Here is a 144,179-nt window from a genome sequence, read left to right on the forward strand (position 1 = left end):
TTCATCATTGCAGCTTGACAAAACTTTCAACAGTGAGGATGTGCTTGGAGTGATATTTATAATTAGGAAGAGGGACACAGAATTCAAACCAGTTTCAACACATGGACTACTTTTAGTGATACATAAATAAAATACGTAAAATTAGTAAACCAAAATGATTGTCAGTCCTGATTAAATGCAGCTTCGGGGTTTGGCATATCTGATTATTAGTAGTATGGTTAGATGGGTTTGCAGTCGATTTTACTTTAGGTAAATAAACTCAATTGTTGAAAGACAGACTTCACGTGGTCCTTATCTTGGAAACTGACACACGGAGTTACTTTCTCCTACATGCCCTGGAGCTTGGATTGCACACAGGCGGTAAGGTGGGCTGAGACGCCACCTGCAAGAAGCAGAGCATTGACCTGTTTCCGCAGAACGTTCCAATTTCGAATTGCAAGCATTGTGACCTCATCTGAGTGACACACCGATCAGCCAATGGCGCGCTGAGCCGAGCTATGCCAATGACCGGAGGCGGCAGAGTTTGCTCTCCTTCGACTGCAGTGGTTGCAATATGGCTGAGAATAAGGAAGAAGTAAAGTACTACCGACTAGAAGAGTTGAAGCAGCACAACAGCGGGAGCAGTGCCTGGATCCATATTCGCAACAAGATATACGACGTGACCAAGTTCCTGGAGGAGGTACTTTATGTTAAATGCCATGATTTCATTGAAATGAATCTGCTCCTCATCTAGTTAGTGACAAACCGCCTGTTGCTAGAAGCAGTGGGAGTAATGTTCAACAATGTAAAACATCTCAGTCGACAGCGTTGGCCTTAACAAGAGAAGCGTTGTGTAGCACACGAATCATTTTATAAATGTACAACATGTAATAGTTTTTTATTAATGGTGTAAAATCAATTTTAATCCTGCAAGGCTTTGTGTAGCTGGTGTAAAGTATTTGCCACCACAATGGTGTTCTCTCTGAGATTTAGAAACTGCTGTTGAGTATAACACTAACTGCCAAGCAGGAATTGCACCATTGCACACTTGCAGGTAGCGCGGGAGCGTTTGTGAACTCTTTGGACCTCATTGGTCACCAAGCTAATCCTGCTCCAAAATTGCCGAGTTGTGCAGCCAAGTCCTCTGTAACTGCGAGTAAGTTCTAAAGGCTTCATATCTTGTATGCTCCCTCCATAACAGACGTGTTAATGTATGTTTTTGTAACAGTGAGGTTGAGATTTTATCTCTAATTATGGGAAAGGGTTCTGAGGTCTGATAGTCTCGGGTAGAAAAGCAAGTGAACCTGTTCATTTTGGGTGTGGGTTTTTCTGGCACCTTGTGTTAGGTTTGTTACTTGAATTTGTGTTTCTGTCCTCATTTTGGGATGTAATTTTCAGCAGTGCTTCTCTACCTTAAGATCTTTATGGAAAACAGTCTGAAGATAATTTTTCCCAAACCTTTATTGAAAACAAAACCCTCCACCTTTCTTACCCGTGTCAGGGAACTCCCCATGGCCCCTATTTCCTGCTCAACAAGGGATATATCTCTCACTCTTCCCTCCATCTTGATTTTCATGCCTGCAGTTTCTCTTCCCATCTATTGTCAACCTTAGCTCGGTGGTAGAACTCTTGTCTCTGAGTCAGAAGGTCCTGGGTTCAAGCTCCACTCTGGGTACTCGAGCATATAATCTAGGTTGACACTTCAGTGCAGTACTGAGGGAGTGCTACACTGCCAGAGGTGCCATCTTTCAGATGAGACATTAAATTGAGGCTCTGTTTGCCCCCTCGGGTGGCTATTAAAGGTCCCATGGCACCAGTCAAAGAGATGGGGAATTCTCCTGGTATCCTGGCAAAAATGTATCCCTCAAACAAATCACTAAAACAGATTATCTGGTCATTCTCATTGCTCTTTGTGGGATCTTGTGTGCAACTTGGCTGACACGTTTCCATTATAGCAGTGGAGCTCAAAGAAGCTGAGGTTTGGTCATCCCAAGGTTGTGAAAGGTGCTTATATAAATTTAAGTTCATTTGTCCTTTTCTATACTGTGGGGAGAAAGAGAGTGGAAAATGAGTTAGGAGAGCAAGAGAGATGTCCACAATCCCTCCAACATCCCTTTACACCAGCCATATCTCCCTCTTGAGGGTAAGTGTAGAACATTTGGTGAGTGATTGTCAGTTGGCCCTTCCTGTGGAGATTGGGAAAAGATGTCTATATGCTTTCACCCATTCTTTTTCTGTTCTCTGTGTAGTCTCTTTTAAGCACTACTCACCCATGCACAAACGCAAGAGGAGACCCACAACCCGAGTGCTGCTTTTTCCTTTTACTGTACTCGTGTGCCGATAAGCACCATTGGAGAAACAGGAGGAAGAGCTCTGCATCTTCTACAGCTCTGCTTTTGGGACCTTTTTAAAATAGTCAGGTTCTGGTTCCAGTCAGAGTTCACTTTGTTTACATCATAGTGCGCTGGTGAGAGAGGGCAGTAACTGGCTCTGTATTCTTATAACTGGTATGTCTTAACATGCGTTTTCTCTGTTACATCACACTTTGGGTGTGATATTTTATATTCATGAATGAGTGACAAATCGGAACTGAGCATGTGGGAAATGTACCAGTCAGTAAGTAGCAAAGCGGGAATAAAAATCACCAATCATGAAGTTCAAAAATGGACAGTTAGCAAGATCTATATTATTTTTTAAAAAGTCAGCAAACCAATATTTTTTTGAAAAGTTAGTTCTGGTGACCATCTTGAACTTTTTTCCAGCTGAGAGCCTTTTAACATCATAAAGACAGTAACAAATTACATTTATTTACAAGAATTATTACAGCAGCATTTTCTACATTTAACAATATCTTCAGTGCGAGAAGCCTGAGCCTTGAGTTCATGCAGGATTCCAGACCCATACTGTTTAAAGAATAAATTACCACTTACATTCTCAAAGTGCTTCACAGTGGAAAAAATTACTTTTGAAGTGTAGTTGCTGTTTTGCAGGCAAATGCAGCAGCGACTTTGCACACAGCAAAGATTCCATAAACATCAAGTGAGATAAATGACTGGTTAATCTGTTTGGCGATGTTGGTGGAGGTGTGATCGTGGCTAGGACAAATGGAGATTCTTTACATAGTGGTATGGGATTTGTTTTTAAACATCAACCTTGCTAGGCAAGCGAGGGCCCGGTTTAACATCTCATCCAAAAGATAGCACCTCCAGCAAAGCAGAATTCCCTCAGTACTGCAGTGAAGTACCACCCTAGACTATGCTCAAATTCTGGAGTGAGGATTGAACACACAACCTCCGATTGAGAGGCAAGAGTAGTACTGCTGAGCCAAGCTAACAGTTGAAAGGTGTGAAGCTAGCAGGCCACACATCTAGCGTGCCCCTTTATGTAACATTTAGACAACTTTCTGATGGACAGCAAGACAAGCCATTCATAGTGTGCCAGCATTTTTTGTAAATCTTGCCTGTTCCAATGGAACATTGTTTTTGTTAAGTCTGTGTGTTATAGTGAGAATTACTACACAGACCACAAGAGTAAATTCAACAGGTCTTTACTGGTTGGAGGTCGGACTATACTGAATACAATATTATTACACTGTGCTTATATACCGGTGTGGTCACCACCGGTATTACGTATACAGCAGCCAAAGAAAGTAGTACCTTAAGGTGGACTAGGCTTAAGTTCTCTTAAGGTGGAACAGGTTACATACACCACAATCCTCCCCTTTTAGCTTAACAGTCATATCCCCAAATAAACATAACATATATACATATATAACTTCAGGTATAACAGTTCAAAGGTTCAGTCTCTCAGGAGGCTTTCTGATTCGGCTTGGATAACGCCTTTCAGTGGTCTCTGATTCTTGTTGTTGAGGTGCCTCCTCTAGTTGGTTGCCAATGTATTGGGTGTCATCATCATTGTGGTAAACCACTGTTTGTATTCCTGTTTGTCCTGTTTGTATTCCACTGTGTACATGCCTGGACATGCCTCGGCTGACTCCTCCCACAGGTCCTAGTATAAAGGTGACTGCTCCCCAGCCCTTAGTATCATGGACCGGTCGACCACGCGAGGCAGACCTCCATTCTGTTGTTAATAAAAGCCTTTAGTTACTCTTCTAACTCTGTCTTTTATGAGTAATTGATAGCGCATCAATTTTATTAACAACATTTTTATAATGGAGAAGATCCTCACACCAGCATGCCTGGACTTAGATCATCGGGAGGCGGACTCATCCACCAAGTTTACTCACTGGCTTAAGTGTTTCGAAAAATTCCTGACCGCCTCCGAAGCAATCAAATCGGACGAGGACAAACTGGATGTCCTGACCTCCAAAGTGAACCACCGAGTGTACTCGGTCATCCAAGACGCGACCTCGTACGCGGACGCTATCAAGCTCCTCAAGGACCAGTACACGCGCCCAGTGAACGAAGTGTACGCCAGGCACCTCCTGGGGAGTCGTAAACAACAACCTGGGGAATCGACCGTGGAATACCTTCAGGCACTGTCTGTGCTTGGCCGGGCCTGTGGTTGTAAGGATGTAAAGGCCGCCGTGTACACAGAGGAACTTATCCGGGACGCTTTTGTAGCGGGCCACAGATCCAATTACACCCGACAGCGACTGTTGGAGCAGAGTAACCTCGACCTCAACAAGGCCTCTGAACTCGCACTATCGTTGGATGCAGCCTACCAGGGCATGGATGCCTACTCCTCTGCACCGTGGACGCCGCGGGGAATGACAGCCTGGGACACGGTAGGACCGCCTCATAGCGCCGTGCCACCCCAGCCACACCCCAACAACGGCCCAACTACCGCAGCAGTGTCCCAAGGCCAGACAGCAGTGCCCCAAGGCCAGAAATGCTACTTCTGTGGCCAGGCAAAACACCCCAGAGCGCGCTGCCCGGCGAAAAACGCGATCTGCTCGGGCTGCGGGAAGAAGGGACACTACGCTAGCGTCTGCAGGGCCAAAGCCACCCCGAACCCCAGCAGCGCCGCGTGTGGGCCATGCGGGCCGCCATCTTGGACCTCCCCGGCCATGTGCGAATCACCGGTACAGCAGCCATTTTGGACGCCTCCAGCCACATGGGGATCATGGACGCCGCCATCTTGGACGACAGCCGGGACGCAGCAGGCCCCCGACACCGCCTCATCTGATACCCGCAGCGACACACCGACCCCTACGCTGGCATCCGTTACACTGGACCAAGCGAGACCGCACCAACTGGCCAGTTCCACAATGGACATTAAGGTAAATGGTCACGATACAATCTGCCTTTTTGACTCTGGGAGCACGGAGAGCTTCATCCACCCCAACACGGTGCGGCGTTGCTCTCTCCCAGTCCTGCCTGCGCAACAGCGGATTTCTATGGCCTCCGAGTCCCAGTCGGCGGACATCGGCGGCTACTGCGTGGTGACACTCGTAGTAGATGGGACCGTGTACGATCATTTTAAACTTCTGGTCCTGCCTGACCTCTGCGCTGCCGTCCTGCTGGGGTTAGATTTTCAGTGCCACCTTAAAAGTGTTACGATGGCGTACGGTGGACCCCTACCCCCACTCACAGTCCGCAGCCAGCAGCTTCCAAATTGCCCGCCGCGCACCAGGTGCAACCTCTCCACACTCAGAGTCACCCCCCCACCACTGTTTGCTAACCTCACCCCCGACTGTAAGCCCATCGCCACAAAGAGCAGGCGATACAGTGCCGGGGACAGGGTTTTCATTAAAACCGAAGTGGAGCGGCTCCTGAAAGAAGGGATTATTGAGGGCAGCACCAGCCCCTGGCGAGCCCAGGTTGTGGTCGTTAAGACCGGCGAGAAGCAGCGCCTGGTCATCGACTACAGCCAGACAATAAATCGCTACACCCTGCTGGACGCCTACCCACTCCCCCGTATAGCTGATATGGTCAACCAGATCGCGCAGTACCGCGTCTTCTCGACCATTGACCTGAAATCAGCGTACCACCAGCTCCCCATCCGCCCTGAGGACCGCCAGTACACTGCCTTTGAGGCAAACGGCCGCCTCTATCACTTCCTTAGGGTTCCCTTTGGCGTCACCAACGGGGTCTCCGTCTTCCAAAGGGAGATGGACCGGATGGTAGATCAAAATGCGTTGCAGGCCACTTTCCCATATCTGGACAATGTGACCATCTGCGGCCGTGACTTGCAGGACCATGACGCAAACCTCTCAAAATTCCTCCGCACCGCCCAACTCCTAAACCTGACATATAACAAGGAGAAGTGCATATTCCGCACAAACCGCCTCGCCATCCTTGGCTGTGTTGTGGAACACGGAGTCATCGGCCCCGACCCCGACCGGATGCGTCCCCTTATGGAACTCCCACTGCCTCAAGGCCCTGAAGAGGTGCCTAGGGTTTTTCTCCTATTACGCCCAGTGGGTCCCCTACTATGCGGACAAGGCCCGTCCGCTGATCAAGTCCACCTCTTTTCCCTTGATGGCAGAGGCCCGCTTAGCCTTCCACCGTATCAAGGAGGACATTGCCAAAGCCACCATGCACGCAGTGGACGAATCCATCCCCTTCCAGGTGGAAAGCGACGCATCTGACTTTGCCCTGGCCGCTACCCTCAATCAGGCGGGGAGACCCGTGGCCTTCTTTTCACGAACCCTCCAAGGCCCGGAGACCAGACACTCCGCTGTTGAGAAGGAGGCCCAGGCGATTGTGGAGGCTGTGCGTCATTGGAGGCACTACCTGGCCGGAAAACGATTTACCCTGCTCACTGACCAGCGTTCAGTTGCTTTTATGTTTAACAACAAGCAGAGGGGCAAAATCAAAAATGACAAGATCTTGAGGTGGAGAATCGAACTTTCCACCTACAACTACGAGATCTTGTACCGGCCCGGGAAGCTAAATGAACCCCCGGATGCGCTATCGCGTGGCACCTGCGCCAGCGCGCAGATCGATAGACTGCGGGCCCTCCACAATGACCTCTGCCACCCGGGGGTCACCAGGTTCTTCCACTTCATCAAGGCCCGCAACCTGCCTTACTCTATTGAGGAGGTGAGGTCAGGACCATGACCAGGAACTGCCAAGTCTGCGCTGAGTGCAAACCGCACTTTTATAGACCAGACAGGGCCCACCTGATAAAAGCCACTCGCCCCTTCGAGCGCCTGAGCGTCGATTTTAAAGGGCCTCTCCCCTCCTCCGACCGCAATGTGTACTTCCTCAATATTATTGATGAGTACTCCCGTTTCCCGTTCGCCTCCCCTTGCCCGGACATGACCAGTGCCACGGTCATTAAATGTCTGAACAACCTCTTCACCCTGTTCGGCTTCCCCAGCTATATCCATAGTGACCGGGGCTCATCGTTTATGAGCGACGAACTCCGTCAGTACCTGCTAACTAGGGGTATTGCCACAAGCAGGACCACCAGTTACAACCCCCGGGGGAACGGACAGGTGGAAAGAGAAAATGCGACAGTTTGGAAGGCCGTCCTGCTAGCCTTAAAGTCTAGGGGCCTTCCAACCTCCCGCTGGCAGGATGTGCTCCCCGATGCGCTCCACTCTATTCGGTCACTGCTCTGCACTGCCACTAACGCCACCCCTCATGAGAAAATGTTTGTCTTCCCAAGGAAGTCCACATCGGGGACATCGCTACCGCCATGGCTGACGTCCCCAGGGCCGGTCCTACTGAGAAGACACGTGAGGACCCATAAAACGGACCCCCTGGTCGAGAGGGTCGACCTCCTCCACGCCAACCCCCAGTATGCTTACATCGCATACCCGGACGGGCGGGAGGACACAGTCTCCATAAGAGACCTTGCACCCTCGGGGGCCGCAGTAACCCACTACCACCCCCCCCCCCCCCCCCACGATCCGATATCCAGCCCCAGCAGACGGCAGGCCTGGGCCCCGCGACCCGCTCGACATCTACGAGGACGACACGCCTGTGCCACAGCCTACGCTGGACTCGACGCCGGAAACTTCACTACCCCTGCCGTCGCCATGCAGATCACAGCGGCAGACAAGACCTCCGGAGAGACTCCAATACACTAACTTTTAATACACTTCACCCCGCCGGACTCAATTTTAAACAAGGGGTGAATGTGGTAAACCACTGTTTGTATTCCTGTTTGTCCTGTTTGTATTCCACTGTGTACATGCCTGGACATGCCTCGGCTGACTCCTCCCACAGGTCCTAGTATAAAGGTGACTGCTCCCCAGCCCTTAGTATCATGGACCGGTCGACCACGCGAGGCAGACCTCCATTCTGTTGTTAATAAAAGCCTTTAGTTACTCTTCTAACTCTCAGTCTTTTATGAGTAATTGATAGCGCATCAATCATCAAATACATTCTCGGCCGAGGTAGATGCTTCAGGTTCATGAACGTCTTCCACAGCTGTCTCTGTCACAACCGTGGGTTCGACCCTTGCTCTCGACTCTACCAGTTGATCCGCATGACGCCTTATCACATTATGACCAATATCTACGGTGTACATCAGAGGTCCTTGTCTGGCCCGGATTGTTCCGGACTGCCATTTGTCGTTTCCATAGCCCCTTGCCATCACTGGTTGTCCTACGTCGAAAGTTCGAGTGGTCTTGCTGTTAATATGCCGAAACTGTTTTCCACTTCCCTCCGCACATTTGGTTTTAACAAGTCCAACTTGGACCGCAACCTCCTGTTATAAAACATCATAGCAGGACTTTGGTTAGTCACGGCATGATCGGCGTTTCTATATGACATCAGGAACTTATCGACCTTGTGTTGCAGCGGAATCTGATCATCATTCATGGCCTTAATAGCCTTTTTGAATGTCTGGACAAATCTTTCAGCCAACCAGTTTGTCGCCGGATGATATGGGGCAGAGGTATAATGTTTAACTCCATTCTTCTTTAAGAATTGTTGCAATTCTTCCGATACAAACTGTGGTCCGTTGTCCAAACAGATCTGTTCTGGCAATCCGTTCCTTGCGAATATTGTTCTTAACACCGCATCTTGATGACTTCTGGCCATTTGGAATGTGCGTCCACCGCGATTAGGAACATGGAGTCCATGAATGGACCAGCAAAGTCAATGTGTACACGTTGCCATGGGGCTGAAGGCCATTCCCATGGGTGTAGCGGTGCTATCGGAGGTGCATTTTGCACTTTTTGACACCCAGCGCAGCTTTTCGTTAACTCCTCAATCTGTTGGTCAATACCCGGCCACCATACGTAAGCCCTAGCAAGACTTTTCATTTTAACTCCCCCCTTCCCCCCCCCCCCCCCCCCCCAGATGACCTTCATGTAGTTCTTTTAAAACTCTTTCCCTTAACTTGGGAGGAATAATCACTCTTGTCCCGTACATCAAAGTACCATGGCAGACGGACAGCTGGTCTCGCCTTGCCGAGAATGCCGGTAACAGAGGATCACCATGTGTTGGCCATCCTTTCACTGTCGCCTCGTAGACTCTGGACAGTGTCGGGTCGTTCCTGGTTTCTCTTTCAATACTTGCGTTGGTGACAGGTAAACACTCGATAATGGTCGAATGAAATAACTCAACAGGGTCAACTTCTGTCGTGTCTTCATCTTCAGGTAGTGGCAGGCGCGACAGGCCATCAGCATTGCCATGCTGTTTCGTACCTTTGAATTCTATCTGATATTGATGTGCCCCTAAGAAAAGAGACCATCTCTGGAGACGCTGTGCTGTCATCACCGAAACACCCTTCTTAGGGTTAAAAATGGACACCAACGGTTGATGGTCCGTCAGAAGTGTGAATTTTTGGCCCTGTAGGTAATGATTAAACTTCTTCACTCCCCATACAAGGCTAAGGGCCTCCCTATCGATCTGCGCATAGCTGCGCTCAGCGGAGGTCAATGATCTGGATGCAAACGCGACTGGCCTTTCCGTGCCATTTGGCTATTTATGCGAGAGTACTGCCCCAATACCATATGGAGAAGCATCACAAGCCAACCGAATAGGCAGTGTCGGGTTGAAGTGAGCCAACACTTCCTCTGAGGTGATCAATTCTTTGCTTTTGTGAAATGCCTTCTTACAGTTTTCGTCCCAGTCCCATGGTACCCCTTTCTATAAAAGAGCGTTCAACGGATGCAGCACCGTGGATAGATTTGGCAGAAATTTATGGTAGTAGTTAATTAATCCTAGAAACGACCTCAACTGAGAGACATTCTCCGGAGCGGGAGCCTTTACAACTGCCGCTATCTTGTCCGGAGACTTATGAAGCCCCTCCCGGTCAATGACATGACCACAGTACGAGATCCGCTTCTGAAAGAACTCGCATTTCTGCCGATTTACCCTAAGTCCATACTCTTTCAGTCTGTTGAGCACCAGTTCCAAGTTAGCGAGATGCTGTTCATCACAATCACCTGTGATCAGAATGTCGTCCAGGTAACATTGTGTGCCTGGAATTCCCTGTAATACCTGCTCCATGGCCCTCTGCCAAATTGCTGGAGCTGATGCCACACCAAAAACCAGCCTATTGTACCGGTACAACCCTTGATGCGTGTTGATCGTGAGGTATTGGCGTGACTCTTCAGCCTCCATCTGCAAGTACGCCTGCGCCAGGTCTATCTTGGTGAAGTGTTTCCCGCCAGACAGTGAAGCGAAAATATCCTCAATCCGTGGAAGCGGATACTGCACCGTGTGAAGCACCGGATTAACGGTGATCTTGAAATCTCCACAGATGCGAACCTTCCCTGGATCTCCTGGCTTATTGTTCGCAGGACGTTTCATAACGGGAACAATGGGCGTAGCCCACTCACTCCAATCTACTTTAGACAGTATCCCTGAACGTTCTAGTGCTTCCAGCTCCGCTTCAACCGCAGGTCGTATTGCATAGGGTACCGGTCTGGCTTTAAAAAATTTTGGTTGTGCATGTTCATCAATCTTGATGTTTGCCGTAATTCCTCTGTGTTCCCAGTCCCGGCTGGAACACCTCTTTAGCCTCATCCAATATTCTGGACAATCGTTTAGGTTTGACAGCTGTTTCCCCGGAATCTACCGTTAGTGCTTTCAAGGAGTGCCAGTCCATATTCATTTTCCTAATCCACTCCCGTCCTAGTAGTGGTGGACCTCCTTCAGGTAGCACATAAGTCCATTACTTGGCTTCCTTCGCCCTTGTGGACCACTTCTACCTCTCTTTTTCCGATGGGGTACACTCTTTGCCCCGTGTACGTTTTCAATATAATCTCCGTATCCTGTAAGGAAATATGTTGGAATAACCTTCTGTAATCTTTCTTATTCATGACCGTCCATGCCGATCCAGTGTCCAATTCCATTTTTACTTGGACTCCTGCTATCCGAAGTGACCCAAATTGTCTGGAGGTCTGTATCCTTACCAACGTTGTGTATTCTTAAGCTATCCAGTTCATTACTGCTAGCGTCTGAATCTGACTTCTGTTCAGTCAAACTGTTCTTTGTCACCTTGTGTACCTTTGCATATTTTCCTTGCGGTGACTTTTTATTGCTGGTCTTCTTTCCTGACCGACATACTTTAGCTATGTGGCCAAACCTGCCACACGTTCTGCATTCTTGGTTTTTAAACCAACACTGGTTCTGATCGTGCGTTGTCTTTCCACAACGATAACATTTGACAGAACTCAAACCCAATTTGTTTGTACCGAGTTCCGGTGGCCGTAGCTGCATTACTGCCGTGCCTCTCGCTGCGGCCTCATGTGCTGCTGCCATAGTGACCGCCTTCTCGAGAGACAGCTCATTCTCCTCGAGCAGTCGCCTTTGTGTATCCTGTTTAAATAAACCACACACAAATCTATCTCTAAGTGCCTCTGTCAGTCCCGTTCCAAACTGACAATATTTTGCTAGCTTACGTAATTCCATCAAATATTCAGCATTGCTTTCATTTTGCCGCTGTCTTCGATCGTAAAATTTAAATCGTTCCGCTAGCATCAGCGGCGTGGGGCTAAGATGATTTTTTAGGACAGTAACAATCTGTTCGAACGTCTTATCCGCCGGTTCATCTGGTGATAACAGGTGTTTCAATTGCCCGTATGTCTTCGCACCCATTAAGTTTAGTAATGTTAGTGCTTTATCTGTCTCAGGAATTTTATTTGCCTTACAATAGTTTTGTATGCGTTCTACATACATAGCCCAGTCTTCTATATCACTGTCGAAGGCATTAATGTTCCCATGTTTAGGCATCGTAGCAATTTATCGTATTTTTAATGTTATCTAAGATGGCGGCTTCCCGCTCTTGCCGTCGTCCTCCGCCCACAAAATGGCGGTTTTCCCGCGCTTGGCGATCTTCACCCGTCCCCCGACGCTGTCTCCGCTTCACCGCGGCTCTCGCGCCTTCAGTTTCCCCAGACGCTGCGCCTTTAGCCCGAATGCGGCCCTTACCTCCGGTCGCGATCGACCTCACCGCCCTTATTCCTCCGTCTTCCCAGCCCCGTCTGTACAGCCAACGCGGTTGACTTTCTGTCGCGTCGCTGCCCGGCTTACCCACCACGAGGTAGTAGAAGAAGCTGACAGTCGCTGATGGAGGCTTCGAGGTCAGGATGTCTTCTGCACCCCGGTTGCTCGATGCCTGCCGCTCGACGTGTCTTCCCGTAGGTGATGAGGGTGGAAACCTCTCTTCGACGTCCTGTCTGTGGACGAAGTCGCCATGGAAATTACTGCAGCAGGGTAAGAATCGGACTCGTCGCCACTGTTAAGTCTGTGTTATAGTGAGAATTACTACACAGACCACAAGAGTAAATTCAACAGTTTTAGGATTGTGAGAGTAAATTGAATTTTTTTGTATAGAGCACCAAGTAAAAGTATGCACTTATTCTGAGGTAGTTCTCTTGGAAAGCAACAATTTAGGTCACTATGCTCAAGTGGTTGATTACAGAATGTTGCTTGCATGACCAATAAAACTTTAAACAATGTTAACTTCAAAGTGAGATTGTTGTAATGGTTTGTAAATGACTGCAGCAACTGCCTTTCTTTTTATTTGTTGATACTGAGCACTCTAATTGTTCATATAAACAGATAGCAACTTGTGGAAGGGCTATACCATTATTCAAGTTTGGAGGGAGTTCTGAATTTAAAATGCATTGCCAAAGCATTCTGCTTAAATGCATGCAAATAAGAATATTAAACTAAAATTTGAATTTCTTGGCCTTTGCAATAGAAAACAAGCTCTCTAAACAAATGAACAGTAAAAAGCTGCCCCCACCCCCATATTACATGTTAAGTAACTCTGATGTCTATCACTATCGCTACTGTGAAAATTGAGTAAGGAAAGCATTGTACTTAACTGTTTCTGAGGATATCTTTTACAAACTTTTCTCCTGGAAATGTGTATGCTACCCCACTTACACACCTCAGCGAGTGGGGCCCCTTTACAACTGCATAACCTCTAAAATGGCATTTGTGCTTGACTTTTGACAGTTTGATAGGTTGGACTACGTAAGGTGACATTTGTCAGCTAGCTGTGGGAAGGTCATAAACTGATCTCTAAAAGAATTGGGCTATTTTGTTAGTATCCCTCTTGTATCTGGTTCTCACTCTTGACAGTTCTAGGAGTTCTCTCTTTGATCACTAGGGAGAGGCCAGCCTGCCCAGGAATATCTTCAATGAGACCCCTGCCCAAGCTGATAGTGGTATTGGTATCGTATGGTATTTCACAATCTCTGCTGGCCTTTTTAGTGGGCATATGAAGGGTCAGTTGGCAAGGAGACTCTAGCCACAGGTTCTAAGGGGATGCCAGAGGAGTTAGGAAGACTATGTGCTGTCTCTTGCCTTGTCCACTGGAATTTTCAGATGCACCAGTCTACTTTCTAGAATTGGCAGGATTGTTGGTGGGAAACATCTGGCATAGGTAGAAGAGACCTATATGAAAAATATTCCTCCTTTTATTGAGTTTCTCCTTCCCAAAAATTGTGTAGGCAGGCTGTTCAGGTTCACCTATTTTTTTTAGTGGTTTGGGGAATGTTTTTTTTAATCCTCCCCTCAAACTTCTGCTTGTTTTCCAGCAATAAAAGATTCCTTTGCAGCATGGTGACTTGCACAAGTTTCACTGTTAGCAGTGAGAAATGTCAGCCCCCCTTCTCTCCTCCCCCTTCCCCAATCTTTTGGGTAATATATCAATCCAAGCAGATGATGCCTTTGCTTCAAACCATTCTGTGATTTGGGTCTCCTTACTTCTGAATTCCCTTAAAAGGTGGCTGACAGCTATGTGTGATGGGAGCTGTGAGGGAGCATACCACCCTCCCTCCGGCTTAGGGGGCAGTGAGCCATCTAAAAATATTCCCTGCTCTTCCTGACAGAGATGCAGCTAATAAACCTCTTCAGCTCTTCCCATTGAGCATGGCCTTCTTTCCTCTTTGCATGCGTGTGTGTCAAATAGATTGTTCAATTTATTAGTTAAAAAATTTTTTTTTCTTTTTTTTGTCGTCCTTTAATATATTAGGGCAAAGGGGGGGTGGTGGCAGATATCCCAATGGAAGTTTACACCAAACACATACTCCTGTTACATTTGTGGGTGGGGGCAAATTTAGAATTAAAAAAATTAGATCGAAAGGCAACATGAAGAAAAACCCTTTTTTATGCAGCGAGTGGTTAATATCAGGAATGCACAGCCTGAAAAGGGTGGTGGAGGCAGATTCAATCGTGGCTTTCAAAGGGGAATTGGATATAAGTACCTGAAGAAAAAAAATTGTAGGGCTACAGGGAAAGAATGGGGGAGTGGGACGAGCTGAAGTGCTGTTGCAGAGAGCTGGCACGGGCTCGTCGGGCCAAATGGCGGCCTCCTGTGCTGTAACCATTCTATGATTTTAATGAAAAAAAAACTTTCTGATGTGGCAAGTCTTAACTTTCTTTCAAGACCATAGAAACGACTAGTGTTTGGTACTATTCTACTATGTTTACTTTTAATGCAAATCTTTGGAAAAAAGTCTGTTTGGTTTTATGCAACACAAATCAGATAAAAACTGACTGTTGACTTGCATTCACAAATACGACTTCTCTGCATGTGCTGATTGCTGTAGATTAGGTAAACCACATGATTAGTGGAACAGCCAATTTTAAGAAGTTTCTCAAACTATCATGTGATGGATCAACTGCCCTCCTTGTGCATTTACAAGAGAAATGCAGGGAACAGTGGCAACCACTGTACATGGCCTTCTTTGACCTCACAAAGGCCTTTGACACTGTCAACCGTGAGGGATTATGGAGTGTCCTCCTCAAATTCGGCTGCCCTCAGAAGTTTGTCACCATCCTTCGCCTGCTTCATGACGACATGCAAGTTGTGATCCTAACCAACGGTTCCACCACAGACCCAATTCGCGTACAGACCGGGGTCAAGCAAGGCTGTGTCATCGCACCAACGTTCTTCTCGATCTTTCTTGCTGCAAGGCTCCATCTCCCCCCTCAGTAAGCTTCCCGCTGGAGTGGAGCTAATTTACAGAACAAACGAAAAACTGTTCAATCTTCGTCGTCTCCAGTCCAGATCCAAGGTCGTCCCATCCTCTGGCGTCGAATTACAGTGTGCAGACGATGCTTGCATCTGCGCTCACTTGGAGGTCGAACTCCAAACCATCGTCAACACCTTCACTGAAGCATACGAGAGCATAGGCCTCAGACTAAACATCTGTAAGACAAAGGTCCTCTACCAACCTGCCCCCGCCACACAGTACTGCCCCCCGATTATCAAAATCCACGACAAGGCCTTGGACAACGTGGACCACTTTCCATACCTCGGGAGCCTACTGTCAACAAGGGCAGATGTCGATGACGAAGTCCAACACCGCCTTCAGTGTGCCAGTGCAGCCTTCGGTCGCCTGAAGAAGAGAGTGTTTGTTTGAAGACCAAGACCTCAAACCCGGCATTAAGCTCATGGTCTACAGGGCAGCAGTGATACCTGCCCTGCTGTATGCCTCAGACATGGACCATGTACAGCAGGCACCTCAAAGCACTGGAAAGGTACGACCAACGCTGCCTCCACAAGATCCTGCAAATCCATTGGCAGGATAGGCGCACCAACATCAGTGTTGCTGCTCGGGCCAACATCCCCAGCATCGAAGCTTTGACCACGCTCGATCAGCTCCGATGGATGGGTCATATCGTCCACATGCCCGATAAGAGACTCCCAAAACAGGCGCTCTTCTCGGAGCTCCGACATGGCAAGTGGGCAGAGGAAACGCTTCAAGGACACCCTCAAAGCCTCCTTGGAAAAGTGCAACATCCCCACTGACACCTGGGAATCCCTGGCCCAAGACTGCACAAAGTGGAGGAGAAGCATCCGGGAAGGCGCTGAACAACTCCAGTCTCTTTGCTGGAAGCCAAGCGCAAGGAGCACACGTCAACCCAAGCACCCCACCCACCTGCCCTTTCAACCACACTCTGCTCCACCTGTGACAGACTGTAGGTCCCGCATTGGACTCGTCAGTCACTTGAGAACTCATTTTTAATGTGGAAGCAAGTCACCCTTGGTTCTGAGGGACTGCCTAAGAAGAAGGTATCTAAAATGGTGTACAGGTCCTATAAGATGCATGTAGGCTTCGTAGAGTAAATGAGGTGTAATAGCTTTTATCAGTTGAATATACAGTACACTAGAAATCTGTGTATTGGAGTAATAGAATAAGTCTGCAAAAGTAAACGTACTTCAGAGATTGGCTAGTTTCTATGGACCTATTTTGTCGGCTCAGTTTTGAAGGATGTTGGAAATGGAATATTCTTTAGACAATTTGTATTTTGCATAGACTTCAGTTACTGAAGAAATCCAGTTCCACATCCTTTTCTCTTTTTTTTTTTATTCATAGATATGGAGAGGGGTGAATGATTTGATTTAATTTTTATAAATTGCTCCCATCCTGAATGTTTTGGGATAAAGGGAGATATCCCAATGGAAGTTTTCCTAGTAGGTTATTTCAAACATATTGTACTGCATATTTAAAAAATAAATAGAATTTTGGCAATAAAGGTTTAAGGGAAACTAAACTGTAACTGCCTAAACAGTTCAGAAAGATTGTCTACATCCTCTGCACTTCAGTGATTCCATATTTGGCCTCTTGCCGCACCACAAGGTCCCACAACAGCAATGAGATACATGCCCAGGTAATCCGTTTTAGTGATTTTGGTTGCGGGATAAATATTGGTCAGGATACCGGGAGAACTCCCCTGCTCATCTTTGAATAGTCCCATGAGATCTTTTATGTCCACTTGAAAGGGAAGATAACTCGGTTTAACGTCTAATCTGAAAGGCAGCACCTCCGACAGTGCAGCACTCCCTCAGTACTGCACTGGAGTGTCAGCCTAGATTGTTGTGGTCAAGCCCCTGGGGTGGGACTTGAACCCACAGCCGTCTGACTCAGAGGTGAGAGTGCTTCCCACTGAGACACAGCTGATGAGGTTAAATTTGAGGTTTCATCATTCATTTCTTTATATCGATGCAATGAAGTATGAATATTTTTTCATTTATCATGATTTAAAACCTTTGTAAATGTTTTCAAAAGTGTGTAGACAGATGTGGATAAAATCTAAAAGGAGATCTTGTGTGTGGTGAAGAATCGGTTAATTGTCCAATGAGAAGAACATTTTTTTTTGTCCAGCTTCAATAACCTAAACCTTTGACAGTGCAACAGAGGCTAATGTGATCCTTGCTACTGGCCTTGTGTTGATGTATGTGTGTCTTGTGGCTTTAAAATATATATTTTAATCTTTACCTTCTAGTGGCAGGGTAGAACAGAAGAACATTTGGATGTTGCCAGTGCTTCTCCTTGGCTGACCTGCCAGACAGCTTATACTTGAGCAGGAAGGAAAGACGAGGTCCCACACATGAGCAAAACCTCATGGAAGTCCCCAGTTTAAATCCTACTTCAGTCTTGGCATTGAAATAAAAAAAACGAAGGTACTTGAAATATATGGCGTGTTGATGCATATCTGAGACAGAAAGATGATCTAGTGCCAGCTGTGGCTCAGTGGGTAGCACACATGCCTCTGTTGTACAGGGTAGTGAAATATGTGTTTTGAAAAATGAGTAATGAGAGTTTCATATTTTAACACCCTATGCCCGTATGAGTTGAATAATAGATCCCCCCCCCCCCATTTTACAGCCTTCAAGATCAGAAAATGCCATCGGTTTCTATTCTTGGCTTCCATTTGGAGATGAAGTAAATTTGTAAAGTCTGTAGGGACACATTTAACTTGATCCATTAGACCGAGTCGGTTCAATGGTTTTTACTCATTTCACACTTATTCTCTAATCGTGGTGTTCTAGTAGGTAGAAGTTCAGACCCCTTTGTCTAGGTTAAAAATTAATGATCTTTCCTTATTCCAAATGCAGTGTACAGGAGAGCAGAAGCTGTCATGCTGGTTTAGTCAGTATGCACATAACAGTTGTTATCACCTTATGAAATCATGCTACAAGTCATTATGCTGGGCTCCAGCAACTTTAACATAAACTTATTCTAAAGCATTCGCACATTTTAAAAGCTAGTTATTTTATATAGCCTTTATTTTCAATTTTTTGCTTTCACAATAATCCACAATTGGTCACATCTTGCTCCCGAAGCACAGTAGGGTCAAATGTTTGTATAGCGTTCCACCTTGTAGGGGGTTTCTCTTGCTCTTTCTGGTCTCCTACCAGGCTTCGTGCAATAATTACCCTTGAGTGGTTCGACCCACTCTTCCCTACGGTTCTAGACCTTGGACTTAGGTGCAGGGAACTGTAGTGCAGAGAAAAACTCAATAGACCAGGTTGAATAGTGTGAAATGGAGGCTTTTATTATAAAACAGTTTGCAGCATTGTAAAATACATGTCATAGGCACAGATTAAAATAACTACAATCATGCACATATCTATAAACTTAACTCTATGGAAATGGGGAACACACGGCACATCGTAAAAGGGGAAACACATTATGATTACCCTTAACCCCCTCCCCTAGACCTAAACTAAGTTTCGACTTGAGGAACTCGGGATCATGCTCACCACTTTCAGATTCGCAAAAAGGGGTTCGCAGCCTTTTGGCACAGCTTTCCGTCATCACGTGGATTTGGAAACTTCTGGCGCAGTTTGTTTTTCTTAAGCGATGGAGCAGCGGATACAATCTTGATGAGCGCTCGTCATGGATGAATCCGTTACCAACGTGACTTTAAGAACTGGATGCCCATGGAAGACTCTGTCACCGATGTGATGTTGTAGAACTGCACATGGGAAGTTCCTGGTCGAATGGTATGTTGAGGCCCTGGAGTGCTAGGCCCGGAGTGTCCTTTTCTCCGGCCTGGACCGTCGTTTTTCCCGAAGGTGTCTTCTCCTTCGGCCTGGGTCGTCTATGATCTCCTGACAAAAGTACCCGGGCCACCCTCGTCGTCTTCCCGTCGTGGCCGGGCCTTGCCTGGCCGAGCTGGCTTCCGAGCCGAAGTCTTCTCGTCGTTTTCCGTTCCGCACCGAAGTTACGAATCGTACTGAAGAAATGAATTGTGAATCGTAGCGGTCGAGGTGAAGCGAAGCGTAATCGTTATTCGTACTGATGGACTTTTCAAATCCATAGTTATACCCTTTTGGGACAGTCTTATCTCCCGCCAAATCATAGTCCTGTCTTTGTAATATTTTTGGCGGGCAGAAATCTCTGCAGGGGCGCTTTGTCTTGTAACGGGTGCTGGTGATAGCTTAACTAGCCTCCTGGGCCAATAATGTCTTTTACTTTGTCACCGTAACTCGGTTCGTATATTGATCGGTCTGGAGATTGCCCTTGATGGCTGTCAAACGGTTTTCCTTTGTACAGTAAATGGGTTTAAGTGTTCATTCAATTGTCCGCCCATTTCTTGATGGGCCTCATCCTGTAACCCAAGACTGTCCTGTACTTAGAATCTGATTAGTATGTATGCTCAGTTCCATGAGTTTCGGTTTCCTGATACTGGCTTTCGCGGGCTTACTGTCCTCAATCCACAAGCCTGTCTGGCTTGCAGTAACAGAAATCAAATGGTCCCCGAAACTGATCACGGGGTCCGGCGGCCATTTTGTATGCCCTTTTATCAAAGGTTTTTCTGTACAAGCTTCTTTTGGTCAATAAACTGTCTTATTAACCCTATTTTCTTGCGTGATTAATTACTGAAAATTTCGAATCTTACAACCTTTGTGTAAATCCTTTGCGTAAATTGACCAGAAAGTTACATGTTTTCTCTTCACTGATGTTTTAGTAGTCTTGCATGTATGAAGTTGGAATGAGACTTAAAAAAAATAAAATAATCCATGTAGTTATACTCACATTCAGCAGATTTGAATTTCACAAGATGGCTTCAGATGAAGGATATCTTTGAGACTATTAGACCTAATTCTTCCAGAATACCAATCCTACTATCGTCCCACTGCAACATCTAGCTGTTTCGTAAATGAGTGGAATGTCCTGATCTTGACGACCATGTTCAGATTTATACTTCTAATGTGCATTATTATTGTGAAAGCAAAAAATTGAAAAAAAAAAAAAATAATTAGCTGTTAAAAGAATTCATAAGTGGATTGTGTAGTGTCCGAGTATCAATAATACACGGACTGCAGGAGAACAATAATAACAGGTATTTACTGAACAGAGGGTAACTTAAGACTGAAGTACAGAAGCCTGCTATGGCTTTATATACAGGTGTGGTCACTGCTGGTACTGCAGTATAAAATCAGTTCTTCTCTTAAAGGTACATACACAACAGATTGAGCTTATTTTAAAGGTGATGCAGCATGATGACCTATAGCATGATTTCTAAGGAAATAACACACATGCTTTTGTGCGTACAGTTTAAAATATTCCTGCTTTTATTTATTTTTTATTTTGTAATATTAACCACATGCAATTGAGGGAAACAAAAGCAGCCATAAGTGTAGCCAAGAGATGGCATTTAATTTGGATAACTATAGTGTAATGCATAGAAACATAGAAGATAGGAGCAGGAGTAGGCCATTCGGCCCCTCTAGCCTGCACCGCCATTGGTGTTCCGCAGGGGTCAGTGCTGGGTCCCCAACTCTTTTCAATCTATATTAACGATTTGGAGGAGGGAACCGAGTGTAACATATCAAAGCTTGCAGATGGTACTAAGATGGGAGGGAAAGTAGTGAGTGAGGAGGACATAAAAAACCTGCAAGGGGACATAGACAGGCTAAGTAAGTGGGCAGAGATTTGGCAGATGGAATACAATACTGGAAAGTGTGAGGTTATGCACTTTGGCAGGAAAAATCATAGAGCAAGTTATTATCTTAATGGCAAGAAACTGGAAAGTACTGAGGTACAAGGGGATCTGGGGGTCCTGGTGCACGAAACTCAAAAGGTTAGTATGCAGGTGCAGCAAGTGATTAGGAGGGCCAGTGGAATGTTGGCTTTCGTTGCTAGGGGGATAGAATATAAAAATAGGGAGGTATTGCTTCAGCTGTACAGGGTATTGGCGAGACCGCACCTGGAATACTGCGTACAGTTTTGGTGTCCATACTTAAGAAAGGACATACTTGCTCTCGAGTCAGTACAAAGAAGGTTCACTCGGTTAATCCCGGGGATGAGGGGATGGACATGTGAGGAGAGGTTGAGTAGATTGGGACTCATTGGAGTTCAGAAGAATGAGAGGCGATCTTATTGAAACATATAAGATTGTGAAGGGGTTGGATCGGGTGGATGCGGGGAGGATGTTCCCGATGATGGGTGAAACTAGAACTAGGGGGCATAGTCTTAGAATAAGGGGCTGCTCTTTCAAAACTGAGATGAGGAGGAACTACTTCACTCAGAGGGTGGTAGGTCCATGGAATATGCTGCCCCAAAAAGCTGTAGAAGCTACATCATTACATAAATTTAAAACAGAAATAGACAGTTTCCTAGAAGTAAAGGGAATTAAGGGTTACGGGGAGCGGGCAGGAATTTGGACATGAGTCTTGGTTCCGATCGGTCATGGCCCTGTGGGTAGCGGAGCAGGCCCAGGGGCCGTGTAGCCTGATCCTGCTCCTATTTCGTGTGTCTAATTCTGTTCGATTCAGGAGATGGTTCTGTGATAGTAGATTGGCGGTTAGGATCAGATCAGCCATGATCTTATTGAATGGCGGAGCAGGCTCGAGGGGCCGATTGGCCTACTCCTCCTATTTCTTATGTTCATGGCAGATCATCCAAGTTCAGTACTCGGTCCCTGCTTTCTCCCCATACCTCTTGATCCCTTTAGCCTTAAGAAATATATCCAACTCCTTCTTGAATATATTTAATGAATTGGCCTCTACTGCCTTCTGGTAGAGAATTCCACAGGTTCACCACTCTCTGGGTGAAGAAATTCTTCCTCATTTCTGTCCTAAAAGGCCTACCCCTTATCCTTCGACTGTGACCCCTGGTTTTGGATTCCCCGACTGTCGGGAACATTCTCCCTGCATCTAGTCTGTCCAGTCCTGCCAGAATTTTATAAGTTTCAATGAGACCCCCTCTCATTCATCTAAACTCCAGCGAGTAGAAGCCCAATCGTCCCAATCTCTCCTCATACGTCATTCCTGCCATCCCAGGTATCAGCCTGGTGAATCTTCGCTGAACTCCTTCCATGGCAAGAATATCCTTCCTCAGATAAGGCGACCAAAACTGCACACAATACTCAAGGTGTGGTCTCACCAAGGCCCTGTAGAACTGCAGCAAGACATCCTTGTTCTTGTATTCAAACCCTCTCGCTACAAAGGCCAACATACCATTTGCCGCCTTAACCGCCTGCTGCACCTGCATGCTTACCTTCAGCGACTGGTGCACAAGGACACCCAGGTTTCGTTGCACTTCCCCTTCTCCCAATCTATTGCCATTCAGATAATAATCTGCCTTCCTGTTTTTGACACCAAAGTGGATAACCTCACATTTATCCACATTATATTGCATCTGCCCAATCGCCCAACCTGCCCAAATCATCCTGTAGTTTCTCGCCATCCTCCTCACAGCACACACGCCCACCCAGCTTTGTGTCGTCTGCAAATTTGGAGATATTACATCTAGTTCCCTTGTCTGGATCATTAATATATATTGTGAATCCCTGCGGTACCCCACTAGTCACTGCCTGCCACTCGGAAAAAGACCAGTTGATTCCAACTCTTTGCTCTGTCTGCCAACCAGTTCTCTATCCAAGTCAATACCTTGCCCCCAATCCCATGTGCCTTATCTTTACACGTTAATCTCTTATGCAGGACCTTATCGAAAGCCTTCTGAAAGTGCAAATACACCACATCCACTGGTTCTCCCTTATCTATTTTACTAGTTACATCCTCAAAAAATTCCAGTAGATTAGTCAAGCACAATTTACCTTTTGTAAATCTATGTTGACTTTGTCCGATCCTGTCACTGTTTTCCAAGTGCTCTGCTATTACATCTTTTATACAGGAAACTTTCAATTTACCGGCACCTAAATAACCGGAAATCTCGGTTAACCGGCAAAATTCAGGAGTAGGTGCAAACTTCATCTTACTTGCCCTCCTCCATGTGTTGCTGTGCAAGGGTGTGGCTACAGCTGTTGCTAAGCTACAGAGACGCTTGTAACTTTTGCCCATTGTTCTGAACCTGTTGCTAAGCAACAGGGTTTGTTTATTTATACGGAGCTCTGAGCTCTCGTTTCTTTTACTATAGCGCTCGGTGATCCGGAATTTTTGATGAACCGGCACCACGTCGGTCCTGTCAGTGCCGGGTTTAAAAAAAAAAAAAAAAAGTTTCCTGTAATGGACTCCAGCATTTTCCCCACTACCGATGTCAGGCATACCGGTCTGTAATTCCCCGTTTTCTCTCTACCACCTTTTTTGAATAGTGGGGTAACATTAGCTACCCTCCAATCCATGGGTAATGTTCCAGATTCCATTGAATGTTGGAAGATGATCAGCAATGCATCTACTATTTCTAGGGCCACTTCCTTAAGTACCCTAGGATGTAGATTATCAGGCCCTGGGGATTTATCGGCCTTCAATCACATCAATTTTCCTAACACCATTTCCCTACAAATACTGATTTCTTTCAGTTTCACCCTTTCATCAGACCCTATGTTCCCCGACATTTCCGGGAGGTTATTTGTGCCCTCCTTTGTGAAGACAGAACCAAAATATGTATTTTAATAGGTCTGCCATTTCTTTGTTCCCCATTATAAATTCCCTTGATTCTCACTGCAAGGGACCTATGCTTGACTTCACCAATCTTTTTCTCTTCACATATCTATAAAATTTTAATTTTCCCTGCAAGCTTACTCTCATACTCTATTTTCCCCCTCTTAATTAATCCCTTTGACCTCCTTTGAATCCTAAACTCCTCCCAATCCTCTGGATTACTGCTTTTTTTGGCCAATTTATATGTCCTCTCCTTGGATCTTATGCTATCCCTAATTTCCCTTGTTAGCCATGGTTGAGTCACCTTTTTTGTTTTATTTTTATGTCAAACTGGGATGAACAAATTCTGTAGTTCATCCATGCGGTTTTTGAATGTTTGCCATTGCCTATCCACCGTCAACCCTTTGAGTGACATTCCCCAATCAATCCTACCCAATTCGCACCTTAGACCATCGTAGTTTCCTTTATTTAAATTGAGGACCCTAGTCTCCGAGTCAACTACTTCATTCTCCATCTTAATGAAGAATTGGATCATATTATGATCGCTCCGACCCAAGGGGCCTCGTACAACAAGATTGCTAATTAATCCTTTCTCGTTACATAATACCCAGTCTAAGATGGCCTGATCTCTGGTTGGTTCCTCGACATATTGGTCCAGGAAACCATCCCGTAAACACTCCAGGAATTCCTCCTCCACAGTATTGTTACTAATTTGGTTAGCCCAATCTATATGTAGATTAAAGTCACCCATGATGACTGCTGTGCCCTTATTGCACACTTCTCTAATTTCCCTTTTTAATGCCGTCCCCAACCTCCGCATTACTGTTTGGAGGTCTATATACCACTCCCACTAACGTTTTCTGCCCCTTGGTATTTCTCAGTTCTACCCATACAGATTCCACATCATCAGAGCTAATATCCTTCATTACAATTGTGTTAATCCCTTCTTTAACCAGTAATGCTACGCCACCTCCCTTTCCTTTTTGCTTAGCTTTCCTGAATATTGAATACCCCTGGATGTTGCGTTCCCAGCCTTTGCCACCCTGGAGCCATGTTTCTGTAATCCCAATCAAATCATATTCGTTTACCTCTATGCGCAGCTAATTCATCCACCTTTTTACGAATGCTCCTCGCATTAAGACACAAACCCTTCAGGCTTGTTTTTTTAACGCTCTTAGACCTATTCGAATTATTATTTACTGTGGCCATGTTTGATTTAAACCGTTGATTTCTCTGACTGCCACTTTTGTTTTTCTCCTTCCTATCTTTTGTTTTTATCCTTGTTTCCCTTTCCTCTGTCCCCCTGCTCAGGTTCCCAACCCCCTACCATTTTAGTTTAAACCCTCCCCCAGAGCACTAGCAAACACTCCCCCTAGGACATCGGTCCCGGCCCTGCCCAGGTGCAAACCGTCTGGTTTGAACTTATCCCACCTCCCCCAGAACCGGTTCCAATGTCCCAGGAATTTGAATCCCTCCCCCTGGCACCATTCCTCTAGCCACGTATTCATCTGAAATATTCTTCTATTTCTACTCTGACTAGCACGTGGCACTGCTAGCAATCCTGAGATTACTACCTTTGGGGTCCTATTTTTTAATTTACCTCCTAACTCCCTATATTCAGCTTTTGGGACCTCATCCCGTTTTTTACCTATGTCGTTGGGACCTATATGCACCACGACAATTGGCTGTTCACCCTGCCCTTCCAAGATGTTCTGCAGCAGCTCAGAGACATCCTTGACCCTTGCACCAGGGAGGCAACACACCATCCTGGAGTCTCGTTCGCGGCCGCAGAAAAGCCTGTCTATTCCCCTTAGAATAGAATCCCCTATTACTATAGCTCTCCCCCTCTTTTTCCTCCTGTCTTGTGCAGCAGAGCCACCCCTGGTGCCAGGAAGTTGGCTGCTGCTGCCTTCCCCTGGTAAGCCATCCCCCCCCCCCCCCCCATCAGTATCCAAAGCGGTATATCTGTTTGAGAGGGGGATGGCCACAGGGGACCCCTGCACTACCTGCCTGCGCCTCCTACTCCACCTGTTGGTCACCCGTTCCCTTCCTGCCTGTGCCACCTTTACCTGCGGTGTGACCAACTGATTAAATTTGCTAGTCACGATGCCCTCAGCATCGCGAATGGTCCAGTATGTATCCAATCGCTGCTGCAGCACTGCAATGCGGTCTGCCAGTAGCTGCAACTGAACACTTCCTGCACACATGGTTGTCAAAGACACAGGAAGTGTCTGAGTTCCCACATAGCACAGGAGGAGCATACCACAGGACCGGGCTCTCCTGTCATGACTTACCCTTTAATTGATTGCAATTAAATTAAATCCCACCAATTACACTACAGCTAAATGGTATTTTTATGGGCCCTGGTTTATAAACCATCCCCGCTACACCACAGAGACTTTAGAAACTATAACCCACAGAGTTTAAGTTTAAAAAAGAGAGAAATACTCGCCATCCAATCACTTACCTGCTTTCTGGTGACATCACACTTAGATTACTTTTTACTTCTCTCCTTCCCTCGGAGTTCGGTAAGCCTACCTGGTCTCTTGGAGCCTTCTATACAGCCGCCGCTCTGCTCCGCGATTCCCGCCGTCTCTCGCTCCGCACTGAGGCCTACCTGGGGAACCAGAGCGGACCTGTGTGGGGAACAGCGAGCGCAGCGGAGCTTAAAACCGGCAGCAGCGAGGCGAGGCCCGACCAATTCAATAGCGGGGGAGAGAGGTAAAAAGTAATCCAAGTGTGACGTCACCAGGAAGCAGGTAAGTGATTGGCTGGTGAGTATTTCTCTTTTTTTTAAACTTTAACTCTGTGGTTTATAGTTTCTAAGGTCTCTCTGGTGTAGTGGGGACTGTTGGTAAACCAGTTAACTGTAGTGTAATTAGTGGGATTGATTTAAATTCAATTAATTAATTAAAGGGTAAGTCATGGCAGGACCGCCGGGCCACGTGATATGCTCCTCCTGCGATATGTGGGAACTCAGGGACACTTCCTGTGTCCCTGACAACTACATGTGCAGGAAGTGCATCCAGCTGCAGCTACTGACGGACCGCATTGCGGCACTGGAGCTGCGATTGGATGCATACTGGAGCATTCACGATGCTCAGGGCATCGTGAACAGCACGTTTATGGAGTTGGACACACCGCAGGTAGAGGTTGGACAGGAAGAAAGGGAACGGGTGACCAACAGGCAGAGTACTAGGCGCAGGCAGGTACTGCAGGGGTCCCCTGTGGCCATCCCCCTCTCCAACAGATACACCACTTTGGGTACTGTTGTGGGGGATGGCTTATCAGAGGAAGGCAGCAGCAGCCAACTTCCTGGCACCAGGGGTGGCTCTGCTGCACAGAATGGGAGGAAAAAGAGGGGGAGAGCTATAGTAATAGGGGATTCTATTGTAAGGGGAATAGATAGGCGTTTCTGTGGCCGCAAACGAGACTCCAGGATGGTGTGTTGCCTCCCTGGTGCAAGGGTCAAGGATGTCTCCGAGCAGCTGCAGAACATCTTGGAAGGGGAGGGTGAACAGCCAGTTGTCGTGGTGCATATAGGCACCAACGATATAGGTAAAAAGCGGGATGAGGTCCTAAAAGCGGAATATAGGGAGTTAGGAGATAAATTAAAAAACAGGACCTCAAAGGTAGCAATCTCAGGATTGCTACCAGTGCCACGTGCTAGTCAGAGTAGATATAGAAGGAAACTTCAGATAAATACGTGGCTAGAGGAATGGTGCCAGGGGGAGGGATTCAAGTTCCTGGGACATCGGATTCGGTTCTGGGAGAGGTGGGACCAGTTAAAACTGGACGGTCTGCACCTGAGCAGGGCTGGAACCGATGTCCTGGGGGAGTGTTTGCTAGTGCTGTGGGGGAGGGTTTAAACTAAAATGGCAGGCGGTTGGGAACCTGAGCAGGGAGACAGAGGAGAGGGAAACAAGGATAAAAGCAAAAGATAGGAAGGAGAAAAACAAAAGTGTCAGTCAGAGAAATCAATGGTTTAAACCAAACGTGGCCACAGTAAGTAATAATTCTAATAGGCCTAAGAGCGTTAAAAAAACAAGCCTGAAGGCTTTGTGTCTTAATGCGAGGAGCATTTGTAATAAGGTGGATGAATTGGCTGCGCAAATAGAAGTAAACGAATATGATTTGGTTGGGATTACGGAAACATGGCTCAAGGATGGCCAAGACTGGGAATTCAACATCCAGGGGTATTCGATATTCAGGAAAGATGGCAAAAAGGAAAGGGAGGTGGGGTAGCATTACTGGTTAAAGAAGGGATTAACACAATTGTAATGAAGGATATTAGCTCTGATGATGTGGAATCTGTATGGGTAGAACTGAGAAATACCAAGGGGCAGAAAACGTTAGTGGGAGTGGTATATAGACCTCCAAACAGTAATGCGGAGGTTGGGGACGGCATTAAAAAGGGAAATTAGAGAAGTGTGCAATAAGGGCACAGCAGTCATCATGGGTGACTTTAATCTACATATAGATTGGGCTAACCAAATTAGTAACAATACTGTGGAGGAGGAATTCCTGGAGTGTTTACGGGATGGTTTCCTGGACCAATATGTCGAGGAACCAACCAGAGATCAGGCCATCTTAGACTGGGTATTATGTAACGAGAAAGGATTAATTAGCAATCTTGTTGTACGAGGCCCCTTGGGTCGGAGCGATCATAATATGATCCAATTCTTCATTAAGATGGAGAATGAAGTAGTTGACTCAAACTAGGGTCCTCAATTTAAATAAAGGAAACTACGATGGTCTGAGGAGCGAGTTGGGTAGGATTGATTGGGGAATGGCACTCAAAAGGGTTGACGGTGGATAGGCAATGGCAAACATTCAAAGACCGAATGGATGAGCTACAGAATTTGTTCATCCCAGTTTGGCATAAAAATAAAACAAAAAGGTGACTCAACTGTGGCTAACAAGGGAAATTAGGGATAGCATAAGATCCAAGGAGAGGACCTATAAATTGGCCAGAAAAAGCAATAATCCTGAGGATTGGGAGCAGTTTAGGATTCAACAAAGGAGGACAAATAGATTAATTAAGAAAGGGAAAATAGAATATGAGTAAGTTTTCAGGGAACATAAAAACTGACTGTAAAAGCTTTTATAGATATGTGAAGAGAAAAAGATTGGTGAAGTCAAGCGTAGGTCCCTTGCAGTCAGAATCGGGGGAATTTATAATGGGGAACAAAGAAATGGCAGACCAACTAAATACATATTTTGGTTCTGTCTTCACAAAGGAGGACACAAATAACCTCCCAGAAAGGCCAGGGAACATAGGGTCTGATGAAAGGGTGGAACTGAAAGAAATCAGTATTTGTAGGAAAGTTGATGGGACTGAAGGCCGATAAATCCCCAGGGCCTGATAATCTACATCCCAGGGTACTTAAGGAAGTGGCCCTAGAAATCGTAGATGCATTGCTGGTCATCTTCCAGAACTCGATAGACTCTGGAACAGTACCCATGGATTGGAGGGTAGCTAATGTTACCCCACTATTCAAAAAAGGTGGTAGAGAAAAAGCGGGGAATTATAGACCGGTAAGCCTGACATCGGTAGTGGGGAAAATGCTAGAGTCCATGATAAAAGATGTAATAGCAGAGCACTTGGAAAGCAGTGACTGGATCGGACAAAGTCAACATGGATTTACAAAAGGTAAATCATGCTTGACTAAACTACTGGAATTTTTTGAAGATGTAACTGGTAAAATAGATAAGGGAGAACCAGTGGATGTGGTGTATTTGGACTTTCAGAAGGCTTTCGATAAGGTCCCACATAAGAGATTAACGCGTAAAATTAAGGCACATGGGATTGGGGGCAAGGTATTGACTTGGATAGAGAACTGGTTGGCGGACAGAAAGCAGAGTTGGAATAAATGGGTCGTTGTCCGAGTGGCAGGCAGTGACTAGTGGGGTACCGCAAGGATCGGTCCTAGGACCCCAGCTGTTCACAATATATATTAATGATCTGGACGAGGGAATTGGATGTAATATCTCCAAATTTGCAGATGACAAAAAGCTGGATGGGAGGGTATGCTGTGAGGAGGATGTCGTGAAACTCCAGTACGATTTGGACAGGTTGGGTGATTGGGCAGAAACATGGCAAATGCACTATAATGTGGATAAATGTGAGGTTATCCACTTTGGTGTCAAAAACAGGAAGGCAGATTATTATTTGAATGGCAATAGATTGGGAGAAGGGGAAGCGCAAAGAGACCTGGGTGTTCTTGTGCACCAGTCGCTGAAGGTAAGCATGCAGGTACAGCAGGCGGTTAAGAAGGCAAATGGTATGTTGACCTTCGTAGCAAGAGGGTTCAAGTACAGGAACAAGGATGTCTTGCTACAGTTGTACAGGGCCTTGGTGAGACCGCACCTTGAGTATTGTGTGCAGTTTTGGTCGTCTTACCTTAGGAAGGACGTTCTTGCCATGGAAGGAGTGCAGCGAAGATTCACCAGGCTGATACCTGGGATGGCAGGAATGACGTATGAGGAGAGATTGTGTCGATTGGGCTTATACTCACTAGAGTTTAGAAGATTGAGAGGGGATCTCATCGAAACCTATAAAATTCTGTCAAGCCTGGACGGACTAGATGCAGGAAGGATGTTTCTGATGGCCGGGGAGTCCCGAACCAGGGGTCATAGTCTAAGGATAAGGGGTAAGCCATTTAGGACTGAAATGAGGAATTCCTTCACCCAGAGAGTGGTGAACCTGTGGAATTCTCTGCCACAGAGGGCGGTGGAGGCCAGTTCATTAAATATATTCAAGAAAGAGTTGGATATATTTCTTAAGGCTAAAGGGATCAAGGGATATGGGGAGAAGGCAGGGACAGGGTACTGAATTTGGATGATCAGCCATGATCTCATTGAATGGCGGAGCAGGCTCGAAGGGCCGAATGGCCTGCTACTGCTCCTATCTTCTATGTTTCTATGGTCTCTTGGAGCCTTTTATACAGCCGCTGCTCTGCTCCGCGATTTCCGCTGACTCTCGCTCTGCACTGAGCGTGTTGGTAGGGCCAACACAGAATACACTATCATTCGCAGGGAGCAATGGTGAAAGAGGTTGAGGTAGAAAATGATCTAGTTGTTGTTGTGCACAGATCACTGAAGGTTCAGGACCAATGCAGAGAAGCTGTAGCTAAAGCTAACAGGTTATTGGGTTCTACTAATACAACCCTTCAGTACAAATCCAAGGACACCATTTTGTTACTATACAGGTTGCTGCTCAGACTGTATCAGGAGTACTGTGTCCAGTTTTGATCCCCCCACATGGTCCAGAGAGCTATGAGAATTATTTTGAGCTTAAGGAACCTTAGCAACTTAGGCTTAATGACCTGGGTCTTTTATTTAGAGCAGCGTAGACTTAGAGATGACCTGATAGAGGTCTAAAAAATAAAGTGCTGGAGAGCGTGCTTATTGATAGATTATTCCAGTTTAATAGATTGGGGTGGACCAGGGGACATGAGTCTAAACAATGCAAGAGTTGGAATAGACTGGACGTTAGGCGGTTCTTCTTCCAGAGAGCAGTGAGCCTCTAGAATACGTTGGTGGCTAGTTAACCGCAGCATGCCTGCAAGAGGGAACTTGACTGGGGCAGAGATCACATCGTATAGAAGGTAAGTGGCTTTAAAGATAACACATGGGCCATGTGATTTCCTGGACTAATGTCCATCACCTGAGGTGTTGGAATTTTCCAGAGTATTTTTTCCCTTATTTGGCCTTTGGGTTTTTCTGTTTTCTTTGCTTCTCCCAGGAGATGACATGGTGGCAGAGGGTGGGGTGGAAAGAGTGGACTGTCTAGTCCTGATGTGTCGAGCCATGACCAGACCTCGAGTCCCGAGGCCGCCTCCTGTAGTCTTAAAAGCCACCTTCCCAGTCATTGTGAGGAACGAACTTAAGGCTCTTTTAGTGCTTTAGATCATTTTAAGATCATTGTTGAATGCTGAAGGATTGGTTTTGAATCCAGTTCTGTTGTTTGCATTTGCCTTGTGATGCAGAGTACCAGGAAAGTTGACCAGAGTACCACTGATTTTGAAATGCTGAGTAATCGTCCTTGAGTAAACATTGATTTGTACATCAGTGGGAAGAACTTTGGACTCTCTTTATCAGCATGTTTTAGATTTCAGCTGGGATGTTCTGCGTGCTCGGTCTCACGTTTCAAATGCATGTTATTTCTGATAGTTAAGCTTTGAGTGAAGGGTAGCTCTTATCTAGGTTTCTAGATTAAATTATTTGCTGCTTTAGCTAGAAAGTTTTATTTGTTTATTGCTCTTCCTTTCACTTATCCACCTGAGCTCTGAAAGATGTTTAAATTTTGTTGCAAAAGTGATGAAACTTTCCACATAATTGCTCTGGATTGCTGGTTTTCAAAGTGTCTGTGTTTGGATTATATAGTTTTAATTGCATTGAATTCCATTTTTGTGTGGGTTGTAGTATTTTCCTGAGAATTTTTTAAATTGTATTTGAAAAAACTTGTGTTTGTGCAGTTCTGACGAAGGGTCATCTGTAAAGTCTGTGGGTTGTTTAGTTAATTAATACACAGACTCCAAGAGTAACTTAAAACAGGACTTTACTATTCGAAGGTCAGGGCGAATCTGCCCAATAACTCCTGGCACAACACTTATATACTGGTGTGGTCACCGTCGGTATTACCGTATACAGAAGCCAAACAAAGTAGCGCCACACCTAAAATAGTTCTCTTAAAGGTGAACGGTTACATACAATAGTTCTCTTAAAGGTAGACGGGTACATACACTACAATCCTCCCTTTTTAGCTTACAACATACTTATTCCCCATTAAACATAACATATAATCAACTTCATGTAAAACAATTCACAGATATAGTCTCTGCGGGAAACAGTTCACAGATTCAGTCTCTGCGGGAACAGTTCACAGATTCAGTCTCTGGTCTTGACTTGGTCCGAACAACATCTCTGTGGTGTAGCCGGTTCACATTTCTAGCGTGACTCATCCAATAGTCTTTCCCTTGGCTTAACAGCTTGAACTTCCGTCCTGCTGAACCAGCAGTGCTGACTTTTACAAACAGCTGGACTGCCTTGGTAATTTTTCCTACTTTCCAACTGATTTGGCCCCCTTCGTGGGGCCCACGTGCATGATCTGATAGAAGTGATAATGATTTAGATGGTTATCGTCTTCTGCTTCGTCTTTTTCTTTTCTGCTTCTTGGAGACTCTCGGGGCTCCCTTATCCGCTGCCAGCTGTAGCGCCACCATCTCCCTATGTTCCTTAGACTTTAAGTGCTTCATCCTGATTTCTGCACTTTGGGAGTTTTCATCACAAGCTGGGCAGACCAAGTCATCGTAGTATTCCGTGTCACTCAACAGGTCATGGTAATATTCGGTGTCGTCCTGAGCTAGTCTAGCGAGAGGGCCTGCTACTTCTTCCGTACCCAACTGGACGTTAGCCGACTGTTCCCTCCCTAGACATCTTTCCTGAAGAGACTTCTTCATGCGTTCATATTCATCCCGCTCTTCCTGGGTTTCCTGCAAATCCTTCACTAATGACCTCGTTTGTGATTTCAATACTTCCCCTTCCCTCGGGGATTGCTTGATCAGGCTATTCAATCCTTCTACTGGAGCAGCTGTTTCAACATTCTGCTGTTCACATTGACGTGATTCAGCGTACTTTTGGCATCCCTGTAAAATCTGTGTTGCAACCTCAGCTATTTCCATAACTTTTGAGAGCTCCGAACTCCTTCCCTTTGAAGATTGAAGCTCGTGTTCAGATTGTTCCCATTGTAGAGTCTTGTCCTTCAGCATATGAAGGAGTTGGCTGACCGTTAACTCTTCCACGGGAACACTGTGGGTCAGAGTCTTCTCCATTTCATCCACCTTTTCCTCCAATGCTTTCACCTTTTCCTCTTGTACTTTGGCTTCCAGCGCTCGGAGAAGTTGCGCCTTGATGCTCTCTAGCTCATGTTCAGAGGCCATTCTTACAGTCTCTGTGTTTCTTACAGTTCCCTTTTCTTCCACTGAACGGATTCCCAGTTGAATCTGTTCTTCAAGTTGTTGAATCTCGGTCATTGCCGCCCCATATTTGTCTTGGGTTTCCTTTAATATTTTTGAGTTCTTGTACATCTTGTCTTTCATGTTCTGCCATGTCTTTCACCTCTAATTTCTCATCTATGGATGGAACTTCTACCGATGAGTCTGTCTTGGCCTTGAGCTCATCAAGAATTTCCTGCAGCCTTTGGACTTCTTGCTCATGTTCAACCTTCAGTTGCTCATATGCTTCCACTGAAACTAGCTTTTCGGAGGTTGCCGAGTTAACCCCTTCCAGAATTGTAGCCTGGGCCTGTTCATACTGTTCTTTCAACTTCTCACACTCTGCTTGTAAGGAGTCGTAGAGAAGAACTGGAATAAAATCCTGGCTTCCTGAAGATTCCTCTTCATTTGCTTCTTCCTGCAAATATTCTAACTCCTGAACAGCATAAGGGAGATGTGATCGGTAATTGGTCACGATGGCTCTATGGTCGCTCTCTGCTTGAGCTAGCTGCTTCTGTTGTCTTTCCAAATTCTCCCATTCGGTGTCATAGAACTTTTTCATTGTTTTCATCTCTTGTACGAGACGGTAACTCAATTGTTCTAATTGTTGTCGTAATTTGAAATAAGTTTGAGTCCGAGCTCGGTGTTCTTCCGTCATGGATATGTCTGTAAACTTGAACAGGCTCAGAATTTTCTGTCAAACTAGGTTGTCGTTGTTCGGTGGAGTTCTGCTCTGAAACTTTGTTCTTCTCTGGAGCATAAGCCTTTATGCATGCCTTCGTTTTTCCAACCTTCGTCGGCAAGTCCATTTCAGCCTTGTCTTTCATATTTGGGTTGGTCTTATCGTCATCTGTTTCAGAATCTGAGCTGATTGTCTGCACCGAGTCCTCACTCGTTATGGCTTTTAGATAGTGCCATTCCATGTCTATTTTCTTGATCCACTCCCGTCCTAGAAGTGGTGGTCCTCCCTCATGTAGTACGTATAAGTTCATTCTTGGGTGTTCTTTACCCCTATCTCTCACTTTGACTCTTATCTTTCCCATGGGGTATACTTTATGCCCCGTGTATGTCTGCAATACGAACTTGGTATCTCTTAAGGGTATATGTGAGAATAGCCGGTGGTAATCCCTTCGATTTATGACTGATAGAGCTGATCCAGTGTCCAACTCCATTTTCACTTGGATTCCAGCTATTTTTAGCATGACCCAGATAGTTTGTAGGTCAGCTTCCTTACTCACATTGTGAATTCTCAGACTACCCAGCTCCTGGCCGTTTGGGTCGGAGTCTGAATTCTGTTCGTCTGAACTCTTCTCAGCCACCTTGTGTACCTTGCTGTACTTTTCCTGTGATGGCTTCCTTTGGTTGTTGGTCCTTTGGTTGTTGGTCTTCTTCCCTGACCGGCATACCTTAGCTATGTGACCCAGTTTGCCACATTTCCTACATTCCTGGTTCTTAAACCAGCATTGGTTCTGGTCGTGTGTTGTCTTCCCACGATAGCATTTTGTTGTTGTCGAGGTAATTTGATCCACACTTAGTGCTGCTGTCTTTAGCTGCATTTCCGCAGTTCCCTTCGCTGCGGCTTCGTGCGATGCTGCAATAAGGACAGCCCTGTCAAGTGTAAGGTCGTTCTCTTCGAGTAGTCGCTTTTGCGTTCCTTCCTTTGCCAACCCACACACGAACTTGTCTCGGAATACCTCTGTCAGATTCCCTCCAAACTGGCAGTATTTCGCTAGTCTACGCAGTTCGACCAAGTATTCTGCGTTGCTTTCGTCTTTCCGTTGCGTTCTCGCATAGAATTTGAATCGTTCCGCCAACATCAACGGTGTGGGGTTCAAGTGATCCTTCAGAACAGCCACAATATCATCGAAAGTCTGATCCACCGGTTTAGCTGGTGATAGTAGATGCTTCAAGAGCCCGTATGTCTTCGCGCCCATCGAGTTTAGCAAGGTTATAGCTTTGTCATCTTCTATTTTATTGGCCTCACAATAGATCTCGATGCGTTCCACGTACGTGGCCCAGTCTTCTACCTCGGCATTAAAATCGTTGATGTTACCACGCTTAGGCATCTTCCTCTCTTTCTGATAACACCCCGAATTATTTCTTTAACTTTTTTTTTCTAAGATGGCGGTTTTCCCGCAAAAATGGCGGTTTCCCGCGCTTATCTTCTCTCCCCGCCCACTTCAATGGCGGTTTCCCGCTTCTGTCTTCATCCCCGCCTAATGGCGGCTTCCCGCGTTTCTTCCCTAGCGGGAGGGGTACACTTTCCCCCACAGGCGACGGCCGCTGGCTTTCAGATTCACAGCCTGCGCGTCGGCTTCAGTGCTTTCCCTTTTCTCGGCAAGGCAACCGGCACTGGGTACACCCCGTTGACGGTGAACAGGTTCAGCCGCTGGGCTGGCTCTCGCTCAGTTCCCCTTGCTCGGTCTCTCTCCCGCTCGCTCGGCTCTACCAGCGCTGGGTACACCCCGTTGACGGAGAACAGTTTCAGTCGCTGGACTGGCTCTCGCGCAGTCTCCCTTGGTCGGCTCTGCCTCTCCCACTCGCTCGGCTCCCAAACACCTCTCCCAGCCGTCTCGCAGTCCAGTGCTTCCCTCCCCGGCTGCGGCTGAGTTTTTATATCTTCCCGCGCCTACGCTCCCGGTCGCAGCGCTTCGTGGCTTCGGTCGCTGCCCGGCCTTTTTCGCCGGTCGCGGTCTAGCTGTCTCACGACGCCATTGCGTCCCCAGCCTGTCTGTACCGCGGCTTCCTTGCTCCACGCTGCCCCAGTCTCAGCGCCTCTGGGCCCGACTTCTGTCCGGCTCCTTTCCCCCTCGACCGTGGTCGAGTGCACCGCCCTTATCCTCCGGTTATTCTTTTTACTTTTCCCTTACAGTCACCGTGGCCGCCTTGCTTCTCGTGCTGATCGGCTCACTCCTCACCGTGGCAGAAGGGACAGTCAGTGCCTGTTGCTGATGGAAGTCTTTGTCTCTGAATTCTTCCTCCTTTCCAGCTCTGCAGACTCGAGTTTTCTCCCAGCAGAATGACGAGGGCGGTTGCCTCTTCTCGACGCTCGTTAACTGCTTCGGAATTATTGTTGCCGCAGGGTACGATCGGACTCGTTGCCACTGTAAAGTCTGTGGGTTGTTTAGTTAATTAATACACAGACTCCAAGAGTAACTTAAAACAGGACTTTACTATTCGAAGGTCAGGGCGAATCTGCCCAATAACTCCTGGCACAACACTTATATACTGGTGTGGTCACCGTCGGTATTACCGTATACAGAAGCCAAACAAAGTAGTGCCACACCTAAAATAGTTCTCTTAAAGGTGAACGGTTACATACAATAGTTCTCTTAAAGGTAGACGGGTACATACACTACATCATCGACCTGAAATGTTAACTCTGTTTCTCTCGCCACAGATGCTGCCTGACCTGAGTATTTCCAGTATTTTCTGTGTTTATTTCAGATTTCCAGCATCCGCAGTATTTTGCTTTTGTTCAGTGTTTTCTAAATGACCTTTTTGTAACTCTCCCCTTTTTTATACAGACCATAGTACTTTTTAACTTGGTGCATGCACCTTTTAACCAAGAGGTAGGGGCCACCAGTGTTCCCGTTAAGGCGCAGCTCCCTGGACCTGCTCCAATGGGGAAAACCGCGCATGCGCAGTATTTTAAATGGGCTGAGCAGCCCCTTAAAGGTGCCGCGCAGCCAAAAAAAGAAAATAACAGGAACCTTGGGGGCCACCTGTATAATTATCTCATTCTTTTTGAATCCCAAAACTGAAGACTTGATCACTTTTTTTCATGTTCTTTCAAACCCCAAGAATGCAAAAATTCTGACAATTATGGATTGCCCCTGTAAGTAAATGTTAGTGCATGTTGAAACAGTTTGTTGAGACTGGACAATTTTGTCTTTGGCCACAAAGTGCCACCCTCCTGTCACCCTGTCCTCTTCAAGTTCCACTGGCTCCCTGTTCCTGGGACGTTGACTTCAGAATTCTCGAGCGAGCTTCCAGATCCTCCAATGGCCACACCCTATCTTACTGATTTTCCTCTAACCTTATGTGCCCACGTGTACTTGGCTATTCTTTGTCTCTTCCCCCCCCCCCCCCCCCCCCCCATCATCATTGGTGTCAGCCTGTTTATAGTCACCATGTTCTTGCCTTCTGGAGATCCCTCCTCATCATTACCTTCTCCTTCCTGCTTTGAAACATTTACCCAAAATCCTTTGTTTCTGCTCTCACCCCCCTCTACTTTCCTTATCATCTCCTCCCAGATGTCCATTGTTTTTGCTTCTTTCATATAAAGTGCTTTGAGATGTCTTCCTGTGTGAGATGCATTATAGAAATGCAAGTTGTTGAGCTGCCAGGCTTTGCTTTGCTAATTTTGTATATGGGCAGATATTTAAAGGCTTATTTAAAGTGCTTTAATTAATAAGCATTCCGTCCACTTTTTTTCCTGTTGCAGGCTAGAGACCAGGCGTAACCTTTAATTTCTTATCTTTGTGGAACGGGTTTTATGTGTTGTGCTTTCAAACAGTGAATTTGTCACAGGCTGCAGCCACTTGGACAAAGGGTTTATTGTTTAATGGGCTAGGCGTTGAAGATTAAAGCTGGATGAGCACGTTTGTCAAATATCATGGCTCATCGTCTACTTCAGACTGAAACCGTGAGAGTCAGTTGATTCATCTCAGGCTCATTAAGTTAGGATGGCCCCTGTTCATTTTGAGAATAGCAAGATATTGTTTATTTTGACCGATACCTCAGAAGGATGAGAGGTAGACACTAATTGGCAAATCACTGAATGGGGAAGAAGGCTGATGGATATCCATCTGACTTACTGGGAACAAGGGTAAACAATTGGACACGTAGGAAGCCTATCAAGTTTTTAAATGAGACTCTGAGATGTGGGTGTGGACTTAGAACTGGCAGCTAAGATGCAGGAGGTCAGCTTTTCAAGTGAGGAAGTTGCCTAGAAAGTAAGGTAGTTCCTAAAACAAATCCGCTGACAAAACGGACAGGGAACATGGTTTATTTTAGTTTTTCATTTTTTAAGGGTAGAAGTGAAAGTTGAGTGAAGTAAGGGAGGTTGGTTTAGAATTGTTGGTGTGTTTGCTAGCTGTCTAAAATAAAGCAGCTTAACGATTTGTATCTGGTCTTGTCTCACTATCGTATTTTTCAGTCTGTCTATTGGAAAGATTGAGAAGTGCATGTGAGCGCACCTGTGAAAGATAAAACATCCAGCCTATTGTGCAATTAGATATTGGACAGTGTAGGTACGCACCTGAATACAAGATATTTGGACCGCTTATGACCAGCACTGTTATGCCCTAGAGAACAGCTCTGGTGGTCTAAAGTTGGTTGTGTTGTGTTTTGTACATAAAAATATATATATTATGCATATATATTTGCACTGCTTTTCAATTACTTTATTTGGAAAGAGAATGAGAATATAAAGCTTTCTTTTCCAAATTCTCTTTCATAACATTCTGCTAAAGAACAAGGTGGAGTTCGGATGTGCGTGTGATAGTCTCATACATGACAACTGTCAGCCTGGTTCTTGTGTCAGCATTTAGGGATGGTCCCCAGCAATTGGAAAAGATCGGGGCATGGTGGGGGGCTCAGTGTGTCAACTAGGAGGGAGGGAAAGATCTAGGCATGGTGATGGGGTGGGTCTGAAGATCACCAGGGGTCGACAGAGAGGGGGTTGGATGATCGCAGTAGAAGATTTGCTTGAGGGGCCGGGGGGGAAGCACTCCAGCTCCTCCTGGCCCACAAACAGTGCTATAAAAAGCACTTGCCTGCTGGATCTGGCAGCTCCTGCCTACCTTTATCTGCCGGGTTTCCTGAGCCTTGGGAAACCCGGCTGGTCAGCGTTAAATTTAAATGGTTGCCGCAATCTGAGGAACAGAGCCTCATTTAAATATTATAATCACGGACCTGCCTCTCCCGAGTGGGTTATTCGGATGCCCCCTATTTTGCTGCGCTTAAACCAAAAGTAGGTGCATTTGTAGTGGGTCGAGTTAACAGTTAGCGTTTTTTTTAATTTGCCCCCCTCCAAGGGGGGGTTAAACTCCCCCCCCCCCCCCCCCCATTATCTGTGAAAGTGTGAGGTGTTGGATGGGGTACAGTATCTCTGAAGAGAGTCTGGAAGGGGTAGAGTACCTGTGACTGGGGTCAGGGAATCTGAGCAGGGGATTGACTATTGATGTAACTTTTAGGAAAATGATGGTGTGATTGATCTGCTTGAAATCAGAACATCCGATTTCACTTTTTTTTCTTTAAGATTAAACATTTTAAATTGTAGTGGGTACGTGTTTAAAATTAACCAGACCATACCATTTTTCATGTAAACCATCAAACCTTTCTGGGGAGCATGCCCCTGACCAATGTTCTCTTTAAACTGCGCGGCCCCGTAGCGATCTGCAGGTCCCGCGTGGGCTGCTCAATGCCGCTCTGGAAAGCGCGGCGCAGTGATTTGAATAGGCTGCGCAGCCCCTTAAAAGGGGCCGCCCTCCTCCAAAAAAAAATAAAAAAAATAATAATAATTTTGCTGGAACATTGCCCCTGACCCCTCTCTCTTCCCACATCCCTCTTTAGAAATGTGCCACCAATTTTAATGTCTCCAACTGTTAGATTTGCCCTTCAGGCTTTCATGCACGAATAAAGAAATTTGAAGAAGGACCCTGCCTGAAATATTGGCCGGGAATTTCCTCTGAGCTGGTCCCGCTCCAGCCGCCGTAACTTTGCCGGAAGTGCGGCAGAAACCCCGTTTACATAAACAGGCTCTCCACCGCACTTTAGGAAGCAGCTCCAAGGACATTCCCGGCCATTGACCTGCCATTTCCTTCTGACGTGGCCCGCTTTGTGTTTCCAGCAATTACTTTGTATTTAAAAGTGAAGGAATGTTGCATATCCCTACAGCTTAAGTTACAAAGCCTGTGTAACTGATTGTTTCACATGTAATAGGGTTTATACTGAGGGTGGGCAGGGGACTGCTGGAATCGGCGCGAGTTAATACCTCCAGGAGCGGATGGGAAGGGGAAAAATTGAGGTGGTCAAATAAATAAAAAGCCAAGAAAAATAAATGGAACAAATATCTCCTGAGAATATATATTTTTAAATGTTTCTCACTTTATTTCTCATACTGTCATGCTCTTTTTTCCCCCTTTTTAAAAAAAGCTTTATTTCTCCTCCCGGTGTGTTGGCGCTCTGTTTTACAATATTGCTCTCTTACTGGTTTGTAGAAAGTGTGAGTGAAGTTTAGTTTGACTTATTTTCTGATTGCTTTCTTCCCTGTCCATTAACGGTCTAAATTTCGCTGACAGATTTAGGCTTAAAAATTCATTGACTCGGCCCCTGTTTTACAGGCATAAAACAGGCACTTAAGTGGACAATGTAATGGGGAGTTTGTGCGCACATTCCGTGCCGGAAGTGCGCCACCCGCCATATTGGTATAGGCATACAGGGCCCTCGCCTGAAACAGGCATTGGGATTTTCCATATATAAATAGGAGGCTTAGTGCCTGTTAACAGGACCCCTTCCTGAACTTGGGCTGCCCTGAATACAGCTGGGGACAGACTTTCTGGGTTCAGGATAACCATGTCTACATGTGGCCTAACCAGCGGTTCTTAAAGGGACTGCTGGCAGCTGCCACCAAAAAGGCAAACTTAAAAAGCATACAAGTACCTGAATGTGGAGCCGGGAGGAGCAGGAGTGCTCCTACTTGCTTGACTGGCATTCTGAAGACCGTTACTGGACCCCATTCGCACCTCCCCTCTCCCATTCCCCCCACCTCCCCCCCCCCCCCCCCCCCCCCAATAGGACCTACCTGCTGGCAACAGCCCGAAATCTACACCCGTCTGCCTGCTGCAAGTCCCCAGGCAGCTCACTGGTCGAATTTTATGAGGCCCGAGGCCCGATTTCAATCAGGCCTTGGGCCTACCCACTCCGGTACAGGCATCATGCCCAGTGCCCAGTTCACGCTGGAACGCTGGTGCTATCCAATATCACCCTCTTGGGTTTCTAGTTATGAACAAAAAGAAAAATATATTGTTACAGTGCTTGTATCTTATTTTATGTTTAAATTTGAGAGTTCTTTTCTTATAGCCTTACCCCCCCCCTTGTTTAAAATCAGGTTTACTGGCATGCATTTTAATACAGTATTCCCACTTGCAAAAATATTTTGTTCACCGGTTGCAATTGCTATGGACTCTCTCTTTTGTCTTTTGCAATCCATTGTTGGTGCTAATTTATTTCCTGCTATTTTTTTGGCCAAATCAGTTTTGTGATTGGGAATAATTCCTATAAACAATAATGCACTGCCATAGATTGTGATGAGAGATAACCGAGGGCATACTGAGCCTGTACCTCATGATGTCAGTCAGACTGAAAGAAAGACTTGTATTTATATAGCGCCTTTCACGACCACCAGACGTCCCAAAGTGCTTTACAGCCAATGAAGTACTTTTGGAGTGTAGTCACTGTTGTAATATGGGAAACGCGGCAGCCAATGTGTGCACAGCAAGCTCCCACAAACAGCAATGCGATAATGACCAGATAATCTGGGGTTTTTTTGTTACGTGGATTGAGGGATAAATATGGGCCAGGACACCAGGGAGGACTCCCCTGCTCTTCTTCAAAATAGTACCTTGGGATCATTTACGTCCACCTGAGAGCAGACGGGGCCTCGGTTTAACGTCTCATCCAAAAGACGGCACCTCGAACAGTGCAGCACTGAGGCAAAAATAACATTGCAAAAATGTTACAGAAGACTGCCAAGGGCCTCTGTAACTATCAAAATGTTGGATCTCCTCAAATAATACAAATCGGTAGATATTTCCGCTAGGTTTAAACAGACCCAATCTTGTAGAACTTATCAATCTTTGACTAAAGCTGAAAGTGATTCTGTATATTGATTTGTTTTAAATTCACTTCGGATTTATGTTTGCCCACCTGTGCACGTCGTCCAGTGGTAAAGATTTTACAAAATCCTCCTTTTTGGAAAAGTGGCATCACATTAAATATTGCATATTGCAATCAACCAACTTCGAGCAATTCCACAGGAACATCTTGATGAGCATCAAGTTGGAAATCCTTTTGCGGAAGGATTAGCTTGGGAGGGTTGAGCAGTGGTATTCTACTAGTGTGCCGGAACGTTATTGTGAAACCAGGGAAGGAACAAGTTGAGGATTTCTCCCAAGTGAAATGACAGAGCAGTTCACTGACACTACTTCTTCTGTGACTGTGTGATGTGTCCAGTGATCACCACAGACGCCAAAGGAATTTGAGGAATAAATGGGGCACTGCAAATACAAGGAAGAGTTTGTTTTTAAGTTGGGGGATGTTCCTCCTACATAGTCTGCATTTTTAGATGCAAGTGCATGAGGAAATAATACTGCTCTTTCTTCAATTTAAATTGCTAGCCCTGAAACTTTTTTGTCTTGCAGCATCCAGGTGGAGAAGAAGTGCTGAAGGAGCAAGCAGGAGGTGATGGTACAGAAGCCTTTGAAGATGTTGGACATTCTACTGATGCCCGAGAAATGACCAAAAAATACGTCATAGGAGAACTTCATCCTGTAAGTCCTATAATCGTTATTAGATTTGTAGCACTTTATTTAAAAAAAAAAAAAAAAAGAATTAGAGATCACAAGGTCATTGACCCATCTTAATTAAACAAAACAATTTATATTTATGTAGTACTTTTAAAGTAGAAGAATGTCCAAGGGACTTCAGAGGCATGAAGAAAAAGAACATCGATGTCAAGCCAGAGAGAGAGAAATTAGGAGGGATGACTGAAAGCTTGGTCAGAGGTGGATTTTAAAGAGGGCCTTAATGGAGGAGAGGGAAGTAGAGGTAGAGAGGCTTCAGTAGGGAGTCCCAGAACGAACAACCTAGGCACCTGAAGGAACGGCCACTATTGATGGGGCAAAGGTAGGTGGGATGTGCAGGAGGTCAAAGTCTCGGGAACGGAGAGTTTGGGAAGTGGGGTTGTTGGAACTAGAGGAGATTACAGAAATTGGTAGAGGTGAGACTATGGATAATTTAAAGGTAGAGATGAGAATTTTAAATTTGAGGAATTGTGGGACGAGGGGCCCACTTAGCTCAGCAAGGACAGGTGTGATGGGTGAGCGAGACTTGATGTGGCAAGGTACGGGCAGCAGAAGCTTGGTGAGCTGGTTTATGGAGGGGGGCAGATGGAAGTCCAGCCAGGACAGCATTGGAATCTGGAAATGGCTCAAAGATGCAAAAGAGGGTTTCAACTATGCTTCATTTCTCTAGAACATTAACTTTCTTATCATGGCATCTCATTTTGAACAATTCCACTATTTTTGCCTCTCTTACACTGCTTGGTAGATTATTCCATTTATCACTGAGTAGAGGAAATTTTTCCAGATATCTATTCTAAATTTACTTTCCACTAATTTCTATTCATGTTCTCTGGTTTTATTTCCTTGGTATACTTCAAAATAATAATCTGGGTTTACCCTATTTATACCATTTGATATTTTATGTACAGTCCCCACCACTTAAAACGTCCACATTTAAAATGGACTGTCGCTTATAATGGCCAAAACCCGATACCCATTAGCTATTTGCATGAACATCAATTTCGAAGTTGCCGATTGACCTTGTAGCATCTTAATTCCTCCGTTTATTTCTGGCAAACAGCTGTGCTTACTCCTCTGTGATAATATGAGTGAAGTTTAAATGGTTGGCCTGCTCCTCCAGTTGCCAGGGTCAGGTTGGTGCTGCAGAGCGCGAGCTCCTTGATCAGGTCTCTGGTGCAGCAGTAAGGAGGTTTGTTCACCGCATCAGGCTGCACTTCAAAGTTGCCTTGTAACCGGTATTTCATGATGGCCAAAGTGCCAGCAAAAATGGTGAGGTGCATGGCCAGCCCCACGTTGTGAATGTCTACGGCGATATAGATCTGCACCTGTACCTCTGCTGTTTCATTCTGTTCATCGCTGTGTAGATTTGCCTTTAGTAGAAATAAGGAGTGCTGTTGCTGTTCCTTGGGGCTTGTTACAATGGCAAAATGGATGTTGCCAAAGAAATCCTCAACTATCCGGGACAGAGAGCTTGACAAAGGAAAACATCTTCAGTGAAACCTCTTCCCACATAGGATACCTGTAACAAGAGTACCACGTTATACCGCCCATTGCATTTAACAGGCAAATCGCATTCACACGATATATGGCAGCTTGGAAAGCAGCATAAAATATTGATGTACAAGTTCATCATCTACTCTATGGCCTCTGGTGATGGGGAGCGAATAAAAAGACTTGCATTTATATAGCGCATTTCATGACTCAAGACATTCCAAAGCGCTTTACAGCCAATGAAGCACTTTGAAGTGTACCGTTGTTGTAATGTAGGAAATTGTTTTGTTCTGACTGCTAACCCGAAGGGATTTCCAGACTTAAGGCAGCATCGTGGGAGCTCCTGGAGATCTTCATTAATAGGCAGTTCTGAGTTTACTATAGGGCCTGATTATTACTACTTCTCTTCTGAGAGGTAGTGGCAAGATATGTGCGAGGACAGGGAGCCAGACTATACTTCGATGAGGTCTCCCCTTAACCCCTTTATTTTATACTGTTTAAACTTTTCTAATCTTTCCTTGTAGCCTATCCTATTTACACTTGGGATCAGTCTTGTTCCTTTTTTCTGAATCCTTTCTAATGGAAGCATATCTTTTAAATATGGTGGGATGGTCAAATCTGAACATAATATTCTTAATGCAGTCTGCCTAGTGCATTATAAAGCCTTCGTATAACTTCTGCCGATTTCTATGTGGTAATTCTGTGGTTGGGCATTCCCAGCGTGGAGCGGCGCTCACGGGGATCCCTGATAGTGAAAAAAAAATCACCAGCCTGCAGCCTTTGATTTTCTGTTCGTTAATTTAATTAAATGGAAACTTGAGGTATATGGGCCTGCAATTTTGCAAGCACTGTTCCCTGCAAGCTGCGCTCCTCACTGGCAGCATTCAGTTGGAGAATAGCTCCCTTATACTGTATTATTACAACATAATGTCTTCTCGCAACTCCATGTTTGAATATCTCCAGTCAGCTTTCCGCCCCGCCAGAGCACTAAAAGAGACCTTGTCAAAATCACAAATGACATCTATGTGATTGTGACCGTGGTGCATTATCCCTCCTCATCCTTCCCAACCTGTCTGCAGCCTTTGACATGGTTGACCACTACATCTTCCTCCAACACTGCTCCTCCGTTGTCCAGCTGGGTGGGACTGCCCTCATCTGGTTCCATTTCTATCCAGGCTAAAAATAGAAAATGCTGGAAACACTTAGCAGGTCAGGCAGCATCTGTGGCGAGAGAAACAAAGTTAACATTTCTGATGACCTTTCATCAGAACTGGAAGAAGTTAGAGATTTAACAGTTTATAAGTAAGTACAGAGCTAGGGAAAAAGGGTGGAGAGGAAAGAACAAAAGGGAAAGCCTGTAATAGGGTGGAGGGCAAGAATGATTGAATAACAAAAGGGATGATGGTGCAAGGTGAAGAGGGGTGGTAATTTGAACAATGAAACAAAAGATGGGTCCAGAGAAGGTGTAAGTGGTTAAAGCAGAACCAAAAGATGGGTCCAGAGAAGGTGTAAGTGGTTACAGCAGAACCATTGTCAGCACCTGCTGTCCAAGAAAATGGGAGCCATGGTTATGATCTGAAGTTGTTGAACTCAATGTTGAGTCTGGAAGGTTGTAAAGTGCCGAATCGAAAGATGAGGTGCTGTTCCTCGAGCTTGCATTAAGTTTCATTGGAACAGTGTAGGAGGCCGAGGGCGGAGAGGTCAGAGCGGGATGGAGAATTAAAATGGCAAGCCACTGGAAGCTCAGGGTCACACTTGCCTCCCAGAAATATATTCTGCTACCGTTTAGCTTGTGATTTTGGTGATTGCAAATTAACAGCTGGGATACACAGCGGCATCACTGACTTGATGGAGGCTGGGATTATTGGCTGATACTTCAAGCAATAATTTGCTTTGTTAACGTTGACAATTGAGTATGATATTCTTCAAGGACAATTTCATGGTTTTGAGAACCATTGCACTGTGGAAGCAGTGATCAGTGTGGAGAAAGCCAACTAGGTTCCTGCAATTCTGTTAAAATTTGTGCCATTGAGAAGATAAAGTTAGTCTGCATGCATTTTATTCACTGATGCAACAGAATGGATATAACTTAATTTTTTTTTACTGTTGCTTAAATTTAACATTGTTCATCAAAGTAAAAGTGGAAAAGTGTTTTTTGTTTCTGACTTTTCAGCAGTGTGCTGCAATGTAGAGGTCTAAAACTTTACAGCACAGAAAGAAGCCATTTGGCCTATCCTGTCTGTCCTATCCTAGGCTCTCCGAAAGAGCTGTCCCTTTAATTACATTCCCTTTTTTCCCATACCCTTATACCCATTTATTTCTTAACTAAGCTAAGGTGTCAGCCGTGCCTCAGTGGGTAGCACTATTTCTCGCCTGAGTCAGAAGGTTGTGGGTGCAAGTCCCACTCCCGGGACTTGAGCACAAAAATCTAAGCTGACACTCCAGTACAGTACTGAGGGAGTGCTGTACTGTCGGAGGTGCCCTCTTTTGGATGAGACATTAAAACCAAGGCTCCGTCTGCTCTCCCAGGTGGACATAAAAAATCCCATGGCACTATTTTGGTGTCCTGGCCAATATTTATCCCTCAATCAACATCACTGCAACAGATTATCTGGTTATTATCACATTGCTGTTTGTGGGAGCTTGCTGTGTACAAATTGGCTGCCGCGTTTCCTACATCACAACAGTAACTACACTTCAAAACTTAATTGGCTGTAAAGTGCTTTGGGACGTCCTGAGGTCGTGAAAGGCGCTATATAAATGCAAGTCTTTGTTTCTGTTTAAAATATTTAACCACTTCGCTCTTTAAAATGTTATTGTGGATTCTGCTTCCACTCCTATTTCTGGTAGGTTATTACTTGTCCTAACAATCTTCAGCATTAAAAATATTATTCACCTATCCTCCCCCCTCTTAGTGTTGATCTTAAATTTATGTTGTCTAGTTACCATTTTACTGAGTGGAAATGGTTTTCCTGACTTGCTTTAGATTTTCCATTTAGTGCACACTAATTTGTCCTCCCAAAATGTGTCTCACCTCCTGTTTCTCTGCATTAAATTTCCTTTTACATCCCAATCTACTAATTTGTCTGACCTCCTGAAGTTGCTTACTGTCTTCTCCACAATTAACCCAACTCCCTATTTTAGTGTCCTCTGCAAATTTTGATATTATGACCCTTTGTACCCAAATCCAGGTTGTTTATAAGTTCTAATCTAAACTGGGGGTTGCTGAAAGTGTGTTCTTAGATTTTCATAGAATCATAAAGTTACAGCACGGATGGAGGCCATTTTGGCCCATCGTGTCCGCACTGGCCAACAAAGAGCTATCCAGCCTAATCCCACTTCCCAGCTCTTGGTCCGTAGCCCTGCAGGTTAGAGCATCCCAAGTGCACATCCAAGTACTTTTTAAACGTGGTTAGGGTTCCTGCATCTACCACCCTTTCAGGCAGTGAGTTCCAGACCCCACAACCCTCTGGGTGACGAAATTTCCCCTCCAATCTCCTCTAACCCTTCCACCAATTACTTTAAATCTGTGCCCCCTGGTTTTTGATCCCTCTGCTAAGGGAAATGGGTCCTTTCTATCCACTTTATCTATGCCCCTCATAATTTTATACACCTCTAAGGTCTCTCCTCAACCTCCTCTGATCCAAGGAAAACAGACCCAGCCTATCAAGTCTTTCCTCATAGCTAAGATTCTCTACTCCCAGCAACATCCTTTTAATCGCCTCTGTATCCTCTCTAGTGCAATCACATTTTTCCTGTAATGTGGTGACCAAAACTGCACGCAGTACTCTAGCTGAGGCCTAACTAGTGTTTTATACAGTTGAAGCATAATCTCCCTGCTCTTGTATTCTATGCCACGGCTAATAAAGGCAAGCATTCCGTATGCCTTCTTAACCACCTTATCTACCTGGCCTGCTACCTTCAGGGATCTGTGGACATGCACTCCAAGTTCCCTTTGTTCCTCTACGCTACTCAATGTCCTACCATTTAATGTGTATTCCCTTTCCTTGTTAGCCCTCCCCAAATGCATTACCCCACACTTCTCCGGATTGAATTCCATTTGCCACTGTTCTGCCCACCTGACCAATTTATTGATATCTTCCTGCAGTCTACAGCTTGCTTCCTTCAGTATCAACCACACAGCTGATTTTAGTATCATCTACAAACTTCTTAATCATACCTCCTATATTCAAGTCTAAATCGTTGATATCTACCACAAAAAGCAAGGGACCTAGTACTGAGCCCTGCGGAACCCCACTGGAAACAGCCTTCCAGTCACAAAAACACCCAGCAACCATTACCCTCTGTTTCCTGTTTTCGAGCCAGATTTGAATCCAACTTGACACTTTGCCCTGGATCCCATGGGCTTTTAACTTAGTGACCAGCCTGCCATGTGGAGCCTTATCAAAATCCTTGCTAAAGTCCATATACACTACATCAAATGCACTACCCTCATCTACCCTCCTTGTTACCAGCTCAAAAAATTCAATCAAGTTTGTCAGACACAACCTTCCCTTAACAAATCCATGCTGACTATCATTGATTAATCCATGTATTTCTAAATGAAGATTTATCCTGTCCTTCAGAATTCTTTCCAATAATTTTCCCAACACCGAGGTTAGGCTGACTGGCCTGTAATTACTCGGTCTATCCTTTTCTCCCTTTTTAAACAAGGGTACCACATTAGCAGTCCTCTGGCACCACACCTGAAGCCAGAGAGGATTGAAAAATGATGGTCAGAACCTCTGCTATTTCCTCTTGCTTTGCTTAACAGTCTGGGATACATTTCATCCAGGCCTGGGGATTTATCCACTTTTAAAGCTGCTAAACCCCTTAATAATTCCCCTCTCACTATGTTTATTTCATCTGTTATCAGGGGGGAGGAGTGTGAAATATTAATGTCTGCTTCGCCCCTCTCCTTTGTGAAAACAGACACAAAGTATTCATTAAGAACCCTACTGATGTCTCCTGCCTCCCCACACACATTACCCACATGATCTCTAATAGGCCCAACCCTTTCTTTAGTTATCCTCTTACTCTTAATATATTTATAAAACATCTTTGGGTTTTCCTTGATTTTACTTGCCAAGAATTTTTCATGCTCTCTTTGCTTTCCTTATTCTTTTTAATTGCACCCCTGCAATTTCTGTACTCTAAAGATTCTGGAGTATTTAGCCCTCGGTATCTGTCATACTCCCTTTTTTTTCTTTATCCTACCCTGTATGTCCCTAGACATCCAGGGGGCTCTAGATTTGTTAGTCCCACCTTTTTTCTTTAAGGGCACATAATTTGGTCTGAACCCTCCGGATCTCCTCCTTGAATGCCTCCCACTGATTTACCTTCAAGTAGCTGTTTCCAGTCCACTATGGCTAAATGTCCTCCTGAGCTTAGCAACATTTGCTTTTCCCCAGTTTAGAATTTTTATTCCTGGCCTATCCTTGTCCTTTTCCATAACTACCTTTAAATCTAACAGAATTATGGTCACTAGCACCAAAATGCTTCCCCACTGATGGCCTTCTACCTGCCCAGCTTCATTCCCTAAAACTAAGTCCAGAACTGCCCCTTCCCCTGTTGGGCTTGCTACATACTGGCTAAAAAAAGTTCTCCTGGATGCATTTCAGGAACTCTGCACCCTCTATACCCTATCCCAGTTAATATTGGGGTAGTTGAAATTCCCTACTATTACTGCCCTATATAGTTTTTGCACTTCTCAGAAATTTGTCTACATATTTGTTCTTCTATCTCCCTCTCACTGTTTGGGGGTCTGTAGTACACTCCCAGCAGTGTGATCGCCCCTTTTTTGTTTTTCAATCCAACCCATATGGCCTCGTTTGATGATCCCTCCAACATATCATCCCTCCTCACAGCTGTAATAGTTTCTTTAATCAATACTGCGACCCCGCCCCCTTTTTACCTCCCTCTCTATCCCGTCTGAAAATCCTGTAACCAGGAATGTTGAGCTGCCATACCTGCCCCCCTTTCAGCCACATAGCTGTAATCATAGTCCCAAGTATCTACCTCTGCCCTCAGCTCATCTGCCTTGTTCGCTATACTCCTTGCATTGAAGTATATATGATATAGTACAGGCAAACCTCCTGTTGACTATTATCTAGCCCTTGATTCCTCTGTCCTTCCAATTTACTTTCTGTTTTTGTTTTCCAATTCCAGTTTTTCTTCCCTCCCTATTGACTCTATACTTAGGTTTCCATCCCCCTGCCAAGCTAGTTTAAATCCTCCCTAACAGCACTAGCAAACCCTCCCGTGAGGATATTGGTCCTGTCCCCGTTGAGGTGCCACCTCCCCTAGAAACAGTTCCAATTCCTCAGGAATCTAAAACCCACCCTCCCTCCCACACCCTCTCTCCAGCCACGAATTCACCTGCTCTATCTTCCTATTTCTGTACTCATTAGCACGTGGCACTGGTAGTAATTGGAGATTACTAGCTTTTGAGGTCCTGTTTTTTAACCTCTTTTCTCTAGCTCCCTAAACTCTGCCTGTGGGATCTCATCCCTCTTCCTACCTATGTCATTGGTACTGATTTGGACCACGACCTCTGGCTGTTCACCCTCCCCCCTCAGAATGCCCTGCAGCCGTTCAGTGATATCCTTGACCCTGGAACCAGGGAGGCAACATACTATCCTGGAGTCATGACTGCAGCTGCAGAAATGCCTGTCTGCTCCCCTAACTATTGAATCCCCTATCACTATTGCTCTCTCTCATCTTTCCCCCCCCCCCCCCCCCCCCCACCTGTGCAGCTGAGTCTTCCATGGTGCTGTGGACTTGGCTCTGGCTGCACTCTCCAGAGGAACCATTGCCCTTACCAGTACTCAGAACAGAATACTGGTTGGTTAGCAAGATGGGCTTGGGGACTCCTGCACTACCTGCCTGGTGGTCCTCTTCTGTCTGACTGTCACCCATTCCCTCTCTGCCTGCACGCGCTTAAGCTGCGGGGTGACCACCTCCTGAAACGTGCTATCCACGTAGCTCTCGGCCTCGCGGATGCTTGAGCTGCTGTAGCTGGCGACACTTCCCGCACATGTGGTCGTCCAGGACTTCCCACATGGCACAGGATGTGCATTCCACGGGTGTGAGCTGCCCTACCATACCTCTAATTAACAGACTATTTACTAACTTAGCTGGAATAAACTTAAAAACTTTGAAAGCCAAGTAAAAACACTTTACTCACCCATCAGCTCCCTCTTTTTGAACATTTAGTTTTTAATCCCGGCTCTTGATTTAAACCAATGCCCAAGATAAAGAGAGAAATACTGACCAACCAATCGCTTCCCTGCTTTCCTGTGACGTCACTCCTTGTTTTTTGGACTCTTGGATTTTTTCCTCTCTGCTCCGGTTCCCGGCTCGGTCCACTCCTCCGGCTGCTCGCAGTGAGTTCAGGCCCCTCTCCGAACCCGCTCTTTATTTCCTGGCCTCTGCTCCGGTTCCCGGCGTGGTCCGCCGCTCCTCTGGCTGCTCGCAGTGAGTTCAGGCCCCTCTCTGACCCCGCTCTTTATTGGCCTCTGCTCTGGTTCCCGGCTCAGTCCACTCCTCTTCAGGAGGCTCATCTATATTATCGGGTATATGAATATACCAGTTTCTAACAAATAGTATAAAATGGAGAGGTAGGTATAGGACCCAGATAATCAGGGTAGGTAGAAGACCCAGATAATCAGGTTTAAAACTTGGTTCAATAAGTAATTTTTGAGTTGAATTCTTTGAGGCAAGGCTACCAGATTTTCAAATTCAAGTTTTAATATTCACTTGTTTCACCTTTCTTATACCAGGATGACCGAGCTGCTTTTCAAGAGTCAAAGGTAAGGTGATCTTGCTTCTGTTGGAATAGGGGTGTTTCTGCTGTTTGTTATACATAATCAGCAGTAGTCGTGAGTGTTAAAATCTAATTTGATATCTTGCAAGCAGTTGGCAGATTTCAAGGGATCTAGTTCAAAATTAGGTTACATTCCATGTTTAAGAAATATATTCAGGATTGTTGTCTACCTGCTCACGGGAGCCCAACACAGAGCAAGTAACAGCTACAGAGCAAGTATATGTGGCAGGTACACTACTTGTGAAAGAAAAAATAATTTTGAATCTTCCTACTTGCAAGTTTCTGTTTGTTTTAAAGCAAATGTAACTGAAAAGTAGAAGGAAAGACTACCTGGAGGAATACTTTTCTAAAAGAAAGTGCTTCTAAAGAAACAACAGGTCATAGCGCATCTCTGGCAGGGCAGAACAGAACTTCCATCTACTTTGGAATTGCTCCCCAACCTCAGCCCTGGCACCATCTACATATGGAAGGTGGGCTTCCTGGCCTCCACCTGGGAGTTGCACTGGTCTGGGGCTGGAGACTTGCAGCAGCAAGTTTTGAAGCCTGCTGCAGTGGGAGGAAGCAGCAACCTGATGAACTGCCTGTATTTAAGAATGTGAGGCTGAAGGGATAATTACAAGTCCTAACCCTTTTCGGGCTCCCCCAGATCGACGTATTCCTCAGACATTCACCTTCAACTAAAGTTAGAGATAGCCGAATTCTATAAGACGCTTAAATGGGTCTAAAGGTTCAGGCTATCTCTCCCCAAAGGAAAGGAACAACTGAAGATGTTACCGCTCTCCGGATAGCACTTTTAATAAGTTTAACTGGACTGTAACCGTCTGGATATTATGAGGGCCCGGAATACCCCCCCCCCCCCCCCCCGAATTCTGCAACTCCTTACAAAAGAGTGTACAGAAATTGGGTTTGCGAGATTGATACAGAAATACTCGAGACAATTCTAAAAATATATAGATTTATTTAAGAGCCGACATTCATTTAACAGCTGTTGAGTCAGTCGCAACATTAACAATTCAAAATACAAATAGCTTACATTTCTTATCAGAGATCCTTATTCTCAAATCTTAACTTCGTTACATTTCCACACTTCTACTTATTCTTAATCCCGAATACCCACCAAAATCAAATACCTTGATTGCCCGAGACTCAAAATTGTAGGCTGAGTGGTTCTGAAGCCGAGAACCCAAGACTTCTGACTTTCCATTTGAAAAGGTCTATTTTTATATCCTTTTTACAATAGTAAATCCTTTGAAGTTTTCTGCTGATGTAAGCTAATTATCTCTAAGTCATTCTTTCTGTTGATTTCTTTCTATTCTTACTGTCAATTTAGCTGCTGCATGCATAATTATGTCTCTACTTTTAGCTGTTCCAAAAACTTCATAAAACACTGACACTAGTCTTTATTTGATGCCATTCTTATCGCAGGCCTTTCATTCAATTCTTAGTATTGGCTTAACTGGTTATAACTGCAGATGTTGTGACTCCGTGGTGTTCCAAGTTCAACACAAAAACAATGTAATTGCTTGGTGCATCTATTGAAGCCATATCTTCAAAGTGTTCTATAGGTATCATATTTACAATATGTAAATTAAAACCACTTTAACCAGGGTGTTTAATGCATTTCTAGCTATCTCAATTGGTTGCATATTTAATCTTATGTTTCCTGTCTTATTTGATACTTTTACAAAGGCACATGGTTTTTTAATATTCTGTATTTCTGCTTCACATGTTAGTTCTTAACACTTTACTTGGGTCATTCCATTGTGTTTCTCCCAAACTCCAGACCTCCTGGAAGCGCCAAACTGCTATTTCAATAGGGCCATTGTTTTAGCATTGACGATCAATTCCCATTTCAAAGCTTGTGTGTTTTTTACAGCTTGTGTTATCAAACCATCCCATCTCAGAAGCCTGTTTTCGGTTTGCAGCCTGTGTCTCCAAGGCTTTCCAGACTTTTAAACCCAGCATATCATGTATTAAAAATATCAGAAATCTGTTCATATTATGGTGTATTTCTTGGAATATGGCTTATTCCGTCACAAGGCAACCAATCTTGGTAAAGGAGCATGTGCAAAGATGTGCTTTGAGCACCTTTGCACAGGCCTTTCCTCTGATTCTTGAATGCTGGACACCAAAGGTGACCTTTTTTTGTCCAGCATATGAAGAATACAAATGGCAGAAAGCAAAGCAGAGACTGTGTTTCTGTCATTTGCATGTAGTTTGCATACTCCCAGATACATTCCTGTATAGCTTGCTGCCTGCATCCACCCCAGATCTGCTGAAATATTGGCAGGAGTCGTGTGAGGCAAAAGACCCAGGCCATGCTTATTGCACTTTACAGCACTGGGCTCTCACTCTATTCTCCTTTAATACCAGTCCCCTACTGCACTCTGTAGCACGTTAAACGAAATTTATTGTATTGGTGTGGGTGTAATCACTGATGCAACACCTCCCCAATACAACAACTTGCATTTATATAGCGCCTTTTAATGTAGTAAAACATCCCAAGGCGCTTCACAGGAGTATTAGAAGACAAAGCATTTGACACCAAGCCACATAAGGAGAAATTAGGGCAGATGGCCAAAAGCTTGGTCAAAGATTAGTCTCCTGCTGCTCGAAGATAAAGCTGCTTCTGCAGGTGAAAGCTTTTGGGGGGGAGAAAAGAGAAAATCAGATGGGTTGGAAAGTAGGGAGTTGTCTTGTACATGACTCACAGCTGCACTTTATATTTTTAAAAAAAATTCATCTTGGTATGTGAGCATGACTGGCAAGACCAGCATTTATTGCTCATCCTTAGTTAGCCTGAGAAGATGGTGGTGGGCTCCCTACTTTAACCACTGAGTAGCGGTTTGACACAACGGAGTGGCTTCCTAGGCCACTTCAGCGGGCAGTTAAGAGTCAACCATGTTGGTGTGGGACTGGAGTTACATATAGGCCAGACCGCGTAAGGACGACAGATTTCCTTTCCTCAACAACAACTTGTATTTATATCGCACCTTTAATGTAGTAAAATGTCCCAAGGCGCTTCACAGGAGTATTATAAGACACAAAATTTGACACCGAGCCACATAAGGAAAAATTAGGGCAGATGACCAAAGGCTTGGTCAAAGAGGCCCCTATATAGTGACTAGAAATTAGCAGTAATTGCGATGAAAGGCCCTGAAATGTATTCGGAGCCCATCATATGTGGAAAAGTTGGTGCAACTGGTAACTTCCTGGTTGACACTGTTCATATTCATGGATTAACTCCTTGGTCTTTCTATTACAGGAACCAGGCATTATCATACTGGAGTCTGAATCGAGGTACAAAATTGTCTCTGTTGGCAATTAACCTTTTTTTTCAATGCAGTTAATGTTTTTCTGCCATAAAGTATATTGTAGCATTGCCCTTCAAATATTAAACTAAGTTTGAAGTACAGTGTTTGTCGGTATTCATGTGACCGAGCATTTTGGCCTCTCAAATATTTGTGCCATTACATGTTTATAAACCAAAATCTAACAAGTTTTCTTTGTTAAATTGGAGATGACCTGATGGAATTGCATAATTCACCATTATTTTACTCCATTCTAGCAATTTTAAGCTTGATTTTGCAGTGTTTTCCATCGAAGTTTGTTCTTTTTTTCTGGTAAATTGTATCCGTTTGATTTACTTCATTCATAGAATTCTATGTCCTTGCAGCATTCCCAACACCACCACTTTCTCCCCCCCCCCCCCCCCCCCCCCTTCCTCCACCACCATTTTTTAATGGTTGAGATCAGTTACCTCCATACAGACCCGGGAATGAACCTGAGGGAAGGGTGGGGGGAGAAAGATTTCCTCTGTCATTTGTACAAATATCGTAAATGCTTTCTTTATACACAAGCTCTCAATCAGGAGCATTTACTCATGAACCATGAGGTGCGTTTGCAATGGCTGCTTTTGCTTAATTATAGACCAGTTAGCCTAACATCTGTTGTGGGCACATTTCTAGAGTCTATAATTAAGGATAGGGTGACTGAACACCTCAAATTTTCAGTTGATCAGCGGGAGTTAGCATGGATTTGTGAAAGCTAGGTCATGCCTGACAAACCTGAATGCATTTTTTGAAGAGGTGACTAAAGTAGTAGACAGGGGAATGTCTATCGATGTTATTTATATCCCAGAAGGCATTTGATAAAGTCCCACATAAGAGACTTATCTAAGGTAGAAGCCCATGGCATTGAGGGCAAATTATTGACCTGGTTAGTAAGTTGGCTGAGCGGTAGGAGAGAGTAGGGATAATGGGTAGGTACTCAAATTGGCAGGATGTGACTAGTGGTGTCCCACAGGGATCTGTGTTGTGGCCGCAACTATTCACAATATTTATTAACAACTTAGATGATGGCATAAAAAGCAATATATCAAAATTTGCTGATTACACAAAGATAGGTGGCATTGTAGATGAAAGCATAACATTACAGAGTGATATTAATAGATTAAGTGAATGGGCAAAACTGTGGCAAATGGATTTCAATGTAAGCAAATGTGAGGTCATTCTCTTTAGAACTAAAAAGGATAGAACAGGGTACTTTTATAAATAGTAAAAAGCTAAAAACAGTAGATGTCCAAAGAGACTTGGGGGTCCAAGTACATAAATCATTAAAATGTCATGAACAGATACAGAAAATAATCAAAAAGGCTAATGGAACGCTGGCCTTTATATCTAGAGGACTAGAATACAAGGGGGTAGAAGTTATGCTGCAGCTATACAAAACCCTGGTTAGGCCACACCTGGAGCACTGTGAGCAGTTCTGGGCACCACACCTTAGGAAGGATATATTGGCCTTGGAGAGAGTGCAGCGTAGGTTTACCAGAATGATACCCGGACTTCAGGGGTTAAGTTACGAGGAGAGATTACACAATTTAGCGTTGTGTTCCCTAGAATTTGTAAGGTTAAGGGGTGATCTGATCGAAGTTTTCAGGATATTAAGGGGAACAGATAGGGTAGATCGAGAGAAACTATTTCCACTGGTTGGGGATTCTAGGACTGGGGGCATAGTCTAAAAATTAGAGCCAGATCTTTCAGGAGTGAAATTAGGAAACACTTCTACACACACAAGATGGTAGAAGTTTGGAACTCTCTACTGCAAATGGCAATTGATGCTAGATCAATTATTAATTTTAAATCGGAGATTGATAGCTTTTTGTTAACCAAGGGTATTAAGGGATATGGGCCAAAGGCAGGTACGCAGAGTTGTCACAGATCAGCCATGATCTTATGAATGGCGGAATAGGCTCGAGGGGTTGAAAGGCCTACTCCTGTTCCTATATAAAGTGGGGATATCCTAACCAAGTGTTTAAGTTAAGAAAAGTGACTTTTCCATTATGCTGTTTCTAATTCTGTGGCTGTTCTTTTCTTGCAGTTGGTGGTACAGTTGGATAATCCCAGCAATAGCAGGCATGGCTGTGGCCCTCCTATATCGATTTTATGCAACAGATCACTGAACACTACACGTCGAAGAGATAATGGCACTATTTCATATTGCTCGATTGCAGCCTATTACAAATTAGTAAAAACAAAACCTGAAAACTGTTACTTTCATTGAAGTGACTGTGGTAGAAATTATTAGGCTTTGCAACCATTTTTCTGATGTAAAACAGATGCAAAGCATACCAAGTTAGTAGTAGAACAGCCTGCACCCAATCTTTGAATAGACTAATTTCTACCCCATCGGCAAAGCAAATCCTTTGCATCTGTTTTAGACCTTGTACCTCCGCACTTGTGAATATTTGTCCACTTTTGATACTCCTGTGATTTTAATATTCGGATGGTTGAAAATCAACATTGTAGCTTATTCTGATGCTTCCCAGGAAAGACTAGTTTAAAACTGTGCCTGTGAGCCATTAAGATACAGTTTGAAATTTGAGTAACCTTGGACCTTCTTTCCACACTGAATAGCTAATATTGTTAAACCTATAGAGTATTCAAACAAGAATTTTTTTGAGGCCACGTTCTAAGCAAGACTGTGTCCTTGTAATAGTACTCGGTGTTGACTGGCAGATAATATTCTTGGTTCATATGTATGAGCGATGTATCTTTGAGGGAATGCAAAAATGAAAAATGCCTGGATTTTCTGTGTCTACATTCACATTGTAGGGGTGGTTGCCTATACGATAATGACGAATGACCTGTTCACTTAAAGAATTACATAGAATATATAGCACATAAACTGGTCCAACTGTGCTATGCTGGTGTTTATACGCCATGAGCCGCCTCCCCTTCTAATTACCTCTTGCCACATTGCCCCCATAATCCCTCCATTCTCTTCTCCCTTGTGTAAGCATCAAGCCTCCTTTAAATGTGTCCAAGCTCTGCTTCAACCACTCCCTGTGGCAGCGAGTTCCACTCTGTAAAGAGAATGAAGCCCTAGTACGTTAGAAATGCGGGGCTAGAAATTTCCCACGAATTGCATTTATCCCTTGGGCAAGGTTGTGCACCCACAATGACTTTGCCTGTGGGATCAGTGTAACTCCAAGGATTTTCTAGCCTCGGGAACTATTGCAGTTCAATCATACCTTTCTCTGTAGTAACTTTTATGCTTATTCTTTCCTTTAGTCGTACTTGTTTTGTATTCAAAGCATTAATTTGGGTGGAGGTATTTATATGGGTCTCATAAATTTTATTGCACTACCTGAGACTGGAGAGTGTCAACAAAACAAAAAAACCGATTGTTTTTGGTGCCCGAAATGCTAAATGTGAAGCAGTAGGTTTCTCTGTTTGTCATAAGTAAACTTTTTTATTTTTGTTTTGTAACATGTGGGCTGGTTGGGTTTGGACTCTGATTGGACTACATGCTACATGAGCAATAGCATCAGGTCTAGCACGTTGTCTTTCCACAGTTAGAACATTTTGAAACAGAACATTTTCTGTTTCAAAATGCCAGGAGTGCTTCTGAGGGGAGGGGGAAAGGGAACAAGAATGTCTATTAGTAGATTTTACACGATGACTGTACTTACCTGAGAGAAGAGTCACCAAAGTGGCTCAGCTGCAAGGATCATTTCCCGTCCGATCATCATAACTAGGTTGCTCTCAACAGAAAGTTTCTTGAAGTGCTACGGTTCTCTGACATGTCGGGAGTGCCTTTGTATTGTTTGACTATGCAATTTTTGAGAAGATCCCCGATATGCAATGATTCTGAAATAACTAATATAATCTTTTGTATTATCACATCTGTTGAAAAATGTATTTTTCAATTAAAATAGCAATGGAATAATGTACCTGATTAATCAGATGAATACAAATAAATACTATATATGGGTAAATAGTACTTTCAAAGCATCTTTTCTCACTTTTATTGATCAAAGTTAGATTTGAATTTTGTGCATGGAACAGTCCAGACTGCTTTGTTTCCCAAATTTCCTCCCCTTCGTAAGCCGCTGATGCCTTGCAGGATTACAATTTCATGGGCAGCCTCCAGCCCCCTCTTTAAATAGCCACTATCCATGTGCAAGAGTTGGTGAATGTCAGCAAGCTATTTGACCATGAAGCAGGGAGAAGCATCATAGTTGAGCCCTGTCCTCGCCCAGCCTCAGCAGACTGGGGTTTTTATTTCGGGACCTTCCTGCTATATATGGCTCAGCTAATCATGGAGCTCCAGTAGGGAAATTTGCACTTTGGGCTTTGAAACAGAAACTATATTTTGGTAATGTAACAGGGCACATCTACATTTTTTTTTTTCTGATAGCGGAATGGGGGGAGGAATTAATTTTTTTGATTCTCCCAGTGAGGAATGTGGTGGCATCAGTAATTTCACTTCAGATAGCACGAGTTAGATGCAAGCTGACACTTCCAGTTCCTATACCAATTCAACTGTGTGACACCGGAACATGACAATTACCACTGAATTAAGAGCATTTCGGTGTTAAAGCCCAGAAGAAATGGGCTGAGACTGTCTTGGGCTCACTGCACATTCATAATGCTCATTGTGGCACAAATCTTATTCTAACAGTTTACATTAGTGAAAATTCTAATCCCAGGAGGCCTGTCATGTGGATGATGGAAATGGAATCCAACTTGTTCAAAAATTTATGTTGGAGCCTTTCATTGCTGTGACACCAGAGGGGGAATTTTAAACCCCCCCCCCCCCCCCCCAAAGAATGGGCAGGTGGGGGGAATTAAAATTAATGAAATTTCGATCCGGACTGCAAACCAGCTCCAACTCGCCCACTGCCGGCCTTAACAGAGGCACATTTGGATGCCGGCGAGAAACCTACTTGCCAAAGTCAGGGATTCAGTTATTGCGGGCAGATATTTATTGGTGCAAATAACGTCCTTGGACGTTAGAGGCATTTGTAAATTGATTTTAACTTCACTATAAATTTAACATCTCCAACACTGGTTTCCTGGGGCTTGAGAAATTGAGCCACAGGGTATTTAAACTTGTCATTAAGTGAGCTTTTTCTCAGATGGGATAATGTACCTGTTGTTTCCGTTCCCTCTGGCAAATGTTTAGCAAAGAGTTCTTGTGTGGATACATCTCTTTTTCAACCTTGGAAGCTTTCAAACTGAGAAAATCAGGATGGGAGGCACGTTGGATGTGTGTTGACAGCACATCAGAAGAGGATGACCACCATCCACGGCGGCGATGACATGCTGTGGTGGCATCAGCACATGCTAGGAAGGGAGGCGCACAGGAGAGGGGGCTCACAGACAGAGGTACAACTTCCTTGACCTCTGGGAAGAGCAGTACTTTCGCAGGCTGAGGTCACATCAGGTGGTGGCAGACATCTGCAGGCTCCTAGAAGACCTGTTCCCTGCTGGCGGGCATTATCAATATCTGTCAAGGTCACCAACGCCCATATTTTTTTGCCTCTGGTTCCTTCGAGGGTGCAACCAGAGACCTTGAGTGTCAAAATCCACTCTGCATAAATAAGGTGACGGATGGATTGTTTGCCAGGGATGGGAGTTATGTAAATTTCCCCTGTGATGACAATAGCCAGAATGAGTGGGCATTTCAGACTCGTTTCTCAGGCTGGATTCCCATAGGTACAGGGTGCCATTGACTGCGCACGTGGGAATCCGAGCACCACCGTACCCGCAGTGTCTCCTTCCAGCGAGTGTGTCTCGCGGTGTCTCTCCTTCCAGTGAGTGTCTCTCCTTCCAGCGAGTGTGTCCCACAGTGTGTCTCCTTCCAGCGAGTGTCCCACGGTGTGTCTCCTTCCAGCGAGTGTCCCACGGTGTGTCTCCTTCCAGCGAGTGTCCCACGGTGTCTCCTTCCAGCGAGTGTCCCACGGTGTCTCCGTCCAGCGAGTGTGTCTCGCGGTGTCTCTTTCCAGTGTGTCCCGCGGTGTGTCTCCTTCCAGCGACATTGAAGCCCTTTGGGCAACAGCGGTCTGCTCATTCCTAATCCTCCTCCTCACAGCGTCACTTCATCTGTCACTCACCGACACCAACTCAGAAACTGACTGCGCGTAATGTAAAGGGTAGTCTAGAGGCAGGATCTGCATAGGCTGAGGCACCGGGCTCAAGTGGGCTGCAGCAAGGCCTGTGCTACTATGGTAGCCGTGACAGTGCCCATCACACGCAGCATCGTGTTTGGGTCAACACGGTCTCTCCTGGAGTTTTCCGTCATTTCAAGCTTGGAAATCTTTGGCTCCAAGCTCTGCACAAAGCCCGAGCAATGTTGGAGACGGACTCCTCCTTGACATTGCCCAAAGGGCTTCGTCACCCACTGCCACGGCTTCGGTGACTTCCCTCCACTGATGTCAAGCACTTGCTCCTCCAGTTGGCTCAAGGCCCGTATAGCAGCTTGCCCTCTGCCTGTCTGCCACTGACTCGCTCCAATTATGCACGACCTTGGTGAGAAAGAGAAGTGTGTGAGTGAGCGTGGTGCAATGTGTTTGGGTGATGTGCCTGCCATAGTTGAATAGCTGTCAGTGTGTGCAAGGTGTGATGTAGGTGAGAGTATTACAGCAGTAGTAAGGTTGTGAGAGTGAAGTGAAGCTATGATTGTGAGGTGTGAGTGATGATAGGTAGAGATTGTTGGTAGGTGAGTGATGGGAGTGTGGTGCATTGAGCAGTGGATGAGGCTGGTGGTGTAGATGGTGGGATATAGCATTTGCTGAAGTCTTCACTTGACCTGCCGTGTGAGGTCATTAAACTTCTTGCGGCATTGGATGGAGGGCCTGGGGCCCACACTGATGGCTGTCACATAGTCAGATATCTCCCGCCACAGCCTTCTGCACGTGTGGCTTCCTGCTGGCTTGAGGGAAGAGGACAGCCCGGCTTCACTTCACGGCCACCACCAGTGACTCCAGAGCCACATATGAGAAGCGTCTTGCTGTCTCCCTGTGCTGAGGCTCAGCCATCTCTTTGTAGTTGCTTGTGCTTCCAAGTGAAATGACAATGAAGTGCTGTAGCATCAATGCACCGCTCCTTTAAGTACTGGATAAAGCCTGCGCCATACATGACTGGGAATTAGATTGGACATGATATTGGCTCACCTGTTGAGCGGTAAGCCAATGAGCAGTGGTTTTTAGCGCTGAGATCCGCACTATAGTCATGTTAATAAGGACTGAATTTTGCGTGTTAAACCTAGACCAGCTTAATAGCGCTGAGCCATGACACCGCCTGTTTTCGGGCCGCATCTAATTTCTAGTCCCAAGTGTTTTTTGATTGCTTTACAAATTTTTAACTTTCTTACATGTTGCAGACTTTCTCCCAATGCTTTTAACTTATATTCAGAGTGCAAAAGTGGTTTCCAGAAGCAGGACAAAGGGTAGATTTTAACTTTCAGCACTGGACAGTAATGTACCATTTACTTTTTATACATCCCGCTGGATTTTGGCTTCCATTGACTTGAATGAGAAATTTGGGCGGCATGTAAAACGGGTGGCTGATCCACTACCGCCGGTTTTACGCCTGGCGTTGAAAGATAAATTCTATCCTCGAGCCTCTAATAAATGAATCCTGTACCTTTACACCTGCCATGAATGGGCAAGTGTGCCGTAGGACTAACAATTACTTTTTAATTATTTTTAGTAAATATAACAGTGATGAGATGCCTACCACACACTGAAAGGCAGTAAACGTCACAGGACCAGGTCATTTTATTCAGCTCAGACTAAGAATCAAAAATTTATTTGCAACATAATCACCAGGAATTTCTTCAGTGGAAGATGGGCGGAAAACTTGTTTACACAGTTTATCCAGGTTTATGCCACTGAAATTACGATGGCCAATTGAGAAAACCCCCAAGAAATTCCCAGCAAATCAAACAGAAACAAAACATAGTTACTGATGGTACAAGTACTTAAAAAATAATAATGATACAATCTGTCTACAATGGGTTAAAATATCTTGTTCAGAACATATTTCTTGCACAGTCTGATGATCAGCAAGACCTTTGGAAAAATCAGTGCTGTGCTGACTTTCTGATCTAGTACTTGTACATTAGTGAGGTGATATTCCTGTCTGTCTGTTACTTTACGCTCAACTGGAACTGGACTAAAGGCAGAGAAAATATCACACTGCACATCTCTGGACCAACAGGCCACTGAACAAGGAGCTGCCAACCAATCCACAAGACATAATCAGGTGGATTTTAATGGCAAGTTGATTTCTCACCTGGCAGAGGTAGCAGGATGCCCTGGCGATCTTAACTACCGGGCCTCATTAAAATACCGCCAGTCCCCCTCCCGTCCAGAATGGGTGTGAAGAGGACTTCGAGCGGCTGCCGGCAGGTGAAGATTGGGCGGCTCTTTGGTGCCCGCTGGCTTCTAGGTAAGTTGGGTGGGGCGAGAAGGGAGGAGGTTTTGGGAGAGTCTCTCAGGAGAGAAGAGGGGTGGGGTGGAAATCGGAAGCAGAGGAGGCTGAGACTTTCCTTGCCTTATCAAGCATCAAGAAGCCTCATCGAGCAACTCCTGCACCTGTTGGCCCCACAAGGAAGGTTTTGGACTAACCAGAAGACCTGCATCTACCCAGCAGGAAGCCGCGGCCTCCTCGCTTAGGCCCCTGTTAAAATTGCTTTGGCATCCTATTGACGATTTGTAAAAATTTATGAAGCTCCTGTCTACTTTTGGCGGGCACCTCAACCCCCTGCAAGTTGCTATCAAAAATGGTCGGGATCTGTGCGGGTAAGTAACCTACTGGTTTTTAACCTCCCACCCACCCAGTTTCTGCCAGGTTACAATCGACCCCAATGGTGCACACTTTCCTGAGAATCACTTGATAAATTATTGTTCATACCTCATCCAGGTCTCACATATCTATTAATTCTTTGACTATAGCCCTAGAACAAAGCCTTCATAAGAAAGAATGAACTTGCATTTTATATAGCACTCTCAACATGTCCCAAATGACTCCACTTTAAACCTTACAGTTAAATTCTTTGGGAATTGATTTTGATTTTGCAGTCAGAGTGGATTCTTGCATCCAAGTTGAGAGATGAAAATCCGAGGCGAATATCGAGAAGTGGTTATTACATAGAATGCACTGGATGTAATTATTTCAGAACGAGATGCAGAAAAAAGTCTTGCACTGGTTTCCTGGTTCCCTCTTGTTGAAGTAATTAGCTATTTTTATATGTCTGAGAGAATCTGTGATGTGGAGAAAAGTGTCAGGTCAACTTAAAAAAGCAAGATAATTAAAATAGTTCTTAGACACACACATAATATTGGTCTAACAGAATCCCTAACTTTGACCTCAAAGCTATGAAGTGCTTAAAAAAAGACCCAAAGATCCCATTCTTGATGGCTGATCATTAATTACGAAAGGAGCAAAGTAGAGTACTGAACAGAAATGACTGTGTTAAAAGAGAGAGAGCAAAAGTCAAACTTGCAAGAAAATTATGAGGTAAAATGAAAACAATTGCAAAATTACACCTCCCATATACAGAGAAAGAGAAGTAAAAGGTGAAAATTGAATAAAAAAAGAAGAAAAAAGAGAAAGGATATAAAAAGAACAGAATAAAACACTTCTACACACAAAGGGTGGTAGAAGTTTGGAACAGCAGTTGATGCTCGATCAATTGTTAATTTTAAATCGGAGATTGATAGAATTTTGTTAACCAAAGGTATTAAGGGATATGGGGCAAAGGCGGGTATATGGAGTTAGGTCACAGATCAGCCATGATCTCATTGAAGGGCGGAACAAGCTCGAGGGGTCTCAATGGTCTCCTGCTGTTCCTATGTTCCATGTTCCCACTAAGGTGGGAAATTGACAGAGATAACCAATAAATACAAGAAATTGAAGATGAAGATAGTAATACAGTAAATTAAAACAGAGAATATAGGATAACAAAAGGAAGAAATTCTCAATTGATACTCAATAATAAAAATATAAGGAAATGACTAGTACTGGAAACCAGTCCTGGCATGCTGGGTCATTTTCATGTCCTTACAACCCCATTTACACCCATAAATGGGTACTAGCAGGACCAAAACAGCACGTGTAATTGAAGTGCTGACTTACCATTTGATTTCGACCCGTTCCGATTTTTGGGCAGACAAGAGCCATAAGAGTGCTCACCGCAAACAGGCGGGGGCTGACATTAATAAATACAAATCAGGGTTAAATGATTTTATGACCCTCAATTACATTTTTGTCTCTGTTGCTACCAGTTCCTGCTTCTGCCCAACAAACCATAAGTATTACAAGTCGAGAGGTGGCCATTTCCAGCGGTATTTAAAGAGATCTTCAGCTGCTCTCAGCTAAAATTTTAGAAAGTTTTGCATGGATCACATGCCCTTATCGAGCCAAAGTATGTGTTTAATTTCTCTGCCATTTCCTTATTCCCCATTATAATTTCTCCTGTCTCAGCCTGTAAGGGACCCACATTTACTTTTGCTAATCTTTTCCTTTTTACATACCTATAGAAGCATTAATGGTCTGTTTTCATGTCTCTCGCTAGTTTACTCTGTTTTTCCTTTCATCATCAATTTCTTGGTCCTCCTTTGCTGAATTCTAAAATCCTCCCAATCCTCAGGCTTACTGCTCTTTTTGGCAAGATTATAAGCCTCTTCCTTGGATCTAATGCTATCTTTAACTTCCCTTGTTAGCTGTGGTTGTACCACTTTCCCTGTGGGGTTTTTGTGCCTTAAAGGAATGTATATTTGTTGTAAATTATGTATTACTTCTTTAAATGCTAGCCATTGCTTGTCTAATGTCATACCTTTTAATGTGGTTTCCCAATCTACCTTAGCCAACTCGACCCTCATACCTACGTAGTTTGCTTTGTTTAGATTTAAGACCCTAGGGTGCGATCTTGCCAGCCCTGGGAGGCAGGTATGGAGGTGGGACTGCCGGGAAAATGGCAGAATTTGGGGGCGGGTGACCAACCCGCCTCCATGCCATCTTGCCAGGAGGCAGGTAGTCGTCCCGCACCGGATACCATCTCCTTGGAGGCGGGAAGGTATTACTACCACTTAACTGCCTGTTAACAGGTAGTTAACAGGCAGAAAATAGGCTTATCACCATTTTGCCCACAGAAGTGCTGACTTTCCGAACCTCGCTAGGGTCACCAAGGTGAGTAGTGGGTTTGCAGGGGTCAGAGGGGTGCAAAAGTGTGCTGTGGAGGTGAGTGATGGGTGCAAGTGTGGAGAGGTGAGTATCTGAGGTAAGTGCAAAGTGTTAGAAAAAGTGTACTTACCTTTGTTTCTTTCTGCAGGCTTCAGTCGGTGTGTGTGCGGAGAGTCTTGCACCTCCGCGGTAGAGATGACAGATGGCTGTTGCATTCTCCAATGCAACAACCATCTAATTTCTGCAAAAGAAGGATATTTGATGAGGTCTTGAATTCAAGACGTCATCAAACTACAGAGAATGTCACTGTTTGACAGCTTCACAGAGCTGTCAAACAATGACAGCATCTGTCAAAAATTTCATACATTGATGTTCTCTGCAACTGGCTTTCCCTTAATTGGCCTGCTAAACCCGCTGGGCAGGCTTAACAAGGTCAATCAAGGGAAAAAAGCGTGGGTTGGCCAGAAGTTGATGGAGGCGGGACTGAAGCCCGAGAAGTGGGAATCCCGCCTCCAAAAGCTCCCCATTGGCAAAATCCAGCCCCCTAGTTTCGGATTTAACTAAATCACTTTCAACCTTAATCTAAAATTCTATTATATTATGGTCACTCTTCCCTAAGTGCCCCTTTACTCCAAGGTTATTAATTAGCCCTTTCTCATTGCACAATACTAGATCTAAAATAGCCTGTTCCCTAGTTGGTTTCTGAACATACTGATCTAGAAAACTATCTTGTATACATTCCATGAATTCGTCCTCCACACTATTACTGCAAATTTGGTTTGCCCAGTCTATAAGTAGATTAAAGTCCCCTGTGGCAGATGAAATTTAATGCAGAGAAGTGTGAAGTGATGCATTTTGTTAGGAAGGATGAGAAGACGCAATATAAATTAATGCAATTTTAAAGGGGTTGCAGGAACAGAGAGGTCTGGGGGCATATGTACACATCTTTGAAGGTGGCAAGACAAGTTGAGAAGGCTGTTAAAAAAGCATATACGATCCTTGGCTTTATTAATAGAGGAATAGAGTATAAAAGCAAGGAAGTTATGCTAAACCTTTATAAAACACTGGTTAGGCCTCAGCTGGAACATTGTGTTCAATTCTGGGCACTACACTTTAGGAAGGATGTCAAGGCCTTGCAAAGGGTAGAGAAGAGATTTACTAGAATGGTACCAGGGCTGAGGGACTTCAGTTATGTGGAGAGACTGGAGAAGCTGAGGTTTTCTCCTTAGAGCAGAGAAGGTTAAGAGACTTGATAGAGGTGTTCAAAATTATGAATGGTTTTGATAGAGTAAATAAGGAGAAACTGTTTCCAGTGGCAGATGGGTCAGTAACCAGAGGACACAGATTTAAGGTGATTGGCAAAAGAACCAGAGGGGAGTTGAGGAAACATTTTTTTACACAGCGAGTTGTTATGATCTGGAATGCACTCCCTGAAAGGGTGGTGGAAGCAAATTCAATAGTAGCATTCAAAAAAGAATTGGATAAAGACTTGAAGGTAAACAATTTAAAGAGCTATGGGGAAAGAGCAGGGGTAGTGGGACTAATTGGATAGCTCTTTCAAAGAGTCGTCACAGGCATGATGGGCCCAATGGCCTGCTTGTGTGCTGTATGATTCTATTGGGCAGTTGGTGAGTGGAGCGTGCCCGCCACCTGCCCATTGTAACTACTGTGAGGCCTGAGCCATTTTGTGGCCGAGGCGTCATTTGCATGCAGTCGGTAAGTTGCTCATGTAAAACTGACATTCCAACGCAGCTTGTTGATTGAGGAGAATGGGGAATCAGTCAGTGTAGGAAGAAAAATGTCTCCTGGCCCTACAGAAATCAAAGTTAAAAACTTCTTTGGGCTGTTTTTAAGTGGTTTCCTTTAAGGACCGCCAGGTAGGCTGCTCAACAGCAGTACAAATAGGCGGAGGTTAAGCATATTAGAAGTACACACGCTGCTCAATTGTGCCTCAAATTGCATTTGTGGTCCAATGTATGCTGAGGCCGCATTCCTTAGGACCCTAACCAAGGTGGTAGCACTCAGACCCTGCATCAATGGGGCGCGAAGTACCCAACTCCATTTTCTGATGTTCTGTCCCGTTTATGCCAGGTGGAAGGGGTTAAAATCGGCACCAGTGATCTCAACCTTGAGTTGATGTTAGGTTTCCATTGAGCCCAGGAACTTCCTCACAAGAGATGTAAAGAAATGAAACGCCCGACACCTTGGCCATGCTTGTGTGCCTCCTAGCAGCTGGCCTTATGATGGAAGCCCAGCAACAGGTCTCCAGCCATTGCTCTCTGCTCGGGAAGGTGTGCGGTGGAAATAAATTACAGGAGGGGGGAAAAGCTGCGAGAAACAAAAATGCTGCTTTTGAATATTTTGTTTTCTCACTTATATTTATAAAATATACTCTGACGTTGCTTAATGCTTCAATAAATAAATCCAGCGAAAGTTTAAATCTAAAGAAAACAAGCCACAGTTTTTCATTTGCAATAAAGTGAGTTGAAATGGTTCATAAAAATCGTCTAGACAGTTTAATATTAGTGGAATGTAATACTCATATTCATTTACAACAGTTAAGGCATTATACAGTCCTGCCACATCCAGTCATGAATGGTGGTGGACCATTAAACAACTAATGGGAGGAGGTTCCATGAATATCCCCATCCTCAATGATGGTGGAGCACAGTACGGGAGTGCAAAAGACAAGGCTAAAGTGTTTGCAACCATCTTCAGCCAGAAGTGCCGGGTGCATGATCCATATTGGCCTCCTCCTGAGGTCCCCACCATCACAGAGGCCAGTCTTCAGCCAATTCAATTCACTCCACGTGATATCAAGAAACGACTGAGCGCACTGGATACAACAAAGGCTATGAGACCTGACAACATCCCAGCTATTGTGCTGAAGACTTGTGCTCCAGAACTAGCCGTGCCTCTAGCCAAGCTGTTCCAGTACAGCTACAACACTGGCATCTATCCGACAATGTGGAAAACTGCCCAGGTATGCCCTGTCCATAAAAAGCAGGACAAATCCAGTCCGGCCAATTACCGCCCCATCAGTCTACTCTCAATCATCAGCAAAATGATGGAAGGTGTCATCGAAAGTGCTATCAAGTGGCACTTACTCACCAATAATCTGCTCATGGATGCCCAGTTTGGGTTCCGCCAAGACCACTCGGCTCCCGTCCTCATTACACCCTTGGTCCAAACATGGGCAAAGGAGCTGAATTCCAGAGGTTAGGTGAGAGTGACTGCCCTTGACATCAAGGCAGCATTTGACGAAGTGTGGCATCAAGGAGCCCTAGTAAAACTGAAGTCAATCAGAATCGGGGGGGGGGGGAAATGCTCCATTGGCTGGAGTCATACCTAGCACAAAGGAAGATGGTTGTGGTGGTTGAAGGTCAATCATCACAGCCCCAGGACATCACTGCAGGAGTTCCTCAGGGCAGTGACCTAGGCCCACCCATCTTCAGCTGCTTCATCAATGACCGTCCCTCCAACATAAGTTCAGAAATGGGGATGTTCGCTGATGACCGCACAGTATTCAGAGCCATTCACAACTCCTCAGATAATGAAGCAGTCCATGCCCACATGCAGCAGGACCTGGACGACGTTCAGGCTTGGGCTGATAAGTGACAGGTAACATTCACGCCACAGAAGTGCCAGGCAATGACTATCTCCAACAAGCGAGAGTCTAACCACCTCACCTTGACATTCAATGGTATTGCCATCGCTGAGTCCCCCACCATCAACATCCTGGGGGGTCACCATTGACCAGAAACTTAACTGGACCAGCCACATAAATACTGTGGCAACAAGAGCAGGTCAGAGGCTAGGTATTCTGTGGTGAGTGTCTCACCTCCTGACTCCCGAAAGCCTTTCCACCATCTACAAGGCACAAGTAAGGAGAGTGATGGAATACTCTCTACTTGTCTGGATGAGTGCAGCAATACTCAAGAAGCTCGACACCATCCAGGATAACGCAGCCCACTTGATTGGCACCCCATCCGCCACCTTAAACATTCACTCCCTCCACCACCGGCGTACCGTGGCTGCAGTGTGTACCATCTACAAGATGCACTGCAGCAACTTGCCAAGAATTCTTCAGCAGCACCTCCCAAACCCATGACCTCTTCCACCTAGAAGGACAAGGGCAGCAGGTGCATGGGAACACCACCACCTCCAAGTTCCCCTCCAAGTCACACACCAACCTGACTTAGAAGTATATCACCAACCCTTCATCGTCTCTGGGTCAAAGTCCTGGAACTCCCTCCCTAACAGCACTGTGGTAGTACCTTCACCACACGGACAGCAGCAGTTCAAGAAGGCGGCTCACCACCACCTTCTCAAGAGCAAGTAGGGATGGACAATAAATGCTGGCCTTGCCAGCGACGCCTACATCCCATAATCAAATAAACTATTACTATCTCGTCTCACCTTGAATATCTCTTAATGTCTCTTCTTTCATCCCCTCCCCCATTTCCCAGCCCCCAAACTGCCTTTTGATTCATTTCCTGCCTTTTCTCTCAGTTCTGTAGAAGGGTTTCGACCCGAAACGTTGACTCTATTTCTCTCTCCACGGATGTTGCCTGGCCTGCTGAGTTTTTCCAGCATTTTCTGTTGTTACTGTTTTTAAAAAATCACTATTTCCTCTATAGGTTAACCATATGAGATATAATTTTGTAGTAAATAAATCAAAGGCTACACTTCCTTGCTAGCCAGTTGACATATTGAAAGAAAAAGCAACAAACAATTTTCCATTTGTTCAGTGAAACTTTAAACAGATGATCAGGTAACAGAACACAACAGATGTTTCGATCACCACAGTAACATCAGCATAGTGACATAGTTCCACTTTCAGTTCCCAACTGCAGATGGCAATCTCATCTGGATCGTCATATGACACAGTGAAGGCTGTTACTGATTTTAAACCAGTACACCGACACTAACAGCTCTCCTGTTTTTCTCCCCCCAAATCTTTTGTGAAATACATAACTCATAAAAGTAGTTTGATTCTTTCAAAATATCCTCTCGTGTCAATATAATAAATTTCGATGCAAATATTTTCACCAGATGTTTTCTGCCCCAGGAGTTGCATGTTAACATTATTCTTATCTGAGCCAAGCTAGAACATTCCAAACTGCAACAGAGATTGATAGTACACTTTGAATGCAATATCAGAAAACAAATCAACTCTTTAAAAACAAGGATTAGTTAATATATATATCTGCATTTATATAACAACATATCTCAAAGGACTTCATAGAATTAATTATATGCAGTAAATTCTGCTATGTAGACAAATGCAGCAGCAACCCTTTCACAAATAGCAATAAAATGCTTAACCAGTTAATCTGTTTGCAGAGTTAATAACCGAGGGGGGTCGGGGGTGTTGACCAGGCCACTGGGGGAACTCGCTGTTCTTTAACTAGTACTTTAACATCCACCTGAACCATCAGAACTGTAAGATTCGAAAATTTTCAGCAAAAATCACGCAAGAAAACTGGATAAAATAAGACTGTTTATTGACCAAAGTAAGCTTGCACAGAAAAACCTTTGATAAAAGGGCATACAAAATGGCCGCCAGGCCCCGTGATCAGTTTCTGAACCAGTTTATTTCTGTTACTGCAAGCTAGACAGGCTTGTGGATTGAAGACAGTAAACCCGCGAAAGCCAGTATCTGGGAACCGAAACTCAGAGCAACAGCATACATATTCAATGGATTATAAGTACAGGATGGGGCCCATCAAGATATGGGCGGACAATGTAAAAACACTTATGCCCATTTATTGTACAAAGGAAAAACCGTTTAGCAGCCATCAAGGAAAATGTCCGGACCGATCAATATGCGAACCGAGCCGCGGTGACAATGCAAAGGACATTAACAGACATTATCGGCCAGGAAGGCCAGTTCAAGTTATCACCGGCTCCGTTACAAGACAAAGCGCCCCTGCAGAGATTTCTGCCCGCCAAAAATTAATACAAAGACAGGACTATGATTTGGCGGGAGATAAGACTGTCCCAAAAGAGTATAACTATGGATTGAAAGTCCATCTAAGTTACTTGGACAACTTCGAACTTCTGCTTCACTGCTACGGCTTCTTGTTGGGCGACTTCAGGCTTCCATTTCTTCAAGAACTTTCTTCTACGAGGAACGAACGAAGGGCGGACGGTGCCCGGATCGGCGCCTCTTCCACTTCGGCAGATCGATGAAAACGTTTTCGTCTTTTTAAAGACGGACGGTTTCGGAAAAAGGACAACGTGGCCGGTGTTCAGCCAAACAAGGCTCGGCCACGACGAGAAGACGACAAGGGTGGCCCGGGTACTGGGGTCGGGAGATCATCGACGACCCAGGCCGACGGAGAAGAAACCCTCTGGAGAACCGGCGATCGATGCCACAAGATTCTCCCATGTGCATAACCTGCATCTAGGTCTACTCCACGAACAAAAATCCACGACAGGCCTAGTGGATCTCAACCTTGACGAGCGCTCATCGAGGCTGTGTCTACCCCATCGCCCCGAGAGAGAGAGAGAATATCGACTGCGCCAGAAGTTTCCAAATCCACGTGATGACGGAAAGCGGTGCCAAAAAGGCTGCGAACCCCCCCCTTTTCTCGCGATTTCGAGAGTGGTGAGCATGATCCCAGGTTCCCCAGGTCAAAACTTAGTTTAGGTATAGGGGAGGGAGTTAAGGGAAATCGTAATGTGTTTCCCCTTTTACGACGTGCCGTGTGTTCCCCATTTCCATAGAGTCAAGTTCATAAATTTGTGCATGATTGTAGTTGCTTTAATCTGTGCCTATGACATGTATTTTGTAATGCTCCAAACTGTTTAAAAATAAAAGCATCCATTTCGTGCTATTCAGCCTGGTCTATTGAGTCCTTTTCTCTGCACTACTGTTCTCTGCATCTAAGTCCAAGGTCTAGAACCGTAGGGGGAGTGGGTCAAACCACTCAAGGGTAATTCTTGCACGAAGCCTGGCAGGAGGCCAGAACGGGCAAGAGAGCAGGAAAAAAAACCCTATAGAAATGGCGACCGCGGCAGGACCTTGGCAGCAGGAAAGTAGTGTGTTAGATCAAGATCTGAATAAACGAAATGTGATGGATGAAAGAATAGCAGATTATGTTTTCGGAAAAGTCAACCTCACAAAACAATGGATATGTGATCTACTAAGGGATAGGCGCCCGCTAGACGCAGCCATCAAGTGGACAGCGGGTAGAGAGCATAAGAAATCTGTAGAAAAGGCGGTCTGGCTGATGTGCTACAAGAAGCAAGTCCAGCTTTTGGACCAGGTAGTTGCAGCACAGACAGTCCAGATCAACGGCTTGCTTAAAGACGTAGAGGAAAAGGTTGCGGGAGGTCAAAAACTGATTGAATCGCTTGACGCGCTGAATCAGGAACGCCGCTCTGTAATTCGCTGCCACGAAACCCGGGTAGAATATTTAAAATGTCAGGTCGTTGAGGCCAAGGCCAGTGAAGGTAGAATGAGAGAGAGGTGTTTCCGTCTAGCCAAACAAGTAGATGCCCAAGAGGAAAAGCTCCTGGGAGCCAGGGCAGCATATAAGATGGCCATGGAGGATAGATCTGAGAACACCGACCACAGCACTTGCCGCCGGGAGCTAGAGGACCTGAGAAAGGCCCTAGCGAATGCAAACGGGTTGGTGTGTCTCATAAATCCACCAGCGAGTCAGCTGTTGCTAGCCAAGGAATCCAAAAGACCGATTCCACAAGAGGCAGTTGGGGTACCAACCCCCGAACCCTCTGCGCCTCCTGCCTATGAGGAGTCTTGGACTCCGGGACAGGAGACGGAGACGGTAGAGGAAGAGAGCCCTGAGGTAGAGCAACCCCAGACAGTAGAGTCGGGGCCGGCGCCGATGTGTCCAACGAGACACCGGAGGCTCGGTCCAAATGAAGAAAATGGCGATGACGGACCCCTTGAGAGTCAGATCATAATGCCTCATAGCGCACGACAGCTAAGAGAGATGATAAGTCACATCCCAAAACTCTCCGAGTCAGGAGATCCCTCCGTGCATTTCAGGGACGTGGAGCAGACCGCAGCAGTCAATGACTGCGACGGGGTTGAACAGTCTAAAATGCTGCTGTTCTCCCTGGACAGTTCGCTCCTCCAGTGTCTCCCTGACGAGAGCAAGAGAGGGCAGAGGGACTATGAGTTGCTACGGGATGAGATTCTGGAGATCATGGGAGAGGGGGACGGAACTCCGTTCCTCCGTTTAGAAAAGGCAGTGCAGCTAGAGGGAGAACCCCCACGGGTTTTCGCCGACAGGTTGTGGCCAGTGTATCGGCACAGCTGCCCGGGCGGGCCGGCCCGGGCCGGGCTGGATGGCGAACAAAGGGCTCACTGGCTTCGTTGCCTGGTAGCAGGTTGCCTGCCAGTAGTGAAGGAACAGGCCAAAGCATGGTTTGACCCCACTAACGCCCGCTCCACAGAGGAAGTAGTACTAGATCAGCTCACGATCAGTTATAGAAACAACAGGGGCAAGAAAACGCCTGTTGTGAAAGGACAGGTGCATGAGGTGAGACCCGCGGCCTCTGCTAAAAAGGAATGGCGTCAGGAGGGAAATCGCCATCCCCAAGCCAATAGCAGTTGTTACGGGTGTGGGAAGGAGGGTCATTGGCGCAAGGACTGTAGGAATCCTTGGAAGGATAAGAGGGAGAGAGCGTTCGCCGCAGCCCAAGATCAAGCCCAAGCCCGAGTCGCCAACGGCCCGAGAGTTTACCCAACACCAGCACAACCACAAGTGCAGGCCGCTGCCCCAACACCAGTCCAGAACCCAACCATAGCCTCTGCCCCGAATAAAGGGGGTGGTGCGGTTGTGGACCCCGCTGCGATCGAGTCAGTCTTGGAGACTATGCGGTCTCTGATGACCTGGCAGGGGAAGGTAGCGGTTGCTAACAGCCCTATCGCCCCCGAGACCCCAGCCGAAACACCTAAATGACTGATGCCCGCGCAGCCCGTCTACTTGTGTCCGCTCCGCTATGACGCTTGGAGAAGACCTGTGGTGGAGATGGAGGTGGAGAAACAAAGGGGTAGTTACCTGTTGGATACGGGAGCTTCGTGTACCGTGATCCACACGGACAAACCTTTTGCCTCACCTCTGTCCGCCCAGGCTCCATATTTAGTAGCGGGTTTCACAGGTAGAGAACAGGCTGGCGCGTACTCCCTCCCGCTCTCCATTCAGTTGGGAGCGCTCCACACCACATGGACGTGCATCCTATTGAAGTGGAATGAGGGGGGGGAAAAGGCATCCTCGGGGCTGATTTCTTGGTGGAACACGGGATCCTCGTGGACCTGAGAAATCACTGTCTCTGGGGAGCCGAGGGCGGTTTAGGTAAGGTAGTCGTAATCCCGGGGAAGGGAGAAAAGGGGGCCCTGTGCACTATGAAGCCGTCAGGAGGTTACGATCTCGAGCTCATGGTAACAAACGTCCCAACGGACTTGCAGGCGCGTGTGTCAGAAAATCTGACCGCGTTCGCCACCCACAAGCACGACTGCGGGAGAGTCACTGGGTTCGAAGTCAGCGTAGACGGGGACCCCATGATCCGACCCCAAAAGCAGTATAATTTCCCCAAGGAGGCAGAACCCGACATAGAGACAGCAATATCTTCATTGGTACAGCAGGGCGTGTTGAGGACGATAGCCACCCACGTGAACTCCCCATTATGGCCGGTAAAGAAACTGGACAATTCGTGGAGAGCCACGGTGGACTACAGAGTCCTCAATAGTAATATCCCAGCCTGCGCGCCCACGGTAGCAGCAGTTGCAGACTTAACAGGGAGTATTCCAGCATCGGCGACCACATTCACGGTGCTGGACATCTCGAACGGTTTTTGGTCCATTCCGCTGCGGCGGGAGGACCAGTACAAGTTTGCCTTTACTTTCAAAGGGCAACAGTACACTTGGAACTGCTTACCACAGGGTTTTCACAACAGCCCCAGCATTTTCCATCAGTGCATGGCGGGGAGTTTGAAAGAGTTCAGCCAGCCCAACCAGATAGTGCAGTATGTGGACGACTTACTCCTGTTCACAGATACAAGGGAGCAGCACGGCCCACTGTTAGCTGAATTGTTGGAACTGTTAGAAAGGAAGGGTTTCAAAGTAAACCCAAAGAAAGCCCAGATCGGCCAGCAGGAAGTTAAATTCCTGGGTCTGGCCATCCGCGCTGGGGAAAGAGCCATAGATAAGGCCAGACGGGAATCTATACAAGATCTGCCGATTCCCAACACAGTAACGGGTGTAAGGTCCTTTTTGGGATTGACCGGGTACTGCAGAGATTTCATCGAGGACTATGCTGCCACAGCGGCCCCGCTACTTCGACTCTTACACAAGGGAGTCGAGTGGTCTTGGGACGAGGGGTGCCAGGCAGCATTCGAGAAGTTGAAAAGAGATCTGCAGACCGCGCCAGCCCTAGGGGCCATAGATGGGGGAGAGGAGTTCTTTCTGGAGGTAGCCGCTAGTGGGGACAGCCTGAGCGCAGTGCTGCTCCAAGAGCGGCACGGCAAGCTAAGACCAGTAGTTTATTCCTCCAGGGTGCTCACGGATGTGGAGAGGAGTTTCTCCAATTGCGAATGGCATCTCCTGGCCACGCATTGGGCTGTGAACAGATCAGTGATCTTCACAGGGACCTCTCCCATTACGCTCCTCACCCATCACACCCCCACGAAGATGCTTCTGGACGGGAGGATTAAGGATGGAACCGTAAGCAGCGCTCGGATTGCGCGCTGGACCCTCCCCCTTTCCCAGATGGATCTCAAAGTTAAAGGCCTCTGCGCGCCAAGGCTCGCAGCCAATATGGCATATCCCGGGACAGCCCATCAATGTTCCGTAGAAGGGGTATGGGAAGTTAACATAGGTTTACGGGCCGGGATACATCCCACAGGCCGCGAGATCTACGTAGACGGTTCTAGCACTGTAGCTGACAGCAAGCGACTCACAGGGTGTGGAGTTTATGACCCTGCGGCAAACATTGCCCTGACAATTAAGCTCCCCAGCACTATGAGCGCGCAGCAGGCTGAACTGTCCGCGGTGGCGTACGTGGTTACCCACCCCGAGATTTTCCCAACCCCATACACGATTTGCTCAGACAGCATGTTCACGTGCAATTCGTGTACAGAGTACCTCGCCATCTGGTCCCGACGCGGGTACACCTCCGCGGACGGGCGGCCTTTAAAAGTTAAGCCCTTGCTGGAGAAGATCCTAGCAGCTGTGGGGGAGAAAGGAGAGGTGTTCATCCATAAGGTGAAGGCTCACTCCACTACAGAACCCCGCAGTCAGGGCAACCAGCAGGCGGATGCGCTAGCCAGGGAGGGTGCCCGCAACGGCATTCTCTGGGACCCATACGAACCCGGACCCGTGGCGGCGATCCAAGGCAGGGAGGGAATTCCCGGGAACACAGGGGTGACACCGCCCCCAGACCTAAAGACCGTCCAAACCCTGGATCCCGCCCTAAAAGCAGTCCTAAAAGCCATCACAGAGGGCAAACAGGTAGAAGGTCCGTACAGTACGGCAGCCCTCACAGTCAAAGAAGGTATGCTGTTCCGAGAGGAGCAGTGGGTTGTGCCGCAGCAGCACCGAAGGGAATTCCTGCAATTGGCCCACGAGGGTCCAGGAGCGGGACACCCCGGACCTGAGGTCACCTGGCAACGGGTGGAGCAGGCGGGATGGTGGCCGGGACTTCGGGACGATGTCCGCGAGTTCTGTGCAAGCTGTCTTGTGTGTGCTGCTAACAACCCAGACCCCCACAAAAGGAAGGTGCCCATGGGGCACATCAGGAGGGTAGAGGGACCATGGCAGTCGATTCAGGTCGACTACATAGGGCCCCTGCCCGCCGCCCAGGGAGGCTATAAGTACTGCCTTGTCCTGGTAGATGTGTTCACCAAATGGGTAGAAGCCTTCCCGTGCAGAACAGCTACGGCACTGGGTACTGCTAAGATCTTGATTCGGGAAGTGTTCTCACGGTGGGGACTCCCCCGTTTTGTAGAGTCCGACCAAGGGAGTCAGTTCACCGGTCAAGTAATGCAGAACGCCCTCATGCTCTTGGGCATTGAGGGAAAGTGGCACGTAGCATACAATCCCCAGTCATCCGGGATTGTTGAGCGTATGAATCGGACCCTCAAGGAAAAGCTGAGGAAAGAGACAATGGGCTCGCCCCAGAAATGGGCGGAGGTCCTGCCTTTAGTCCTCATGGGGATCCGAGCCAGCCAGTCCAAAAGCACGGGGTATTCCCCGCACGAGTTAATGACTGGAAGGATCATGCGAACACCCACCCATGTGCTAGCCCCGGTGCTCACTGAGGGCCAGCTCCGAGAGGTGAAACGGGACAAATTCGCCCAAACCCTCTTGGAGCGCCTGAGACAGATTTATGGACAGGCGGCTGGGAACATGGGAAGACAGCACCAGGGAAATAAACTGTTGTTGGAACCTCGGAAACAACAAGAGTGGGTAGTCGGAGACCAGGTCATGGTCCGAAACTACGCCAGGGTAGGGAGTTTTGAACCACTGTACATGGGGCCATACAGCATTGTACACAAGGCCAGCCCCATGGTTTATGCAGTGAAGACGCCCCGACGTACCAAATGGTTTCACATCAACCAGTGTAAACTGTTTAAACCGGGTACACAAGGGCCACCAAAGGGGACCAGGTCTGAGAACAAAGATCCTCAGCCTGTAACAGAGTCACAGACCACACAGGCTGGAGCAGTAGCCTGCGTGAAGGGAGAGGCCATCCCATTGGAGTGGGAGGTCTCATCTTTTGAATGGGATTTAGGCAGGGGAGAGCCCGAACAGCTCAACCTCGCTTTAGACCCAATCACGGAGGAGGAAGAGTCAGAGGACGGCAGTCCCGCCCTCGACTCAAGCTTGGGGGAGGTAGGGAGTGGGGGCGGAGACTCGTTACCTGTAGGGACAGGTGAGGTGGAGTCAGAAGCCACAGATCCCGACCCCGGGGGGGCGGAGCCTGAGGGAGGGGAGCTGGAGCCGGCAGCTGTGGAGGAACCACAGGCTGTAACGGTAACAGTCACAACCCCCGGTCCATCGGCCCCGGGAGCCCAACCCAAAGCAGCCCCTCGTAGGTCGGCTCGAGCGCCCCAGCCCAGAAAATTTTGGCCAGATTCTCCCCATCCTTCCCAACCACGGTTTAAAGCAGCCCCAGGAAGACATGATCCCCGTTCAGCAGCGACAGGCTGCGGGGGATCAAAGCCAAAGATCAATGCAGCCCCACCGCAGGGTGTGGCACACGACAGACCTCACAGGGATTCGGAAAGCCGCCCCACGGAGGGCGGCGCTGTACATAAGTTAAGTTAGGTAATTATGGTCATAGTTTAAGGAATGTAAAGTATATGGTGTTAAGAGTACAATTTTGAGGTCTGCCCGGTATGTGTGTTTGTTAGGGAGCGGGGTCCAGGAACCCGCGCGTCCAATTAATTTAGGCCAGCACCTATCGGGAGCCCGGCTACATCATTTTGTTGGTTACAGAAACCTGGGATACGATGGAAAGGATTGTCGTCGCGTTCATGGCGATCGGGTGCGGGTGGGCCTACCGAGGCCGCACCAAGGACGTCATCATTTTCGGGTGCTCCGGGGACACGGCCCCCATCGCAACGGATGGGACGGGGGAGCGAGAGGTAGAGGAAACCGCCACCTACTTCCACCAAGGGAGATGGCCAGGTTGGCTGGGAACGAATTCTACGGAATATTCCAGCAATTTCGGTTTTGCCTACCAAGAGACTTCATTAACGTGCCCTCGAGTGAGGATCCTAGCGCCCAGAGTCAGCGTTACCGTGGGAAAGAGGATTTGTCTGGTGTGCAATGGGAACGTACCACCAAGGCGATGGTGGTGGCTATGAAAGCTGGGAAAGGACATGAGAAACTCTACGGTCGAGTGGGAGCGACTGGGTAATAATACCCATCGGACTATTACGGGAACTCACGGACAATTACGTGTGTGTTGGGACAAATGGTGGGAACCGGATGAGGGAATATATGTCTGTATGTGGGGTTCGAGACACGTCTGCTCCAAGGGCGTGTCCATCTTCTTCCAGAGGCAGTGGCAGGATGAAGGGAAGGGGATGAGATGGGATGTTAGCACTCGAGCGTGCGGAGCCCCATACTCCCCTATTCCGGTGAACGCCACTGAACTCATCACCCGCCCACGCAAGCCCCTGCCCACGCTTCCGGTAGCACTAGCCCAGAAAGGAGGGTGCCCAACCACCACCAAGGGACCCGGGAACGGTTTAGTATTGGTACCCACCGGTCAGGTGCTGTACCAAGGGGTACACTACGCGGTGGCCTCAGTGATTTTAAATCTCACTGAGGTAAGATTGCCGGAGTGGTGTCCCAAAGAAACGGAACAATTATACCAGGTCCTGTTAACCCGTATGTTTAGACAATTTTACGAATTTGACTTTGCCGACATCGACAGAGACAAATTATACACCACACCGCCAGAAGTTTTGGATCGAGTCGGGAGGCAAAGAAGGGGTACTGTAAATGACATATTCACTGCTTTTAATACCGGGACATCTGTTGTCAACGCTCTAGATAACGTGGAGCTGCAGACACAGATCAACGGTTTAAAAGCCCAGTTAAGGAACATATTGACAGACGAAAACAAGGTAGTGGGTTCTGAGTTGCATGAGGACCAGGCCATGACACTACACTTTAAGGACATAATTGCTGAGCTGGAGAAACACGCGAGAACGGTAAATGCACTCATTAAGGAGGATCGGAATGCGTCCGATCAAGCTGCGCAAAACGAGGCCTGTGTGCTGTACGGGGCGTGGTTATTGGGCGAGGGCCGCAGTAATCTTGAGGATTTAAAACAGGGTTTGGTCCCATCCTGGATCAGCAACAAGCACTTGCAAGCGCTCCACCCTTTTGAGAATGCATTAAGCCCGTGCCAGCTCAGGCTAGCCGCAGAAGCATACCCAGTTCCAGTGGACTGCGGACATTCGAATCACACTATTATGGGAATAGTAGTAAGAATGCCGGTGTTGGGTCCCGCAGCAAAGCCCGCCCCGGTATACAGAGTAGAGAACATTGGAGTCATTCAGGGGGGCGCACACATTCGTTACGCAGTGGTCCCGCCTTACGTCATCAGATGGGAGCGTACGATGACAGGCACCGACCTCTCGGGATGTCGGAGCCGGGGAGCACACATCATCCTGTGTCCCCAGCACTTGAATGCCTTTTTGAAACCACAGTGCGGGTTCAGAACCGCTAGCGCGAAGCCGGTGAATTGCACCATGGAGGCAATGGCAGAGGACCATGTGCCCCCACAGGTAGCATATATCGGGGGTGGGACATACTGCGTCACCACTGCAGCGCCTCAGTACCGATATGGACAACACGAGTGGTGTTCGGTCGGTGATAGCAGTTTCTGTTTCAAACCCAGGGCCGAGGTTCAAGTGGCACAACAACGAATTGTTCCCATTCCTGCGCCCTCCACCGTACACATCACTATCAAAGAGAATTTCACAGACTTACAACGATTTGTCGCGCATTTTGGTTATGTCATTCCCCCTCTTCCCGAACACCTCACCAAGATTTTAAAAGCCGTTATAATTTCGCAGAAACATTTCTACACACTGGAGCAGAAGACTTTAGAGATAGGAAAAGACATATTGGACATAACCATCCCACCATGGTGGGACTTGTTCACCAACATAGAAATCCCAGCCTGGATTAGAATAGCATCCCATATCCTAGTAGGATGTCAGGTTTTAATTGTGATATTTTTGCTCTTCGTGCATTGTAAGAGAGGCAAACGCCTCCAGAGGCACGAGAACGCGGGCGAATGGAAAGAACGCTATGTGCGAATGGGGGAAGAAGACACCCCACTTTAAGCTGCTAGTAGAAGATTAAGAGTCCATCCATTTTAAGATTTTTTTTTGTTTTTTGTTTCTCTTTTGAACATCCGTGTTTTCTTTTGCGTTTGGTTTGGGTTATAAGGAATTAAGTATTGTTATGTTATTAGTCGTTATTAAGATTTGATTAATAAAAGGTGTATGCAGATGGCGCAAAAGGGTATCAACCCCTGCCCATCTGACAGGTGAAGGTGTTATAGTTTAAGATTTGCTGTCTATGATTCCAAATGTGCATGAGGTAATTTTCATTTTCTCCGGAAATGGGAACTGCATGTGTCGTGAGGGGCATAGATAGTTAAGTGCCAGGAATGTTTGGATGTGGGGAATCAGGGAAAATTTGCTCATCAAGGATTGATACTTTAAGCAAGCTATCAGTATCGCAGGGGGGCCTGTAAGATTCGAAAATTTTCAGCAAAAATCACGCAAGAAAACTGGATAAAATAACTGTTTATTGACCAAAGTAAGCTTGCACAGAAAAACATTTGATAAAAGGGCATACAAAATGGCCGCCAGGCCCCGTGATCAGTTTCTGAACCAGTTTATTTCTGTTACTGCAAGCTAGACAGGCTTGTGGATTGAAGACAGTAAACCCGCGAAAGCCAGTATCTGGGAACCGAAACTCAGAGCAACAGCATATATATTCAATGGATTATAAGTACAGGATGGGGCCCATCAAGATATGGGTGGACAATGTAAAAACACTTATACCCATTTATTGTACAAAGGAAAAACCGTTTAGCAGCCATCAAGGAAAATGTCCGGACCGATCAATATGCGAACCGAGCTGCGGTGACAATGCAAAGGACATTAACAGACATTATCGGCCAGGAAGGCCAGTTCAAGTTATCACTGGCTCCCGTTACAAGACAAAGCGCCCCTGCAGAGATTTCTGCCCGCCAAAAATTAATACAAAGACAGGACTATGATTTGGCGGGAGATAAGACTGTCCCAAAAGAGTATAACTATGGATTGAAAGTCCATCTAAGTTACTTGGACAACTTCGAACTTCTGCTTCACTGCTACGGCTTCTTGTTGGGCGACTTCAGGCTTCCATTTCTTCAAGAACTTTCTTCTACGAGGAACGAACGAAGGGCGGACAGTGCCCGGATCGGCGCCTTTTCCACTTCGGCAGATCGATGAAAACGTTTTCGTCTTTTTAAAGACGGATGGTTTCGGAAAAAGGACAACGTGGCCGGTGTTCAGCCAAACAAGGCTCGGCCACGACGAGAAGACAACAAGGGTGGCCCGGGTACTGGGGTCGGGAGATCATCGATGACCCAGGCCGACGGAGAAGAAACCCTCTGGAGAACCGGCGATCGATGCCACAAGATTCTCCCATGTGCATAACCTGCATCTAGGTCTACTCCACGAACAAAAATCCACGACAGGCCTAGTGGATCTCAACCTTGACGAGCGCTCATCGAGGCTGTGTCTACCCCATCGCCCCGAGAGAGAGAGAGAATATCGACTGCGCCAGAAGTTTCCAAATCCACGTGATGACGGAAAGCGGTGCCAAAAAGGCTGCGAACCCCCCCCTTTTCTCGCGATTTCGAGAGTGGTGAGCATGATCCCAGGTTCCCCAGGTCAAAACTTAGTTTAGGTATAGGGGAGGGAGTTAAGGGAAATCGTAATGTGTTTCCCCTTTTACGACGTGCCGTGTGTTCCCCATTTCCATAGAGTCAAGTTCATAAATTTGTGCATGATTGTAGTTGCTTTAATCTGTGCCTATGACATGTATTTTGTAATGCTCCAAACTGTTTAAAAATAAAAGCATCCATTTCGTGCTATTCAGCCTGGTCTATTGAGTCCTTTTCTCTGCACTACTGTTCTCTGCATCTAAGTCCAAGGTCTAGAACCGTAGGGGGAGTGGGTCGAACCACTCAAGTGTAATTCTTGCACGAAGCCTGGCAGGAGGCCAGAACGGGCAAGAGAGCAGGAAAAAAAACCCTACAGAACTGACAGCAGCTTGGTTTCACGCCTAATCTGAAAGACAGCCTATTATCTGCTCAAACCCCAGTATGGGGCTTGGACCCACAACTTTCTGACCCAATGCAAAATAATCTGCCAGAATCTAAAATTGATGTAAACAGTTAGCATGCATCTGTTTAAGGTAATTCTTAGTTTGCTGCCAAGCTCACGGAAACCTGTTTTTCTTGTTTTCATCTCATGCACTGTGTTGATGAAATAATCATTAGTATTATAGAAATTAAATGACTCCTCAGGAATTACCTTAATATATAAACTCTAAACTACAATTATAAATGCCTAGTACACAATTTTACATAATAAGGATGTGCAACCCAGCTTCCCTGTTCTTTTGCTCTCCTTTTTTCCTCTTATTCTTTCCATCCTTTTTTACCTTAAAGAATTGACCTCAGGATATTCTAAAGCTCTTTACAAATGATAACTTACTTTTGAAGTGCAGTCAGTGTTGTAATGTAGGGAAAGTGATGGCCAATTTGTGCACAGCAAGGTCCCACAAAGAGTAATGAGATAAATGACCAACTCGTTTCTTTTAGTGACATCGGTTGAGGGATAAATGTTGACTGGAACACTGGGAGAACTCACCTGCGCTTCTTTGAATATTGCCATGGGATCCCCATGCAGATGAGGCCTCAATTTAACACCTCATCAAAAAGACAGCAGCTCCGGCAGTGCGGCACTCCCTCAGTACTGCACTGGGAGTGTCAGCCTAGATTTTTGTGCTCAAGAACCTTCTGACTCAGGCAAGAGATAGTGCTACCCACTGAGCCACTGGTTGACACCTCTCTTTTATTTTATTGTATTCTCTTTTTCTAACAAGTATTCTATCTAACATTTCCCCCCTTTTGTAACCTTTACATTTTTAACCTAGCTTTATCCTTCTGTCTTCTTTCTCCTACCATTCATTTTGGAGGTAGGGGCAACATTGGAAGACTGCCTAACAAGCTGGGTTTTCAGTGAATCAAATGCCAGACCTGAACCCATACATGGCTCTGTCAATCTTTGAGCAAACAAGAAGGGCCTGTCAATGGACAAAGTTAAATCATCAGTGGGAAGACAATATAACAACAGAAAATGCTGGAAAAACTCAGCAAGTCAGGCAACATCCGTGGAGAGAAATTTGAGTTGACGTTTCGGGTTTGACCCTTCTTCAAAACTGGAGAGAAAAGGAACTAGATCGAAGGCAGGGCTGCGATCGGACAAAAGAATAAAAGAACCAAAAGAAGTAAAAGAGATTAGAAGCTAGACGAGATGGTAATAGGCTGTGATTAGGTGTAAAGTGTACTGGCAGGGCAAAAGATAGCTGCCAGGTGTGAGAGAGAAACAAAAGGAAAGGGGGGGGGGGGGAAAGGAAAGGAGTGGAAAAATATAAGTGAAAATGAAATAGGGGCCGAGGTTATGATCTGAAATTGTTGAACTCGATATTGAGACCGGAAGGCTGCAGACTGCCTAATCGGAAGATGAGGTGCTGTTCCTCGAGTTTACGTTGAGCTTCCGTGGAACAGTACAAGAGGCCAAGGACGGTGAGGTCCGAGTGGGAATGGAGCGGTGAATTGAAATGACAGGCGACCGGAAGCTCGGGGTCACCCTTACGGACTGAACGGAGGTGTTCCGCAAAGCGGTCACCCAATCTGCGTTTGGTCTCCCCAATGTAGAGGAGACCGCATCGTGAGCAGCGAATACAGTATACTAGATTGCGAGAAGTACAAGTAAATCGCTGTTTCACCTGGAAGGGGTGTTTGGGGCCCTGGACAGTGGGGAGGGGGGAGGTATAGGGGCAGGTGTTACATCTCCTCCGCTTGCACGGGAAGGTGCCAGGCGAAGGGGAAGGGCTGTTTGGGGTGATAGAGGAGTGGACTAGGGTGTCTCGGAGAGAGCGGTCCCTGCGGAATGCTGAAAGGGGAGGGGAGGGGAAGATACGTTTGGTGGTGGGATCACTTTGGAGGTAGCGGAAATGTCCAGTCTCTTCCCACCTACATCCGCGACTCTTCGGACGCCCTCCGCCACTTTAACAGTTTCCAGTTTCCTGGCCCCAACCGCTTCCTTTTCACCATGGACGTACAATCCCTCTACACCTCCATCCCCCACCCGGATGGCCTGAGGGCACTCCGCTTCTTCCTCGAACAGAGGCCCGACCAGTCCCCATCCACCACGACCCTCCTCCGCCTGGCTGAACTTGTTCTCACATTGAACAACTTCTCCTTTAACTCCACTCATTTCCTCCAAATCAAAGGTGTTGCCATGGGTACCCGCATGGGTCCTAGCTATGCCTGCCTTTTCGTGGGCTATGTGGAACAATCTTTGTTCCAGTCCTACTCAGGTCCCCTCCCTCACCTCTTTTTCCGATACATTGATGACTGTATCGGTGCAGTTTCCTGCTCTCGCCCCGAACTTGACAATTTCATTCACTTTGCCTCCAATTTCCACCCTTCCCTCACCTTCACATGGTCCATCTCTGACTCTTCCCTTCCCTTCCTCGACTTCTCCGTCTCCATCTCTGGGGATAGGTTATCGACCAATATTTACTACAAGCCCACTGACTCCCACAGCTACCTGGACTACACTTCCTCCCACCCCGCTTCCTGTAAGGACTCTATTCCATTCTCCCAGTTTCTCCGCCTCCGCCGTATCTGCTCCGACGATGCCACCTTCCACACCGGTGCTTCAGACATGTCTTCCTTTTTCCGCAACCGAGGATTCCCCTCTACCGTAGTTGACACTGCCCTCGACCGTGTCAGTTCTATCTCCCGCACCTCTGCCCTCACCCCTGCCCCTGCCTCCCGGAACCACGATAGGGTTCCCCTTGTCCTCACCTTTCACCCCACCAGCCTCCACATTCAACGGATCATCCTCCGGCATTTCCGCTACCTCCAAAGTGATCCCACCACCAAACGTATCTTCCCCTCCCCTCCCCTTTCAGCATTCCGCAGGGACCGCTCTCTCCGAGACACCCTAGTCCACTCCTCTATCACCCCAAACAGCCCTTCCCCTTCGCCTGGCACCTTCCCGTGCAAGCGGAGGAGATGTAACACCTGCCCCTATACCTCCCCCCTCCCCACTGTCCAGGGCCCCAAACACCCCTTCCAGGTGAAACAGCGATTTACTTGTACTTCTCGCAATCTAGTATACTGTATTCGCTGCTCACGATGCGGTCTCCTCTACATTGGGGAGACCAAACGCAGATTGGGTGACCGCTTTGCGGAACACCTCCGTTCAGTCCGTAAGGGTGACCCCGAGCTTCCGGTCGCCTGTCATTTCAATTCACCGCTCCATTCCCACTCGGACCTCACCGTCCTTGGCCTCTTGTACTGTTCCACGGAAGCTCAACGTAAACTCGAGGAACAGCACCTCATCTTCCGATTAGGCAGTCTGCAGCCTTCCGGTCTCAATATCGAGTTCAACAATTTCAGATCATAACCTCGGCCCCTATTTCATTTTCACTTATATTTTTCCACTCCTTTCCTTTCCCCCCCCCCCCCCCCTTTCCTTTTGTTTCTCTCTCACACCTGGCAGCTATCTTTTGCCCTGCCACTACACTTTACACCTAATCACAGCCTATTACCATCTCGTCTAGCTTCTAATCTCTTTTACTTCTTTTGGTTCTTTTATTCTTTTGTCCGATCGCAGCCCTGCCTTCGATCTAGTTCCTTTTCTCTCCAGTTTTGAAGAAGGGTCAAACCCGAAACGTCAACTCAAATTTCTCTCCACGGATGTTGCCTGACTTGCTGAGTTTTTCCAGCATTTTCTGTTGTTATTTCGGATTTCCAACATCTGCAGTATTTTGCTATCGTACTAGTGGGAAGACAATGTTCACTGGATAAACACACTCTGTACTAAATGGTTAAATGAGCTTTCTTGATCTTACAGTGAGCTATTACAAGTATGGAAAAGCCAGAAGCCCTGAAATTCCACAGACTTCTTTTGATCTTCTGCCCTAACTCTGGAAACCCCAGAAAAACAACTGTTGAAAATGGTAATTTCTCTAGGGTTTGTGCCAGTCTCCCACCAGTTACAGCAGGAAACCTGCTGAATTTCATGGCCGGAATGTTTAAATTTAATTTTGTTTTAGGTATGCTTTCATCATTTACCACATCCCATTCCCTGACTGATTGAGAAGGCATTCTGTACGGGCTCCCCAGCTCTGCCATTACTCCTGTGTGGCTGGCCATGAGGGTACTTTAGTTTTGGCATATCTTAAATTATAATTAGTTTTCCAATACATTTATTTCAGTTTTTGTTTGGTTTGAAGGATTCAGCACTCTTGTCCCAGTTTCCCTGTGGCAGGAAGGTGTAAATGATAAAATTCTTCATTAAGATGGAGAGTGAAGTAGTTGACTCAGAGACTAGGGTCCTGAATTTAAATAAAGGAAACTACGATGGTATGAGGCGCGAGCTAGGTAGAATTGATTGGGGAATGTCACCTAAAGGGTTGACGGTGCATAGGCAATGGCAAACATTCAAAGACCGCATGGATGAACTACAGAATTTGTTCATCCCAGTTTGGCATAAAAATAAAACAAAAAAGGTGACTCAACCGTGGCTAACAAGGGAAATCAGGGATAGCATAAGATCCAAGGAGAGGACATATAAATTGGCCAGAAAAAGCAGTAAACCTGAGGATTGGGAGCAGTTTAGGATTCAACAAAGGAGGACAAAGGGATTAACTAAGAGGGGGAAATAGAGTATGAGAGTGAGCTTGCAGGGACCATAAAAACTGACTGTAAAAGCTTGTATAGATATGTGAAGAGAAAAAGATTGGTGAAGTCAAGCGTAGGTCCCTTGCAGTCAGAATCAGGGGAATTTATAATGGGGAACAAAGAAATGGCTGACCAATTAAATACATACTTTGGTTCTGTCTTCACAAAGGAGGACACAAATAACCTCCCAGAGATGTCGGGGAACATAAGGTCTAATGAAAGGGAGGAACTGAAGGAAATCAGTATTTGTAGGGAAACGGTGTTAGGGAAATTGATGGGATTGAAGGCCGATAAATCCCCAGGTCCTGATAATCTACATCCTAGGGTACTTAAGGAAGTGGCCCTAGAAATAGTAGATGCATTGCTGGTCATCTTCCAAAATTCGATAGACTCTGGAACAGTACCCATGGATTGGAGGGTAGCTAATGTTACCCCACTATTCAAAAAAGGTGGTAGAGAGAAAATGGGGAATTACAGACCGGTAAGCCTGACATCGGTAGTGGGGAAAATGCTAGAGTCCATTATAAAAGATGCAATAGCAGAGCACTTGGAAAACAGTGACTGGATCGGACAAAGTCAACATGGGTTCACAAAAGGTAAATCGTGCTTGACTAATCTACTGGAATTTTTTGAGGATGTAACTGGTAAAATGGATAAGGGAGAACCAGTGGATGTGGTGTATTTGTACTTTCAAAAGGCGTTCGATAAGGTCCCGCATAAGAGATTAGCATGTAAAGTTAAGACACATGGGACTGGGGGCAAGGTGTTGACTTGGATAGAGAACTGGTTGGCAGACAGAAAGCAAAGAGTTGGAATAAACGGGCCTTTTTCCGAGTGGCAGGCAGTGACTAGTGGGATACCGCAGGGATCGGTCCTTGGACCCCAGCTATTCACAATATATATTTATGATGATCTAGACAAGCGAACTAGATGTAATATCTCCAAGTTTGCAGATGACACAAAGCTGGATGGGCGTGTGTGCTGTGAGGAGGATGCCGAGAAACTCCAGTACGATTTGGACAGGTTGGGTGATTGGGCAGAAGTATGGCAGATGCAATATAACGTGGATAAATGTGAGGTTATCCACTTTGGAGTCAAAAACAGGAAGGCAGATTATTATCTGAATGGCAATAGATTGGGAGAAGGGGAAGTGCAACAAGACCTGGGTGTCCTTGTGCACCAGTCGCTGAAGGTAAGCATGCAGGTGCAGCAGGCGGTTAAGAAGGCAAATGGTATGTTGGCCTTTGTAGCGAGAGGGTTTGAGTACAGAAATAAGGATGTCTTGCTGCAGTTGTACAGGGCCTTGGTGAGACCACACCTTGAGTATTGTGTGCAGTTTTCGTCGCCTTATCTGAGGAAGGATGTTCTTGCCATGGAGGGAGTGCAGCGAAGATTCACTAGACTGATACCTGGGATGGCAGGAATGGCATATGAGGAGAGATTGGGTCGATTGGGCTTATACGCGCTGGAGTTTAGAAGAATGAGAGGGGATCTCATTGAAACTTATAAAATTCTAAAAGGACTAGACAGACTAGACGCGGGAAGGATGTTCCTGATGGTCGGGGAGTCCAGAACCAGGGGTCACAGTCTAAGGATAAGGGGTAAGGCATTTAGGACAGAGATGAGGAGGAATTTCTTCACCCAGAGAGTGGTGAACCTGTGGAATTCTCTTCTACAGAAGGCCGTAGAGGCCAATTCATTAAATATATTCAAGAAGGAGTTAGATATATTTCTTAAGGCTAAAGGGATCAAGGGATATGGAGAGAAGGCAGGAACAGGGTACTGAATTTGGATGATCAGCCATGATCTCATTGAACGGCGGAGCAGGCTCGAGGGGCCGAATGGCCTACTCCTGCTCCTATCTTCTATGTTTCTATGTTTTATGTTTCACAGCGTGCCATTGCACAGTATGTAATCCTTATTTTAGATTGGTCCGACTTCTCATAATGAAATATCCAAGTCAACATAAAAGAATCACACTTCACACAAGACATCTCTTGACATCCATCTTCTGCCCATTCTCCCAGTGCATCATCCTTTATCAGCCAAGAAATCAAATTACTCCTGCCAAACCTAAAAAAAATGCTGTAAATAATGATCATGGCATCCTAAGATAAGCTACAGTTTAAACTTTCTAAACAACAAAAAAAATGAAGTCTGAAGAGAGCATTTAGTTGAAAAAAAAAATGGAATTTTTTAAAAAATGGATTAATTTAAAACATACCAAGCTGCTGATTGGTTTCCGACATGAAAGTGTCATCAGTATAATTTCATGGAAGGTGCTTAATTGTTTGATGGCACAAGACTTATTGCTGGAAAATACTGGTTCCATTGATGTTGGCATTTTCTTCATGATACAAAGCCGTGTTCTTGTTAACTGCACACTTTTAACATTTGGACAATGTCAAACGTTGCTATTAAAACCAAGGCTTGAAGTATGCTCTGGGCCGTGAGATTACTGCTCAACATTTACTTAAAATGAGGAGGCAAGATGCAGCAAATGATTAACATTCAGAAAAATGGCATTTTCTCTGCCACCAAGGCAAAAATTGTGATATTTGTGCAGCAAATCTGGCTACAGACAGCAAGTGTAAGAGTTTGCGGGATTATTGCAAGGTGTTGTGCAGTGACAAGTCACTTGCCCTAATGATTATAGCTATTTGTGGTTTAAATATCTTATCCCCTGCTGGTGACAAAGAATTACTGTCAGAGAAAACAAATATCAGGAACAGACTACATCTATATATATAAAGCGGCTCTTCTGTCTGTCCCGATGTCTGTCTGTCTGTCCGTCCGTTCTCTATACGTTTGAAAGTTACAGAGCGTACCGACGCGCGCGTCGCCTCAAAAGAAAGCTTGCGATTCCGGACCGGTCATAGGTGTATTTACGTTTCGGCCGCACAAAAATCCCGCCCGCGGTATCCGAAAAACGTTCAGCCTTCCGCTCATTAGCAACCGTGTGACGTCGAGGTCGACCAATCGGACGGCGGGTTCCTTCCTACAGTTGAGTGTCGAGTGACTCGACGATTGACCAATCCTACGCTTCGGTGACCTGACCGGTCGGCCAATCGGTGCGTGTGTGGGCGGGCCTTATCCTTCTGAACCGAGGTGAGTGGCCGCCATCTTGATTTTTCACGATTTTTTCCCCACACTTTCAGTGTGTTAGGGAAGTAAGGTAAATATTTGAATTATGTGTTAGGGAATTAATTAACAATTTATTTGAGTTTTATATTGTGTTTAGCAACCCCCCCCCTCCTCCTCACCCTCGTGCAGGGGGGACTCGGGGCCTGAAGCTCAAAAAATTTCTCTCTCTCTCTCTTTCTTCCCTCTCTCTCTCTCCTTCTCCTCTTCCCTCTCTCTCCTTCTCCTCTTCCCTCTCTCCTCTTCCCTCTCTCTCCTTCTCCTCTTCCCTCTCTGTCTCTCTCTACTTCCCCCTTTCAGGTTTCACGGTGTCGCGGACGGAGCGCGGGCGGGCCGCCCGAAGTTTCCCGCTCACTAACGGCCGCCAAGCCGCCCTTGCCTGCTCCCCGCGGGCCGCCTCGCGCCGCCCGCACTGACCGCGCATGTGCCGCCCGCACTGACCGCGCATGTGCCGCCCGCACTGACCGCGCATGCGCCGCCCGCACTGACCACGCATGCGCCGCCCGCCCGCAGCGGCCGTCCATCAGCCGCGCGATACGCGGGGGACCTCAGCTCCGGTCCGTCCCGGCCTCAGAACCCGACCGCGCCTTAAGCGCTAGGCCCTGCACGGCCGCTATCGCAACGGCACCGGACCTCAGGCGCTAGGCAGGGGGAGGGGCCGGAGAGAGGGACAGAGGGGAGCGGGGGAGGGGAGGGGTTGGGGTGGGCGAGGGGGTGGGGGGAGGGAGGGAGGGAGACAGGGGAGGGGAGGGAGAGGAGGGGAGGGAGGGATAGGACAGGGAGAGGACATGGCAGGGAGAGGGGACACACACAGGGGCAGGGAGACCAAGCGCCCCAAAATTGCCCTCGCAACGCGGGGCTCCCCAGCTAGTAGGATATAAAGCACAGAAATAGGCCATTCGGCCCAACCAGTCCATGCCGGCGTTTATGCTCCACTCGAGCCTCCTCCCGTCTTTCCTCATCTAAATCTATCAGCATAACCCTCTATTCCCTTTTCCCTCATATGCTTGCCCAGCCTCCCCTTAAATTAATCTATACTATTTGCTTCAACCACATTCTCACCACTCTTTGGGGTAAAGAAGTTTCTCCTGAATTCCCTATTGGATTTCTTGGTGACGATCTTATATTGATGGCCTCTGGTTATGCGCTTCCCCACAAGTGGAAACATTCTCTCTGTATCCAATCTATCAAAACCTTTCATAATTTTATAGACCTCTATTAGCACTGGGAGAATGATCAAGCTATCTCCTAGTTTTCCTATTTTAAAATGCCAGTCATAAAGTCAAGGGTCAACTTTGCACAAGCAATTTGCTTTTATATATTTTTTTTAATGATCCACCTGGACACAGAGGCAAGTCCAGTCCTCAGCAGGTACAATTCCAGCTAACATAAGAATAGAAAATGCTGAACGTACATTGTTGGACAATTGGCATCTGAATGGGAAAGATAGCTTAATGTTACAGGTGGGACCATTTGTGTGGGGGGGGGGTGGATTTTAATTCCAAAAAACGGGTGGGTTGGGGTCAGGTTAAATAGTTAAAAATCTGAATCCTGACTCCAACCCACTTCCAACCCGCCCACTTCCAGTTTTAACAGAGGCATGATGGGGGTGTGGGCAGCCAATCCACTCTCAGGAGGTGGGTTGGCACTTTAAATATTATAATGAGACTCTGTGGAGGTAAGTACCTTTGCACTAACTTCTTGGATCCAGCGTTCCTGCCTCACCAACTCCTCCCCCCCGCCCCCCGTGGCCTCCGACCCCCCACAAGGCCTCCATACTCCAATCACCCCTCCGACGTTTGATCCTCGGCTCCCGACCCCCCGCACCCACCCCGGCCCCCGAAGCTCCCTCCGGCTCCCGATCACCTTCTGATTTTCCCCCTCTGGCCCCTGATCATGCTCCGGCCTCTGATCCTGCCCCGATCCCTTCCTAGTGCTGCAGGCCTACCAGCCCGACATCTGGCTGTGGGTGGGAAACAGTAATTCTAAATGTTAATGAGGCCCTGCTGTTAAATTCAGCAGGTCCTGTGAGGAAACCCGTTCTCCGCTTTCCACCAGAATAATCTTTACCCGCCATCAGAATAATAATCTTGCTCTCTGGCCCGCTAAATGGACTGAGCCTATTCATTGCATCATTGTGCTTGCACCGTGATGCAAACTGGTACCATGATGGGACTAATGGGTTCTGGAATAGGAATCACTCATTTCAGCCTTTTGGAGGAAGAAAGGGCCCAACAGAAGGATACCAAGCAGGCCAGGTGGCACCAGGGGAGGCCTGTGCCCACCTGCCAGTATGTGCATGCTTGCATCTGCTCCGAGGAATACATACCTGACTTGACATATGATCACTGAGTGCGCCGTATCCTAACCTCAAGAGAGCCTGTGGTAACAGACTCAGGGGCACAGCTAGGAAGCAAGGTCTGACTAACTCTAATGTTGGAAAGCTGTCAAGAAGCACCCTAATCATGTCATGCTTTCAGCGATAGTACTTGGAAGGAGGTATGCCAGGGTGCTTCACCACCAGCAATGCTCTCCCAAACCAATGATTTATTGTAAAAGTACCTAAAGGATACAGATCATGATGTACAAATACGCTAATTACTTTCATTACTAATGAGTTCAGTATTCTTTAAGCAGAATTTAAAATTCTGGAAAGAGTGTAAACTGCTATATGCTGCAGAGCAGTGCAGTTAAGCATGTAGAAAGACATAAGGCAAGTTACTATGGCTTTGAATTGGAAGGGGAAACAGTGGACTATGATTGGGAGAAACCTGCTGGAAAATGGGGGAGCCAGCTCGGGTCTGAAGTGATTCATTCAATGTTGATTGCCAAATCTTACTTCTTCCCTTCTGTGCATTTCCAGCATTTTCTGTTTTATTTTCAGATTTCCAGGATTCATGATTTTATTTTATTGCAATTTTTTAATCGAAATGAATCCAGTAGTTATGAGGGCAGTTGTTGTAATGTAACTTTTGATCATTCCAGCCTGGCTCTTACTTATAACCCTGATGAACTTTTTTGCTCTCATGTTTCCACAGTCACAAAAATGTACCCCTGCCACTGCTGCACAAAACAACATTCATAAGTATTAGTCTGGCTGCCACCACATGGGCTAAATGTTCAGCTGAGATAAATAGGCAGATTTGCTGCTTATAACAATCCATTATCACCCACCAAGAGCAAAATTTAGGCCCGAATATACAAATGTTCTCAAACTTCAATTTACCTGATTGCCAGAATTGAGTTATTCCCTATTTATTGATGAAACCATTTCACTGGATGAAGTGGGGACAAGTTAAAATGGATAAAGCGAGGAGCCTGGTTGAGTTTGAATGTACATCATCAGCACAGCATTGCAGTTGACAGCAGGGTGAGTCGCACAAACCTTTGAACACTTGCATTTTAATAAGCAATGATTCCATAGCTGTCTGAATTTTTCTTTAAAAATTGTTTGCCGTTAATCAGTTGGGTTCACTTGTGTGATTTTATTATCTGAAGTGAACCCTTTTTGTTTTGCTTGTATCACTTTTCCAGAAAAAGCTCAATTCTCCATGTTCTGATGGAGAGGGCGTTTGAAATGTCTCCAAGTAACTATGGCAACGCGTGCTGCAAAGGCAGTGCAGGCAGTGGCCAGCAGCACAGCTGAGGGGGGGGGGGGGGGGGAGAAAAAAATCAGAGTTAATAGTTCACATTTCAATTGCACGATGAATACAATGTACAATGGGGAGAAAATGTCAAAGTAAAACACAGCATTGTTTTAATTCTATCACTATTCATGTGGTCTCCGGGTTAACTCTTTGCTTTTCTCTGGAATATTTTCATTTCAGAATCAAGGGATATGGGGATGGGGCTGGAAAATAGAGTTGAGGTAAAAGTACAGCCATGATCTTATTGAATGGCAGAGCAGGCTTGAGGGGCCGTATGGCCGACTCCTGCTCCTATTTCATACGTTCTTACTTCCACTAGACCAAGGCCAAAAACTAACACTTCATCCCATCTGACTTCTTTAGAGGTTGATTTGTGTGTGTGGACCAGTAAGCTTCTTCCTTATTTAAAGCCAGGTGCGGGGAAGATGAGTGACTGCATTGACTCACCAGGCAAACTGCCTTCATACAGCTGGCACTGATGGTTTTACTGGAGTGTCATCCTCAGATCCAAATAAGTTGTACGTCCTTCAGTGTACCTCCTCCTGCAGGACCTCCAGCTCTTTATCAATGAGAGCACTGTTGTCCATGTATCTCTTCTGTGCCACTGTAAACGATTAGTCCACTTAGGCACAAACCTTAGCTGGAAATTCCTGCACCCTCTGGCAGTACCATTTCAAATGCTATATACAATCATTGTTCTTTTTGCACACAATGGGCCCAATTTTAAGTTAGCCCACCCAGCATAAATGAGGTGGTCGTGGCCCAAAATTAGTGTTGCATCAGGTTATGCTGGTGCTACAGCTGCCACCATTTTGGAAAGGTCCTTTCGATGGGCAACCGGAACGTGCACCTGTTTTAGCAGGAGGCCCTTTGAACATGCAAACCAGGGTCTATTGCATACATAGGACCTGACTTCAATGTTGAGTGACAATTTGGGGGAGCATGTGCTGCACACACTCTGCCCATTTGTCCCACGTGGTAATTTCAAAAAGTGGCCCCAAATTTTTTTGATTTCATCAGAATATTGTGGGCTAATGCAGATGGGGCTCGCTCCCCACCACAATTGGTTTCTCTCCCTCCCCCTGGACCTTCTTGCCTTCTGGCTGGATCCCTCTGCTGTTGTGGGATACTCAGTGGGGTCAGCAGACATGGATGCGGTGGATCACCTAGTTCTCCTGTGAACCAGTCATCTCGTGTCTCTCCTCCTTCAAGTAATGTGGGCACCGTGGACGACTGCATGATGAAGGCAGCATGGCTGCTTCTTGGGAGATTAGCCACTGTCATGCATGATAATATATCTGTGGTCAACTCAGCATTAATTGAGTGCAAACCCCATCTCTTTGTGAAGGCCATAAATTTGAGATGATGAGACCAGATGCCCACTTGGTTACCATTTGCGATCTCTGCACTCAAGGGAACTCTGCCAGCCACTGATAACTGCAACTGATGGCTTCTTCCACAGGAAAACTGATGAAGCTCTTGCCACTTGCAAAAATAGCAGGCATCACCTCCTGAATGCATGGGTACAGCACTGCAGGCTGCCTGATGTGGCATATGCCCCCTGCAATGGCCTCAAAAGGATCCTTTTTTGCCAGCTTTACGAAGGCAGGTGAGCAGACCTCACCAATTTCAGCCTGTTTTTAGGGGCAAGGCTCACACTGTTGTCATTGCCTTACCCAAAATGATAAAATGTGGCTGAGGTCTTTCAAAGCTTAACTTACATATGTTTATGAGGCCCACGCATAGCTAAGGTGCGAGCCTCAAAAATGCCCTCAAGCTGTGCCATGTAAAATGGAGTGGTGTTGGACTGGGGCACATGGTATCCTGGTACTAATTATGTGACCCATGTTAGTCGTGCGTGAAGCCCCAGAATACACATAAATGTTAGAGCTGGTGTGATGTCCTGTTGATAAACTAAAATGGCAGGGGGTTGGGAACCTGAGCAGGGAGAGGGAGGAAAGGGAAACAAGGATAAAAGCAAAAGATAGGAAGGAGAAAAACAAAAGTGGCAATCAGAGAAATCAATGGTTTAAATCAAACATGGCCACAGTAAATAGTAATTCTAATAGGTCTAAGAGTGTTAAAAAAACAAGCCTGAAGGCTTTGTGTCTTAATGCGAGGAGCATTTGTAATAAGGTGGATGAATTAGCTGCGCAAATAGAGGTAAACGAATATGATTTGATTGGGATTACGGAAACATGGCTCCAGGGTGGCCAAGGCTGTGAACTCAACATCCAGGGTTATTCAATATTCAGGAAAGATAGGCAAAAAGGAAAAGGAGGTGGGGTACCATTGCTGGTTAAAGAGGAGATTACAATAGTAAGGAAGGATATTAGCTCTGATGATGTGGAATCTGTATGGGTAGAACTGAGAAATACCAAGGGGCAGAAAACGTTAGTGGGAGTGGTATATAGACCTCCAAACAGTAATGCGGAGGTTGGGGATGGCATTAAAAGGGAAATTAGAGTAGCGTGCAATAAGGGCACAGCAGTCATCATGGGTGACTTTAATCTACATATAGATTGGGGTAACCAAATTAGTAACAAATCTGTGGAGGAGGAATTCCTGGAGTGTTTACGGGATGGTTTCCTGGACCAATATGTCGAGGAACCAACCAGAGATCAGGCCATCTTAGACTGGGTATTATGTAACGAGAAAGGATTAATTAGCAATCTTGTTGTACGAGGCCCCTTGGGTCGGAGTGATCATAATATGATCGAATTCTTCATTAAGATGGAGAATGACGTTGTTGACTCAGAGACTAGGGTCTGAATTTAAATAAAGGAAACTACGATGGTCTGAGGTGCGAGTTGGGTAGGATTGATTGGGGAATGTCACTCAAAGGGTTGACGGTGGCTAGGCAATGGCAAACATTCAAAGACCACATGGATGAACTACAGAATTTGTTCATCCCAGTTTGGCATAAAAATAAAACAAAAAAGGTGACTCAACCATGGCTAACAAGGGAAATTAGGGATAGCATAAGATCCAAGGGGAGGACATATAAATTGGCCAGAAAAAGCAGTAAACCTGAGGATTGGGAGCAGTTTAGGATTCAACAAAGGAGGACAAAGGGATTAATTAAGAAGGGGAAAATAGAATATGAGAGTAAGCTTGCAGGGAACATAAAAACTGACTGTAAAAGCTTTTATAGATATGTGAAGAGAAAAAGATTGGTGAAGTCAAGCGTAGGTCCCTTGCAGTCAGAATCAGGGGAATTTATAATCACACACACACACAGAAACCCCACAGTGCAGATAGAGGCCATTTCGGCCCATCGAGCCTGCACCGACACATATCCCACCCGATCCCCGTAACCCCTACACCAACACATATCCCACCCTATCCCCGTAACCCCACGTATTTAATCCCCCTAACACTAAGGGTCAATTTATCATAGCCAATCAACATAACCCGCACATCTTTGGACTGTGGGAGGAAACCGGAGCACCCGGAGGAAACCCACGCAAACACGGGGAGAATGTGCAAACTCCACACAGACAGTCGCCCGAGGCCAGATTCGAACCCGGGTCCCTGGCGCTGTGAGGCAACAGTGCTAACCACTATGCCACCTTTGGGGAACAAAGAAATGGCAGCCCAATTAAATACATACTTTGGTTCTGTCTTCACAAAGGAGGACACAAATAACCTCCCAGAGATGTCGGGGAACATAGGGTCTGATGAAAGGGAGGAACTGAAAGAAATCAGTACTTGTAGGGAAATGGTGTTAGGGAAATTGATGGGATTGAAGGCCGATAAATCCCCAGGGCCTGATAATCTACATCCTAGGGTATTTAAGAAAGTGGCCCTAGAAATAGTAGATGCATTGCTGATTATCTTCCAACATTCGATGGAATCTGGAACAGTACCCATGGATTGGAGGGTAGCTAATGTTACCCCACTATTCAAAAAATGTGGTAGAGAGAAAACGGGGAATTACAGACTGGTAAGCCTGACATCGGTAGTGGGGAAAATGCTAGAGTCCATTATAAAAGATGTAATAGCAGAGCACTTGGAAAACTGTGACAGGATCGGCCAAAGTCAACATGGATTTACAAAAGGTAAATTGTGCTTGACTAATCTACTGGAATTTTTTGAGGATGTAACTGGTAGAATAGATAAGGGAGAACCAGTGGATGTGGTGTATTTGGACTTTCAGAAGGCTTTCGATAAGGTCCCGCATAAGAGATTAGCGTGTAAAGTTAAGGCACATGGGATTGGGGGCTAGGTATTGACTTGGATAGAGAACTGGTTGGCAGACAGAAAGCAAAGAGTTGGAATAAATGAGTCTTTTTCCGAGTGGCAGGCAGTGACTAGTGGGGTACCGCAGGGATCGGTCCTTGGACCCCAGCTAGTCACAATATATATGAATGACCTAGACAAGGGAACTAGATGTAATATCTCCAAATATGCAGACGACACAAAGCTGGGTGGGCGTGTGTGCGGTGAGGAGGATGCCAAGAAACTCCAGGATGATTTGGACAGGTTGGGTGATTGGGCAGAAGCATGGCAGATGCAATATAACGTGGATAAATGTGAGGTTATCCACTTTGGTGGCAAAAACAGGAAGGCAGATTATTATCTGAATGGCAATAGATTGGGAGAAGGGGAAGTGCAGCAAGACCTGGGCGTCCTTGTGCACCAGTCGCTGAAGGTAAACATGCAGGTGCAGCAGGCGATTAAGAAGGCAATTGGTATGTTAGCCTTCGTAGCGAGAGGGTTTGAGTACAGGAACAAGGATGTCTTGCTGCAGTTGTACAGGGCCTTGGTGAGACCACATCTTGAGTATTGTGTGCAGTTTTGGTCGCCTTATCTGAGGAAGGATGTTCTTGCCATGGAAGGAGTTCAGCGAAGATTCACCAGACTGATACCTGGGATGGCAGGAATGACATATGAGGAGAGATTGGGTCGATTGGGCTTGTACCTGCTGGAGTTTAGAAGAATGAGAGGGGATCTCATTGAAACTTATAAAATTCTGACAGGACTGGACAGACTAGATGTAGGAAGGATGTTCCCGATGGTCGGGGAGTCCAGAACCAGGGGTCACAGGCTAAGGATAAGGGGTAAGCCATTTAGGACAGAAATGAGGAGGAATTTCTTCACCCAGAGAGTGGTGAACCTGTGGAATTCTCTACCACAGAAGGCAGTAGAGGCCACTTCATTAAATATATTCAAGAAGGAGTTGGATATATTTCTTAAGGCTAAAGGGATCATGGGGTATGGGGTAGAAAGCAGGGACCGGGTACTGAATTTGGATGATCAGCCATGATCACATTGAATGGCGGAGCAGGCTCGAGGGGCCGAATGGCCTACTCCTGCTCCTATCGTCTATGTTTCTACAGTGTTGCAATGTCATGGTTCAAAGAAGGCCACAAAATAATTCCAGCTGCTGTGGTTGGAATCAAGCCATCTTCAAACTTGCCTTGTGCCCACTATTGGAGATAAAATCACCTGAAGGTAAATATTTGCCCCCCAGGTCACTCTAACTACTAACCTCACTTTCTCAAATATCCTGGTGGCAACTCTTCACAATTCGCCCTAGGGGAGAATATTAAGACAGCTATTCCATTTCTGCTGTTGCCACTATCACATGACTCCCAGATACTGTAGGCAAGAAAGTCTGTGGCTTCTTCTGTATGTTATTTTTTTAGGACACTTGTGTAAATGGGCTTGGATAAATTCTTGTGTGCACTACTTCAACTCATTCATTAAAGAGGTCAATGATTGCCATGAAATTGCGCAGACAGGAATTTACGCAAAATGCATTAACCGGTCCTCTAAAAATACTACACAGAGGAAATAAAAGCCACTGGTATCTTAGCAATAATTAGCTTGGTCATAACTCACCAATATAGATGTTGTTCCTGCTTGGAGACATGGCATTGTAATTTTTGTCTAAAGATCCTGACAATGCCACAATGATGACTGGATAGATTGTAAGTGTGTAGCGCACATACTTATCAAGCAGAAAATTTTCCAGATAAAACCTATGGACAAAAATTTAAATTAATACATTATTTAAGTCAATACAGTCATCTGCAAATGATATTAAACTGCATTAATGCTATAGTTAGTTTGACACAAGTAACTGCTGTATAACAGTGTGAGCCAGCAGTATCGCGTTATACTGCAGCTCTACATCACCATCCAATCAAAGGAAAGCATGCTCATGTTACTTACTTGCCTGCACAATGTTCTGCTAACTGACATTCAACATCAGTGAAATTTTTAATGCAGTGAACAGCAATCTGCCAATTTTCTTCCATCCTCAACCCTCCCTCCTCATTGAAGCAGGATCCCTGGTCAACTTTCTCCTCCCTATTCTGGGGCAGTTCTAACTGATGCTTCAGCCAAGATTAGCTAGGGCAAAACTTGGCTCTGAATAAGAAACTGGCTAAAGGATAGAAGACAACTCGTACTGGTTAAAAGAGTATGGTTAAGGTGGGAAAGGGGAAGTACTGGGTGCGGTACACCAATGACTTGGATTCTGAAATTCAATACAAATTGGTTAAATTTGCAGATGATACCAAACTGGGAGAGGCAGTGGAATTGAAGGAGGCAGCTCAGAAATTACAGAATGAGCTAAACAAAATATGTGAGTAGCTGAACAATGGCAGGTTACATTTATTGCAGACAAGTGTAAAGTATTGCACATAGCATAAAAATGGACAACATGCATACTTCATGAATGGTGTTGAAGTAGCTAAGGTTGAAGTTGAAAGAGACCTAGGAGTCTTAGTAGACTCAATGCTCAACATGTGCAGTCAATGCAGAGCAGCGATCAACAAAGCCAATAGGATGATGAACTATATAGCCGGAACAGTAGAATACAAGCCAGAGGAAGTTATGACCAAACTGGTCAGACCACATCTTGAGTACGGTGTCCATTTCTGATTGCCGAGAAATATTCAAGCACTGGAGGCAGTGTGGAGAAGTGCCATGAGGTTACTCCCTAGTGTCAGGCATTTGAATTATGAGGGATTAATAGAAAGTTGGGCTTTTCAGCTCAGAAATAAGGCATCTAAGAAGTGATCTTATAGACGTATATAAAATAGTAAATGGTATGAAAAAGTTGATACTGTGGAAGTAGCTCAAGGTTCAAACCTAGTGAAAGGCAGTTTTAGGACAGATATCAGAAGGTTCTTCTTCACGCAGACAGTGATCAATATGTGAAATGGGCCCTTGAGCAGAGAGGTGGAGCCAAAAACCCTGGAATCATTTAAGAAACTATTAGATGTAGCAATGGGGGCAGGGAGAAGAGTGTAAGGTTGTTCCAGACAGCTGTATTAAAATGGGCTGAATGGCTTTCATCATCTGTAAGGACCTTGTGATTTTGCGAATTCAGCAGAGAGTGCGGAATTTTAGTGAAAATAATAGTGAGAACTATTCTTGGTTTTAAACCAAGTGCCTGACACAAATCAGCATTTCCATAACTAGCTAGGCCATCAGGGAAGCTCTTTACTAGCATTAGATAGGTAAAGCCCGCTCATTGAAACTTCTTAAACCTCAACATTAAATTAGTAATCAGGAACCCTGACTAATTTTTCCTCTCCGAGGGCACTGAAGCTAATTGTGGCGTCCCAACTGAGATCAGTGAACTCAGCAGTCTGAAAAGTGAACATGTGAACTTCTGTTTTCGAAGCGCTACTGCCACGCAACGTGGTGCATTCAACAACAACAACAACTTGTATTTATATAGCACCTTTAACGTAGTAAAACATCCCAAGGTGTTTTACAGGAGCGTTATAAAACAAAATCTGACACCGAGCCACATAAGGAGAAATTAGGGCAGATGACCAAAAGCTTGGTCAAAGAGGTAGATTTTAAGGAGCGTCTTAAAAGAGGAAAGAGAGGTAGAGAGACAGAGGTTTAGGCAGGGAATTCCAGAGTTTTGGGCCTAGGCAGCTGAAGGCACGGCCACAAATGGTGGCGTGATTAAAATCGGGGATGCGCAAGCGGCCAGAATTGGAGGAGCGCAGATATTTTGGAGAGTTTTGGGGCTGGAGGAGATTACAGCGATCGGGAAGGGCAAGGCCATGGAAGGATTTGAAAACAAAGATGAGAATTTTAAAACTGAGACGTTGCTTAACCAGGAGCCAATGTAGGTCAGCGAGCACAGGGGTGATGGATGAACAGGATTTGGTGCAAGTTAGGACACGGGCTGCAGAGTTTTGGATGACCTCAAATTTACATAGGGTAGAATGTGGGAGGTTGTCCAGTAGTGTTGGAATAGTCAAGCCTAGAGGTAACAGAGGCATGGATGAGGGTTTCAGCAACAGATGAGCTGAGGCAGGGGTGGAGATGGGCGATGTTCTGGAGGTGGAACTAGGTGGTCTTAGTGGCATGGATATGTGGTCGGAAGCTCATCTCGGGGTCAAAGAGGACACCAAGTTTCGAACAGTCTGATTCAGCCTCAGACTATTGCCAGGGAGAGGGATGGAGTCGGTGACTAGGGAATGGAGTTTGTGGCGGGGACTGAAGACAATGGCTTCGGTCTTCCCAATATTTAGCTGGAGGAAATTTATGTTCATCCAGTACTGGATGTTGGGCAAGCAGTCTGACAATTTAGAGACAGTGGTGGGGTCGAGAGAGATGGTGGTGGTGAGGTAGAGTGGGGTGTCATCAGCGTATGTGGAAACTGACGCTGTGTTTTCAGATGATGTCGTCAAGGGGCAGCTTGTAGATGAGAAATAGGAAGGAGACACCAGAGGTAACGGTGCGGGAGCGGGAAGAGAAGCCATTGCAGGTGATTCTCTGGCTATGGTTAGAATGGAACCAGGAGCGTGCAGTCTCACCCAGTTGGACGATGATGGAGAGGCGTTGGAGGAGGATGGTGGGGTCAACCATGTCAAAGGCAGCAGACAGGTCGAGAAGGATGAAGAGGGATAGTTTACCTTTGTCACAGTCAAGTCATTTGTGACTTTGATAAGAGCCGTTTTGGTACTGTGGTGGGGCGGAAACCTGATTGGAGGGATTCAAACATGGAGTTCTGAGAAAGATGGGCACGGATTTGGCAGGCGACAACATGTTCAAGGACTAAAGAGGAAAGGGAGGTTATAGTTGGGGTGGTAGTTTGCAAGGACCAAGGGGGTCAAGGATTGTTTTATTGAGGAGAGGGTGATGACGGCAGATTTGAAGGAGAGGAGGACAGTGCCCGAGGAGAGAGAACAGTTAACAATATCAGTTAACATGGGAGCCAGGAAGGGAAGTTGGATGGTCAGTAGTTTAGTGGGAATAGGGTCAAGGGAGCAGGAAGTGGGTTGCATGGTCAAGATGAGCTTGGAGAGAGCATGAGGCAAGATCGGAGAGAAACTGGAGAAAGATTAGAGTTCAGGGCTAGGGCAGGGGGGAACCTACAAAGACACAGGGAAATCTACTAATGAAAATTTTATTACCAGATAGTTGGGATTTCATTATAAAATTGTACCTGTACATACCATAAAACTACTTCGAAGGCCAGGATGGAAAGCGACACTGTAGCAGATGTCAAAGTGGTAATACTTCCATTATAAGTTAGTACAATAGCAAAGTTAAGTAGTGTTGCTATGGTTGTCCATGTTGCATAAACTGCTACTCCATTCTGTACCTATAAGATATATGACGTAAACAGTAAGGAGGCAGTCTGTTTCTCAGACAGTAAAGTATGTAAATTCTTACAGTAACAATTACATTGTGATGTTGCTCCTGCAGACCATCAGCAGAACCAGAATAGCAGATTTAATGTCCTGAGAAGTTGAAATGCTCCAAGATACAATTGAGATTGTCGCTCAGGATGCAGCTACTTCTCATGTTTACAAAACGTACACTCACACCGAATATAAGCCTAGAAATTACTGTTGGCAATACTATGTTGGAACTCTCAACATGCTTGTAAATGATCCCTTTGTCCCCTTTTTAGTGAGGGCATTACCCATTTAAAATAAACAGATTAATGTCCATGTTAAAGTACTGGAAGGAAGGATTTCATACAAATGTGTTAAGCATCTGACCATTAATATTAGCAGCAGTAATTTATAAGAACATAAGAAATAGGAGCAGTAGGCCATTCGGCCCTTCGAGCCTGCTCCGCCATTCAATAAGATCATGGCGATCTACCTCAACTCCACTTTCTTGCACTATCCCCATCTCCCTTGATTCCCTTAATATCCAAAAATCAATCTTTGTCTTGAATATACTCAACGACTGAGCATCCACAGCCCTCTGGGGTAGAGAATTCCAAAGATTCACCACCCACTGAGTGAAGAAATTTCTCCTCATCGCAGTCCTAAATGGCCGACCCCTTATTCTGAGACTCTGATCCCTGGTTCTAGACACCGCAGCCAGGGTAAACATCCTCCCTGCATCTACCCTGTCAAGCCCTGTGAGGATTTTGTATGTTTCAATGAGATCACCTCTCATTCTTCTAAACTCCAGAGAATATAGGCCTAGTCTACTCAATCTCTCCTCATAGGACAATCCCCCCATCCCAGGAACCAGTCTGGTGAACCTTTGTGGCACTCCCTCTATGGCAAGTATATCCTTCCTTAGGTAAGGAGAACAAAACTGTACACAATGCTCCAGGTGTGGTCTCACCAGGGCCCTATATAATTGCAGTAAGACATCTTTACTCTTATACTCAAATCCTCTTGTAATAAAGGCCAACATACTATTTGCTTTCCTAATTGCTTGCTGTACCTGCATGTTAACTTTCAGTGATTCGTGTACAAAGACACTCAGGTCCCTCTGAACACCAACATTTCCCAATCTCTCACCATTTAAAAAATACTCTGTTTTTCTATTTGTCTTACCAAAGTGGATAACTTCACATTTCTCCACATTATATTCCATTTGCCATGTTCTTGCCCACTCACTTAGAACATAAGAACATAAGAAAAACAGGAGAAGGCCGTACGGCCCCTTGAGCCATAGCTTGTCTGTATCCCCTTGAAGCCTCTTTGCATCCTCCTCACAACTTACATTCCCACCTAGCTTTGTATCAGCAGCAAACTTGGATATATTACATTTGGTCCCCTCATCCAAATCATTGATATAGATTGTGAATAGCTGAGGCCCAAGCACTGATCCTTGTGGTACCCCACTAGTTACAGCCTGTCAACCTAAAAATGACCCGTTTATCCCTACTATCTGTTTTCTGTCCATTAACCAATCCTCAATCCATGCTAGTATATTATCCCAATCCCATGAGCCCCAATTTTGCTTAATAACCTCTTGTGTGGCACCTTATCGAATGCCTGCTGAAAATCCAAATAAACCACATCCACTGGTTCCCTCTTATCTATTCTGCTAGTTACAACCTCAAAAAACTCTTAACAGATTCGTCAAACGCGATTTTCCTTTCATAAATCCGTGTTGACTCTGCCCAATCCTATTATTATTTTCTAAGTGCCCTGTTACCACATCCTTAATAATAGATTCTAGCATTTTCCCTGCTACTGATGTCAGGCTACCTGGTCTGTAGTTCCCCGTTTTCTCTCTTCCTCCTTTCTTAAATAGTGGGGTTACATTTGCTACCTTCCAATCTGCTGGGAACATTCTAGAATCTATGGAATTTTGGAAGATGACAACCACTGCATCCACTATCTCTTTAGCTACCTCTTTCAAAACCCTAGGATGTAGGCTATCAGGTCCAGGAGATTTATTGGCTTTCAGTCCCATTAATTTCTCCAGTACTATTTTTTTACTAATACTAATTTCTTTCATTTCCTCATTCTCGCTAGACCCTTGGTTCTCCACTATTTCTGGGAAGTTTTTTCCGTCTTCTTCCTTAAAGACAGACACAAAGGCTGGAATTTTTCCAGTGCTCAGGGGGCGGGTTTGGAGACGGGACATCCGGCAAAATTGCAAAGAATGACAGTTGTTCAGAAACCCGCTGTCAAGCCGCCTCCAAACAATCTTCCCAGGTGTCGGGTCCCCAATTTGCACATGGACCTGACACCTAGCGGCAGGAACAGGATTATAGGTACTTAACTGCTTGTTAGCAGGTTGTTAACAGGCAGTTAAGAGGCTTTTTGCAATTTTGACAGGTCTACTGTGGCCTTCCCAACGTTCGGACACCACACCAGGTAAGTGTGGCGTGCTATGGGTCTCCTGTAATGTTTCTGCATTGATGACAGCTGCAGAAGTGGTGTGAAGGATCCAATGGTACACTGGTGAGTTTCAGAGGTAAGAAAATGTTGGGAAAATCATTTTTAATGCATTTACACTTTTCTGTAGGTGATAAGTTTTGGATTGTGTGTGTAGTCCCACCTCATTGGGAGAAGCTTTCTCACCAGTGACAGATCACTTCTGTAAACGCACCTGCAGCTGCCATCTGTTCTAGCCTATGGAGTCACTGGAGAGCCTGGGTGCAAGAGCTCACCTTTGTACAGTGATTGTCAGTGTTTGCAGCACCTCAGTGCTGTCAGACACTGAAAAATCAGCAGTCAAAAAAAATTGTGCATGGCCCCTTTAAGAAAACCAGCAGATGATGCGTCATCAACTGATGTCATCTGACACTGGCTCCCTCTTAATTGGCCCACAAGCCCGCAGGGTGGGCTTAACAAGGCCAATTGACGCAAAATCGCGTCTGTGCATCTGATGTCGTTGGGGGCGGGGCTGGAACCCGGAAGGCAGCTGTCCCACTTCCAAGCTGCATCGATAGGAAAAATCGCGGCCAAAGTATTTGCTTAATTTCTCCGACATTTCCTTATTCCCCATTATAATTTCTTCCGTCTCAGCCTGTAAGGGACCCACATTTACTTTCGCTAATCTTTTCCTTTTTACATACCTTTAGAAGCTTTTACAGTCTGTTTTTATGTCTCTCGCTAATTTACTCTCATTCTATTTTCCCTTTCTTTATCAATTTCTTGGTCCTCCTTTGCTGAATTCTAAAATCCTCCCAATCCTCAGGCTTACTACTCTTTTTGGCAACATTATAAGCCTCTTCCTTTGATCTAATACTATCTTTAACTTCTCTTGTTTGGACCACTTTTCCTGTGGGGTTTTTGTGCCTTAAAGGAATGTATATTTGTTGTAAATTATGTATTAATTTTTAAATGCTAGCCATTGTTTCTCTACCATCATACCTTTTAATGTAGTTTCCCAATCTACCTTAGCCAACTCGCTCCTCATACTTATGTAGTTTTCTTTGTTTCGATTTAAGACCCTAGTTTTGGATTTAACTAAATCACTTTGAAACTCAGTATAAAATTCTATCATATTATGGTCACTCTTCCATAAAGGCCCCTTTACTACAAGGTTATTAATTAACCTTTTCTCATTGCGCAATACTAGATCTAAAATAGCCTGTTCCCTAGTTGGTTCCTCAACTTACTGATCTAGAAAACTATCTTGTATACATTCCATGAATTCGTCCTCCACACTATTACTGCAAATTTGGTTTGCCCAGTCTATATGTAGATTAAAGTCCCCTATGATTACTGTATTACCCTTGTTACATGAGCCTCTAATTTCCTGAATTATACTCTGCCCTACATTACACCAATGTTTTCTGCCCCTTGAGGTTTCTTAGCTCCACCCAAACTAATTCTACTTCTTGATTTTCAGAGCTAAGATCCTTTTTCTCCACTGTCTTCATCCTATCCTTTATTATCAGGGCTACCCCTTCCTCCTTTTCCATTTTGCCCATCTGTTCTAAAAGTTAAGTATTCTGGAATCCAGCATTTACAGGCTTTAAGGAGTTAATTGAACCACTTTCTTCCTTCAAAAGGACCAAGGTGTTGGCTTAATGCTCTTTCCACTGAATTCTTTTTTTAATTGATAAAATCAAGGTGAAGGGGCAGGACCCACAATGGAGGACAGCACCAAGGTTGAAAAGAGATACAACCTATTTATATTTTCAGTGGGTTTCCTTCGTTTTTTTATTGGCTTTGGGTGAAGAATCAAACCAGCATCACAAAGTGAAACTGTTCTCGTGAGAGTAATGCTATTCTCAGTTTCAAACCGAGTGCCTGACACAAATCAGTAAAAACTGAAAGGATTTGGTTTTAAAGAGCTAAGTCAAATCTGAAATAAGAACATAAGAAATAGGAGCAGGAGTGGGCCATTCGAGCCTGCTCCGCCATTCAATGAGATCATGGCTGATTTTCTGCCTCAACTCCATTCACCGGCCCTATCGCCATATCCCTTGATGTCTTTACAAGTCAGAAATCTATCGAATTCTGTTTTGAATATATCCAATGACTGAGCCTCCACAGCCCTCTGGGGTAGAGAATTCCAAAGGTTCACCACCCTCTGTGTGAAGAAATTTCTTCTCACTCCGTCCTGAATGGCCTTCCCTTTATCCTGAGGCTGTGGCCCCTGGTTCTAGACTCCTCAGCCAAGGGAAACATTCTCCCAGCATTCATCCCATCAATCCCTGTAATAATTTTGTATGCTACAATGAGATACAATGAGACCCACCCCAGCCACAGTCTGTTCGCCCTCCTGCCATCTGGGAGACGCTACAGATGCATTCGCACCCGTACGACCAGATTTAGGAACAGCTTCTTTCCCAGGACTGTCATCCTACTGAACTCCACAAATAAACTCTAAAGCCTGCACATCTGCCAATGCACTTTATTATGGTTATGTTTATGTTAATGTATTACAAGCCAAATGTATGTTGAATGTTTAAATGTCTTAATCTAAATGTACACTCTCGGGGGCCGCAAGCCTACATTTCGTTGTACTGCACTTGTGCACTAACAATGACAATAAAATTTGATTTGATTTGATTTGATAAGGTCCAGTTTACTCAATCTCTTCTCATACGACAGTCCCGCCATCCCAGGAATCAATCTCATGAACCTTTGTTGCACTCCCTCTATGGCAAGTATATCCTTCCTTAGGTAAGGAGACCAAAATTGAGCACAGTACTCCAGGTGTGGTCTCACTAAGGCCCTATATAATTGGACTAAGACTTCTTTACTCCTGTACTCAAATCCTCTTGTAATGAAGGCCAGCATACCATTTGCCTTCCTAATGGCTTGCTGCACCTGCACATTCACTTTCAGTGACTCATGTACAAGGACACCCAGATCCCTTTGAGCATCTGCATTCCCCAATCTTTCACCATTTAGGAAATACTCTGCCTTTCTGTTTTTTTCTACCAAAGTGGATAACTTCACATTTATCGACATTATATTCCATCTGCCATGTTTTCACCCACTCACTGAGCCTGTCAAGATCCCCTTGAAGCCTCTTCATATCCTCTTCCCAACTGACACTGCCACCTAGCTTTGTATCATCAGCAAATCTGGAAATGTTACATTTAGTCCCCTCATCCAAATCATTGATATAGATTGTGAATAGCTGGGGCCCAAGCACTGATCCTTGTGGTACCCCACTAGTCACAGCCTGCCATCCTGAAAAAGACCCGTTTATCCCTACTCTTTGTTTTCTGTCTGTCAACCAATTCTCAATCCATGCTAGTATATTACCCCCAATTCCATGTGCCCTAATTTTGTTCACCAACCTCTTGTGTGGGACCTTATCAAAAGCCTGCTGAAAATCCAGATACACCACATGTACCAGTTCCCCTTTGTCTACTCCCCAAGTTACATCCTCAAAGAACTCCAATAGGTTTGTTAAACAGGATTTCCCTTTCATAAATCCATGCTGACTCTGCCCAATCTTACTATTAGTTTTTGAGTGCCCAGTTATTGCATCCTTTATAATAGATTCCAGCATTTTCCCAACTACTGATGTGAGGCTAACAGGTCTGCAGTTCCCCGTTTTCTCTCTCCCTCCTTTCTTAAATAGCGGGGTTACATTTGCTATCCTCCAATCTGCAGGAACCGTTCCAGAATCTATAGAATTTTGAAAGATGACAACCAATGCGTCCACTATCCCAATGGCCACCTCTTTCAAAACCGTAGGATGTAGGTCATCCAGTCCTTGGGATTTATCGACTTTTGTCCCATTAATTTTGCAAGTACTGTTTTTTAACTAATAATAATTTCTTTAAGTTCCTCATTCTCGCCACACCCTTCTTTTTCTCGTATTTCTGGTAGGTTTTTTGTGTCTTACATAGAAACATAGAAGATAGGAGCAGGAGTAGGCCATTCAGCCCTGCTCCGCCATTCAAAGAGATCATGGCTGATCATCCAAATTCAGTACCCTGTCCCTGCCTTCTCCCCATACCCCTTGATCCCTTTAGCCTTAAGAAATATATCCAACTCTTTCTTGAATATATTTAATGAACTGACCTCCACCGCCCTCTGTGGCAGAGAATTCCACAGGTTCACCACTCTCTCTGGGTGAAGAAATTCCTCCTCATTTCAGTCCTAAATGGCTTACCCCTTATCCTTAGACTATGACCCCTGGTTCTGGACTCCCCGGCCATCAGAAACATCCTTCCTGCATCTAGTCTGTCCAGGCCTGACAGAATTTTATAGGTTTCGATGAGATCCCCTCTCAATCTTCTAAACTCCAGTGAGTATAAGCCCAATCGACACACTCCTCATACGTCATTCCTGCCATCCTCCGTGAAGACAGAAACAAAGTATTTATTTAATTTCTCTGCCATTTCCTCATTCCCCATTATAAATTCTCCCATCTCTGACTGTAAAGGACCTACATTTACCTTTGCCAGTCTTTTCCTTTTCACATACCTATAAAAGCTTTTACAATCTGTTTTTATATTTTTTGCTAGTTTGTGCTCATATTCCATTTTCCTTTTCTTTATCAATTTCTTGGTCCTCCTTTGCTGATTTCTAAAAGGATCCCAATCCTCAGGCTGACTGCTTTTTCTGGCAACTTTATAAGCTTCCTCTTTTGACTTAATACTAGCTTTAATTTCTTTTGTTAGCCATGGTTGGATCACTTTTCCTTTTGGGTTTTTATGCCCTAGAGGAATATAGGTTTGTTGCAAATTATGCATTATTTTCTTGAACGTTAGCCATTGTATGTCCACCTTCATACCTTTTAGTATAATCTCCCAATCTACCATGGCCAACTTGTCCCTCATACCCTTGTAGTTTCCTCTGTTTAGATTGAAGACCTTAGTTTCAGATTGGACTACATCACTCTCAGATGTTTGCTCATCTTCAGCCATTGCGCCATTAGTAGTCTTCTTCTTCTTCTTAGGCAGTCCCTCGGAACCGAGGATGACTTGCTTCCACATTAAAAATGAGTTCTCAGGTGACTGATGAGTCCAATGCGGGACCTACAGTCTCTGTCACAGGTGGGGCAGACAGTGGTTGAAGGGGCGGGTGGGTGGGGTGCTTGGGTTGACGAAGCTGCTTGCGCTTGACTTCCGCTTGCTCCCGCCGAAGAGACTCGAGGTGTTCGGCGCCTTCCCAGATGCTTCTCCTCCACTTTGTGCGGTCTTGGGCCAGGGATTCCCAGGTGTCAGTGGGGTTGTTGCACTTTTTCCAAGGAGGCTTTGAGGGTGTCCTTGAAGCGTTTCCTCTGCCCACCTGGGGCTCTTTTGCCGTGTCGGAGCTCCGAGAAGAGCGCTTGTTTTGGGAGTTTCGTATCGGACATGCGGACGATGTGACCCGTCCATCGGAGCTGATCGAGCATGGTCAAAACTTTGATGCTGGGGATGTTGGCCTGAGCGAGAACATTGACGTTGGTGCGCCTATCCTGCCACTGGATTTGCAGGATCTTGCGGAGGCAGCGTTGGTGGTACCTCTCCAGTGCTTTGAGGTGCCTGCTGTACATGGTCCATGTCTCTGAGGCATACAGCAGGGTGGGTATCACTGCTGCTCTGTAGACCATGAGCTTAGTGCCAGATTTGAGGTCCTGGTCTTCAAACACTCTCTTCCTTAGGCGACCGAAGGCTGCACTGGCACACTGAAGGCGGTGTTGGACTTCGTCATCGAATTCTGTCCTTGTTGACAGTAGGCTCCTGAGGTATGGAAAGTGGTCCACGTTGTCGAAGGCCTTGTCGTGGATTTTGATAATCGGGGAGGCAGTACTATGTGGCGGGGGCAGGTTGGTAGAGGACCTTTGTCTTACGGATGTTTAGTGTAAGGCCCATGCTCTCGTACGCTCCGGTGAAGGCATTGACGATGGTTTGGAGTTCAACCTCTGAGTGAGTGCAGACGCAAGCGTTGTCTGCATACTGTAATTTGACGACAGGATGGGACGACCTTGGATCTGGACTGGAGGCAACGGCGGTTGAACAGTTTCTCGTTTGTTCTGTGGCCGAAGAGCTCCTCCCAGAGTCGCAATGTGGATTCTGCCCACTAAGGGGCACAATGGACATGATCTTCACCACGCGTCAATTACAAGAGCAATGCAGGGAACAGCACCAACCACTGTACATGGCCTTCTTTGATCTCAAAAAGGCCTTCAACACTGTCAACCGTGAGGGATTATGGATTGTCCTCCTCAAATTCGGCTGCCTTCAAAAGTTTGTCACCATCCAATTTTCAATTTCAATTTCAATTTTATTTGTCACATAACCAAATACAACAAGTGAAATCGAGTCAGTGAAATGCTTTTTTCTTAACGAGCCGAGCGCACCAAGCAGCAAAGGACACTTAGCTGCCTGGTACGCACGGAGCCCGCAAGGACGGCAGCCATCTTCATCGGCGCCATCATAATAGGGTCCGCTCTCGCCTCGCTCCGCCTCCCCGCACTCCTGCCCGACAATCTTCAGCCGCCGTGGTACCGACATCCCGGGGCCTGCTTCTCCCTGGCTCTCCTTCCACCCGGTCTGACCTCCGAGCCTCCCGCAGTGTCCGACCTTCCAGGGCCTGCTTTTCTTGTCCTCGGTCCGCTGGCCGCCTCCCCTTCTACCGGTTCGACCTCCGAGCCTCCCGCCGAGGAGCTGCCGGCCGCCGTGCTACAGCAGGTCGTCGTGGCCTTCATCGCTGCTTCTGCTGCCTCCTCGCCGAACTCATCAGCGCCGATACACAGCGTCTGTAGCGGGAGTGGGCCGACCGACTCAGGGAGAGCGCTTACCCTGCGACCGCCACGGACGCCATCTTGAAAGAAAAAATCCGCCTGCTTCACGACGACATGCAAGCCATGATCCTGACCAATGTTTCCACCACAGACCCAATTCACGAACGGACCAGGGTTAAGCAAGGCTGTGTCATCACACCAACGCTCTTCTCAATCTTCCTTGCTGTAATGCTCCATCTCACCCTCAGTAAGCTCCCCGCTGGCTGCTGGAGTGGAGCTAATTTACAGAACAAACGGGAAACTGTTCAACCTCCATCGCCTCCAGTCCAGATCCAAGGTCGTCGCATCCTCTGTCGTCAAATTACAGTATGCACCATTAGTATATCTCAAGTAGAAGGGGCTTGGTTTCCAAATGATTCCAATCAGTAAAGGCATTTATTATTGCTACTCAAACTCTGTAGAAAAATCAAATATACACTATTATTATCTGGTAGAAGCAGCAGCCCTTACACCAGGACCACCCTCAGCTGTGGAAATCAGTCAAGAAAGGAGCAGCTGTAGTTTGCTACTGTTACCACTTTCAGCAGTTCACTGGAACCAAATCAGAGGAGTAATGTAGGAGCTGGTAGAGTTATTGAAAACTATCAGTGGCATCTTATCAACCAGTCACAGTTAACTGTAACCATAAACATTCAAGTCATCTTACATTAAAAGACCTCCCTGATGACTCAGTGAGGTTATCCAGTCCTCCTATGCATTGGAGAAACTTTTACCCATTTTGACCACAATCCTTTGTCTTTTTCCAGCTGACCTTGGGATAGTTAAAGTCCCTCATTATTACAATTTTATTCCTACTGGAACCTCTCTGAATTGCCTACAGATCTCATTTTCAATTTCTTTCCCACTATTCAGCGGTCTATAACGTAGTCCCAACATGATAACAGATCCTTACCATTTCCTAACTTAATCCAGATGGACTTTCCTCTGACCCCATCCCTTCTTCCAATCTCACCCCCTGCCGTGTTTTCACTATCCCCTCTGACCTTCCCCTCTCTGACCCCGAACGATCAGCCCTCAGCAAAGGCCTGAGCTTCATCCCCTTACGCCCCCATCTCAATGAATTGAGAGCTCGGCACGATGCTGAGATCTTTTTCCATCGCCTTCGTCTCTGTGCCCACTTCTTTGGCCAGGAGTCTTCCCCCGCACGGCTGACCCTTTCTCCCGCTTTCAGAATTTTCGGGCTACCTGGATCCCATCCTCTGGCCTCTTAACCTCGCCAGATCTTTTCATTGCTAACTGCCAGTGTGACATCGGCCATCTCAATTTCTCTGCTCCCCTCACTCACTCCAACCTACCTCCCTCTGAACTTGCAGCACTCCGTTCTCTCTGATCCAACCCCGACATTGTCATTAAACCTGCTGACAAGGGTGGTGCTGTTGTTGTTTGGCGAACCAACCTCTACCATGCGGAGGCTGAACGCCAACTCTCCGACACCTCCTCCTACCTCCGCCTGGACCATGACCCCACTACCAAACATCAAGCTATTGTTTCCAAGACTGTCACTGACCTCATCTCCTCTGGAGATCTTCCCTCCATGGCTGTCAACCTCATAGTCCCCCAAACCCGCACAGCCCGCTTCTACCTCCTTCCCAAGATCCACAAACAGGGCTGCCCTGGTAAATCCATTGTTTCAGCCTGTTCTTGCCCCATGGAACTGATTTCTTCCTACCTCGACTCTATTTTTTCTCTCCTTGTCCAGTCTCTTCCCACCTACATTTGCGATTCTTCCAACGGCCTCTGCCACTTTAACAGTTTCCAGTTTCCTGGCCCCAACCTTCTCCTTTTCACTATGGATGTCCAATCCCTCTGCACCTCCATCCCCCACCAGGACGGCCTGAGGGCACTCTGCTTCTTCCTTGAACAGAGGCCCAACCAGTCCCTATCCACCACCACGCTCCTCCGCCTGGCTGAACTTGTTCTCACATTGAACAACTTCTCCTTTGACGCCACTCACTTCCTCCAAATTAAATGTGTTACTATGGGAAACTGCATGGGCCCTAGCTATGCCTGCCTTTTCGTGGGATATGTGGAACATTCTTTGTTCCATTCCTACTCAGGTACACTCTCTCACCTCTTTTTTCAGTACATTGATGACTGTATCGGTGCCGTTTCCTGCTCTTGCCCCGAAGTAGAAAATTTCATTCACTTTGCTTCCAATTTCCACCCTTCCCTCACCTTCACATGGTCCATCTCCGATTCTTCCCTTCCCTTCCTTGACTTCTCTGTCTCCATTTCTGGGGATAGGCTATCAACAAACATCCGCTACAAGCCCACTGACTCTCACAGCTGCCTGGACTACTCTTCCTCTCACGCTGCTTCCTGTAAGGACTCTATTCCATTCTCCCAGTTTCTCCGTCTCCGCCGCATCTGTTCTGACGATGCCACCTTCCATACTAGTGCTTCCGATATGTCTTCCTTTTTCCTCAACCAAGGAATCCCTCTACCGTGGTTGGCATGGCCCGCAACCGTGTCCTTTCCATTTCCCGCACTTCTGCTCTCACCCCTTCTCCCTCCCAGAACCACGATAGGGTTCCCTTTGTCCTCACCTTTCACCCCACCAGCCTTCACATTCAACGGATCATCCTCCGCCATTTCCGCCACCTTCAGCGTGATCCCACCACCAAACGCATCTTCCCCTTCCCTCCTCTTTCAGCATTCCGAAGGAACTGCTCCCTCCGCAACACCCTGGTCCACTCCTCAATCACCCCCAACAGCCCCTCCCCTCCCCACGGCACCTTCCTGTGCAAGCGCAGGAGATGCAACACCTGCCCTTTTACCTCCTCCCTTCCCACTGTCCAGGGCCCCAAACACCCCTCCCAGGTGAAACAGCGATTTACTTGTACTTTTTGCAATTTAGTATACTGTATTCACGATGTGGTCTCCTCTACATTGGGGAGACCAAACGCAGATTGGGTGACCGCTTTGCGGAACATCTCCGTTCAGTCTGTAAGGGTGACCCCGAGCTTCCTGTCGCCTGTCACTTTAATTCTCCGCTCCACTCCCACTCTGACCTCTCTGTCCTCAGCCTCTTACACTGTTCCAATGAAGCTCAACGTAAGCTCAAGGAACAGCACCTCATCTTTCTATTAGGCACTTTACAGCCTTCTGGACTCAACATTGAGTTCAACAATTTCAGACCATAACCTCTGCCCCTATTTTTTCAGGTGGCAGCTGTTGATGATTCTGCCATCCCCATTTGCAACATATAACCGCTCCTGCCTTCCACCCTATCATAGACCGTCCCTTTTGTTCTTTCTTTCCTTCCCCCTTTCCCTGCCCCTGCACCTGCTTAAAACCTGTTACATCTCTAACTTTTTCCAGTTCTGACGAAGGGTCACAGACCTGAAACGTTAACTCTGTTTCTCTCTCCACCGATGCTGCCTGGCCTGCTGAGTGTTTGCAGCATTTTCTGTTGTTATTTAATCCAGATGGACTCCATCTGAGCGCCACTATTAATTCATCGTTCCTCCCTGTGGCTATAATCTTGTCTTTAAATTAATAAAGAAGATCGTTCTTCCTTTTTTCTTTCTCTAACTCTCCTGAAAATGTTAATGCCAAGGTTATTTACTTCCCACTTTAACTCTAGCAAAGCCAAGTTTCTGTCAAGGTCACCATGTCCCATTTTAACTACTGCTTCTAGTTTCCTGACTGTATGCTTAACGCTTTGAACATTCACATATAAAAATGTTGCCTTTGATACTTCTCAGGGTCATTTAAAAAAAAAATTCCTTCACTATCCTTCTCCCATCTGCACTAAGGCATGTCTCACAAAATCCCCGCTGGAGCTTAATATTTTAGATAGCTCTGCCCCTTCACTATTCTTAATCCCTCCCCAATATTAAGATTTATCCCTCCCCCTACCTCAATTGCTTAAATTCTCCCCAAATCTCCTTGGCCCTTCTGATGCATTCCCACTGTAATTCTGGCAGGAGGGTAGTGGAAGGGTCAAAAAATATGTTGGGAGTTCCTGCAACCTCAGCCTCCCAGAAGTTCAGGCATCTCCAGAGGCCACTACTCCCGGTGACGAGAAGCACATTGGCCTCTTTCCTTGTCTGAAAATTGAGTTGATTTTTCAACAAAAAAAACTTACATGCAACCCCCTTGCAAAGGAAGCCAAAGCACCACTGTTTACAGCTTTCCAAGGGTGGTGTGGGGGGTACTTAACACACCCTGAAACTGGCACCTAACACCAGATTTTGTGGCATCCCAGGGCAGGTGGGCACCTGCAATCCCGCCTTTGTGGATTGGACTTCTGCCAGCATTATGTAAAGCAGAGGATCTCTCAGTGACCTTACATACTCCGGCAGTCAATGGTGGGGGCCAGCGGGAGGTGAGAGCATGATCCTGGCATAATTGCTGAGATCACATGCCCAAAGAATTTCTAGGCTTTTCTCTGCAAAGCGATTGCTACTAGCTTAGCTAAGGTGAAACTCACCCGGCTTTCCCCTGCTCAGAGCTCATCGCAATACCTTAGAAATCTAAAAACCTTCTCTCTACACCATGTATCAAGCCACACATTTGACTAATCTGCTTTTCTCGAACTGGGCTAGTGCATGACACTGGGAGTAATCCTGCAGTTACTACTACTGAGGTCCTGCTTTTTAATCTAACACCCAACACTTCACTCCCTTTGCAAGACACTTGTCTTCATTTTCCCCATGTCATTGCTTCCAACATGAATCACGACTTCAAACTGCTCACCCTACCTTTCGAGAAGTTTTTTCACTTGCTCATTACTCCCTTACTCTGGTACCAGACCATGTGGGATGCCCAGTCACAGGAAAGGCTGCTATCTCTGGAATGATAGAATCCCTTATAACTATCACTTTCTTTTCTTGACACGATCACTTCTTCAGGTAACCACTTAATTACTTTGCCACGACGTTGTTTGTAATTCTTCTCCCTTACATTGCTGTCCTTATCTGCATCATAGGTATCTCATTCTAGTTGAGAATTGAGTGCTCCAGTGCTTGAGTACCAAGCTGAATAACAACTTATTATTGTTTAAGAAACAAGGAACATGTTTCAAACTGGAAGAGTAGTTTGGCCTAACAAGCCCACTCCTTTTGTGAATGAGGCCAGTATAATCATAAAAATCAAGGTGTTGTGGTTATTCTTTTGGGGGGCAAACAGTAGGGCAGATCCCCCCTCCCCCAATGCTGGGTGCACTCTTGGGTTACTCCATTTGACCTGAACCTGCTTCTATTTCCAAGTTCAGATCATTCTCCTTGGCCTGATGATCCCCTGGTGCAAGCTCATCTATTGGCAGGGCCTTCCACAATGGATGCGGGTTTTAGCCTGTCCACCTGCTATTTCAGCCAAGTGGTCATTCTTTATGTACGAGCCAAGACAGTCAGTGCCAGCAGGCTATCTGACTGCAGAGGGCATTAATACTAACGTCAACTCATATGCATTTTTCAGCAGGGAAAACTGGGTGGGATTTGTTCATTCCCTAGCCCCAGAGAACTGTGGACAAATGTAGCCACCGCACCCACCTCCCCCAGTGAGATCAGCTAGCTCAGCACAGACTAGAGATCTAAAGCCAGCAGCCAGAAGACTTTCACCTCCTACGCCCATCCTGCTGATCCTGTGGACCACAAAAAAACCTTGCCTGGCTAACCACAAAAGTTTTGACCCAGGACCTCCTCAAACTTTCCAATCTGGGCAGGCTGGGCATGTGTAGCAAGGCCCAGTTTCAGGGGGCCCCACCATTTGGACCTCCGGAAAATGAGGCAAGGGCCATGATGCTATCACTCCCACCTAATTTCCATACTATTATCATCCTTACCCCTCCTCCAGGTATAAGGGTTCCGCACCTCCTGCTCTCCACCTCCTGCTCTCCCTCCACCCCCTGCAAAACTGGTAAAACACTAGAAGCCCCATGGCAATGCAAAAAGGCATAATGGATCTCCGCCCAACCTTCCTCAGCTTTGCATCCAGGATTAGGTGTTCCCTAGATGCAAAGTAGAGGAAAATTGACCCTATTATTTCCCCATGGATACAGTAAACCATACCAAATATTTTTCCATTCGACCTTATGAAATGTTAAGTAGGACAGTCTTTTGATAGTCCATAAACACATACCAGTATTCTGACAAGCCACAAATCAACCTTTCTGTGCTTTTGCAGCCAGGGGCCTTGAGTATGTAGGGCATGATAGGAGATGAATAGAACCACATAATTTGTAAAAGCGATCAACGCTAGGAAAATGAGTGCAGAGATAATGTATCTGAAATAAAAGAAAATTCAGATCAAACACCAGAGTGGCTGATGATAATGGAACTCAGTGGTGGTTTCAAGGTATAAATAATTTACACAAGAATTTTTATGAGCAGGGAAAGATTATTGCGCCTAACAAGTTCATCCTGTTTTGATAGATCACTTACCTAGAAACTCTCCTACATCTAATAGACGGTACCTTATATACACATTGGGTTTCGGCTCTCCTGCTTCATGTCTTAGGAAAGAATGTTTGAAATCACATTCTTACATTACTCTTCTGAAACCATATTGCTATAAATAACATATGCTTAGAATTCAATTTCAACCAAACCAATCGAATATTTGATTGAGGTAAGGGCAAGAAGTGGTTGTGTAAAAGGCAACCAAAGGACAAATGAAGGTCACAATGGAGAATTTTGTTTTTTTAAAACCAGATCCTGTCCATGCAACATATTGCACTCTCAGGTATTCATATTAGTATCTTATTTTCTGAAGACGCTGCCCGGTCCTATTGTATAGTTCCACAAGCTTGGTTTACCTGCTACTTCAGCCAACGTTAGGCCTCAGCTGGAGTACTGGGTCCAAATCTCGGCACCACACATTAGGAAGGATGCCAAGGCCTTGGAGAAGGTGCAGAAGAGATTTACTGGACTGTTAGCAAGGATGAGGAACTTCAGTTATGTGGAGAAGCTGGGATTGTTCTCTTTAGAGCAGAGAAGATTAAGGAGAGATTTTATAGAGGTGTTCAAAATTTTTGAGGGGTTTTGATAGAGTACAGAGGGAGAACGATAGCAAAATACTGCAGTTGCTGGAAATCCGAAATAACAACAGAAAATGCTGGAAAAACTCAGCAGGCCAGGCAACATCCGTGGAGAGAAAATAGAGTCAACGTTTCGGGTAAACCCTTTGTCAAGACTGAAGAAGCACAGGAAATGAAATAGATTAAAAGGCCAATATGGGGCCTCTTAATGTCTCTTCACTTCTCTTTTGTTCTCTCCCAGCCCCCATACTGCCCTTTTAATCTATTTCATTTCCTGTGCTTCTTCAGTCTTGACAAAGGTTTTACCCGAAACGTTGACTCTATTTTCTCTCCACGGATGTTGCCTGGCCTGCTGAGTTTTTCCAGCATTTTCTGTTGTTTTTACAGAGGGAGAAACTGTTTCCACTGGCAGGAGGGTCGGTAACCAGAAGACACCGATGTAAGATAACTGGCAAAAGAACCGGGGGAAGATGAGGAGAATGTTTTTACTCAGTGAGTTATGATGATCTGGAATGCGCTGCCTGAAAAGGTGGTGGAAGCAAATTCAATAATAACTTTCAAAAGGGAATTGGATAAATATTTGAAAAAGAAAGATTTGCAGGGCTATGGAGAAAGAACAGGGGGAGTGGGACTGATTAGATAGATCTTTCAAAGAGCCAGCACAGGCATGATGGACCAAATGGCCTCCTTCTGTGCTGTATGATACTAAGTGGCCATTGTTCATGAATGAGCCTAGGCAGTCAGTACTAGCAAGCTATGTTAGTGCAGAGGGCACTAATGCTGATGTCCACATTTTTCAGCAGGGGTCACTGGGTAGAAGTTTTAATTTGTGCAATTGCAGTAAGGTGGTAATTTGGTGGTGATCATTAGTCACTGGATAAGTATTAATTAATCTGCTGTGCTGCTGGGTTGATTGAGTAATTGAAACTGGTTTGTGGCCTAATTTGGTAGGAGTATAGAAAGAGGTGCATTAGTAGTAAGACTACACCATGGAGTAAGCTGATAACAGTACTTCCATAATGGGAATTTGACTAGAGTTGGAATTTGGAAACATGATGGCTCAAAGGGGGGTGGAGGGGGAAAATTAGCAATTCAGTCAGGAATGCAGTAGTAATAGGAGACTTGACAGAGGGGTGGACACTATTGTTTGCAGTCCAGAATGAGGGTCTTGGATGCTAGGAAAGGAAATGCCTGAAGTCATGAAAAAGGAGTTTAGGAAGTAGGATTAGGAGCAGAACTTCAAAGGTAGTACTATCTGGATTACTGCCCCAGCCATGTGCTCAAATAGGGAACAAAAGGAATATTAGTGAGCTCAACATGTGACTAATGAGATGGAATCAGGAAGAAGGTTTCTGTTCGATGGGGCATTGTCACTGTTGTTGGGGAAGATGGGAAATATTCTACAAGAATAGGCCACACCTGAACAGGAAAAGAACTAACAAATTGACAAGAAGGGTAAATAAAGAAGTGGAAAGTAATTTAAACTGGGAAGGAAGGATATAGGGGAAACTAAAATACTCAGAAAGAGCAAGTTGTGGGTAGAAATAGATGAGGTAAGGATACAAATGTAGCAAAAGGGAAAGCATGCAGAAGTAATAAAGGGAGTAGAGGAGGAAACTTTAACTGACCAGATATAAGCAGGTAAAGGAATGAGGGTTAACTTGGACAAAAAAAACCCAAGACAAACAGAGTAGTGTAAATTATGAACAAAGGTGCATGTACTGCATTGCTCAGAATTTGGGGAAAAAAGTGGGGAATTCAAACCGATAATGTCACAGGAAGCTGTAGGTATAAAGTCACTGACAGAAACTTGACTGCAAAAATTGGGCAGCATCTTGCTGGAGTGAAGTATCTCAGGGTTTGCCCCGGCTAGTTAAGACATTTTCTTGTACCCTTCAGCTTTTAATTTTTTTTGCAGCGTAACTTGCTGGAAGTGTGAGCTAATGGAGTCATATCATGGTCCCACTAATGGAAGCATACACAACGCCACTTCTCTCAAGTTACGCGTGCAAAAGGCCTGATAGCAAAATGAAGCAAGCTACTTACTGTCCTGTAATGCAAAAGGGACTTTTTCCTTTGTGCTTTGAAGGAAAAAGCTGCCCTCTGCCCCCTTCTCCTCTTCTAACTGCACTGGGGCGAGGGCCAAGGGGACCTTAGAGAACGGTGGGACCAACAGTGTATCTCCTTAACCAGTGAGATTTAAGGATTGAGAAAGAAACAAACAGAGGAACAACAGAGAAGAAGATTGAATTAGAGTCAAATCGGGTACAGAAAGAGAAATGGAGAGCGGGAAAGAAAGATTGGATTAAGAGAGAGAGAAAAAGAGACAGAAAGGAAAAGAAAAAAATAATTTTAAAATTTGACATTTTTAAAATCGATAACAATTGACTATATGCAGGAACCACTCTGGGCCAGAGAGGTTGAGGGCATTGCATTAACAATTATCATGTCCTTAAAAGGGTAATTATGCTCTTAATTATGATCAGTAACTTTCTGCGGCAAGTTTAATGGACAATTAATGTGCAAATCCAGAGACTCTTAAAAATAATGGGGAGGCTAAGGGTGAGATGCTGATTGTGCGCAGAGCGTTAAATTGACCAGCAAGGTCTGGAGATTCACAAATCACGACGTAGCTCTCAATCTCGAACTTGCTGGCCGATTTACACATTAATAACGGAGTGCATCGTTAACACGCCACTATTTGTAGGAGGAACACAATAGCAAGAAAGGAGGAGGAGTGGCTATAATGGTGAAGGCTGTAGAGAGGACTGATGTAAAAAAAGAGGTTCACACAGAGTCAATATGCCTAGAGATCAACGAATTGAAAAGGATTGTTACAGTAGTGTGGTTGGACAGTAGAGGGAAGAAAATGGAAAAGGAAATCTGCAGACAGATCTTTGGTCTGACACCATCTGAAATATTGCATTCAGTTCTGGGCACCACACCTCAGGAAGGATACATTGGTCATTCAGTTAGATCATGGCTGATCTGCACCTCAACTCCATTCACCGGCTTTAGCCCAATATCTTTGCCCAACAAAAATCTATTGATCTCCATCTTGAAATCCCCAATTGTCCTAGCATTCACAGCATTTTGGGGCAGAGAATGCTAGATTTCACAGTTGTGTTGATCTAGCACTCTCGAAGCTTAACCCATTGGCCTAGAAATTTGTCTCGGGCAGTGGCTTAAAGCGGGCGGAAGCAGATCAGCCATCCGTTATACGCAGTGCCTGATACTCAGTGAACGGAATATCAGGCGCTGCGTATATCGGGTGCAGTGTATATCGGGCGCTGCCTATAACGGGCGCTGCCTATAACGGGCACTGCCTATAACGGGCACTGCCTATAACGGGCGCAGCGTATATCGGGCGCTGCCTATAACGGGCACTGCCTATAACGGGCGCAGCGTATATCGGGCGCTGCCTATAACGGGCACTGCCTATAACGGGCGCAGCGTATATCGGGCGCTGCCTATAACGGGCACTGCCTATAACGGGCGCAGCGTATATCGGGCGCTGCCTATAACGGGCACTGCCTATAACGGGCACTGCCTATAACGGGCACTGCGTATATCGGGCGCTGCGTATATCGGGCGCTGCGTATAATGGGCGCCCGATCCAATAGCGCCCGTTTTGCGCCTCCGCTAGAGACAAATTTCTAGGCCATTGAGTTTTCAATCTGCTACAATATTATTAGCATTGGTCTTACTACTCTATATTAGCTTGTTGGCCAGATCGTTCACTGGCAGTGAAATCTGCGATCATGATGTGGTGGTAGGAGAGATGATTGGAGAGGTTAACCTGTATTTTATTACAAAAAATTGGAGGCACTTTTTTTTTGGTGGTGTGCAGGGGCGGGGTAAAGAGAGAAATTAATAACCTTCGGCCCAATCTTGGTCTTGCCCATTGCTCTGGTTACCATAACTAGTGGGTAGGTCACATATGATTAAACTGAACTTTCCACAGGGTGCATGTCCCCCTTTCCCCAGTGAGGGTAGAAGGGGAGCAGAAGGCAGGGAGCAGCTTTTGCAGGGAGCACTCAAACCTGGAGCTAACCCTCTTCAAAGCACAAAGGAAAAACTCCCTGTTGCATTACAGGACAGTCAGTAGCTCACTTCATTTTGCTATTAGACTTATTGCATGCGTAACTTGAGAGAAATGGCATTGTGCATGCTTCCACTGCTGGGACCATGGTATGACTCCAACACTATTTTTAAGCTAACTAGGCTGTGGTTCTATTCTCCAATTCTCAAATGGAAGTCTTTTGAGTGACAGCAAGTTTTTGCATTACAAACTGCCCCATTAAAAGTGCAAGTACTATTTCATGAGAGCACCTATCCCTGTTAAAATTGATGAAGAAAGGAACCATACAATTTCTAGCATTTTGGTAGATGATTAACATACTATGCTATATGCCAAGCAACAGCATTTCCTGCAAGAACGATCAAGATAACCTTATTGGATTCTGTTGAAGTAGCTTTCTGTTACTTACTCTCTATCCCAAAGGAAAACCCAACCTATGTTTAAAAGGTTGTTTCCAATCCAAACTGTGTAAAGTGGACAGGGTAGTACAGAAGGCATCCATGTAAGGGCATTTCTGTGTGAACAAATACCAAAAAGTAATAGGATATTAATAACAATGGTGCTTTAGTTTGTAGTACAGGGAAAACTTGTGTATATATATATATACACATAAAGAAATAAGTTGCATTTATATAGCGCCTTATCACATCAATCATTATTGCTATGCAGGCAAAGGTTTATTGAGAATAAACAATTACTAGAACTTCACTGCCCAAGAATCTATGAAAGAATCCAATTGACCTAATAACCCCAATCCACTCAGTGAATTAATGGTATAGAAAAACTATCCATAATTAAGCTGATGTACCTCGCTAATGTACACAAATCACTGAAAGTTGCGTCATAGGTTAGCAAGGTCATAAAAAAAAGCAAACCAAGCACTAGGGTTTATTTCTAGAGGGATAGAATTGAAAAGTAGGGAAGTTATGCTAAACCTGTATCGAACCTTGGTTAGACCACATTTAAGAGTACTGCATGCAGTTCTGGTCGCCATATTATAAAAAGGATATAGAGGCACTGGAGAGGGTGCAGAGAAGATTTACAAGGATGATACCAGAAATGCAAGGATACACCTATCAGGGAAGGATGAACAAGCTGGGTCTCTTTTCTCTTGATAAAAGAAGGCTGAGGGGTGACCTAATAGAGGTCTGTAAAATTATGAAAGGTTTTGACAGAGTGGATACAGAGAGAATGTTTCCACTTGTGGGGAAGAGCATAACTAGAGACAATCAATATAAGATAGTCACCAAGAAATCCAATCGGGAATTCAGAAGAAACTTCTTTACCCAAAAAGTGGTGAGAATGTGGAGCTCACTACCACAGGGAGTGGTTGAAGCGAATAGTATAGATGCATTTAAGGGGAGGCTAGATAAGCATATGAGGGAGAAGGGAATAAATCCTTCATTGTCGCTGGGTCAAAATCCTGGAACTCTCTCCCTAACAGCATTGTGGGAGTATCTTCACCACACGGACTGCAGCGGTTCAAGAAGGTGGTTCACCACCACCTTCTCAAGGGCAATTAGGGATGGGCAATAAATGCTGGCCTTGCCAGTGACACCCACATCCCATAAACAAATAAAAAAAGAGGGTTACACTGATAGAGTTAGATGAGGAAAGAGGGGAGGAGGCTCGAGTGGAGCATAAACGTTGGCATGGACTGGTTGTACCAAATGGCCTGTTTCTGTGCCGTATATCCTATTTATGTATAATCCTATGTACGTAAACCTCCATCCTCAACATTTCTGAAGTAGAAATCTATCAGCTACCTTTTTGAAATAATCTGTAGCCCTTAAATCAATCCCATGCGGCGCAGTGTCATTCTACAAGTTCCTTTAAAACTCCATTTCAGCTTCTGGTTTCTTACTTTTGAAGGCACATCCTGTTATTCTATGTACCCAAAGAATTTACTGGGTTACTTTTGCTATTTTCTCTCATCTTTTCAAAAACTTATTTCATGCACACCTCTGTGGTATAGAACACATTGCATGGTACACAGCAAAGAGGTAGAATTTGGGCTTGTGCTTAGTTCCCACAATATGGTGAGCTCCTGATCTTAAACGGTGTTATGCTTTTGGGACCTTTCTGGTCCTTTTTAAAACGTTACCTTCTGCATAATCCACTGCATGTGTAGACAAGCCACGCAGCTTGCCATGCGTAAATGACTCCCCAAATAGAGAAGGTCCATCCAGCAGGGGTGAATTCAGTGCTGTATTTATTTGATATATTTCCAACCGACTGAAGAAAAAGACCTAGTAAATTGACAAATATTAGTATTGTACGGCTGAAAGTCTGTATTAGCACAATCTTGTAATCTGAGGCAATACACTGACATTTAAATTCTAAACTGAAACAAAATGCAGTGGTTACTAGTGCTGGAGCTGCCTGGTGCAGAATAATGCCCATAAATGCCCCAGGGCTTTTTAACCTATAACACCAGATTCAATTAATTAGAATTAAGATGGAGATTCAGAAAGTTAATACACACTGTAGACTTGGGTCTTTTCAGAGCCAGAATGCCTTCTCACGCATTTGGGAGGATCTCAGACAGAGATCTGATTGGAGAGCAAGAGACACCCAAAAATGTGATGGAGTTGGTGCTTTCCCAGAATCCAAAGCCTAGTGAACAATCTCTACTATACCTACAAGCTCTGCAGATTTCATTGGTGCATGTACGCTTGTAATTTCATAGCATTCTTTTGCTTACACTTTCTTTCAAGCAAGATGACTGTATTAGGGCCACTTTCAAACACAGTCAAGTAAACTGTGAAGGCAAACAAGAAGGTAAAACGCCACAAAGAGAGATAAAACATAAAAGGTAACTTTTGCACAGTGAGGGAAAATTTACAGTAGAGAGAGAAAACAGGGAAATGAGAACGAAAAAAGAAAAATGACGGTAAGAAAAGATAAACTAAAAAGGCCTATAAAAAGATACAATGGAGAGCGAATTTAAAAGAGGATCAGGGAGAAATGATGTGAAAATATAAATAATGCTGTGAAAATATAAATAATGCTGTGTTTATCTACACTGGCATCAGGTGTGCACCTGACTTGTGAATTGTAAGGTTCACAAAATTCTACAGATTCCCCCAAACCAAGAAGAGAAGAGATTTTTGGAATGTAAAAGAATATTGGGCCAAAAGGGGCTTAAAGTTAAAACCCCAGGATTTTGTTCATTTTAAAAGGGCATGTCCAGGCCTGTGGAAGGCTGCGACAAAAGGAGTTGGGATGGGCACTGTAAAACAAACAGTTTGAGTATTTGGCACAGGCCAGATTGTCTGGGAATGTTCTGAACCATCTCAGTCATTCTACATAAAGACAATAGGCCTACGAAAGGACAGTTCCCACCAAAGATACAGAGCCATCAAAAATATGAATAATACAGTACATGCCACTAATCAACAAAAGGGACCCTGACCCCAGCAGGAGAAGACAATTGAACAACAGTTTAAACCACTCAGAGAAACATCTAAAACCACTTCACACACTTAAACCAATTTCGAAGCAATCCCGAAACTAGTTAAAAATCAATTAAAAGATAGATGGGACCAGCCCGAAACTCGATAAAGAATTTTAAACTATTAAAGTTAACGAGCCCGCCAAAATTAACAATGAGCCAGAGAAGATTTGGCGGGCAGATAAGCAAAGCCTCAAAACAGTATAATTGAGGTCTGCTTTTACACAGAAAGCAGTACAGTTCGGACAGACACAGAAAGAGGCACAGCTCATTCGAAAGACATCTGCCTCGGGACAATCAATCGACGGAAGGACAACAGAAGGAGAACAGAAAGGAATCACGGCAACCAAGGGCCCCAAGAAACAAACAACCAATGATATTACCAACAGCTAGGTAATATTGAGCCACCACGACCAACAAGAAACCAACCTGGAAGAAACCAAAGATTCGCAAGTTTGTTTCCATTCTACAAGCTATCCTGACTTACCCCTGGGTAAGATTTAATGCAAAAGACTCTAAACCCTATACCTAACCAAAGGAAATTGGGTACTTACCCGATAGATCCAAATACGCACCCGACCCCATCAGCGGACACGCGAAGACTGAAAACCCAACGCAGGTGAAGTCTTCCACCACGTCCGGGGTACAGTAGGCCCCAACCGCCACACCTAAAGAGAACCCCAAAATCGCGAACCTCTACAACTGTCAAGAAAATCGTTTGGTGAGCATTTCCCTGGTCCTCTGGAATCCAACCTAGTTAGTATAGTGGGATTGGGAGGGGTGAAGTATTTTGTCTATTGTCATTCTCCCTCACATATTCCGAAGTGTTCCCCCCTTTTAGAGTGATAAAAATATTGTGTTGCGTATATTTTCCTGTCTCAATAAAATTCCAAGGTTTTTTCACCAATTCAGTTGTCTGTTGCAATTTTATTACATCCCCCAAATAATTCCAAAGTCTAGAACCAAGGGAGTGGGAGCGATTCGAACTGCTCAGGGAGTCAGAGGCAAAGCTGACCACACACACCACCCCTTACAGAATGAAAACATCACACTTAGATTTACCCAATGTTGATGGGCGCACTTCAGACTCACTGAGGGTTTATGAGAGTGGCTATTGGGCAAGTCACTGCTCGAGATCATAGCCCTTGACCAAAAGTTAGCAGGTACCCCAATATAAAACACAGATACCTCGGACTTATTGTGGTGACATGATCATCACCAACAGCAACTTGCATTTATACAACATTTAAATAGCACCTTTAATGTAGAAAAAACAGCCCAACGTGTTTCACTGATGCATGAAAAAAATGGATGCTGAGCCTTAAAAAGGAGAGATTAGGAAGGGTAACCAATAGCTTGGTCAAAGAACTGGTTTTTAAGGAAAGAGATGGACATGGGGAGGTAGAGGAGTTTAGAGAAGGAATTCCAGAGAGTGGGACTTAGGCGACGGAAGGCAAGCTGCCAGTGGTAGGGAAAAGAGAAGGGGAATGCACAAAAGGCTGGAATGGAGAGTTTGGAGGGTATTGTAGAGCTGGAGGAGATTATGGAAATAGGGAGGGGTATGACCATGGAGGAATTTATAAACAATGATGATGAGTATTTTAAATTTGAGATGCTCGGGGACTGGGACTGAGCGAGGATGGTGGTGATAAGCGACTAGGACTTGGTGCAGGACAAGATATGAACAGCAGAGTTTTGGAGAAGCTTGGATTTAATGGAAAATGGGGACCAGCAAGAGGAGCATTGGAATAATCGAGTTTAATGCTGACAAAGGTATGGATGAGGATTTCAGTGACAGATGGGTTGAGTTAGGGAAGGAGGCGAGCAAAATTACAGAGGTAGAAGCTCGGGATTGAACAGGACGTCAAAGGTTGCAAACAAGATCATGCAGACCAGGGAAGGGGATGAAGTCGGTGGTGAAAGAGCAGAATTTGTGGCAGTGATAACTTTAGTCTTCCCAATGTTGAGCTGGAGGAAGTTAAGGTTCACCCAAGACTGGATTTCGGAGAAGCAATCTGACTGCAGAGATTGTCAAGAGGGGTGGTGTAGAGGTAGAGTGGAGTGTCATCGATATACATGTAAAAGCTGACCCCATGTCCATGGGTGATTATAGTAATCTGGGATGTAATGTTTAAGTTATCCACCAGATGGAGCCAAATATTAAGGATTCACATTCACCAGTATTTAAGGTAATGGGTCATGTATTCAATGTCCTGGTACACCAGTTTATATGGTAATGTGGCATTGCATTATGGGTATGACTCAGAGGTGAATCCTCCATCTTGCCATCGTGCAGTTAGAATTGTGTGTTTTACTTGCAGCCTGTAAGAGATGTTTCTCTGCTACACCGGGTAATTTAACAGTTGGGTTTGGTTCCTAATATCTCGCTTCTCTCAGTTTCTGACCTTACCACTCGGATATCACATATTGGCGACGAGGATAAACAGATCACATCTTGAAGAAGAAACAAAAAAAGAGCACTGAATAGAGCATCATGGCTGCTACGGTAGGGAAGATCTCTGCTTTTGATGTTCAGACGTAGACCTGGGATGAATACTGCGAGTTGCTGATGCATTTCTTTGAAGCAAATGATATAGATGATGTCGGAAAAAGCAGAGCTATTTTGCACACTTCCATGGGAAGTCAGACGTATAGTTTAATGAGAAACTTATGCAGTCCTGAAAAGCCTGGGGACCGATCATTTGCTAACTTAGTGGCCTTGCTGAAGGACCATTTCAATCCCAGACCGAGTGAGATTGTACAGCGTTTCAACTTTAATTCACGGAACAGAAAACCGGGAGAGACTGTATTGGATTATGTAGCGGTGTTGAGAAAATTGGCACACGATTGCAATTACGGGAACAACCTGAATGACACGCTGAGAGATAGGCTAGTTTGCGGGATAATGGATGATCGAATGCAGCGGAGATTATTGTCCGAGGCTGGGCTTACATATGAAAAAGCGTTGGAACTTGCTCAAGCCATAGAGACAGTGAACCGAGATGTAAAAGAAATACAAGGTTCCGACTGGGCAATTACAAAGCAAGTTGCAGGTCAGGTTGTTGTGCACAAGTTAAATATGCATCAGAAACCACAACGTGAGCATGTAAAGGCATGTTATAGATGCACTGGTGATCACCTGGCAAGGGAATGCAGGTTTCTGGAGGAAAAGTGCCACAAGTGTGGGAAAAAAGGACATATAAAACGTGCATGCAGGGCAAAAACAAACAAAAAGGGGGAGGAAAGCAAAACCTAGGAAAAGAAGTGAAAAAACAGGGAGCACATCACATCAGCGGAGAAGCTGAGAAAGAAGACGACATGTTCATAATGCATAGTATGCTAGAGAACATTCCAAAAGTGGATCCTATCACTTTGCAACTGACAGTAAATGACTCTAAGGTCAACTTTGAAGTGGATACAGGATGCGGCGTAAACATAATGAACAGGGAGGAGTACTCAAAATTGTGGAACCGTGCAAAAGTTCCAGAGTTAAAGTCTTGCTCTATGCAGCTTAAAACATATACTGGTGAACGAGTGGTGACATTGGGTACAGCTACTGTAACTGTGCAACACAGGGACACCATGGAACAGCTACCTATAGTTGTAGTATCGGGTTCCGGGCCAAACTTGTTAGGTCGGGGCTGGATACAAGAACTTAAATTAGATTGGGGAGCAATAAATCAAATAGAGGGAGGCAAACAGTTGTCTTTGCAAGAAGTGTTGATTGAACATGAGAACGTGTTCAAGGAAGAACTTGGCACATTTAATGGCCCCCCCAGCTAAGATTTATGTAGACAAGGAGGCACTGCCAAGGTTTTTTAAACAACGACCTCTGCCGTATGCCATGAAACCGAAGGTAGAGGCTGAGCTTGACCGTCTTTTGAGAGAGAACATACTGGAACCCGTGAAATGTTCAGAATGGGCAGCTCCCATTGTACCTGTTTTAAAACCGGACAATTCGGTAAGACACTGTGGAGATTATAAATTGACAGTAAATAGGGTGTCTAAACTAGAACAGTATCCTATTCCTAAAACAGAGGATCTCTTTGCGAACCTGGCTGGAGGGAAGAAATTCACGAAGCTGGATATGAGTCATGCATACTTGCAGATTACACTAGATGAGGAATCCAAGAAGTATGTAACCATAAATACACACAAGGGTTTGTTTACCTATAACCGCTTACCATTCGGTGTCTCATCTAGTCCAGCTATTTTCCAGAGGACTATCGAGAACTGCAAGGGATCCCACATGTTTCAATCTATCTGGATGACATTCTGGTGACGGGAAGAACCAACCAGGAGCATCTGAGCACTCAGAGAGGTACTACAAAGATTGGATAAGGCTGGGTTACGGCTCAAGAGGAGTAAGTGCACTTTCCTGGGGAATGAGGCCGTGTTCCTGGGACACAGAATGGATGCCACCGGGCTCCATCCAATCAAGGAGAAGGTACTAGCACTGCAGGAGGCCCCAGCTCCTACCAATGTGACTGAGTTAAAAGATTACCTGGGACTGCTAAACTATTATATCAGATTTTTACCAAACTTGGCAACAGTGTTAGCACCTCTTCACAAACTTCTGCGCAAGGAGACACAGTGGCAGTGGGAAGAGGAACATAGGGTTTCATTTGAACAGTCCAAGAAACTGATGCTGTCCTCGGATGTGCTGGTTCACTACAATGCAGAGAAAGACATCATTCTCTCTTGTGATGCTTCACCTTATGGGGTGGGGGTGGTTCTTTCACACAGCTTGGAAGATGGAACAGAAAGACCAATAGGGTTTATGTCTCGAACTCTGACACCAGCGGAAAAAAACTATTCCCAGTTAGATAAAGAGGGGTTAGCAGTAATGTTTGGGTTACAGAGGTTTCACAAGTACATATATGGCAGGAAATTCACCATATGCACCGATCATAAACCTCTTCTATCTCTTTTTAATTAAATGAAAGCAGTACCACAGATGGTGTCACCCCGGATCCAGAGGTGGGCAGTGACGTTGAGGGCATATGAGTATGTCATCGTTTATAGGCGGGCAAGTACCATGGGAACGCAGATGCCTTGAGCCGTCTTCCACTGTCAGGTACACCTATCCGTGCAGCTCCAGAGGACAGAGTTTTGATGTTGGAGGACACGGACACGGCAATTGTGACCGCAGAACAAGTAAGGACGTGGACCGGTAAAGATCCAGTACTGTCTAGAGTCTGAGAATATGTGATGAGGGGTTGGCCACAGCATCCGGAAGGGACTGATTTCACACCTTACAGTGTCAGGAAGACAGAGCTGAGTGTACAGGATGGTTGCGTGTTGTGGGGAGCACGAGTGATTATTCCACAGCCAGCACGTCAGTCTATCCTAGGGCAACTACATCAGTGTCATCCTGGAGTTTCGCGTATGAAAGCCTTGGCAAGGAGTTACTTGTGGCGGCCAAAGCTAGATGAGGAGATAGAAAATCTAGTCAAGACATGCAGCACTTGTCAAGTACACAGGAAGGCACCAGCAGCGGCTCCTCTCCACCCCTGGGAGTGGCCGGATAAACCATGGAGAAGATTACATGTAGATTATGCAGGTCCATTCATGGGAAAGATGTTCCTCATAATCATTGATGCCCATTCCAAATGAATGGATGTTTATCCTGTAAATTCTGCTTCATCTACTGTTACTATAGACTGCCTGCGTCTGAGTTTTAGTAATCAAGGGCTACCGGAGATCGTAGTGACAATGCCACGTGTTTTGTGAGTACAGAAACAAAAGAATTCATGAGAAACAATGGCATAGTGCACATGACCTCAGCTCCATATCATCCGTCTTCAAATGGACTTGCGGAGAGAGCCGTACAAACATTTAAGGAGATGATGAAAAAAAGTGCGGAAGGGAGTTTGGCAGCCAAGGTGTCACGAGTTCTGTTCAGCTACAGATTAACACCTCAATCTACCACAGGACTCTCTCCTGCTGAGCTGTTGTTAGGATGTCGACTACGCTCCACTCTTGACCTGGTTCACCCAGATCTAAAAAGGAAGGTGGAAAACCGACAAATCAAACAAAAGGAGAACCATGACAGAAGGACAAAGAGCCGCAGTTTTGCAGAAGGAGATGCGGTCCTTACCAGGAATTTCAGTTATGGTCCAAAATGGATTCCTGGCATCATAGACTCAATGACCGGTCCAGTATCATATACGGTCATGGTGGGAACTGGTCAGGTAGTACGCAGACATGTAGATCAGATACTGTCCAGACCAGGGGAAATCGAAATGGAAGTTCCAGAGGAGATGTCGGAGGACAAGTTGGCCCCCAGTTATCCAAATGCATCGGTGGTACCACCACCACGAACAGAGACAGTTCCACCTGGACCCCTTAGTCAAGAGGAAACCATCATAGCAGAGTCAGATACTCTGAGTACTGCTCAGGAGCAGCAGGTGGCTCTACCACAACCAAGCAGGGACTTGACTGTAAGACGTTCACCAAGGACTCACAAGCCGCCAGAGAGATTGATAACGACCTGCTAGATTCATTCAGTATGGACTATCGTTAAAGGAGTTTCCTTATGGGACTTTTTAAGAATGTTGTTAAGAAATTAATGTTCAACTTAAGGGTTGAGGGATATAGTAATCTGGGATGTAATGTTTAAGTTATCCACCAGATGGAGACAAATATTAAGGATTCACATTCACCAGTATTTAAGGTAATGGGTCATGTATTCAATGTCCTGGTACACCAGTTTATACGGTAATGTGGCATTGCATTATGGGTATGACTCAGAGGTGAATCCTCCATCTTGCCATCGTGCAGTTAGAATTGTGTGTTTTGCTTGCAGCCTGTAAGAGATGTTTCTCTGCTACACCGGGTAATTAAACAGTTGGGTTTGGTTCCTAATATCTCGCTTCTCTCAGTTTCTGACCTTACCACTCGGATATCACAGTGATGTTGCCAAGCATGTAGATAAGGTTGAAAAGGCCAAGGAAGAATCCTTGACGGAGTCTGGAGGTGACAATGCCAGGTGGAAGGAGAAGTCATTTCTAGAGATGTTTGGGCTAAAATTGGATAGGAGTGGACCAAGAAGAGGCAGTCCCACAAAGTTGGACAATCAGGGCTGTTGGAGGATGAAGGTGTGATTGACTGTGTTGAAGGCTGCAAAGAGGTCAAGGAGGGATAATGCAGCATGGTCAGAGTTGGTTCCGTGGGAGAGGCAGAAGCCATGTTGGAGGGGTTTAATTAGAGATTTGCAGCGGAGATGGACACAAATCTGGGAGGTGACAGCACGTTCAGGGCTTTGGAGATGAAAGGGATATTGGAGATACGAGAATAGTTAGTGAGGATAGAGGTGTTGAGGTTGGGTTTCTTTGAAGCCATGTTGGAGGGGTTTAATTGGAGATTTGCAGCGGAGATGGACACAAATCTGGGAGGTGACAGCATGTTCAGGGCTTTGGAGATGAAAGGGATATTGGAGATACGGGAATAGTTAGTGAGGATAGAGGTGTTGAGGTTGGGTTTCTTTGAAGGGGATACTGATGGAATCATAATGATCAGATACACATGTGCCATGCCAGAAAAGATAGAACATTAAAACCATTCGAATGAGTGAAGAGGACCCATTTATTTCCGTTGAGATGGCTAAATTTGTGGAAAACATTTTCAAAAACCAAGGATTCACACATATTATGCCATTATAGGTGTTGAAAAGGAAAGATATTGGAATTTACTTATGATTTTAGTGTTTTAAAAAAATGATCCCAATCTGGCTATATTAAAGCAAATAGGGCCTCGTCTCCTACTCATTGTTCCCATAACTTATGTGGAGCATTGTGATGTTATGAAAAAAGTTATTGCCAATTATATTAAGAGAGTCAGATGACTGTACTAGAGTGAACAAAGTTTGAGCAGCGTAGTAATCCCGTTGTGCCACTTCATAAAAACATTTTTTAAATTTAAGATAAACCAGCTAGTTGACCTTTTCCTCTTGCTGTTTCTCGCATTTGAATTTGACATTATCACTCCTTTAGTTATTGTTTTCCAGTGTGACAACCTGTAGTTATTTAGTAAATCCATTAATGTACACTGTTTGGATAAACCAGTCAAGCCATACACAGCTCCCCAATATTTTACCGGGTTGTCACCGGGAATAGAAGAACGACCATAAAATCTTTGAGGTAACAGCTCCTCCACTTCTTTCATTAAACAAATTCAGCCTCAGGTGGGAGAGGGAAGTGGGAGAGACACAGTGGGAAGGATGTTAACCTAAAAAAATAGGTGGGTTGGGGTTGTGCGGGAAGTTAAAGTGTTAAAAATCTGAATCCCGACTTGAACCCCGCCCACTTCCGGTTTTAATGGAGGCGGGACCGGGGGCTGGGGAGGGGGGGCAGCCAACCCACTCCCAGGAGGCGGGATGTCTATTTAAATATTATAATGAGGCTGGAAGCCTTTACTTTAACCTCCATTTTGTATTTAACTTCAGCTGGTCGGGTTTTGCAGATCTCATGAAACCCGCCAGCCAAAGCAAGTGGCTTTACACTTACCTCCTGGATCCAGGGTCCGATCGCTCCCTCCCTCCAGGCCTCTGATCCACCCCCCCCTCCCCCCCACCCAGGCCTCAGATCCCCCACCAGGCTTGCGATTTGCCACCCCCACAGACTAATTACAGGGAAACTAATTAGGAAGAGAAGAGTAGAATAGAGAAAAGAGAGGGAGCTATTTTTAGTGAGGCTATGATATACCAATGATTTACAGTTGTGTGTGGTATGGCACAGTGTCACAGACTTCAGAACCAGCAGAAGAATGAAAAAAAATGGAGCTACCCCATCAACATTGCAACTTGCTCTGAACCATTTCCTGACATCAAAGTATTTCACAATCTACTTTTATACATGTAAAAGGAGAAAAGGGTAATCTGTAAAATTCCAGATTTAAAACATATCTAGTGTTTTCAGAATAGGGTTCAGTGTTCTTTTTGCCATATGCTGGATTATGAAATAAACAATATGCTTTAATTCTACTAATCAAAGTGGTTTAAGTGACCTCAGATCCATTTGGATCATGTGCTCAGCTGTTCTCTAGTTTCAAAAACTAGAACCATGCCAGTTTGGGGTTTTTCTTACCTGATTCGGTTCCTCTCCCTGCAAGAGCGTTCATAACCAAAGTGATGATGTAGACAACCAAGGCAAGGACCAGAAGACAAATCTTCCATCGGTTCATTTTGGCCATTGCAGAAACCTAATTAAACATTTTCATTAAATGTGAACCAGACAGAAATGTACAAAATAAAACTTCTGTAGTTATTCTTGTACCCTGTTCTTCTGACTTCTTTACGTGATCTTATAAAGGGCTAATACAAAATCATTTTAAGGCATAGATTACAATAGTGCAGTATGCTGAGGCTCCAACCCAGTATATTATATAGTGATAGTTCATGTTATAATTCCCTGCACATTCAGTTCCTGATTTTTGCCATGCTATTGTGTGGGCAAGCACTGTGCAGAGCCCTGGCACTGTACCACAGGGAGGGAACATAGGATGGAGAGTCACCATCCGAGAAGAATTGGGAGCCTACAGTGATTATCTATCCTTTCTGCCAATAGATTGTCTGCCTACTCATTTTTTTCCTCAACAATTTTGTGCAATTTCCCCGTGAAAGCATTGACTCCTAGCTGTGTAAGGTTCCACGAGTGCCAGTTTCGCTCGAGTATTCATTATCCATGTGTAAGCTTTGACGGTGAGTATCACCCACAGGGAGCTCAATTTGGTCTCCACCAAATGTTCACTCACATGCGATTCCAACAGGAGCCGCTGGATGGTGCTCAGGTGTAGGAACCGTGACTGATTTTCTCCTCCCTCACCCAACAGTGCTGAGAGTAATCCGAGCTTCTCTACCTCTGAGCTAACAGCAGACTGGTGCTAGAGCTTGGGATATTGCTGGTCTGTATAGCTCAGTTACTCACCGGATAAACTCACTGCTATCCACTCACTTAAGCAGGGGTGATGCAAAAAGGGAAGTTGAGAAAATTCTTTATTAACTCCTACAATGGTTAATTTCAAAATGTATTGTGGTACTGAGCTATCAAGACCAGATAGGATGTTGCTGCATCAGTTGATCTTAGCTGGGTCAGTGGTGAGGTACTAAAATTGATCTGTGTCCCAGGCTAGTGAAGGGAAAGAAAAATATCAGTCTTAGTCCCACTTTTGATTGTTATCCAGTGACAGTGGTGGAAAGTGAATGTATCTGTAGATGTCAGGCAAGAACAGGACCAGTTTTGACTGCGGCACTCTCTTGGTTGAATAGCCTACCAGCATGCAATGTTTGAACTCACACATGAAGTAACAGTCATCTGCTGGCATCGTGTGAAACTATCCCTTGACACCATCATCGTCAGGGAGGGAAGAAAAGGGAAGGAAACTCCTATGATCGAAATGAATAGGGAATTGCCACCCAGATATTTTGTGTGGAAATTAAAGGTAAACTCTGGACTGTGGGTCAGATTTCCTAGCAGCAATGCTGTAAATCTATCTCCAACCCACGATCTCTGGGATCATGGCTTCCTTGCTGGGAACATTGGGCCAGATTTTGCTGAAACAATAACAGTGTGTGAATGACGTGAGCCGTTATTAATGTGCAACATCCTATCTGGTCTTGATAGCTCAGTACCACAATATGTTTTGTAATTAACCATTGTAGGAGCTAATAAAGAATTTTCTCAACTTCCCTTTTTGCATCACCCCTGTTTAAGTGAGTGGATAGCAGTGAGTTTATCCGGTGAGTAACTGAGCTATACAGACCAGCAATATCCCAAGCTCTAGCACCAGTCTGCTGTTAGCTGATCGTACCCAGGTCAGAGGTAGAGAAGCTCGGATTGCTCTCAGCACTGTTGGGTGAGGGAGGAGAAAATCAGTCACGGTTCCTACACCTGAGCACCATCCAGTGGCTCCTGTTGGAATCGCATGTGAGTGAACATTGGGTGAAGACAAAATTGAGCTCCCTGTGGGTGATACTCACCGTCAAAGCTTACACATGGATAATGAATACTCGAGGGAAACTGGCACTCATGGAACCTTACACAGCTAGGAGTCAATGTTTTCACGGGGAAATTGCAGAAAATTGTTGAGGAAAAAAATGAGTAGGCAGGCAATCTATTGGCAGTAACTTGTAGCGAGGAAGAGATACCCAAGAATTGCGAATCGCCACAAGTTGACAACCGATTTGCGTCGTTGGCTTCACAAAAACAGCATCTCGTGATTAACCTCACAGTGATTTTCATGAAGTTGCTGCATTTTCACATTAATTGCCCAGTAAACTCGCTACATAAAATTTAATCTAATAATTAACAGTGTAAGTACCCTTTTAACAACATGATAATTATTAATGACTACCAATTAACCTCCCTTGTCCAGAAAGTGAACAATTATAAGTGTAAAGTCTCATTCCTTCAGGTTGTGAATTATTTTAGGAGAGTTAAAAATATAAAAATTTGTACATTTTCTTACTTTGCTTTCTGTCTCTTTTTTTCTCTCTCAATCCAATCTTTCTTTCCCTCCCTTTATTTCTCTTTCTGTACCGGATTTGTCATTGAATTCACCCACTCTAATTCATCCTCCTTCTCAGTCCCGTCTGTGTTACTTTCTCACCTTAAATCTCACTGGTTGTGGAGATACACTTTGAGTTGGATATTCCGACTCTCGCGGGTGCGTATGAGGTGTGTAGGGGCCTCGTAAGTGCCAGTTTCATACATACACGAAAACCCAGCACTTCCGATCTGTCAAGACAGATCATCCGCCTGCCCTGGAGAAGGCCTCCGCGGGCAGGGACTTCCACTTTTTTGCACAACTTCCGCCCACTGAAAACCTTTAAAAATCTTACGCCTGGTAAAAGCAGCCATAAGGCTTTAAAAAAAAAATTCCCACTCATTTATAATGTAAAATATACTTTTAAAAAAGGTAAGTTTTAGCCCTGTAAAAAATTTTAATTATTTTTTTCAAAAAATTTAATTTCCGTTTAAAATATTTAATTTAATGTAATGTTAACTAATTTTAAATATGTGATTTAAAAAAAAAATTATTTAATGTTTAACTTTTTTTAAGTGATCCCCATTCATACTTTTGACAGATCTATGCATAGAGACCTGTCAAATCTGTGCAGGGGGATTCTCTTCTTTGATTGGTTCCCCATGGCCCACATTATCCCAGGGGTGCTTGCGAACCGCCTGCGCCCCGGGATACCTGGGCCTCGGCCTGCGCAGACCAGGAGAGACCCAGGATCGGAAGTCTCGGGACCTACGGAGCCAGCAGGTAAGTGCGTAGAATTTTCCCGATCTGAGGCATCCGCACGCAGGAAGCCTCCGATTGGAAAATTGGGCCCAATGTCCCGTTGTTCACCAAGGTCCCAGATGCCCTGTCGCCCTCGCCGCACCCTTATCAGCTCGCACTTTCAGCAACTTTGTAGGCAACATTTTTTCAAACCAAAATGTGCAGGAACAAGTCTAACTAACGTGACATTATTGAAATAAATATCTATTCCAGTGCTAACTCTCATGCAGTTAGTTATTCCAGCAAACTATCACTCCCTCCATCACTGTAAGCAGGACATTTTTATGTGTTAGCAATGTCGTAAACTTAATGGCTTCGGATTTTGCAGTCAGCGGCGAAGGAACGGCACTCGCCGTTCACTACTCTTATAGCTGCTCACAGACTTCGCGGGCTTTTGAGCGGCAACTTATGGTATTTAGAGGTCCTTTTCAGCACGGCGCCCTCTACAGGGGATCTGTGGAGTCTGTGAGCAGGACAAGCAACAGTGTGTCTCTTCACCCAATCAGATTTAAGAAACCTCACTGAGACACGCAGGCCGCGAATTTAATCGCGCTGAGGGGGCGGGTTTGGGGGCGGGTCCGCTGTCAAAGTCGCAAAGATTGACAGTGGATAGGAAACCCTCTGTCAACCCGCCTCCACGCAAGTCTCCCAGGTGTCGGGTCTGTCAGCGGAGAACTGACCCGAAACCAAGCGGCGGCGGATACAATTCACATACTTAAATGGCCTGCTAAGAGCCAATTTAAGAGTATTTTGAGGCTTACTTCTAATTTTACGTCTGCCCCACATGGGGTACATGCCAGCTCAACCTGGTGTGTTTTGAGTGCGCTCTGATGTTTGTGAAAAGCTGTCAGCTGCAGAAGTGGTGTCAAGAATGCCATGTTGCAGATGGTGAGTTTCAGAGCGCAGAAAATGTTGCTTACTGCATTTTTAATACATAGAGATTTCTTTAGCTTACAAGTTTTTAGATCCAACTGTATGTCCAGTGCCACCTCACTGGGAGAACCTCTCTCACCAGTGACAGATCGCTTCTGTCATCTCACCTACAGCTGCCATCTATTCCAGCAACACCGGAGCCAATGAAACAATCAGACCTTGGTCCTCCCAATCCTTCCACAATCAGCTCCAACATCAACATCAGCAGGCACACCAACAACATCACCAACCTTCGCCACCATCACCTGATGCTGCACTCGACACAGGGTATCAGCCCCTGACAACATTGCTGCCCGGGAGGCCAGCGATGGCATCACCATGGCCAGATTTTCTGCAGTTGACACTGTAAACCCTGGCTGCCACATGATGTGCCAGGTTAACACCATCCCACACCAGCATCCCTTTAATGTCCAAGCCATTCCATTCAGGAATGATAGGCAAAAAGGAAAGGGAGGTGGGGTAGCATTGCTGGTTAAAGAAGGGATTAACACAATTGTAAGGAAGGATATTAGCTCTGATGATGTGGAATCTGTATGGGTAGAACTGAGAAATACCAAGGGGCAGAAAACGTTAGTGGGAGTGGTATATAGACCTCCAAACAGTAAAGCAGAGGTTGGAGATGGCATTAAAAGGGAAATTAGAGAAGCGTGCAATAAGGGCACAGCAGTCATCATGAGTGACTTTAATCTACATATAGATTGGGCTAACCAAATTAGTAACAATACTGTGAAGGAGGAATTCCTGGAGTGTTTAAGGGATGGTTTCCTGGACCAATATGTCGAGCAACCAACCAGAGATCAGGCCATCTTAGACTGGGTATTAAGTAACGAGAAAGGATTAATTAGCAATCTTATTGTACGAGGCCCCTTGGATAGGAGCGATCATAATATG

General features: G+C 45.5%; 2 protein-coding genes across 4 annotated transcripts in view; one reads left to right on the forward strand and one right to left on the reverse strand.

Moving 5' to 3' along the window:
* Positions 1–409: 409 nt before the first annotated feature.
* cyb5a (cytochrome b5 type A (microsomal)) lies at positions 410–60,134 on the forward strand. Its single transcript, XM_085993421.1, has 5 exons — positions 410–679; positions 43,373–43,501; positions 52,807–52,836; positions 56,116–56,150; positions 58,230–60,134. Exons 1-5 carry the CDS (start codon positions 554–556, stop codon positions 58,309–58,311), a joined length of 402 nt encoding a protein of 133 aa, XP_085849547.1. The 5' UTR covers positions 410–553; the 3' UTR covers positions 58,312–60,134.
* Positions 60,135–94,864: 34,730 nt separating this feature from the next.
* LOC147115128 (uncharacterized) overlaps positions 94,865–144,179 on the reverse strand; it is a 65,320-nt gene continuing 16,005 nt past the window's right edge. For all 3 annotated transcript variants that reach the window (XM_085993424.1, XM_085993422.1, XM_085993423.1), the window contains 7 exons: positions 139,157–139,271; positions 128,721–128,865; positions 127,026–127,130; positions 121,638–121,782; positions 106,094–106,242; positions 102,504–102,643; positions 94,865–96,651 (listed from right to left, as the gene is read on the reverse strand). In XM_085993424.1, coding sequence (XP_085849550.1) covers positions 96,551–96,651; positions 102,504–102,643; positions 106,094–106,242; positions 121,638–121,782; positions 127,026–127,130; positions 128,721–128,865; positions 139,157–139,262 — 891 coding nt within the window. In that variant the 5' untranslated portion in view covers positions 139,263–139,271 and the 3' untranslated portion in view covers positions 94,865–96,550. The remainder of the gene's footprint in view (positions 96,652–102,503; positions 102,644–106,093; positions 106,243–121,637; positions 121,783–127,025; positions 127,131–128,720; positions 128,866–139,156; positions 139,272–144,179) is intronic.

The sequence above is a fragment of the Somniosus microcephalus genome, chromosome 7 (genome assembly GCF_052327205.1).
Source record: "Somniosus microcephalus isolate GS21.2 chromosome 7, FLI_Smic_1.0, whole genome shotgun sequence".
Lineage (NCBI taxonomy): Eukaryota > Metazoa > Chordata > Chondrichthyes > Squaliformes > Somniosidae > Somniosus > Somniosus microcephalus.

Excerpts from the sequence above, each read along its gene's own strand:
- cyb5a (XM_085993421.1), top strand. The coding sequence starts at position 554 with ATGGCTGAGAATAAGGAAGAAGTAAAGTACTACCGACTAGAAGAGTTG. Across the intron at positions 680-43,372 it reads TGACCAAGTTCCTGGAGGAG|CATCCAGGTGGAGAAGAAGT; the intron begins GTACTTTATGTT and ends TTTGTCTTGCAG. Across the intron at positions 43,502-52,806 it reads TCATAGGAGAACTTCATCCT|GATGACCGAGCTGCTTTTCA; the intron begins GTAAGTCCTATA and ends TTCTTATACCAG.